At 48.3% G+C, this 144,179-nt stretch overlaps 2 protein-coding genes across 2 annotated transcripts; both read right to left on the bottom strand.

Annotated features, from left to right (window-relative positions):
• Positions 1–30,805: 30,805 nt before the first annotated feature.
• Positions 30,806–32,273, bottom strand: LOC147123303 (putative tRNA methyltransferase 9B). Its single transcript, XM_086004291.1, has one exon. It carries the CDS (start codon positions 32,227–32,229, stop codon positions 31,219–31,221), a length of 1,011 nt encoding a protein of 336 aa, XP_085860417.1. The 5' UTR covers positions 32,230–32,273; the 3' UTR covers positions 30,806–31,218.
• Positions 32,274–40,189: 7,916 nt separating this feature from the next.
• On the bottom strand, positions 40,190–104,138 carry LOC147123302 (uncharacterized). Its single transcript, XM_085965755.1, has 5 exons — positions 103,585–104,138; positions 101,933–103,330; positions 45,038–45,192; positions 41,697–41,870; positions 40,190–40,197 (listed from the first exon to the last, which is right to left on the bottom strand). Exons 2-5 carry the CDS (start codon positions 103,147–103,149, stop codon positions 40,190–40,192), a joined length of 1,554 nt encoding a protein of 517 aa, XP_085821881.1. The 5' UTR covers positions 103,150–103,330; positions 103,585–104,138.
• Between the last annotated feature and the right edge of the window lie 40,041 nt (positions 104,139–144,179).

Here is a 144,179-nt window from a genome sequence, read left to right as displayed (position 1 = left end):
AAGATTGGTGAAGTCAAGCGTAGGTCCCTTGCAGTCAGAATCAGGGAAATTTATAATGGGGAACAAAGAAATGGCAGACCAATTAAATACATACTTTGGTTCGGTTTTCACAAAGGAGGACACAAATAACCTCCCAGAGATGTCGGGGAACATAGGGTCTAATGAGAGGGAGGAACTGAATGAAATCAGTATTTGTAGGGAAATGGTGTTAGGGAAATTGACGGGATTGAAGGCCGATAAATCCCCAGGGCCAGATAATCTACATCCTAGGGTACTTAAGGAAGTGGCCCTAAAAATAGTAGATGCATTGCTGGTCATCTTCCAAAATTCTATAAACTCTGGAACAGTTCCCATGGATTGGAGGGTAGCTAATGTTACCCCACTGTTCAAAAAAGGTGGTAGAGCGAAAACGGGGAATTATAGACCGGTAAGCCTGACATTGGTAGTGGGGAAAATGCTAGAGTCCAATATAAAAGATGTAATAGCAGAGCACTTGGAAAACAGTGACAGGATCGGACAAAGTCAACATGGATTTACAAAAGGCAAATCGTGCTTGACTAATCTACTGGAATTTTTTGAGGATGTAACTGGTAGAATAGATAAGGGAGAACCAGTGGATGTGGTGTATTTGGACTTTCAGAAGGCTTTCGATAAGGTCCCGCATAAGAGATTAGCATGTAAATTTAAGGCACATGGGATTGGAGGCAAGGTACTGACTTGGATAGAGAACTGGTTGGCAGACAGGAAGCAAAGAGTTGGATTAAACAGGTCTTTTTCTGAGTGGCAGGCAGTGACTAGTGGGGTACCGCAGGGATCGGTCCTAGGACCCCAGCTATTCACAATATATATTAATGATCTAGACGAGGGAACTAGATGTAAAATCTCCAAGTTTGCAGGCGACACAAAGCTGGGTGGGCCTGTGTGCTGTGAGGAGGATGCCGAGAAACTCCAGTATGATTTGGACAGGTTGGGTGATTGGGCAGATGCATGACAGATGCAGTATAATGTGGATAAATGCGAGGTTATCCACTTTGGTGGCAAAAACAGGAAGGCAGATTATTATCTGAACGGCAATAGATTGGGAGAAGGGGAAGTGCAACGAGGCCTGGGTGTCCTTGTGCACCAGTCGCTGAAGGTAAGCATGCAGGTGTAGCAGGAGGTTAAGAAGGCAAATGGTATGTTGGCCTTCGTAGCGTGAGGGTTTGAGTACAGGAACAAGGATGTCTTGCTGCAGTTGTACAGGGCCTTGGTGAGAACACACCTTGAGTATTGTGTGCAGTTTTGGTCACCTTATCTGAGGAAGGATGTTCTTGCCATGGAGGGTGTTGTGTATGTAACCGTTTACCTTTAAGGGAACTATAGAATGTAACCGTTCGCCTTTAAGAGCACTACTTTAGGGTGGCACTATCTATTGGCTCATGTATACTGTAATACCGATAGTGACCACACCAGTATATAAGGGTTGTGATACGTTAACTAGGGCAGAATCGCCCGAGCCTCTGAATAGTAAAGACGTGTTTTATTTTGTTAACAGTGGAGTCTGTGATTATTTATAATACAACCCACAGACTTAACATTGGCGACGAGTCAGGATTCGAACCCTGCGGCAGTTGTTCCACGGCGGCTTCGTCCGAAGACAGGACGTTGAAGAGAGGTTTCAATCCTCACCAGTCTGGAACCGACAGGCTGGAAGCGACAGGCATTAGGACCCTGAAGCCTCCATAACCTCGTGGGTAAGCCGCAGCGTTGGCTGCAAAGACAGTGCCACCGATCGGGAGATAAGGGCGATCGCAATCCCTGATAAGAGCCGCGGTGAAACGCGCGAGCGGGTAAGCCAGAGCCCGGGAGGGAGCGAGCAAGATCCGCGCGAGCGGGTGAGCCAGAGGCCGGGGCCCGCTTTCAAGTGCGAGGCGCAGCCGGGCCATCGATCGCATCCGCTGATAAGAGCCGCACTCGGGCTGAAAGTCAGCGTCGGGGAACGGGTGATAACCGCCATTGAAGTGGGCGGAGAGCGCCGAGAAGCGCGGGAAAACCGCCATCGAAGTGGGCGGGGAGAGCGAGAAGCGCGGGAAAGCCGCCATTTTTCGCGGGGAAACCGCTGAAGAAGAAGGAAGAAGCGGGAAACCGCCATCTTGGAAATTATTAAGAATTTCAGGAAAGTAATAAGATTTTTCAGAAAGGCTGGTGTGTTCTCAAGAAGAGAGGGAAAATAAGTATAAGTACAGCAATACTTGTGGTGTTCTCAAGAAGAGAGAAGAAAATTAATAATAAGTAAAGTAATACTTGTACTGTACTCGAAAAGAGAAGAAGATGCCTAAGCGAGGAAATATTAATGACTTTAATGCTGAAATAGAAGACTGGGCCACGTATGTGGAACGCATAGAAATATATTGCGTAGCCAACGACATTGAGGATGACGACAAGGCAATAACTTTGTTAAATTCGATGGGAGCAAAAACATACGGGCTTTTGAAACATCTAATAGCACCAGTTAAACCAGTGGACCAGACCTTCGAAGAGATCGTAGCAGTGCTGAAGGATCACTTGAACCCCACACCGTTGATGCTGGCTGAACGATTTAAATTTTACGCCAGAACCCAGAGGCAAGATGAAAGCAATGCGGAATACTTAGTCGAACTGCGTAAGCTAGCGAAATACTGCCAGTTTGGAGGGAATTTGACAGAGGCGCTGCGGGACAAGTTCGTATGCGGCTTGGCCAAAGAAGGAACGCAGAAGCGACTCCTGGAGGAAAACGACCTCACACTGGACAGGGCTGTCCTCATAGCTTCATCGCACGAAGCCGCAGTGAAAGGAACGGCGGAAATGCAGCTAAAGGCGGCGGCACTCGGGGTGGACCAAATGACTGCAAGCATTTCCAAATGCTACCGTTGTGGAAAGACAACGCACGACCAGAATCAGTGCTGGTTTAAGAATCAAGAGTGCAGGAAATGTGGCAAACTGGGTCACATCGCGAAGGTATGCAGGTCCAGAAAGAAGACCAACAAACAAAGGAAGCCACCACCACAAGAAAAGTACAACAAGGTGCATCAGGTGGCTGAAAAGAGTTCAGACGAACAAAATTCAGACTCAGACCCAAACAGCCAGGAGTTGGATAGTCTGAGAGTCCACAATGTGGGTAAAGTAACTGATCTACAGACGATCTGGGTCACACTAAAAATAGCTGGAGTCCAAGTACGAATGGAGCTGGACACGGGATCAGCTGTATCAGTCATCAACCAAAAGGACTACCACCGACTATTCTCTCACATACCCTTAAGAAATACCAAGTTCGTATTACAGACATACACGGGGCATCGCGTATACCCCATGGGGAAAATAAGAGTCAAGGTGAGAGATAGGGGTAAAGTACACCCAAGAATGAATTTGTACGTACTACCTGAGGGAGGACCACCACTTCTAGGACGGGAGTGGATCAAGAAAATAGACATGGAATGGCACTACCGACAAGCAATGACGAGTGAGGACTCGGTGCAGACAAGCAGCTCAGACTCTGAGCCGGAAGACGATAAGTCCAGCTTATGTATGAAAAACAAGGTTAACATTAACTCACAGACTAAGGTTGGAAAATCGATGGCGTGCATAAAGACAGAGAATTCTGAGTCTGTTCAAGCTACAGACATATGCATTACGGAGGAACACCGGGCTCGAACTCAACGCTATTTCAAAGTACAACAACAATTAGAACAATTAAGTTACCGCCTCGTACAAGAGATGAAAACAATGAAAAAGTTCTATGACACCAAATGGGAGAGTCTGGAAAGACAACAGAACCTACTGGCTCAAGCAGAGAGCGACCATAGAGCCATCGTGACCAATTACCGATCACATCTCCCTGATGATGTTCAGGGGTTAGAATATTTGCATGATCTAGAGATACAGCAGAAGGGCAAATCACGCTGCACTGAGGATTTTGTTCTGCAATTAGAGACGGAGCTAGTGCAGGCAAAGTTAAGAGAAGTTGAATCACAGGGTGCTCTTAAGGAGATGCAGAAACAAATCTTGGACATGGAAAAGAGAAACGCTTCTTTACCTGATGAGAATAATGTGGCCATGTTGCAAGAGGAGCTTATAGGGGCGAAACTGAAAGAAGCTAAGCAAAGGATGTTGGAACTTGAAACGCAGAACCAAATCAGCGGTAATCAGCTATGTCAAGCAGAGAAGGAGTGCAAGGGTCTACATGAGAAGGTGCAATATCTCTCAGCCCAAAATAAGGGACTACTCACTCAGTTAAATGAAAGTAAACGGGAAATGGCTGAGATGGACTGCAAGAATAAAGAAGAGTTGATGGCAGTGAGACTTCGAGAGGCAGATAGCATAGCAGCCTTGGCTGAACTCCAACAGGAAATTGCAAAAGAAACAAATGAAGAGGAATCTTCAGGAAGCCAGGATTTTATTCCAGTTCTTCTCTACGACTCCTTACAAGCAGAGTGCGAGAAGTTGAAAAAACAGTATGAACAGGCCCAGACTACAATTCTGGAGGGGGTTAACTCAGCAACCTCCGAAAAGCTAGTTTCGTTGGAAGTATATGAGCAACTAAAGGTTGAACATGAGCAAGAAGTCCAAAGGCTGCAGGAAATTCTTGAGGAGCTCAGGGCCAAGACAGACTCATCGGTAGAAGTTCCATACATAGATGAGGATGTAGAGGTGAAAGACATGGCAGAACTCATAAAAATATGGAAGGAAGCCCAAGACAAATATGAGGCGGCAATTACCGAGGTTGACCGACTTGAAGAACAGTTTCAACTGGGAATGGGCCCTGAACATGAGCTAGAGAGCATCGAGGCGCAACTTCTCCAAGCACTGGAAGCCAAAGTACAAGAGGAAGAGAAGATGAAAGCATTGGAGAAAATGATGGATGAAATGGAGGAGTACGCTGAATTACGTCCAGGGGAACAGGAGAATGGGGAAACAGCTACTTCAGTAGAAGGATTAAATAGCCTGATAACGAAATCCCTGAAGGAAGGGAAAGGATTGAACGCACAAATGAGGCCAGGAGGGAAGGAAGGGCAGACATCCGAGGAAGAGCAGGATGAATATGATTGCTTGAAGAAGGGTTTTGACCTGTTGAGTGACACCGAATGTTATGAGGATGTGGTCTGCCCAAATTGTGATGGGAACTCCCAAAGTGCTGAAATCCTGAGGAAGCACTTAAGGTCTAAGGAACATAGAGAGTTGGTGGCGCTACAGATGGCAGCCGGGAAAAGAGCTCGGAGAGTTTCAAAAAGGCAGAAAAGAAAAAGAAGAAGCAGAAAATAATAACTGTTTAAAATATTATTACTTCTACTACCTCAGTCCGAACACTACGAAAGGTGCTAAATTTGTAAAAAAAAAATCCAGGGACATTATCAAGACAGCCAGTGGGTTGTATAAGTCCGCACTGCTGGTTCAACAGGACGAAAGTACAAGCTGTTAAAAAAAAAAGGCTATGGAGGATGCTGTCTGGAAAGAATTAATACCAGAGACTGAATTTATGGACTGTTCCCACAGAGACTGAACCTGTAAACTGATTCCACTGAGAGTATGTTTGTAAACTGTTATATGACGTTGACTCCATTGAGAGTATATCTGTAAATTGTTATATGACGTTGACTCCATCGAGAGTATATCTGCAAACTGTTTATATAAAGTTGAAGATTGTATGTTTAACGGGATTCTGTAAGTAATAAGCTAGGAAGGGAGGAGTGTTGTGTATGTAACCGTTTACCTTTAAGGGAACTATAGAATGTAACCGTTCGCCTTTAAGAGCACTACTTTAGGGTGGCACTATCTATTGGCTCATGTATACTGTAATACCGATAGTGACCACACCAGTATATAAGGGTTGTGATACGTTAACTAGGGCAGAATCGCCCGAGCCTCTGAATAGTAAAGACGTGTTTTATTTTGTTAACAGTGGAGTCTGTGATTATTTATAATACAACCCACAGACTTAACAGAGGGAGTGCAGCGAAGATTCACCAGACTGATACCTGGGATGGCAGGAATGACGTATGAGGAGAGATTGGGTCGATTGGGATTATACTCTCTGGAGTTTAGAAGAATGAGAGGGGGTCTCATTGAAACTTATAAAATTCTGTCAGGCCTGGACAGACTAGATGGAGGAAGGATGTTCCCGATGGCGGGGGAGTCCAGAATCAGATGTCAGAATCTAAAGATAAGGGGTAGCCATTTAGGACAGAGATGAGGAAGAATTTCTTCACCCAGAGAGTGGTGAACCTGTGGAATTCTCTACCACAGAAGGCAGTTGAGGCCAAGTCATTAAATATATTCAAGAAGGAGTTAAATATATTTCTTAAGGCTAAAGGGATCAAGGGATATGGGGCGAAGACAGGGACAGGGTACTGAGTTTGGATGATCAGCCATGATCTCATTGAATGGCGGAGCAGGCTCGAGGGGCCGAATGGCCTACTCCTGCTCCTATCTTCTATGTTTCTATGAAACACAAACTGGGGAGGGAGAGAGAGAGAGAAACACAAACTGGGGAGGGAGAGAGAGAGAAACACAAACTGGGGAGGGAGAGAGAGAGAGAAACACAAACTGGGGAGGGAGAGAGAGAGAGAAACACAAACTGGGGAGAGAGAGAGAGAGAGAAACACAAACTGGGGAGGGAGAGAGAGAGAGAAACACAAACTGGGGAGGGGGAGAGAGAGAGAAACACAAACTGGGGATGAGAGAGAGAGAGAAACGCAAACTGGGGAGGGAGAGAGAGAGGGAAATGCAAACTGGGGAGGGAGAGAGAGAGAGAAACACAAACTGGGGAGGGAGAGAGAGAGGGAAATGCAAACTGGGGAGGGAGAGAGAGAGAGGAGCACAAACTGGGGAGGGAGAGAGAGAGAGAAACACAAACTGAGGAGAGAGAGAGAGAGAGAAACACAAACTGGGGAGGGAGAGAGAGAGAGAAACACAAACTGGGGAGGGGAGAGAGAGAGAAACACAAACTGGGGAGAGAGAGAGAGAAACACAAACTGGGGAGGGAGAGAGAGAGAGAAACACAAACTGGGGAGAGAGAGAGAGAAACACAAACTGGGGAGGGAGAGAGAGAGAAACACAAACTGGGGAGGGAGAGAGAGAGAAACGCAAACTGGGGAGGGAGAGAGAGAGAGAAACACAAACTGGGGAGGGAGAGAGAGAGAGAAACACAAACTGGGGAGGGAGAGGGAGAGAGAAACACAAACTGGGGAGGGAGAGAGAGAGAGAAACACAAACTGGGGAGGGAGAGAGAGAGAAACGCAAACTGGGGAGGGAGAGAGAGACGGAAACACAAACTGGGGAGGGAGAGGGAGAGAAACACAAACTGGGGAGGGAGAGAGAGAGAGAAACACAAACTGGGGAGGGAGAGAGAGAGAGAAACGCAAACTGGGGAGGGAGAGAGAGAGAGAAACACAAACTGGGGAGGGAGAGAGAAACACAAACTGGGGAGGGAGAGAGAGAGAGAAACACAAACTGGGGAGAGAGAGAGAGAGAGAAACACAAACTGGGGAGGGAGAGAGAGAAACACAAACTGGGGAGGGAGAGAGAGAAACACAAACTGGGGAGGGAGAGAGAGGGAAACACAAACTGGGGAGAGAGAGAGAGAAACACAAATTGGGGAGGGAGAGAAAGAGAGAAAAACACAAATTGGGGAGGGAGGGAGAAACATCAAACTGGGGGAGAGAGAGAGACGCAAACTAGGGGGAGGGAGAAAATATAGGCTATTGAGTAGAGATGAGAGTTTAGAAATCTGCCCAAAGGGGGGTTCGGAGGGTTTGGAATTCTGATGGAGTTGGAATTTGGGGTGGGACCCAGATCTGCAGGCTTCCATTCCACATACACTGAGTTGAAAGTCCCAATCCAAGGGCACAGTGTGTCCTTGGCTATCCCCAAAATCCCACCAGATAGGCCCAGGGGGACCTAAATCTGCTGAGAGCAGGTATAGGTTCTGTTCTGGGCCTAGTGAAGGCCTCAAAGTTGAAAAGACAATGGCAGATTTAACGGCCCCAGTGGATTGAAAGGTAGCAAATGTAACCCCACTATTCAAGAAAGGAGAGAGAGAGAAAACAGGGAACTACAGGCCAGTTAGCCTGACAGCGGTCGTCGGGGAAAATGCTGGAATCCATTATTAAGGAAGTGGTAACAGGGCACTTAGAAAATTCTAATATGATTAGGCAGAGTCAAATGGTTTTATGAAAGGGAAATCATGTTTAACAATTTTAGTAGAGGTTTTTGAGGATGTAACTAGTAGGGTAGATAAAGGAGAACCAGTTGATGTAGTATATTTGGATTTCCATAAGGCATTCGATAAAGTGACACATAAAAGGTTGTTACGCAATATAAGGGCTCATGGGGTTGGGGGTAATATATTAGTACAGATAGAGGATTGGTTAACAGGCAGAAAAACAGAGTAGGGCTAAACAGATCATTTTCAGGTTGGCAGGCTGTAACTAGTGAGGTGCCGCAAGGATCAGTGCTTGGGCCTCAGCTATTTCCAATTTATATTAATGATTTAGATGAAGGGTCCGAGTGTAATGTATCCAAGTTTGCAGATGATACAAATCTAGGTGGAAAAGTATGCTGTGAGCAGGACACAAAGAGCCTGCAAAGGGATATAGACAGGTTAAGTGAGTGGGCAATAAGGTGGCAGATGGAGTATAATGTGGGGAAATGAGAGGTTATTCACTTTGGTCGGAAAAATAGAAAAACTGAATATTTTTTAAATGGTGTGAAACTACTAAATGTTGGTGTTCAGTGAGATTTGGTACAGGAAACACAGAAAGTTATCATGTAGATACAGCAAGCAATTAGGAAGGCAAATGGTATGTTGGCCTTTACTGCAAGGGAGTTGGAGTACAAGAGTAAGGAAGTCTTGCTACAATTGTACAGGGCTTTGGTGAGACCACACCTGGAGTACTGTGCAAAGTTCTGGTCTCCTTATCTAAGGAAGGATATACTTGCCTTAGAGACGGTGCAATGAAAATTCACTAGATTGATTCCTGGGATGAGAGGGTTGTCCTATGAGGAGAGATTGAGTAGATTGGGCCGATACTCTCTGAAGTTTAGAAGAATGAGAGGTGGTCTTATTGAAAAATATAAGATTCTGAGGGGGATTGACAGAGTAGATTCTGAGAGGCTGTTTCCCCTGACTGGAGAGTCTCTAACTCGGGGGCATAGTCTCAGGGTAAGGGGTCAGCCATTTAAGACCAAAATGAGGAAGAATCTTTGGAATTCTCTACCCTAAAGGACAGTGGATGCTGAGTCTTTGAGTATATTCTAGGTTGAGATAGATAGGTTTTTGAACTCGAGGGGAATCAAGGGATATGGAGATCGGACGGGAAAGTGGAGTTGAGGTCGAAGATCAGCCATGATCTTATTGAATGGTGGAGCAGGCTCAAGGGGCCATATAGTCTACTCCTGCTTCTAATTCTTATGTTCTTATGTTCAATCAATCCCACAAACAGCTGATTAAAGAATGCCACAGGCAGATACCCGAGGCCAGATCACATGCCTACCTTCTTGGGGAGAGGTAGTTCAGTGCATGGCGACTAAGAGAAGGGAAGGGAAGAAACCAATAAATATCATAATACAAACAAAACAGGAATTGGAACAGAAAACCAAAGAATGAAACAAAAACAAAATATTGTTAACTCTCTTGTGTTTAATGTTACTTAAATAAGCAATGAGTTAGATAATATATCAGCTGCAGATTTAAAAATCGAGAAAAAGATATTGTGAAACCAGGGGGTGAGCAATATATTACATCAAAAACACAGGGAAAGTTGTATTATTGCAGTGTCTAATCAAAGAATCTTGACCTTGATTTTTAGACAGGTCAGCAGAAAAAAGACATCAGAAATTATACACTTCAGAGCACCAGAATGAGATTTTGAAAATTGGTGAAGATTTGACTGCAGATAAAGAATCCTGAGAAAGAAGATGGTCTGTAGGTTAACAAATTTATTGCACAGTCCCCTCTTTGCAAGTTCAGGTTTTTGCAATAGGAGTGCTAGAATATTTAGATTGTGTTTTTATAGTAAGCACTGAGGCCATCAAAATATTAGGTCTAAGATTTGTGTCATTTATATATTTAAGAAACAAATGGAGAGCATAATAACATCATGATGTGATAAAGATTTAGGCCTAGAAATTCAGTATAGCCACTTTTGGGGCGCTAAAGTCGGGCGGCCGCTAAAGTTTGCGCCCGGCGCAAAGTCGCGCCCCCTTCGCCGATACTCAGTCGCATCACCCCAAGAGGTTGCTGCTGCGCTAAAACAGGCGATGCACGACTATCTTTAGGCGCTAAGCCGGCGGTGCTGAGCGATACCCCCGAGGCCGGGCGCAGCGCAGGTGCGGCGAGTTCTTGATTGATGGCAGACACTCTGGCGCCGGTCAGCTCTTAAAGGGGGAGGGTCAATTTGTTTGCCTGCCACGCCCTGCACACTGCAGCCCTCAACCTAGGCCTGACCACTTCAGCTTCACCTGCACAACGCCCAGGGCAATGGAGAAGGCCAGGGAGAGAGCGCAGCGCTTCAGCGACGGTGACCTGAGGCTGCTGGTTGGCGGAGTGGAGCGCAGGCGCCATGTTCTGTTCCCAGAAGGTGGCAAGAGGCCGCTGCCCAGCGCCTACCGGAAAGCCTGGAGGGAGGTCTCCAACAGGGTGTCTTCCAACAGCGTGGTTGCCAGGACTCCTGTGCAATGCCGGAAGAAGTTCAACGACCTCACTCGGGTTGTCAGGGTGAGTACCCTTTCCAGTGTCCTCCTCATCTCTGCATGTGCACCTCACTTTATGGGCAAAGGGACCTAAAAGCCCTAATGGCCAGCCCTCATCCAGCAGCTATGGGACTGGCATGCAAATTACTTGCACATTCAGCACTTTACACACTGTACAAGCTATTCGACCATGGGAGGCATTGCAGACAAGATCAGGGCTACCCACTGTCAGGGCCAGTCCACCATGGGAGGCATTGCAGACAAGATCAGGGCTTCACACTGTACAAGCTATTCGACCATGGGAGGCAGTGCAGACAAGATCAGGGCTTCACACTGTACTTAGAGGCCGTCCTTTCTCTTGCAGGCCAAGGTGGCGCACAATCGGCGCAACCGAACTGAGACCGGGGGAGGCCGTCCTGACCTCAAAGAGCTCTCCGACCTCAACCAGCGTGTGGAGCGCATTATGGCAGGCCGGCTGATTGGCCCCGTCGCCAGTGGAGATGCCGACCCTGTTCTGGGCACCAATGGTAAGGGCATCACCTTTTTGACCTCTCTCATTCCACTTGCACCTCAGATCAGCATCCTTTGCCACTGTCCGACCAATGCAGTGAATGGCAGCACTCATGCCTCCCTCGCTGCCGCCCTGTCCTCACTCTAAAGCTATTCTTGTGCCTTCCTGCCTTCAGATGGTGAATCGCCAGGTGAGGAGGCGGGCCCTCAAGCTGCCACTGTCAGCCCTTCGGAAGACGAGGAGGAGGAAGAGGAAGCCGGCCCATCAGTGCCAGCCTCAGCCGCGCCAGCCCATGGCGATGTAGGGGACACGTCTTCCCTGGAGGGAAGCCGGGGGGAAGGGTCGGAGGAAAGTGAAGCTCCGGGGCCCAGCGGCCTGCAGCAACGCTGGAGGGGTGGGGAAGCTCGGCGGACTTCTCCCCAGAGGGTGAGTGCGTCCTCCAGTCCTACGACGGTCAGCGCAGAGGAGGTGCGCCTCCTAGAGGAAATGGCCGTCCAGGCTGAGCGCAGGCACACTGAGCTCATGGCTGCAGTGGCAAGGATGCCTGACTCCATAGAGTCTCTGTCAAGGAGTGTGCAGCAATTCGGAGCAGCACAGGCCAGGAGTCTGCAACAATTCAGTGCAGCACAGGCCAGGAGTCTGGAACAATTCAGTGCAGCACAGGCCAGGAGTCTGCAGGACTTCGCGGCAGCACAGTCGGCTTCTAGCCAAGTGCTCAGTCGTGCCGTCCATTCACTGGCTGGTGTCATGCGGACACAGACCAGGGCCACACGGGCACTAACTGCTGCCACCCTCGCTGGATCAGCCAGGCATCGCCAGGGCACTCGCCGCACAGCAGCAGCCCAGCAGTCTGTTCTTCAGCTGTTTGCTGCGCATGCTGCAGTGCTGGCCCGTGCGAGTGCCAATGTCTCAGGCGACCAGCGAGCACCTGCGATCTGCAAGGTTGCCACCATTCCTGCAGCCAACACTGCCACTCCGCCATTGCAGCTGCCACGAGCTGCTGGACAGACTGCTGCCGCCCAGCCAGAGTTGGAGCAGTCAGCAGCCGGCCACTCCAAGGCCAGAGCTGGTGCAGGCCGACCCCCCAAGGGCATCTGCCGTCTCGCCATCTGCCCCTCAGCAGCCTTCCCCCAGCCTTGCTGCAGCCACTGGGCTCCCATTGAGGAGGAGCAGCAGGGCGGGCAGGGGCCAGGCAAGGATGCGCAAGGCATCGCCCTCGCAGGGCAAAAAGTAGAGGTATGCACAAATGCCTGGTGCTTGTTGTAAGGCCGAGACTGGTGCAGTTGTTTTTGTGTAAGGCCAAGACTGGTGTCTTTCTTTCTTTCTGTAAGGCCGAGGCTGGTGTCTTTCTTTCTTTTTGTAAGGCCGAGACTGGTAGTTTTGTGTTTTTGGAGGGGGCTTCTCCACATGAGCATGTAATGTGGGAAGGGCAGAGGTTTACAATAAATTATTGTTGTTAAATTGCAGTGTGCATGGTTTTTTGGTTAAGTCCTGGTTGTCCTGCTCGGCTGAGGGCTTGTGGAGCGGCTACATTCATCTGCTGACATTGGCACAAGCCATTCCCTGAGAGGGGGCCTAGAACCGACGTTCAATAAGCCGCCGACAGGCGGCCCTTGCACTTTGTGCCTCCCTCCTGTGCTGGTCCTCCTCCTCCTCCTCCTGCTCCTCCTCCTGAGGTGGTCCTCCAATCTCTGGTGGCAGTGCCTGAGTCCTGCGGATAGCCAGGTATTGCAGCATGCAGCAAACGACCACGAAATGGGAGACTCGCTCCGGCGAATACTGTAGGGCTCCACCGGAACGATCCAGACAGCGGAACCGTTGCTTCAGGACGCCGATTGTTTGTTCGATGATGTTCCTGGTCGCTTGATGGCTCTCGTTGTATCCCTCTTCAGCAGGGGTGCTGGGCGCACGGAGCGGGGTCATCAGCCAGGTACACAAAGGATAGCCTTTGTCCCCGATAAGCCATCCTCGTGGGTGAGGCTGTGCCTGGAACATGTCTGCCACAGAAGTCTGTCGCAGGATGAAGGCATCGTGGCTGCTGCCTGGAAAGCGGGCATTGACAGCTAGGATGAGCTGCCTGTGGTCACACACCAGCTGGACGTTGAGCGAATGGTAGCCCTTCCGGTTGCGGTAATCCTCGGCATTCTCCAGAGGTGCCCGCAAAGCCACATGCATGCAGTCAATGGCGCCCTGCACCATGGGGAAGCCCACGAATGCTGCAAAGCCCATTGCACGCTGTTGCTGCTTGGCAAGGGCCATGGAGAAGGAGATGAACTGACGTCTCCTTTTGAAAAGGGCATTGGTCACCTGACAGATGCAGCAATGCACGGCGAACTGGGAGATGTTGGCAATGTCCCCAGTAGCGGATTGGAAGGAGCCGGTGGCATAGAAGTTGAGAGCCACCGTCACCTTCACTTCCACCGACAGAGACGTCCTGCTCCTCAGCTGTGGCTGCAGATCACCGCCAAGCAGCTGGCAGATCTCTGTGACCACGTCCCTTCTGAATCGCAGCCTCCAAACACACTGCTCGTCAGACATGTTGAGATAGGAGAACTGCTGGCGGTATACCCTGGGTGGGTAAGGCCTCCTTTCCCAACGCCTGTTGCCCCCTCTCCGTCTAGCCAGGGCTGCCACTCTCTCACGGCTTCTGTGAGCCCTTTGGATGTAATTGAGAAAGCCAGCATTGACACCCATTGCAGCCCCCATCATATGCTGGCAAACAATGAGATGTCAATGAAGGCAAAGACTAGTGGAAAGTTGTGGCCTGAAGCCACAAGTACCTGTCCGAGTGTTGGGCCAAAGCAGAAAGCTCTCTACCTTGGTCTCTCTCCAAAGATCCGTTTCACAAGAAGGAGTGCTGTGAAATGGCAGCCTTTTATAGTGCAGGAGGAGTGCCCTTTAATTTGCGCCCCCCGCGCCCCGCATCGGCTGAGCACCGTTCCACTCTAACAGTCGCTAGGGGCGCCAGGCGCACAATGGGGCGGCGCGACTGAAGTTCCGGTTGGGGGCGCACAAAGGGCGTTGCACGAGGAAATGACGTCATGATCTGCGCGCGCAGCTGAGCGCGCGCAAAGACTTTGCGCCGCCGCTAAATCTCTAGTGAAGTTGGGGCGAGGCGCAGATCGCGCTGCGCCCGGGCGCTAGCCGCCTAGCGCCCGACGTCTACTCCTCCTAAGGCGCTAACGGCTGGCGCAACCAACTGAATTTCTAGGCCTTAGAATGAAGTGATAAAAGGCAGAGAAAATTGTCAAGAATAGTAATTACCTATGAGAGGTCATTTTGAAAAATTGCGCTCCCAGATGGGGGCTGACGCCTTGAAGACCTATGTTGCAGAACAGTTTCTAGAAGCAGTAGTACCATAAGCTCTTGCTAGGAAGAACTTCCAAGGGTTTTCCACTGATCTTCCTTTGAAGTTACGGCAGGAGATCAGGTAAATCTCTGCAGATGTTGCTTGCATTGGTGTTGTGAAATCTGTCCCAATTACTTTAAAGGGCAGATTCCGCAGTATTGGAAAAACCTGAAAACTGTTGCCACTTTGTGTTTGGCGGCCACAATTCCCAATGGCTGGGAATAATCCATATGGGCCAGTGAACACAAACCCACTGTTCTGGCCTGTACACTCAGGCTAGGCTGCTCAGCTTGCCAGTGACCAGAACAAATTTGGACCTTTACTTCTTGTGAAAGTGATTATATTCCCAATAGGAAGGGGCAAATGTGCTTGTGAGGGCACCAGCAAATGCCAGCTCTTTAAGTAAATCTCATCAGTCCATCGGCAGCAGTGCCACTCCATTCGCTTTGGAGCACTGGTGCCCAAGTCAGGACTGTGGATCACTGGAAGGTAAATGTGGCACTTCAATCACATCAAGGGTATCATCTTTCTCTCTTCTGAGGTTAAACAGTGTACTTAAACCAGCACACATTCTCACTTGCTCCTCAAGCCCTCAGAAGTGGTTGCCTAAATACTTTAAGTATTTAGGAATATAAGAACAGGGTTATGGCATTTAGTCCCTCAAGCCTGTTCCACCATTCAATTAGATCATGGTTGATCTGTACCTCAACTCCATTTACCCGCCTTACCCTATCAAAGTCCTTTATCATTTTGAACACCTCAATTAGATCACCTCTCAACCTTTTGAGCTCAAGGCAATACAAAGCAAGTTTATTCAACCTGTCCTCATAATTTAACCCTTGAAGCCCTGGTTTCATTCTGCTGAACCTGCGCTGTATCCTCTCCAAGACCAATATATATTTCCAGAGGTTTTATAATAACAAATATGCCATTAATTGTTTTGTAATAACTAATATAAGGAGCCTATCTTTAAACGTAAATTAAAATGATGTATTGTGTAAAAAGCTAAAGTTACATATTCTGGCCTAGAAATTCAGTGGGCCTTGCGCCCACTTAGCGCCTAAAGAGGTCTTTTGCGCCGGCGGGGTGGTAGCGCGGAAATTGAGTGCAGCGGTATTGGCGGCGGTAGCCGTTAGCGCTGCGCCGGGACCGATGACGTCATCGGTGTGCGCGGTGGCCCGTAATGCCCCAAAACCGCGCCGATCCCCATATTTATTTGCGGCCGCCTCCTCCGAAGCGGGCGCAAACAGCGACCAGAAAACAGGGCCGTCCTGCTGCCATAGTGGGGCGCTTTAAAGCGGAAGGTGCGGCCGGCCGCTTTTTCGGCGGCCGCCTGCCCGCACCTCCTTCCCCGGCCTCCTCCACCCCCCCCCGCGGCATTGCCGGTTGGTTTCCGTGGAGCCCGGCACTTCTCCGTTGTGCCGGGCTCTTTTGCCGGCACTCGCGATCGGGGCTCCGGCCGTTGCAGGCACCACCCCCTTAAGAGAAGGAGGAGGCCTGCAGTACCGCAGCCTGCCGCACCGCATCGGGTGGCGCTGCGGCAACTAGCGCGCCGATATTCAGTTGCAGCGCCCCAAACGGAGGCGGGCACACCCTGGTATAGCGCCCACTTCCGAATTGGGGCGCAGAAGATGAATATACGGCGTGCGCTAATGCCTCCCCGCCCAGCGCTAACTTTTGGGCGCGAGCGAGCTGCCCGCGCCCAAGTGAATTTCTAGGCCTCTATGTTTAAAAATGATGCCTGTACTGAACGGAAAAAATTATAAAATACTTCTTGCTGTATACTGTTACTTAAAATATTATCCCTGTGTGGGGCTAACTACAAACTCAATCAACACAACATCAATGATCACATACTTATCATTTATATACTAAAACAGCATAAAATATTGGAACAGTATCATGTGGTTCCTGGAAATATTAACCTTTCCTAAGTACATTACAGAGCAACAACATTGATCGATCTTTATTGATCATACTTCCAAAATCTAACAGAAGCTGTGTAAGACAGCTGACACTTTTACGAGGAATCACCATTTTTTTCAAGAATTTTTATATTGCTTAAATAAAGGGATTAGTAGGAATATTTCAAATCAGAATGCTTCCTGCTGTTGGTTCATTACAGTGCATCTTTATCTCTAATTTGAATCATTAAGTAAACCAGTATGTGGTCTGTTAAAAATTATTTTATATATATATTCAAAATTATATCTTGGAAATGAATGTGAAAGATGTTATTGTAGAAACATTTAGGGCTGGATTTTCCTCACCTCGGCGGGTCTGGTGCAGGCAATGTCTGGACAATGAATTTACCTTGATTGGCTTGTTAAGCCCGCCCAACGCATTTCCCGGCCAATTAGAAGCGAGTCTGGTGCCGTCATTCATGATGCGTCATCAGCCGGTTTCTTTAAAGGGACCCTGGCCAACTTTGTTTTGACATTTGTGCTGTCAGCATTCTACAGCATTGAGGTGCTGCAAACACTGACAAGCACAGAGGTGCAGGGCTGCAGCCAAGTTCTCCCATGACTCCCTCCCTATACTTTCTGTTCTTGGACAGATTTGTGTGCACCTTTGGAAGTGGCTTAGTAAGTTGCAGTGAACGGTGAGCCATAACGGTATCCCCCGCAATGATGGTGAGTGTGAAAGGAATGGCTTGGACATTGTAGAGATGCTTTATGGTGTTGGTGTGGGATGGTGCCAACTTGGCACAACATGTGGCAGCCGGGGTGTACAGCAGCAAGTGAAGTAAATCTGGCCATGGTGAGACCATCCCTGGCCTCCCAGGCAGCAGTGTGCTCGGGTGCTGATGCCCTGTGTCCAGTGCAGCATCAGGTGATTGTGGAGAAGGTTGGTGTTGTTGTTGGTGCTGCTGGTGTGCCTGGTGCTGCTGGTGTTGGGGCTGATCGTGGTTGGATTTTGAAGACCAAGGTGAGACAGTATAAATGGCACCCATGTTGATGGAATAGGTGGCAGGAGAAGTAGAGATGACAGAGCATTCTGTCAGTGGTCCCGACCCGCTGTCAAAAAAATCAAATTTCCCACCCATAGATTTTTCTTTAACCCACTAAATATATTTGTATAATAACATTGTTTTTAGTGATTTCTAGGATTATGTTTTGTAAATCTGTTATAGGATTAATTACATGGAATTTATAGAACAGAAATAGGCCAGTTGGTCTAACAGGTCTATGCCGGTGTTTATACTCCATATGAGCTTCCTCTCACCCCTCTTCATTTAACTCTATCAGCATATCCTTCTATTCTTTTCTCCCTCATGCATTGATCTAACTTTCCCTTAACTGCATCTATGCTATTCGCCTTTACTACTCCTTGTGGTAGTGAGTTCCACATTCTAAATATTCTCTGGGTAAAGATGCTCCTCCTGAAATCCCTGGCAGCTTGGGGCAAGTGAGAGAGCCCAAGGTGCCTCCCTAGTGGCGCAGGGCCTGCCCATGGTATGCTAATAAGGTGATCTCCCCCTAATCCTGCAATCTCCAGTGGGGTCAGCACCAGAGGTCACCAATGGGTACATGCTGGCACTTATGCAAATTTTCAGCCGCCAAAGCACCAAGCTACCACTCACTTTCTGGAAAGGATGTATAAAATACAATAGAGCAACACGGTAGAGCAGCACACTGGTACAGCAATGTGTGGGACCATCAAGTTATGGAGAGCCACCTAGCAGAGGCAGGGTGTGTCCACACAGCATAGGAGGGAATAATCGGGTGTTGAATTTGCTCCCTGTAATGATATCAGCAAATAGAGATGGTATTTGCCTGTTCGATTATGATGCCTTAATAGCATGATTGCATGTATTGATTGCTTGTGCCTGACCAGCAGAGGGCATGTGACCGAGAGAAGCAAGGCAGTTAGTTTAGTTTCGGTTTCGTTCTAGATGATTCACAGCATCGTGTCTCCTGTAAAAGCTGTATAAAAGAGTTGAACAGACTTTAGATTAAAACTCATTCTCTTTCATAAATGCCTCATCATTGAACCCACAAAGAAATCAATACATGGTGTCAGAAGTGGCTGAAAGAGATGAAGAGGAAAAATCTAAAGTGAAATCAGCTCTCCACATATTAGCAAGCCAAAAGTGAACATCGTTGCTTACCATTGGAGAATAGCTAACGAAGTGAAAAAATGGAAGGTTTACACCCACCGGCGACGCTTCAGTTGACAGGTAATGTGGCTGAAAATTGGAGGAGATTCAAACAACGTGTGGGGTTGTATTTAGCGGCAATCGGAGCTGACGAGAAAAGTAATAAAAAGAAATCGTCACTGTTCTTACATGTCGTGGGTGATGAAGCGCTGGAGGTATATAATAACTTCACATTCGCTGTTGATGGAGACAAAATGAAGCTAGATAAAATAATGGAACAGTTTGAGGCCTACTGCACACCTAAATGTAACGTGACGTTTGAGAGGCACAGATTTTTCACATGTGTACAGAAAACGGGTGAGACTATTGATCAGTATGTGACTGAACTGAGAAACAGAAGCAAATCATGTGAATTTGGGGGACTGACAGACTCGCTGATAAAAGACAGACTGGTGTGTGGTATTCCAGATAATGGTCTAAGGGAAAGACTGCTAAGAGAGCAAGATCTAGACCTGAGAAAAGCCATAGCACTGTGCAGGGCTACAGAGACTGTGAAGTTGCAGGCAAAGGAGCTGTTCAGTGACAATAGCTGCAACGTGGATGCAGTGAGAATGAACGGATACAAACCGTTTAACAAAAAGAGCGCCAATGTGAAAAAAGAGGCGTGGCCAGCGAACGAAAATGAAAGGGACAATCGAAAGACATGTAGTCGATGCGGTACACAGCATCCACCAAGAAAGTGTCCAGCATATGGTAAAAAATGCAATAGTTGCAACAAAAACAACCATTATGCCCTTTGCTGCAAGAACCAAATGCAACAAAGCAAGGTCCATGCAGTAGATGAAAGCGACATAGAGGAGTTCTATGTAGATGTTGTGTCTGAAAACAAAAAAGAAGAAAGAGACTGGATGTTGACACTAAAAGTGAATGACATACACATTCCATTTAAATTGGATACTGGAGCACAAGTTAATGTGATATCAGAGACTGATTTTAAGATAATTAGACCCAGACCAAAGATACATGGAATAAAAGTGAAAGTGACAGGATACTCAGGTACTGATATACCAGTGAAAGGAAGATGCATTGTCAAAGTAACACACAAGGACAGAGAGCACACGCTAGCCTTAATTGTGGTGCCAAAGGATGTGCAAGCCATACTAGGTTTAAAAGCCTGTGAGAGACTGAACCTGGTAAAGAGAGTCCTCGTTGTGGAAAGCGAAGGAGAGACAGTCTATGATGAACTCATGAAAGAGTACAATGACCTATTTAAGGGTCTAGGCTGCATTCCAGGAGAACACACGATCAGAGTAGATAAAAGTATGACACCGGTCATACATCCATGCAGAAAAGTTCCGTTTGCTCTTCAAAAGCAACTGAAGGCAGAGTTGGACAGGATGGAAAGCCTGAACGTGATTCAGAAGATAGATGAGCCAACTGAGTGGGTGAGTTCCCTCGTCGTAGTGGACAAAAAGAATGGAAAGCTCAGAATTTGCCTGGATCCAAGAGATCTAAACAGAGCAATAAAGAGAGAGCACTTCAAGCTTCCTACACGTGAGGAAATCATGGCACAGTTTGCAAATGCAAAATATTTCAGCAAGTTAGATGCATTATCAGGATTTTGGCAGATGAAGCTGGACGAAGCAAGTTCAAGACTGTGCATGTTCAACAGTCCATTTGGCAGATACAGATTCCTAAGGTTACCATTTGGCATTGCCTCAGCTCCTGAAGTGTATCACAAGACTATCCATATGATCTATGAGCACCTGGAGGGAGTTGATACATCAATGGATGACATCATAGTATGGGGAACCACGAGAACTGAGCATGACGAGAGACTGAAAAAAGTGCTGGAAGCAACAAGGAAAACAAACCTGAAGCTGAATAGAGAGAAATGCCAGCTCGGGGTGACAGAACTGACACTCGTGGGAGATATCCTTAGCAGTGAGGGCATCAGACCAGATCCCAGAAAGGTGTCCGCCATTGAGAATATGCCAAAGCCACAATGCAAAAAGGACGTGCAGAGGTTTAATGGAATGATCAACTACATGGGTAAATTCATATCCAACCTCTCAGAAAAGATGGCGCCACTGAGAAGACTAACTGAAAAGAACATAGAATGGGAATGGAATCATGAGCGTGAGAAGTCATGGAGCGATCTAAAGAAACTGCTCACAGAGGAACCAGTTCTGAGGTTTTATGACCCAGCGAGACTCATCAAGATATCATCAGATGCATCACAGAGTGGGCTCGGTGCCGTTCTTCTGCAACAATATGACTACTGGCAACCTATTGCATATGCATCGCGCTCAATGACAGACGCGGAGACGCGATATGCTCAAATAGAAAAGGAGCTGCTCAGCATCACATACGCCTGTGAAAGATTTCACCAGTTTGTGGCAGGACAAGCAATCAGTGTAGAGACTGACCATAAGCCCTTGATTGCATTGTTCCAAAAGCCACTAAATAGCTGTCCGCTTAGAATACAAAGAATGATGATCAGGCTGCAACGCTATACACTGAATGTTGCGTACACACCGGGTAAGCTGATGTATACAGCAGACACGTTGTCCAGAGCTGTAGACCCAAGTGAGCCCGCAAACACCACAATGGATGACAAAGTGAACGCCTACGTGGACATGATCACAAGTGCACTGCCCATAGCAGATGCAAAAATGGAGCTCATAAAGACTGAGACAAACAAAGATGAAACAATGAGACGACTGAGAAAAAGCATCTTGGATGGATGGCCCAACATGAAGCAAGACTGCTCACCTGATATAGCAGAGTACTGGAACTGCAGGGCGGAACTATCAGTGGTTGAAGACATCATCTACAAAGGAAGTAAAATAGTTATCCCAAAGAGTCTGAGAAGAGAGATGCTAAAAAAGATCCATGGGGGACATCTGGGAATCGAAAAGTGTAAGAAAAGAGCACGAGAGGTGATGTACTGGCCACGAATCAACCAAGATGTGACAAATGAGGTGTCAAACTGCACAATATGCCTGAAATATCGAGCAAGCAATCTGGTAGAACCACTAAAGCCACACCCAGCACCAGACAGACCTTACCAGAAGGTAGGCGCTGACCTATTCGTATGTCAAGGGAAGGACTATCTTGTAGTCACAGACTATTACTCCCTGTATCCAGAGGTTTGTAGACTGCACACCACCACTGCAGATGCTGTGATAACATGTATGAAAGCCATATTCTCCAGACATGGCGTGGCAAGCGAGGTCTTCACAGACAACGGACCTCAGTTTTACAATGCAAGTTTCCGACACTTTGCCAAAGAGTGGGACTTTGTCCACACAACGTCAAGTCCTCACTTTCCACAGTCCAATGGACTAGTGGAAAAATCGGTCCAGACAGTGAAAAGACTGATGTACAAGGCAAAAGACAGTGGAACTGACTTCTACCAGAGCATGCTTGTATACCGCACAATGCCGCTCGAGTGTGGTATGTCACCAGCCCAACTCCTGATGGGACGTCGGCTAAGGTCAAACCTACCCATCCCGGAGAACCTCCTGAAAACAAAAGAGAGGGAGAAAGTGAGGAAGTTCAAAGAGCAACAGAAAGAAAAGCAAAAGTACTACTATGACAGAGGAACACAAAACCTACCTGAACTCCACACTGGTGACCAAGTAAGGTTGAAAGACAAAACAAACACATGGACTCAGAAGGGAACTGTCCTGAGTGAAGTTCAACCAAGATCATACACCATTCAGACAGATGAGGGTGCTGTTCTGAGAAGAAATCGTCGAGATCTTCTCATGGGACCAGCCACAGCAGGTCAAGAGACTGATACTGTTGAACAACCTGGTCACACAGCTGAGAACCAATCATCTGAGGCAACAACTCAGATTCAAGGACAATCAATCAGAAAATCCTCAAGACACGTGAAGCCTCCTGAGAGACTCATTGAGCAAATTTAAGGACTATTGTTATAGAAGGAAGTAATGTTATCTTATTCTTTCTTCAAGTTCTAGTGTATCGACATATTTCATGTGAACACACAAAGCAAGGTTAAAAACCCTTGATCATGATAATGATAATGTAAGTTCATTAAGTGTTACAGTTAAAATGCAGATTAATACAAAGAAAACATGTTGTTAGTTAAAAGTAAAATACTTTTGTTTTAAGAAAAGGAGATGTAATGATATCAGCAAATAGTGATGGTATTTGCCTGTTCGATTATGATGCCTTAATAGCATGATTGCATGTAGTGATTGCTTGTGCCTGACCAGCAGAGGGCATGTGACCGAGAGAAGCAAGGCAGTTAGTTTAGTTTCGGTTTCATTCTAGATGCATCACAGCATCGTGTCTCCTGTAAAAGCTGTATAAAAGAGTTGAACAGACTTTAGATTAAAACTCATGGGGCTAGATTTTCAGTTTAGGCAGTTTTGGGGCGCTAGCTTTAGCGCCCGCCCGAAGTTAGCGCCCGCCCCAAAGTAGCGCCCCGTTGCCGGGAATTCAGTGGCTTCGCCCTAAGAGGTTGGTGGAGCGCTAAAAGAGGCGTTCCACTACTCTCTTTAGGCGCTAAGCCGGCGGTCCAGAGGGATAGCGCCCAGGCGGGGCGCAGCACGGGTGCGGTAATTTTTGCACTGACAGCAGACCCCGTGGTGCCGACCAGCTCTTAAAGGGGGAAGGGACGAATTAGTCTGCTGCCACGCCCTGCACACTGCAGCCTTGCAAAGAGGCCTCAACACTACTGCTCAGCCCCAGGGAGTCATGGCAACGCCAGAGAAGGCCCGTCAGCGTGCCCTGCGCTTCTCAGAGGGTGATCTGGACATCATGCTCACAGCTCTGGAGGTGAGGCGCAAGATCTTGTTTCCAGACAGTGGGAGGAATCCAACCCACCACGACTACACCAAAGCCTGGAAGCAGATCGCCCAGAGGGTGACATTCACCGGCGAGGCCCCCAGGACCCACACACAATGCCGTAAGAAGTACAACGATCTGACCAGGATTGTGAGGGTGAGTAGCCTTTCCAGTCTCCTCCTCATTCTTGCATGTACACCTGACATGATGGGCAAAGGGACCTGAAAGTCCTTTTGGCCAGCCCTCAGCCAGCAGCATTGGGACAGTCATGAGCATCAAATGGCCATTCGGCACTCTACACTTTGGCCAAGCTATTCCACCATGGGAGGCAGTGCACACTACATCAGGGCTTCACTCTGTCCAAGCTATTCCACCATGGGAGGCAGTGCACACTACATCAGGGCTTCACTCTGTCCAAGCTATTCCACCATGGGAGGCAGTGCACACTACATCAGGGCTTCACTCTGTCCAAGCTATTCCACCATGGGAGGCAGTGCACACTACATCAGGGCTTCACTCTGTCCAAGCTATTCCACCATGGGAGGCAGTGCACACTACATCAGGGCTTCACTCTGTCCAAGCTATTCCACCATGGGAGGCAGTGCACACTACATCAGGGCTTCACTCTGGCCAAGCTATTCCACCATGGGAGGCAGTGCACACTACATCAGGGCTTCACTCTGGCCAAGCTATTCCACCATGGGAGGCAGTGCACACTACATCAGGGCTTCACTGCGCCCTTACAGCCCGTCCTTTCTCTTGCAGGCTAAAGTAGCGTTTAATCGCCAGGCCCGTGCCAGGGGTGGCCGCGCCAAGCTGCAGGAGCTCACTCGGCTGGAGGAGCGCGTGTGTGTGCTCATGGGAGCACGTGTGATTGTCCCCACAGCGTGCGGTGTATCCGACCCTCCACTGCCCGGCAATGGTAAGGACCTCGCCTTTTGGCCCTCTCGCGTCGCACTGGCCCATCCGAGCTACCTCCTTTGCCACTGTCCCACCAATGCGCTGAATCCCACCAGTCCTAACTCCCTCGCTGACGCCGTCTCCTCACTCTGAAGCTACTCTTGTGCATTCCTGCTTTCAGCTGGTGACGACCAGGACCCTGAGGCTGCCAGTGACAGCACCTCCAACCAGGAGGAGGAGGAGGAGCAAGCCGGACCTTCGGGGGAACAGTCACGTCCCGCAGGAGAGGAGGAAATGCTCGACACCTCCTCACTGGACGAGTGCCTGGAGGAACTGTCGCAGGGCAATGCAGCTTCTGGGACCAGTGGCGTCCAGCCACCCAGCAGCCGTGCGCGTGGCCCGCGGCCTTCCCCCCAAAGGGGGGAAGGATCAGAGGGGAGTGCTGCTGCTCGGCAAACTCGCCGTCACCAACGCGGCAAGGGTCCCCTAGTTCGGCCCCCTCCTCCCCAGCGGGAGAGTCGCGACTCCAGTCCGGACACCTTCACTTCGGAGGAGGTGCGGAAGCTCGATCAGATGGCCGACGACTCGGACCGGCGCCACACGGAGCTCATGAGCGTGGTGGGGCGCATGCCTGAGGCCATCGAGTCGCTGGCGACCAGTGTGCGCGAGTTCGGGGCAGCAACTGCCGCGACTGGCCGCATGCTAACTGATGCCGTCAAGACCCTGGCGGATGTGATGCGCGCGCACACCAGGACCAGAGGGCCACTCACTGCTGCCACACGCGCTGTCTCAGGCAGGCATCGCCAGGGCAGGCGCCGCGCTGGACCATCCCAGCAAGCCGGCCGTCGGCTGATTGCTGCGGATCCTGCAGTGCGGGCCCGGCCGAGTGCCACCGCGCCACAGCACCAGCCAGCGCATCCCAGACGCCAGCTGGCCCACATTGCACCATCCGTCGCCGCCATTCCCCCTCTGGGGCGTCAAGGGCAAGCGGCTGCAGCTGATGGTGGCCAGGCTCAGGCGCGCCACTCAGGAGACGGCCCCTCGAGGCCCAAACGCCGTGTAGGCCGCCCCCCAGTGGCATCTGGCGGAAGGGCATCTGAGCCTCAGGCGCCTTCCCCCAGCCTCGCAGCAGCCACTGGGCAGAGCTTGCGAAGGAGCAGCAGGCAGGGCAGGGGAGGCAAAATGCTGGCCAAGGTCTCGCCCTCGCGGGCCACTCAGTAGAGGGTGTGGCCAGCTTTCCTTTAATATGGCGGTGGCCATCTTTATTTTGCCCATGGTTGTGCTTTTGGAGGGCTTTTTTTTTGCGTTAGGCCGACGTTGAGGCCCGGTTTCAATAAAGGTGGAGTGGCTCCTCCCCAGTTTGTGGGAGTGAGTCGTTTGTTGGGCTTTTTGTGGGGCCCGTTTATTGTTTTTGGGGATTCATGTGGGAAGGGCTTTTCATTTTTGTTTAATAAAAAATTATCTTTATTCATGCAGTCTCCATGGTTGTTCTTCTTAGTGTTTGTTGGCTTCGCCGGCTGAGGGCTTGCGGAGCGGCTGCATTCATCTTCCCTCATGGCCCCTGGCCATTCCCTGACAGGGGGCTTAGAAGTACCGTGTAATAAGGTGGCGTCGTGCGGCCCTTGGCCCTGGTCGCTCCCTCCTGGGAACGTACTCCTGCTCCTCCTCCTCCTCCTCCTCCTCCTCCTCATGCTCCTCCTGCTCCTCCTCCTGAGGTGCTGGTCCAACGTCAGGTGGCAGTGCCTGAGTCCTGCGGATAGCCAGGTTGTGTAGCATGCAGCAAACCACCACAAATTGGGAGACCCGGTCCGGCGAATACTGGAGAGCTCCTCCGGAGCGATCAAGGCAGCGGAACCGCTGCTTGAGGACCCCAATAGTTAGCTCGATGATGTTGCGGGTGGTTTGATGGCTCTCGTTGTAGGCCTCTTCAGCAGCGGTCCTGGGCGCGCGGAGCGGGGTCATGAGCCAGGTGCACAAAGGATAGCCTTTGTCCCCGAGTAGCCATCCTCTTGGGGGAGGCTGTGCCTGGAACATGTCATGCACAGTACTCTGCCGCAGGATAAAGGCATCGTGGCTGCTGCCTGGGAAGCTGGCATTGACTGCCATGATGCGCTGCTTGTGGTCACAGACCAGCTGCACATTCAGAGAATGGTAGCCCTTCCTGTTGCGATACTGCTCGCCATGCTCCAGAGGGGCCCGCAAAGCCACATGCGTACAGTCAATGGCGCCCTGCACCAAGGGGAATTCCCCGAGTCTGGAAAATCCCAATGCGCGCTGATGCTGGCTCTCCAGGGCCATGGGGAAGGAGATGAATTGGCTTCTCCTTCTGAACAGTGCTTCGGTCACCTGGCGGATGCAGCGATGCGCGCCGTACTGGGAGATGTTTGCTATGTCCCCAGCAGCGTATTGGAAGGAGCCGGTGGCATAGAAGTTCAATGCCACTGTCACCTTCACTTCCACCGACAGAGACGTCCTGCACCTGAGCTTTGGCCGCAGATCTCGGCGAAGCAGGTGGCAGATCTCTGCAATCACCCCCTTCCGGAATCGGAGCCTTTTAACACATCGCGCGGCACTCATGTTTAGGTAGGAGCGCTGCTGGCGGTATAGCCTGACTGGGTAAGGCCTACGTGGCCGACGCCTGTAGCCCCCTCTGCCTCTAGCCAGGGCTGCCCCTCTCACAATACGTCTGCGAGCCCTACGGACATGGAGCTGCAGCTCCGCGTTGGCACCCCATGCAACCCCCATCAAATCCTGGCAAACACTCTAATTTCCAAATGGCCACTTGCAGCGCTGTTGCCTGAGTCCAAAAATACCTGGCTCTTGCTGCTTGAAACCAGTTAGCTATCCTCCTTGTTGTGTCTCCAGAAATGCGTTGCACAAGACTGTTTTCTGAAATAATGGATGGCCTTTATACTGGAGAGGACGTTCCCTTTAATTAGCGCCCCCCGGGGCCCGCGCTGGTTGTGTTGCGTTCCTTTTTCCAAACGCTCCGGCCGCCCGCCGCACAATGGGGCGGTCCGACTGAAGTTTGCAATCGGGGCGGCCAAAGGGCGTTGCACGAGGATGTGACGTCATTTTCTGCGCGCGCATCCGGGCGGGCGCTAAACTTTGCGCCGGCGCTAACGGGCAACTTAATTTGGGGCGGGGCGCAAACTGCGCTGCGCCCGGGCGCTACACGCATAGCGCCCGGAAATCACTTCTCTTAAGGCGCTAACTGCTGGCGCAAGCAACTGAAAATCTAGCCCATTCTCTTTCATAAATGTCTCATCATTGAACCCACAAAGAAATCAATACACTCCCATGCACCTCTTGGGAGCAGGATTAGTGTGGCATTATTAGAGGTGTGAGAAGTCTCCTGGCCCTGGTGAGGTGGTAGTTTTCAGTGACCTAATGGCATTTTGAAGGTTGATCCCTAAAAACTGTCATATAACCAAGGAGGAGATGGTCACTTTAATGGCCACTATTCAGGCTGCGCCTCACAACCAACCTGACGACTCCCAGTGATTCGGAGACACAGCGTGTCCACAGCGCCTGGTCTACACTCAAGGCTTCCATAATCAGCACCTGTGAAGAGACGCTCGGTCACACGACCAGGAAACACCAAGACTGGTTCGACGAGAATGACCAGGAGATCCAGGAGCTAATAAGCTGCAAGCGCAAGGCATTCCTGATCTGGAAACAGCAACAGAACTCAAGAGCAAGAAAGCAGCTCTACAGACGCCTGAAGGCCGAGGTCCAACAAAAAACTCGCGACCTGATGGTGGGTGGAGAAAACGCAGGAGATCCAGCAACTAGCCAACAACCACATCCATGGATTCTTTAGCACAGTCAAGACCACCTATGGCCCAAGCACCCAAGATCCTACCCCATGGTGGGCCAAGAATGGAGAGGCACTCATCAAGGACAGAGAGGCAGTCAGTGCCCACTGGAAGGAGCACTTCGAAGATCTCCTTAACCTACACTCTGTCCTTAACTCCATCCCGCAGCATGCTACCCGCCACCATCACAGCACAACCCCAGCCCGGCATGAGGTTGAAAAGGCCATCCGACAACTGAAGAACAACAAGGCCTCAGGAGCAGATGGAATCCCCGCCGAGGCGCCAAGACATGGTGGAGAAACACTATTGGTGTGAACACATGAACTCATTTCTCTTATTTGGAAGGAGGAGAGCATGCCAAGGGATCTCAGAGATGCCGTAATCGTGACCATCTTCAAGAAAGGTGACAAGTCCGATTGCGATAATTACAGAGGAGTCTCCTTGCTGTCTGCCACAGGGAAAGTCATCACAAAAATCCTCCTCAATCGCCTTCTCCCAGTGGCTGAAGAGCTCCTCCCAGAGTCGCAATGCGGATTCTACCCACTAAGGGGCACAATGGACATGATCTTCACCGCGCGTCAACTACAAGAGAAATGCAGGGAATAGCACCAACCGCTGTACATGGCCTTCTTTGACCTCACAAAGGCCTTCGACACCATCAACCATGAGGGATTAAGGAGTGTCCTCCTCAAATTCGGCTGCCCTCAAAAGTTTGTCACCATCCTCCACCTGCTTCACGACGACATACAAGCCGTGATCCTGACCAATGGATCCACCACAGACCCAATTCAAGTACGGACTGGGGTCAAGCAAGGCTGTGTCATCGCACCAACACTCTTCTCGATCTTCCTGGCTGCAATGATCCATCTCACCCTCAGTAAGCTCCCCGCTGGAGTGGAGCTAATCTACAGAACAAATGGGAAACTTTTCAACCTCCATTGCCTCCAGTCCAGATCCAAGGTCACCCCATCCTCTGTCATCGAATTACAGTATGCAGATGATGCTTGCATCTGCGCACACTCTGAGGCCGAACTCCAAACCATCGTCAACACCTTCACCGAAGCGTACAAGAGCATGAGCCTTACACTAAACATCCGTAAGGCAAAGGTCCTCTACCAACCTACCCCCGCCACACAGTACTGCTCCCCGATTATCAAAATTCACGACGAGGCCTTGGACAACCTGGACCACTTTCCATACCTCAGAAGCCTACTGTCAAGAAGGGCAGACATCGATAACGAAGTCCAACATCGCCTTCAGTGTGCCAGTGCAGCCTTCGGTTGCCTGAGGAAGAGAGTATTTGAAGACCAGGACCTCAAACCCAGCACCAAGCTCATGGTCTACAGAGCAGTAGTGATACCCGCCCTCCTGTATGCTTCAGAGACATGGACCATATACAGCAGGCACCTCAAAGCACTGGAGAGGTACTACCAACACTGCCTCCGCAAGATCCTGCAAATCCATTGGCAGGATAGACGCACCAACGTCAGTGTTCTTGCTCAGACCAACATCCCCAGCATCGAAGCTTTGACCATGCTCGATCAGCTCCGATGGACGGGCCACATCGTCCGCATGCCCGATACGAGGCTCCCAAAACAAGCGCTCTACTCGGAGCTCCGACATGGCAAGAGAGCCCCAGGTGGGCAGAGGAAATGGTTCAAGGACACCCTCAAAGCCTCCTTGAAAAAGTGTAACATCCCCACCGACACCTGGGAATCCCTGGCCCAAGACAGCACAAAGTGGAGGAGAAGGATCCGGGAAGGCGCCGAACACCTCGATTCTCTTCGCCGGGAGCAAGTGGAAGCCAAGTGCAAACAGCGGAAGGAGCACACATCAACCCAAGCACCCCACCCACCCGCCCCTTCAATCACCGTCTGCCCCACCTATGACAGAGACTGTGGCCTAGAAATTGAGTGCCCTTAGCGCCGATTTTGCGGCGCTAGAGGGCCTAGCGCTGCATTTGGCGCCGGCGCCGAAATTGCCTGGGGCCCTTACGCCGCGGTAGACCGGTAGCGCTGCGCCGGCACCGATGACGTCATCGGTGTGCGCAGCGTCCCGGTTGCCATGACGACGGGCCCCAGCGCCGAAATTCAGTTGCGGCCGCCTCGCCCGTGGCAGCCGCAACTAAGACTCTGGCAACCGAGTCTTCCCCGAGTTTGCGCCGGCGCATTAAGGTCGCGCGGCGGCCGGCCGCTTTCCCGTCGGCTGCCTGGCCGCACCTCCCTCCCCGGACTCCTCCACCCCCCCCCCCGCGGAACAGATGCGTCTGGCCTGCAAGCCCGGCACTTGTCCGAGGTGCCGGGCTCATTTTTTCAATATTTGAACGGACAGCGGGCGGGTGCAGGCAGCTCCTCCTTAACTGAAGGAGGAGGCCTGCACTTCCCCAGCCTGCCGCACCGCATCGGGTGCCGCAGCGCCGGATTAGCGCCGCAATTCGGCACTCAGCGCCCATTGGGAGGCGCTCACGCCCGCCAGTAGCGCCGGCAGCCGTCTGGGCGCGGCGCTACTGAATTTTTGGCGCGCGCAAGGGAATTAGCGCCGGCGCTAAATTTCCGGCGCTAAAGCCCTGGCGCGGCGTCAACTCAATTTCTAGGCCAGTAGGTCCTGCATTGGACTCATCAGTCACCTGAGAACTCATTTTTAATGTGGAAGCAAGTCATCCTCGGTTCCCAGGGAACTGCCTAAGAAGAAGGAGAAGAAGGTCATTTTAACTCCCCTTAAGACGTGAGCCCTTTCCTCACTTATGCTTTGCTGCAATTCTAGTGGTACCAATGAGAAAATATGTTAGAAATGCTGTCCAATTATATCTGAAATATTCAACTGCACAAACCTCTGGGTCACTTTACAGAATACAATTAATTTTTAGCATTACGGTATTTAATATTGTGCTTACCACTGGCACAATTGCAGTTGCAAACAGTTCTGTTGCAATGTGTGACTAAAATTTAGTGGCTTCAACAGCTATTACCATTGCTTCGATATTAAAATGTGTACGTAAGTTAACAATCTCTGCATATCATTCTTTTTCTGCTATAACACACCAATTGCCATGATCATAACAGGAACTGAGGATGTGAAGTTCTTGTACATTCTCTTCAATTAGCTGAGCCAATTCTCCTTCCCTGAAGACATGATAATATCTCATATATTCTGTAGCATCTGCAATGTCCTCCTGCTTATCGTCCAAAGCCACAGCTCTGGTACTGTCAATCATAGGGTCTGTTGAGTCTATTGCGGAAGTCCTTTTAAAAACCCCACTTCCCTCAGACCTCTGTGCTTCTTCATTTTTCTGAAAAATCTGGCTGTCTTCCATGGACTTAGCCTGATAAGGATTTAGGCCCCCGTGTCTGTAGATTTCACTTTGATGTCTTCCTTGTTTTTCTTTCAAAGCGCTTCTAGTCTCTAACCATTGTGCTTCTTCATGCTTTGAATTTTCAGCAAATACTTCATCATCTTCAAAACTGTCTCCCTTCATCAACTGTGGACAACCTCCATCCAAACTGCAGTGCCGAGAAGATATCCTCAACTTTCCCACAGGCTGCATGGAAGTAGTGTTATTTCGCCATGTGTGCATTAGGTCTGGTGAATTCCTCAGTGACTTAAGGTGGTCGATGTGTGTCTGCATTGTAGCCTCGTCGAGTGATTTGGAGAAGAACCACGAACGAAGCGATTTGCCCAGATTCTTGTAAAATCGATACTCTTGATCTTCGGACATCCTGGGGCAGCAGTTCTCTAACAAGGTGTGATTGTCAGTTCTGTAAGGAAGCATTGTGCGTTGATCCTGCCTGAGAGACAACATTTCACTGGCCTCAATTGGAGCTGTTTTCATTAGGTCTTTATCTTGTGCTTTGACTGTGCTCCCAACTATGGGTTTGTTGTTGCTTTGACCAGACTCTGATGATGGTCTTGAACACAAGGATCGGTTCCAAGGAACAAAGATGTCCTGTTTTTCAAAGCGACGATATTTTTGTTCCATCGCCCATACATAAATCATCATTTGTCCGCCGCGGTGCAAAGTCCTCGTCATTTCTCTTATTGCTCGGATACGTCTGTCTTTCGTCGAAAAATGATGAATCACTACAGTAAGAAATGATAGGATTCATTTATAATGATTATCACTATAGGAGAATATTTTTAGGCCTATGGGGAAAGAGTAGTGTGTGTGGAACCAATTGGATAGCTCTTCAAAGAGCTGGCACAGGCACAGTGGCCTGTTCTGTGTTGATTGATTCTATGGCTGGAATTTCCCCCTAAAAAATGGGTGGTTTTGGAGCGTGAGGGCAGTTAAATTGTTAAAAATGGGATTCCCGACCTGATCCCACCTCCAACCCGCCCACGTCCAGTTTTAACGGAGGCAGGACAGGGTGGGGGGGGGGAGTGGGCGGGCAGCCAACCCGCTCCCAGGGGGCGGAACATCAATTTAAATACTATAATGAGGCTGGAAGCCCCTTTTTGAACCTCCATTTAGAATTCAACTGCATATTGATGGGTTTCACACAATTTGTGAAACCCAGAGGTTAAACCGAGGTGGGATCTGCTGGATCCAGGAGGTAAGTGGCTTTATACCTACCTCCTGGATCCAGGGTCCCTACCTAATCCACCCTCCCACGATCAGAGGCCCCCCATGAGGCCTCCAATCACCTCCCCAGAACTCCGATCCCCACCATGAAGCCTTCTCCCCACCCCGCCCCCCGCAGATGATGCTGAGGCTGGCCCCAATCTTCTCTCCCCCCCTACCGATCCCCGGCCGAACCCAACCCTGCTGATCCCCGACACCCCCATCCCCAATCCTCCCCTCCTGATCCCCGATCCTCCTCTGCCGATCCCTGACCATCCGGCCGCGATCCCCGACCGAGCCACAGCTGATCCCCGACCACCCACCACCCCCCCAACTGCGATCCCTACCCCGGACCGACCCCTCGTTCCCTATCCGCATCTGCAGGCCTACCTGCCCGCAGCCAGCCAGCCTCTCAATCTGGCTGGTTGCAGCCGGGAATCCGAGGCCTCACACGCAAATCTATCCCTGCAGTTAAATTCGCCCGCCTCGGAGGCCCCCCCGCCCCCAACCCACCTAGCTGCAGAAAATTCCAACCCATGATTCTGTGATCACTGAGTTGGAAAGCAAGATGAACAGAAACTGAAATAGGATATGAGCGACAGCAAAATACTGCAGATGTTGGAAATCCGAAATAACAACAGAAAATGCTGGAAAAACTCAGCAGGTCAGGCAACATCCGTGGAGAGAAATTTGAGTTGACGTTTCGGGTCGAACCCTTCTTCAAAACTGGAACGAAAAGAAACTGGATCGAAGGCAGGGCTGCGATCGGACAAAAGAATAAAAGAAACAAAAGAAGTAAAAGAGATTAGAAGCTAGACGAGATGGTAATAGGCTGAGATTAGGTGTAAAGTGTTCTCTCCCACACCTGGCAGCTATCTTTTGCCCTGCCAGTACACTTTACACCTAATCTCAGCCTATTACCATCTCGTCTAGCTTCTAATCTCTTTTACTTCTTTTGTTTCTTTTATTCTTTTGTCCGATCACAGCCCTGCCTTCGATCCAGTTTCTTTTCGTTCCAGTTTTGAAGAAGGGTTCGACCTGAAACGTCAACTCAAATTTCTCTCCACGGATGTTGCCTGACCTGCTGAGTTTTTCCAGCATTTTCTGTTGTTATATAGGATATGAGTGCTTTGATTAGGAATGTATGGCTTGCAAGCCACAAATTTATACAATAATACTCAGCAATTTCATCAACACTGTGGAGGATAGGTAGTACTATTTGCCAAGCAGAACTTATAAACTGCACACTTATTATACAATGGATCGAGAAACTATTTTTTCATCTAAGCATTTTATAGAATCATCCAGCACAGGAGACCATTCGTCCCATTGTGTCTGTGCCAGCTCTTTGAAAGAGGAAACCAATTAGTCCCACTCCCCTGCTCTTTCCTCATAGCCCTGTAACATAGAAACATAGAAGATAGGAGCAGGAGTAGGTCATTCGGCCCCTCGAGCCTGCTCCGCCATTCAATGAGATCATGGCTGATCATCCAAACTCAGCGCCCTGTCCCTGCCTTCTCCCCATATCCCTTGATCCCTTTAGCCTTAAGAAATATATCTAACTCCTTCTTGAATATATTTAATGAATTGGCCTCAACTGCCTTCTGTAGTAGAGAATTCCACAGGTTCACCACTCTCTGGGTGAAGAAATTCCTCCTCATCTCTGTTCTAAATGGCTTACCTCTTATCCTTAGACTGTGATCCCTGGTTCTGGACTCCCCGACCATCGGGAACATCCTTCCTGCATCTAGTCTGTCTAGCCCTGTTAGAATTTTATAAGTTTCAATGAGATCCCCTCTCATTCTTCTAAACTCCAGCGAGTATAAGCCCAATCGATCCAATCTCTCCTCATACGTCATTCCTGCCATCCCAGGTATCAGTCTGGTAATTTTTCCCTTTTCAAGTATATATCCAGTTCCCTTTAGAAAGTTACGATTGAATCTGCTTCCACCATCCTTTCAGGTAGTGCATTCCAGTGCATTACGTTTGAAATGTAAAAGTTGAATATTTGTAACTTGGTGGAAATATTGGAAAAGAAAGTGAGAAATAGCATGCTTTAGCCAGTAGTCATGTCAACTAAGGATTAAGGGGGAAAAATTCGGTTGCTTTGCGCCTCCCATTGGTGCACCAAGGAGGCACTAACGGGGTGAAAAGCACCTACTGCCCTGGCACGGCGTCGCTAACGCCTCCCGCGAAAATCAGCGGGAGGTGAGCGGTGGCGGTAGCCGGTAGTGCCCTGTGGTGCTGTGCCTCCGGTGATGACGTCATCACCGTGGGCAGCGCCGCGCTCACGTCTCGGCCGCAAACTTGACTCGCGCCCCCTGACCTACCGCCGGACGCTATATCCGACAGGGTCAGGGTGGCATTTTTGTGGCCGGGGCGGGTGTCCATTTTTTTTGGGCCGCCTGCCAGCACCTGCACCCTCTCGCCTCCCCCTGCGGGGTGCCGGATGCGATCAGTCAGCCCAGCACTCCTCTTGAGTGCCGGGCTCTTTTGCCGGCACCCCTCTCCCCAGTGGTCCGGCAGGACCCCGGTGCACGCTGTGCTAGGCCCCTCCCCTTTAATCAGGGGAGGGAGGCCTGCAATACCGCAGCGCTACGCGCCGACTCGCATTGCGCTGCTGCACATAGCGCCGCAATATTCAATGGGAGCGCCCCAAGAGGGAGGAGGAGCGCTTCCAGTAGTGTCCCACCTCCTGCATGGGGCGCTACCATTCAATTTTGGGTGCGGGGGCGCTAACATTTTCAGGGCACTAAAAGCAGCCCCCTGGCGAAGTTAGCGTCCCAAAGGGGGCATGAGCCAATTTTTCCCCCTAAGACTTTCTCAAGTGGCCAATAATGCTATGTAGGTACTTTAAAGACAAAGGGAACATTCATGGCCAAATTGGATGATGGGAAAGTCAATGGGCACTGGCAATAGCTGACACTGCATTACGCAGAAAGCATTGGAGCCTCTCACTACTCTGAAGTCTCCCCCCAACCGCCCGCCCTCAAGAATGTGAGCTAACATTTAGATGCCTTTTAATAGCACATTCATATTGCAGAACTGCTTTAGCAAATGGTTCTGCAATGCTAGATCAGGTCCTGGGTGCAAGCTACACTATTTATATTGCAACATGGTATCTACAGCAAGCAGAACAACATCAAAATGTTGTTCTGAAGTTGCAATTCCTGGTTATGTAGCTGGCCGCCAACGCCTCCCTGTGGCTGGGAAAGATCTGTGCAAGTGAGAACTGACTCCATTACTGGTCTGTAAAATCAAGCGCAGTCACTCAGCCTACTAGCAGCTAAAACTACCGACACATCCCAAAGTAAGCCCTAGATGCTCCTTACCATCGTCGGGAGTGCATTGTACTTCCACCCATCTGATGGCTACAGAGTTGACCCTAGCAGCTTTCCAGAGTCAGCCTATTTCTCAAAGGATTCACACTGGAAACTGTCAGGGATTAGCAGATTCTCCCGAGGTGCTGGAATGTGATGTGGTGCCTCAAGATTTAAAGCCCTGCAGCAGCTTAAAAAGGCAGTGTGTGCAAATTCAGCAAAGGAGAAAATATAAAAGTGATGGCTGCAAGGAAACCTGTTGGAACCTCCAACATGGCTAACGCTGAGATTAAGGTACTTTTGGAGGATATGAGGATGTAAGGATTACTTGGCATCCAGAGAAGAGACCAACTGATGCACATGAGGGCATAGTGGAAGGAGGCAGCTGAAGGTTTAACAGCCACCTTCACAACCCCCAGATCAACAATACAATGCAGAAACAAATTTAATGATTTGACTAGGGTGGGCAAGGTAAGTGCACCACAGTTGACTGCCAACACTGGGACTTTCCAGCTGCTACTGCAGAGCAGCAACCAGAAGGCCCCAAGACCAGAAAATCAGTGGGGAATGAGGGGAATTCCTAAAATCGGGACTGCTCTTGCGTTCAGGTATCTTTGGGCTGTCCCAGGGAGCCCAAATGATTTTCTGGTCTGTGGAAAGTCCCTGCACAAGGCCCACTGCCAGGTGCCTTCAGCTGCCTCTCCACCTGGGTGCCCAATGGGCAGATAGACAGCCTTGTGAGGCAGGAAGCCAGGAATATCCCTCCTGCCTTATTATAATGCTTATGTTGGGACTGCAGCTACTGCAGACACAGGCCCAGTTACATGTATTTGCAGAAATCCTGGGGCAGGATTGTGGAGACAGAGAACTGGTATGAAGGGTCGTTGCCCCAATTTCTTCTTCACCACAACTGAGCTTTCCCCAGGCACAAAGTGAAAAATCTCCCCTAGGGTCTCTACTTGAAATATTAACCGATTTGTTCTCTTTTAAGATGCTAATAGCCCACTGTGTAATTCCAGCAGTCACTGTTTTTATTGTAGTTATTATGTAAAAGAGGTTGAATTATAGATTAGTCCAAAACCATATGCCGCCAATTGACTAGATTACGAGGGATTGGATGGCTCCACATCCATTAAAGGCTAATCTTCCCACTGTAAAATGACCTTTGCTGGCCATAATAGAGAGGAAGATTGACAGCACTGTTCCGAAAATATGCACTCATGCACTGTTTTATCTAATGAGACAACTACTTTGTCATTCAAATTGTACCAGATTAAGATTTTATTCCAAATAAACCCGATGAGACATAATTTAGATCCCTTTTAAGATACACGGTAGCATAGTGGTTATGCTACTGGACTAGTAATCCAGAGGCCTGGACTAATAATCCAGGAATGTGAGTTCAAATCCCACCACGGCAGCTGGGGAATTTAAATTCAGTTAATTAAATAAATATGGAATAAAAAGCTAGTATCAGTAATGGTGACCATGAAACTATCGGATTGTCGTAAAAACCCATCGGGTTCACTAATGTCCTTTAGGGAAGGAAATCTGCCATCCTGGTCTGGCCTATATGTGACTCCAGACCCACAGCAATGTGGTTGACCCTTAACTGCCCTCTGAAATGGCCTAGCAAGCCACTCAGTTGTACCAAACCCTACAAAGAAGTATACTGCGGTGGTTCAAGAAGGCGGCTCACCACCACCATCTCAAGGGCAATTAGGGATGGGCAATAAATGCTGGCCTTGCCAGCAACGCCCACATCCCATGAACGAATAAAAAATTACAGCTCTCATCTACATTCAGTCATTAAACATTGGGCCAGGAATTCCAGGCCAGAAGCGTGAGTACGGTCGGGTTACTCACGCATCTGGCCGTTGGAAATGCCGACGTTCAGCAGGAACAGCGCATGCGGGGAACGCCGGCATTTCCAGACCCGAGGTCTATTCACAGCGCGTGCGACTGCACAGGCAGCGCTTGCGCAGTGAACTTTGTAGATTTCACTGATGGATTCAGTGAGGGTAAGTCCCTAGAACTTACACGTGAAAAAAGCAAGTGTAAAGTTGTTCATTGGCTGGGGAAGGAGATATATTTTATGGAGGAGCTTATGAAATGCAATATTTAGGTTTGGGAAAGGGAGGGAAGTTATTTTAAGAAATTTTAAGTAAGTTTTAAACTTTAATTTTTTTTTTTTTTAAACGGGTTTTCAGAACGGTAGGTAGAAGGAGCAATTGTGGCTGTGTGAATGGAATGTGAGAATGAGTTATGTATGTATGTCCACATATATTCCTTTACGTATATGTATGTATGTTTTATATTCCTTCACTAATGTGTATGAATGTATATTTTTAATTATGATTTTCCAATAAGTTACTTTCTCTGAAAGTCATAATTAAATAATACATTCATACACATAAGTAAAGGAATATATACATAACACGCAAAGGAATATATACAGACATACATACTTTCAGAAGCTCCACGATAAGAAATATCTTCCTCCGCAGCCTCTGGAGCAACTGTACCCATGCTTTTTTCATGTGTAAGTTGTAATGACTGGACCTCACTGAAAACATTAATGAAAGCGGCGAATTATACTGCGCACGCGCTGCCTGTGCAGGCGCACGCGTTCTGCCTCTGAACCCCTTCGTTCAGAGGACAGGAAATGCCAGTTTTCCCCACATGCACTGTGCATGCTGAAAACCGGCATTTCATCCGGCCAGATGTGTAAGTACCCCGACCGTACTAGCGCATTTGGAAGGGAATTACTGGGCCAACATTTTACATGTCAATACAATAAAAAATTTAACAATTGCACGACTTGCCCCCTCGCATCTGCGACTGAGGGTCCAAGGAGGTGCATTGCGCAAGAGGTCATCATCGTACGTATCCTCACACTGTTCCCTTTGGGGAACTGTATGAAGTGGTGGAAGGATTTATGGCCGTGATTAACGCTCATTCCGTGACCGTAACCATCTTTGAACCAGCCATTAGGGTGGTTAGTCCTATGGCGGGAGGGTTTTACGGGCTCCCACAACCCATCTGAGGGGGGGGGCCACCAACACCCACGGACGCAAGTATCCCGCTGGATGTCCACCCAGAATTTAAAGTTGGAGCTCCGACTCCACTTGCCGGGACTGTCTGGAGTGGGGTTCAAAACCCTACTCCTTCTGGCCCAGCGGCGGGGATGCTTACTGCTACGCAAAAGGCCCACTCCGCACAAAAGGTGACACCCATACGTTTCTTGCGCCTTTTCCCTCCCCGTGACTGGAGCCCTATGCTGCCATTTCACGTTGCTAATTGGATTGGGCCTTTGTCATAGCGGTAGGATCCCCGCCGCTGGGCCAGATCAGGGTAGGGTTTCGAACCCCGCTCCAGACAGTCCCGGCAAGTGGAGTCGGAGCTCCGGCTCTAAATTCTGGGTTGACATCCAGTGGGATATTTGCGTCTGTGGGTGTGGGTGGCCCCCCCTCCTTGTATAGCTTGTGGGAGCCCGTAAAACCCTCCCGCCATAGGACTAACCGCCCTAATGGCTGGTTCAAAGATGGTTACGGTCACGGAATGAGCGTTAATCATGGCCATAAATCCTTCCACCACTTCATACAGTTCCCCAAAGGGAACAGTGTGAAGACACGTATGACGACGACATTGCTAAATAAATAAATGGAATTAAAAAAATTCTTTTAGGGCTTTTAAAAGTCTTTAAATTGCTTTAATTCTCTTTAAAACTACTTCAGATTACTCAAAATAATGCAAACATTTTAAAAAGTTTATAAAAGTTACCAAAATCTTCAAAAAACTTCCAAAAACCTATTTAAACTGCTGCTTTGCATGTAAAAATCCTTAGCAGCTTGACAGAAACATTGGGGGCGTGTCCAGTGAAACTGAGACCTCAAGGGGCGTGTCTCACTTACACTGCACGCTCCTGGCTTCGCGCTGGCTGCACTCCTGGGCGGCGTGACGTCATACGCTGCCCGGGAATGTGCTTTCTATTTCTGCAAGTTCAGGCGTCCCAGAAGCTGATCGGCACGAGCGCGGGGTAAGTGCAAATACGGGGCTTGCACTCGCTGCAAGCCCCGTTCTGGAATTTCTGGGCCATTATGAATTTTCTATGCAACTACAATAACAATAAGACTACACTTTAAAATGCAAAACAAAATACCTTAGCTACAGTTTTAAAATACCAATACAAACAAGGAGAATTTGATCAAAGTCATGATAAAATATTGCATATATTGTATGAATTCAGTACACTTTAAGTTGTGTAAGCATGTACCTAAAATAAAACAGTTGTTAGGATTTTGTATGTCCACAATGTATTTGTCAGCTGTGGCTCATTGGGCAGCACCCTCGCCTCTGAGTCAGAAGGTTGTGGGTTCATAGTCCCGCTCCAGGGACTTGAGCACATAAATCTAGGCTGACACTCCAGTGCAGTGCTGAGGGAGTGCTGCACTGTCGGAGGTGCCGTCTTTCGGATGAGACATTAAACGTCTGCTCTCTCAGGTGGACGTAAAAGATCCCGTGGCACTATTTTGAAAAGAGCAGGGGAGTTCACCCTGGTGTCCTGGCCAATATTTATCCCTCAATCAACATAACAAAAAAACAGATTATCTGGTCACTATCACTTTACTGTTTGTGGGAGCTTGTTGTGTGCAAATTGGCTGCCACGTTTCCCACATTACAACAGTGACTATACTTCAAAAGTACTTCATTGGCTGTAAAGTGCTTTGATACATCCGGTGGTTGTGAAAGGTGCTATAGAAATGCAAGCCTTTCTTTCTTTTAGTTATGATTATCACACAGCTCCCTTGGAAGTCTAGTCTACATTTGTCTATTGTAAAAAATTCTACAACACTGCACATGTTGGAAGATGATTTCAACAGTGATACAACTCTATGCAGTGCCTGGGGAGCACTCAATTTTCAGACATGACAGAGAGGAAAAGGGGGCGGAGCCCTGCTATATCAGGTCTCTGCCCCGTTTACTCTTACCCAGAATTTCTGTGTCTTGCCTAAATAGGCAAAGCAGGACCTCCACCTGCAACAGGCGCAGGCCAAGCACAGCAATGGTAAAGGCCACTTCCAGTGGTGCCCCATGAATCTGGTGATGGGCCTTGACCAGAGGACCCCTCAGATCAGAAGGCCACAGGGGGCTCAGAAGCAAGGCGAAGAGGACACTAATGGTCAGTTTTGACTTTCTTTTCAGGCACCCAGTAGATCTGACCTGGGGGCCTTCTGGTTGTTGTGCTCCAACAGCAGTCACAAAAGTCCAGAGGCCAGCGGCCTGGTCTGCAGCTGCGCCCTTGATTCTGCCTCCGACTTGTGGTGCTAGACCCTGCAAGCGGGTGGATCTCACCAGAAGTGGGAGTGGGGCCATGCTAATAGTCCAGGACACCAGATGCAAGGGGACAGCAGCTGGACAGGTGGCACACTTATGATGCAATCTGCCTGTCCTGCACCAGAGCGGGGAGAGCAGGCACGAGAAATGGAATATCAGACCCTTCCGCCATGCACGAGCTATAACAAAATCAAAATGTCTTTATAAAGTGTACAGAATGCAGGCTTGTAATACTCTGTCCTATCTTCTGGCATGTGGTCATGTGATATCTTCTCTTACCTCCAATAGAGATGATAGCATTAAAACACTGATCCCTGTAGGGGAGAACGAGGTTGTCGCACACCATGACTTCATGTCCATGCCTTTTAGCAATCTCCACCAAGGGGCTGCAATAATCACTGCCCAGCTTATAGGCCTGGCTGTTTACACTCAGATATTTTCCAGTCCCACAGCCTGCAGTAGACAAAGGCCGCAGTTAATGCCAGCTCATTGCTTCTTACAATGACACTGAGAGGAATTAGGTCTAATTGTGATATAAAAGGGAGGATTCCACAATCCAGTGCTCATAGCAGGGAGTATCGGTTGCAGGGATTGCAATTTGGAAAATTTCAAGCAAGCAACCTATTATTTTCCATCCGTGCATTTGCACACAAATGAGCTGCCCTTGCACCAAAGGTCACCTCATTAGGATATTGAAATGTTGCTGCCAGCACATTGCTCATGACATGTTGAAAGAGCGAAGAGTTTGAGGGAGCAGCTCGCAAAGGGCTGACAGTGCTTTAACTGGAAGTGGACAGTGACAGCAACTGAGAGGAGGTTGATCCTGAGCAACAGTGTGGCACTGTGGAGCAAGGGACACTCCAGTGGAGGGTGACAGGCAGGTTGACTACAGGAATAGTGGTGGTGGTAGTGGAGGATTCTATAGTCAAGGATATAGACAGGCTTTTTTGCAGTCATGACCAGGAGTGCCAAATAGTATGCTGTCTTGCTAGTGTCAGGGTGAAGAATGTACAGAATCAGTGAGAATAGTGAGAAAGAGCAGCCAAATGTCATGGTCCATATTGGAACCAATTACATATAAAGAAGTACATTTCAGGTCTTGCAAGGAAGTTTAACAAGTTAGCAACCAGATTTAAAAAACAAGACCTCTAGGGTGGCAAATTCCAGATTGTTTCCATGTGTCCACGTTGGACAAGATAAGGACAGGAAGTTTAAGAAGGTCAATGCATAGCTGCAGGGCTGATGCAGGAGGAAAGGGTTCACACACTTGTGACAAATTTAAATAGTTATTGGGTGAAAACCATTTTCGGCAGGGTGTCTATTGACACCACTGTGTCAGCCAATGAGTTGGAGGCAGAGCGGGACTTAGGGCAGAACTCACAGCAAACACAGTAAACAAAGTCTATTTACTCAGCAAACAGAGTCTGTTTAAACAGCTCACTACACCAGTCTACAGAGTCTATTTAAAAGAATCTCTACAGCAAACAGAGCTCATGATTGAAACTGCAGTAACGTGTCCTGATAAAAGCAGGGTGAGTTCTCAAGCAAAATAAAGTGAGTGGAGGATAGTTACATGCAAATTATGAGCATAAAATTAATCCTTGTCAATTACAGCAGTGCAGTCTCCAGGCATGATTAATGGGAGTTTTACTCAATCATCTCCATTCTGGCCAGAAATAGTGGTGTCACTATATGCAGCCTATTTTAGGTGGCTCAAAAAATCAGTAAATTTGAAACCAAATGCTGGAAGACAGTGTATTTGCATAGTAATACTAATAAAAACATATTGTGGCCTATTAAAACAAAAATGGTTTCCAAAAGCGAAAATATTAAAATGAAAAGAAGCTTTGCTAAGTTCCTCCCAGGTCTATGACATTTTTTGTTTCTTAGTGATCTTCATTTTCTGGGCTCATTCTTGAGCTCTGCAAACATTTACTTCTGCCAATTGATGTAGAGTGGAAGAATTCCATAATATCAGCCAAAGGGGATCCCATTCAGTAAGCCCATTCCACAGTATGAGCAGGTCTTTTTAGTGTTTTTAAGAGACTGATCACATCTGATTTGTTCCTTTTGTTCAAGACTTGGCAGAACGGCTTACCCAGTGATTTATACAAGAAGCATTTGCAGTTCTATCATTGCTTAGTTGAAAAAGACAACATGTAACTGAGCAATACAGAATAGACAGTTTCATGTTTGATCCCCATTCTTAACTGATCTTAGCCAAGGTGGTAGTAGAGGTGCTATAAATGTCCGCCGTGTCCCTGGGCTCAGTGAGACAAAAATCAGCCATGTTCTTGATCACTATCCAGTGACCCCTAATAGAAAGTGTGTGAAAGACAGGTAAGAACAGGATTCTGTGATGACCTTTCTCCCTCCCTTGATAGTTGACTAGTCTTTCAGTATCATTGTCCTGACTACCTGTATGAGTCCAAACATTCAGGAGAGGTGCGGGAGAATGCCCAGTGCCCATGGAACCGTATCCCAGCAGGAGTTGTTGCCTTCAGGACAGGAGAAGTGTAGAACGGAGGGGAAATTGGCAAGAAACTAACAAAATCCCTGCTGAATAATGACAAATAAGAGAATCATAGATATATTGGCCCGGAATTTGTGGTCAGCAGTGAAGCGAAGGTGTTTGTTGCTGGCCCTGAAGTTCGCTCCACACAAGGATTTCGCAATCCCTGTGTTGAGAACTTCAGGTTTTCCGACTTTCAGTGCAAATCAACAGAAGTTAATGGGGGTTGTGCGAAGTGCTGTGAAGTCAACAGGCTATCTAAGCAGCCAATCAAAATGTAGAATTCTCACAGACAGCGAACAAGGAAGTGAGTAAGCTCTTAAAATTCTAACTTTTTAAAAATGTTAGAGAGAGCAAAACAAAATTTACAATTTTTTTAAAAAGGTTCTTAAAAATGTAAATTTTTATTAAAATGGACAAATTTCACACTGCACAAAATTAAAATTAGTTTTCCAGGCCCTTAACATTTGTTTAGTATTAATAACACTGTCAAAACCCCAGTTACACCTAATCCCTTTGGGTCTAACTTTTAGTGGGGAATTTAACAGCGTACTTACTGCAGAAGAGCCAAAGTTTTCGTCAGTTTCCCTGATTTGGCTGATTACACAGATTGCCGGCTCTGTGGGGGTGGGGGGTGGGCAGAGGGGTGAGGGTGCGCAGCGCAGCCAGTTTCGGAGCTGTCATTGGCAGACCGCAACTTCAGGATTTTCGCATGCGCCTGCGCATATGCCAAGTCCCAAAGTTATGGTTAGTTTCAAAGGCGGAATGACAGCGAACGCTGCCAGTTCGCCATCATCCCAACCACAAATTCCGGGCCAATGTTAAAAATGTCACTTTCAGATTATCCAGATGAAAACTTGAAATCCATCAAAATCATAGAAGCAGGGACTTATATTTATTAATTTTTGTTAACAGGTTCTGGCTCTTGAACAGAAGACATGATATAATCAACAAGAACAACTTGCATCTATGTAGTGCCTTTAACGTAGTAAAACATCCCAAGGTGCTTCACGGGAGCGAAATATATAAAGCAAGGCAATTAAACAATATTTAGCAAAATTCCCACATACTAATACATTGATAAACATGTTTATTGCAAATCTCTTACCGACATCAGCAATGAGGCTGCCCGGTTCTTGGTCCAGGAGGAACTGTCGGACACAAGGCCAGGCCTTGCTTCGGAGCTCGATGAAGTATGGTGCCGTTTGCTCATATACATTATGAACGTGTGCTTCTTCCAACTGAATGGCTTCTAATTCCATCCTGTGGCAAAAAGGTCAGACTGGAGTTCTGAATAATACTATATTGACTGGTGCTAATCCATGCATTTCCTGTAAACCTTTCAATCAGATTCGACTCTTTAACTATATGAGCGGTGCCTCCTGAACCTTGATTGTACATTCGTAATCCATTTATGTCAAAGGCATATTCCAGGCTTATTAGAATTAAGTGCCTGAAGCTTTACCTCAACAATTCGTCATAATTTGCAGCACTTTAAAACCCTTCTCATATTGCTGCATGTTTGGATTAAAACAAATATCCAAACTAGTAGAAATATTTTTTTATATTCTAATAGTTAATTGACAGTTAGTAGTTAATGGTCCCCAGTTTATCTATATAGACCAGGGATATTAACATGCAAATTTGGGCTGGCATTGCCATTAGTCGATTTTTCCCAGATTTTGTGGAGAAGATGGTGATAGACATAAAACCTGGATAATCCATTGTTGAATGGCCATTGCAACAGTATAAATAGGGCAGCCTCTAGCATAAACTGGGCAGCAGTCCCGTGCTGCCAGAACACTGTCCAGTTTGTCCCATGGAATTGTTTCTATCAATAACCATTCCAGTCTAAACTGTGCCAATATTGCAAAATCTATGCTAAAAGTATGTCATTTGCAGCAATGTGATAACAGGTCCTATCTCATGAGACAGACTGAATAATTCTCCAAGTTATAATGGGCTATGATCAGCATCAGTTTGGAAATGTTTATCATATCGCTGCTTCACATAGCCTATTCTAATTATAACAGCAGTAGTATGAGTATGTTTTCAGCTAAGTAAATATTAAACCAAAGATCAGGGGGAAAAAATTCGGTATTGCCCATTTTGGGGCGCTAATATTGGCCGGGCGTAAAGTTTAGCGCCTGGAGCTAATTATCGTCTCCGAATGCAAAATTCACCTCTATCGCCCTGGAGGTGATTTGAGCGCTAAATCAGGTGCTACACACCTCTCTTCAGGCACTAACATCAGGAAGCGAGGCGCTACCTCAGAACTCTACCGAAGCTCAGGCGATGCCAATTACCATAGAAACCGCACAGACTGGCACCATCCAGTTCTTAAAGGGGAGGGGCCATCTTGCTGGCCAGCCACACCCTACTCATTACAGCCTTGAATCTCGGCCTGGAGAAACCTCAAAAGTAATTGTGTGGAAGCACTAATGGATAGGCCCAAGGAAAGAGCTCGACACTTAGGAACCTCAAAAGTGGTGCTGAGGGCCAAAACTCCTTAGGACAGCATTAAAACCAAAAATTTTGCCAACAAGAAAAGGCAGGAAGCGCCTGCCTTTAAATAGAGCTCCCCAGGCCCTTCCCGACTTGAAAATGTTCCACTCTACCTGTCGTTCCTAGCGGCAGGTGCTAAGGCAGGGGGCGCGACTCAATATCCGGTCCGGGGCACTACCAGGGCGTTGCACGCTTGGCTGACGCCATGATCTGCGGGCGCAGGAGATCGTGGCGGTAGTGTTTAGCGCTGCCGCAAAACAGCTGGTGAATTTCGCGAGCGGCGCTAAAATCGCCGCGCTTGGGCACTAAGTTCGTAGTGCCCCATTAATGCCCCCCGGAGACACTAACAGTGTGAAGGAATAAGCCATATAACCTATTCAGAAAAAGACACCATTCTATGAAAGAATTCTGGCCTTATTAAAACATGACAAACTGGGTTTGGAAATCTAGAAACCGAACGATGAAAAAGCTGTGATAGCATTCTGGCTATTGAGATAGTTGCTGACACTGAATCAATAAACTTATTGAAACAGAAGGTTAAAGGCTCCTGACAATCTGAACCTTTGGGAATAAGACAATAGTACACCCTGTATAAGGTGTTCTAATTTACACCTCGTAAAGAAGCACATAAAAGTAACAAACATCTGCCTTCATAAAAATGATACCAAGTACAGGAAACTCTCATTTAAACGGCACCTAAATATCCAGAATTCTCTATTAACTGGCAAAATTCATACTCCAAAAACACCTCAATAACCGGAAATGTTGCCGAGTCCGAGCCCGAGTCGCCCGCGGTGGCCAAGTTAGTCAGTGGGAGTAGTTCTCCAAACTGCCACTACTCGGCTTCTTGGCGCTGTCGGGGGTCATTAAAGAGTTATGGATTACCCTCAACTGGCAGTACTGTACTTAATCAAACATCTTCCACCATTCATTTAACACAACATTCTGTAGGTGAGTACCCAATTACTGTATACTGCACATTTCTTGATTTTTTAAATTTTTGTTTGTTAAAAATAGCCTCTGTAGATAACCCTCTCCATTATTCGGAATTTTTAATCAACCGGCACCATCCCGGTCCCGTCGGTGCTGGATACCAAAGAGTTTCCTGTAAAGCGCACCTGCTGTTACACCGTTTTTTATGATAAACTTAGAACACCTAGAGGAGAGACATGGTTCTGTAGTGCTACCAGCTGATCTGACTGTAAGAATTGCAGGGGTCAGCAGAAAAATGACTAGAAATAATTAGCTTACATCAGCAGAAAGCCTTAAAGGAAATACCACTGGAAAAGGATATAAATATTGAACTCTCAAATGGGATAGTAGACTTGCTTAAAGGGGCAAAGCGATTCTCGGCTTCAGAGCCAGCTCTGTAAGTCTCCAAATCTTTGTACCTCGGGGATCAAAGGTACTTTATTTGATTTTGGTGGATATCCTGAATAAAACTAAGAACTGTAAAACTGTAGCAAAGTTAAGATTTGAGAGTAGGTTCTCTGATAATAGAATTGTAAGCTTTCTTTTTTTGGAACTGTTAATGTTGCGATTGACTCACCAACTGTAAATTATATGTTGGTTCTTTAATAAATCTATATATTTTTAGAATTGTCTCACATAATACTTCTGTGTCAAACTCGCAAACTCAATCTCTGTACACTCTTTGGTGAGGAGTTGCAGAATTCTGGGGGAGTTTTCTGGACCCTCATAATATCCAGAACGTTACAGTCTAGCTAAACTTATTAAAAGTGCTATCTGGAGGATAGTAATATTTTCAGGTTGTTCCTTTCCTTTAGGGAGAGATAGGCCGGACCTTTAGATCCAATTAAGCGTCTTTAGGATTCGGCTACCTCAAACTTTAGTTGAAAGTGAACGTCAGAGGAATACGCCTGATCCGGGGTAGCCCTAAAGGGGCTAGGACTAGTAATTATCCCTTCAACAGGAGGCACTAACCACCCAAATTTTTCCCCCCAGGTCTCAATTTCATGCTTCCTCTGTAGAATCGTACCCCTGAAAATGCAGCTCCCCCTCAGTGTTGCACTGGTGTCTCAGGTCAGACTACTGGTATTTGCCTCAAACTCACAGCCTTGTGATCCAGAGATGAAAGTATTACTAATAGAGCTAAGCTATGAAAGAGAAAAATTGTCCAGTTGTCCTGTTGCAGATTATATTCCAGAGCCCTTGCTGGTATCTGTGCATGGATCGGTGCAGGTTGAGAAAAGAAAAAAGAATCGGGCCCAGTTGTAATGGTTTCCATAGCTCAATAGGCTGCCAACATTCATGTCTGAATTTACACATGAGAAATAGCCACTTGGGTAAAGCACCAGAGGGTTCCAGTACTTGTGGGGTAGTAAGAATCAATGCCTTCAGGAAAGAAGGGAAGAAAAGATTGAAAAATAAACACTTCTGTGCTATCATCCTAGTGGAAATCTAATTTTTATTCCCATTGGTCTTTCTCCACAAATATGTTGGCCTCGGGATTGGGCTACTTACCACCACCTGTTTGCTCTGCTATCCTAGTGAAAAATGGCGCCCATCACTCTAGCGCCCTCCTCTGGTGCGGGACTCGGCGGCTGCCATTTTGGTGAGGGCCTTAACACTGCCAATAGCAGCACTGGCCCTGGAGATGTAAATGAAGAGAGGGTGACGTCAGTTGGCTTGCAACACCAACTTAACGTCACCTCTGCGAACTTCAACCTTAGTGCTGAGTTTAGCACTGGGTCCTAAGCTTGCTCTGAAAAGTAAGCGTTCAGCAGACTGACAGAGATGGTATCAGCACCTCTTAAAGGGGCACACATATCTTTCAGGTAAGTTTGCATTTAAGCTTTAGGACTGGATTTTTAAAATTTTATTGAAGTAGTGGCTTGGTACAATAATGCAAAAAAAAAAATTTGTGTGCAGGGAGTGCTGCTGGACACTTACAAGGCCTCGGATAGTAAAGGGAGGCCTTTGAGAAGACAGAACATTCTGCAAATACTCAGCAGGTCAGGCAGCATCCATGGAGTTCATGGCCGCGATTTCGCCGACCGAGGCGGGTCCGGGGCAGCCAGGGTCAGTGTCGCGGTTCCAGCCCGTTGCCTACTGCAGCCCGCACTCTCCAAGTGATTTTATGTTAATAGGGCTTGTTAAGCCTGCCCTGCGAGGTTCCTGGACAATTAATAGGAAGCGGGTCTGATGACATCATTTGATGATGCGTCATCAGCCGGTTCCCTTAAAGGGGCCATGTCCAAATTGATTTTGACAGTTCTGCTGCCAGTGATCTACAGCACTGAGGTGCTGCAAACACTGACAAGCACTGCACAGAAGTGCACGGCTGCACCCAGGCTTTCCATCACTCCCTCCATATGCTTATGGAGAGAGTCACAGCACACAGGGAGGTTCTCTTCCCTTCCCATGGGCGGAAGAGACTTCTCCAGGAGATCAACATAGCCTGGTTGCACATTGCATAGGAGGGCACAAGCAGGGATGTCGTCAGGAGGACCAGGCTACAGTGGCACAAGCCTTTCAATGATCTCAGTAGATCACGAAATGTTACTGCCCAGCCACACTCAACCTCATCCTGCTGTGCCACTTATCACATCCACATCATTCTGCCTTTCCTACCCTATTCCTGCATATCTTTACTCACACCAACTTACTTTGCAACTCCACCCATCCCTCGCTATCTACATTATCACTTCCCCATCTCACTAGCCACCCCTCACACTCACCCTCATCCTAGTTCAATCATACCAACTAACAACACACAAGGATAGGCACTTGGGTGTTTTATGCAATGTTCATGTAAAGTTTCTGTTAATGTGTTGTCAAACATTGAAATCTATATTTTCAACACTTTACCTTATTGGACAGATCTGTGCTCACCTTTGGAAGTGTCTTAGTGAGTTCCAGTGAAAGTTGAGACATAACTGCCCCCCCCTACACACTAATTGTGATGAGTGTGAAAGAAATGGCTTGGACATTATAGGGCTGCTTTAAGGTGCTGGTGTGGGGTGGTGCCAACATGGCGCATCATGTGGCAGCCAGGGTGTACAGCGTCAAGTGAAGTAAATCTGGCCATGATGATGCCATCGTTGGCCTCCCAGGCAGCAATGTTGTCGGGTGCTGATGCTTTGTGTCCTGTGCAGCATCAAGTGATTGCAGAGAAGGTTGTTATTGTTGTTGGTGATGTTGGTGTGCCTGGTGATGTTGGTGTTGGGGCTGATCGTGGAGGGATTCAAAGGACCAAGGTGAGATTTTTTTCAAGGGCACCAATATTGCTGGAATGGATGGCAGCTGAAGTTGAGATGACAGAAACGATCTGTCAATGGTGAGGGAACTTGCTCCAAGGAGGTGACAGTGGATAGTGAGTTTAATCCAAACACTTCCAAACTGTACACAGCTCAAAAGTCCTGAAGGCTCAAGCTTCTGACATTGGAAAGTGACCAGCTGTGAAATGGTAGCTTTCATACCACTTTTGCAGCTGTCATCTATTCACAGCAATGGGGAGACATAGAGAACCCGACCTACTTACCTGAAGTGATCTCCAAACGAGGTGAATGTTGTTAAAAAAATGGTAAAATAGAAATAGGCTGGCAAAATAGTAGTTAACAAGTGTTTAACAAGCGTTTATTTATCTTAAATGCCTTCCCCGCCACTTGGTGTCGGGTCTGTTATGAAATCGCAGACCTGACACTTTGGAAACTTACATGGAGGCGGGTTCGGAGCGTGCTCTCAAAATCATTTTGATTTTGACAGCGGACCCGCCTCCGAACCCGCCCTCTGAGTGCCGGCAAAATCGCAGCCTACGTCTCAGGTAGAGATGCTGCCTCACCTGTTGAGTATTTCCAGCATTTAATGCTTTTATTTCAGATTTACAGCATCTGCTTACAGAGGAAAGAGGAAAACACAGAAGAGGAAGATGCAGAAGAGGAAGAAGCAGAGGAGGAGGAAGCAGAAGGAGGGATGCAGCCCAGACAGATCCTTTCTGGCCAGGATATCCGGGATGGAATCATTCGCCTGCAGTACCAGTGACCACAACCCCAATTCCCCTTTCAACATTTCTCCCACACCTGATCTTCTCTCTGTTACTGACCATCACAGCGTCCTCTTGGCCACAATACTGAAATAAAAACCACCATAAAGCAAACTTTCTGTTGTGTATGTACCTTTAAGAGAATAACTGGTCTCAGACTGCAGTACCGGCAGTGACCACCCCTGTATAAAAGGCGCTAGTTAGCCTCTGTTGTGTTCAGTTTCACTATTGACTTCCATCAGTAAAGACTTGTTTTGTTCAACTCCTGCTGTCCGTGTCTCAATCATTCACGGACGTAATACTGGCGACGAGCAGATACGAACCTACCTACAGTCTGCACCACCTCCTGGGATCCATTCCTACAGCGAAGTGAGCAGAGGTCGAGGCCAGAAAGAAAAGAAAGTGAGAGGCAGTAGAAAGGGGCGTCGACCGTGGGCATCCGCCCCTGTGTTTGCGGAGTTGAAGATTGCTGGAGAAGCTGTCGGAAGCGGGGCCTGGTTCCTGTCGACGGTGCTTCAGCTAGTCGGGCTGATGGCAGGTAGTGCACTGATCCTTCCTGGGCTGTGGTGGTCGTGAACTCGAGCGGGTGGTTTGCAACGGGGCCGAGCAGCGTTGTCGGGAAGAAGAGAGAGAGAGGGTGGAGCACACAGGGCGCAGCCGGTGCTACGAAGCCGGGCTGCATATAGACCCGCGAAGAGGGAGGCAAGAGTCCCACCGGGTTGTTCCACGACGGGAAAATAATAAAAAAAAGAAATATTAAACGCGCAAGAAACCGCGAGGAGCTGCAGGTTGCAACGGGAACCGCGGAAAGCAGCGCTAACAACAGCGAGGAAGAAGGCAAACCACGGGAGGCGCCATCTTAATCAGCGGGGAAGAAGGCAAAGCGCAGGAGGCGCCATTTTGTTAAATCGGGGAAGAAGGCAAAGCGCGGGAGGCGCCATTTTAGATTTGCAAGATGCCGAAGATTGGCTGTATCACTGCTTTTGATAATACAATAGAGGACTGGACCACGTATGTGGAAAGAGTCGAGGTATATTTTGAGGCAAACGAAATAGCAGAGGAGAAAAAGGCATCGATATTGCTAACCTTAATGGGCGCTAGAACGTACGGCCTATTGCGGGACCTGATTACTCCAGCCAAACCGAAGGCGAAGAGTTTTAACGAAATTGTTGCTGTCCTACAGGAACACCTAAACCCTGCACCGCTGTTGATAGCAGAAAGATTTAAATTCCACAGGAGAACTCAGCATAAAGATGAGAGCAATGCTGAGTACCTTACGGAACTACGCAAGCTATCAAAGCACTGCCAGTTCGGAGCAGGACTGGCAGATGCCCTACGGCACAAATTTGTCTGTGGACTTCTGAGTGAAGGAACACAGAAAAAGTTACTCTCAGAGAAAGAGCTGACGCTAGATAAGGCTTTCAGCGTGGCAGTATCGTATGAAGCAGCAGCCAGGGGAGCTGCAGAAATTCAACAAAAACCACAGGAATACGGCACCCACGAAATGACATGGGGATTTGCAAAATGTTATCGCTGCGGCAGAACTAACCATGACCAGAAGAACTGTTGGTCCAAAGACAAAATATGCAGGCAATGCGGGAAGATGGGACACATTGCACGAGTTTGCAGGTCTGGGAAGAAGACCAGTGACAACAAAAAGGCTACTAAGGAACCGTACAAGAAAGTACAAAAGATGACGGACAGTAGTTCCGAAGACCAGATGAGCGATAGTGAATCCGGGAACAGGAGACTAAGCTGTCTCAAACTTCACAATGTAATCGCAAAAGAGGACCACCGAACCATTTGGGTCACCCTCACGATAGCAGGGTCCCAAGTTAAAATGGAATTGGATACAGGATCAGCGCTAACCGTCATGAATCGACGAGACTACGAGCAGCTATTTTCACACATACCCTTGAGAGAGACATCCATCGTCTTGGCGACATATACGGGGCAAAAAGTATACCCCAGAGGAAAAATAAGGATGCCTGTCGAATACAACGGCAAGAAAATACGGAAATTGTATCTGTACATACAGCAAGATGGTGGACCACCGTTATTGGGACGGGAATGGATCAGGAAGATAAACTTAGATTGGCACTCCATTCATGCAATGACGGTGGACGGTAAAAAAGATGAAGACGTCACTCCTGGACGATTGTCAACAATCTTAGCTAACGCCAAAGAGGTATTTCAACAAGAACTGGGCACGCTTAAAGGCGTAACCGCCTCGATAAAAATAGAAGAGAATGCAGTTCCCAAGTTTTTCAAAGCAAGACCGGTACCATATGCAATTCGCCCAGCCGTCGAGGCAGAGCTGGAGAATCTGGAGAAGGCAGGCGTGTTGTCTAAGGTCGACTGGAGCGAGTGGGTGACACCCATCGTTCCTGTCATGAAGAAAACGTTAAGCAATAAGTCCGGGGAGCCAAGGAAGATTCGCATCTGTGGGGATTTCAAGGTGATGGTGAACCCAGTCCTTCACACAGTACAATATCCTCTTCCAAGGATAGAAGACATCTTCGCCTCACTGTCTGGAGGGAAGCGTTTTACAAAATTTGACCTAGTACAAGCATATTTGCAGATGGAGGTTGAAGAGTCCTCTAGGAAGTATCTCACGATAAACACTCACAAAGGTCTTTACCAGTATCATCGATTGGTATTCGGAGTAGCATCGGCTCCGGCGATATGGCAAAGAGCGATGGAACAAGTCCTGCAAGGGATTCCGGGGACTCATGTTACTTGGACGACATCCTGGTGACAGGTGAAGATGACAGTGAACACCTTAACAACCTAGAACAGGTGCTCACTAGACTACGGGAACATGGGCTGCGAGCCAACCGCCCCAAGTGCGAATTTTTTAAGAAACAGATATCGTATTGTGGCCACGTGATTGATGAAGAGGGGTTACATAAGTCCCCTGACAAAATTGAAGCGGTTGTTAAGGCCCCAGCGCCTGAAAATGTGTCGCAACTGAGGTCGTTCCTCGGATTGGTGAATTACTACCATAAGTTTTTGCCGAATTTGTCGACAATTCTGCACCCACCGAACGCCCTGCTATGAACGGGGGTAGCATGCAAATGGAGCGATGATTGTAAGCGGGCCTTTCAGAAGAGTAAGGACTGAATCACTTCAAGGGAAGTATTGGCTCACTACAACCCAGCACTGCCGATCAGACTGGCGTGTGATGCGTCTCCCTACGGCATTGGGGCGGTACTGTCACATAAATTCCTTGATGGTTTAGAGAGGCCGATAGCTTTTGCGTCACGCTCGTTAACTTCTGCCGAGCGTAACTACGCCCAGATTGACAGAGAGGCCCTCAGCCTAGTGTGGGGGGTGAAGAAGTTCAATCACTACCTGCACGGTCAAAAATTTACTCTACTAACCGATCATCAACCTCTTGTCTCCATTTTCAACCCTCAGAAGGGCGTACCGATAATGACAGCACAACGGCTGCAGAGATGGTCCCTTTTCCTAGGGGCACACCAATATGACATCGAGTACAAAGGAACTAAACAGCATGGAAATGCTGATGGATTGTCACGTCTACCGTTGCCGACGGTGGAAGAAGAAGACCTTGCAGTGGATCCAATGGAGTTATTCCACTCGACCATAGTCGAATGTCTCCCTGTGACGAATGCAAACATAGAAAAGGAAACACGGAATGGCCCGACACTATCACGGGTCTATGATTTAATGGTGAAGGGATGGCCAGCACATGGCGAACCACTGCTGCCAGCATTCTCACCGAGAAGAGAACAGCTGTCAGTGTGCCGAGGAACCTTGATGTGTGGATCCAGAGTAGTAATTCCACCTAAGTTGACGGATAGAGTGCTCAATGAGCTTCATGAGAGTCATCTGGGTGGGGTAAAAATGAAGAACTTAGCCAGAGCGTTTGTGTGGTGGCCGGGAATCGATAGAGAAATCGAAGAGATGACCAAGAGCTGTGCAGGATGCCAGAAGGTCCAAAACGCCCCACCACAAGCTCCTCTGCATCCATGGGAGTGGCCCTCATCTCCATGGCAAAGGGTGCACATTGATTTTGCTGGTCCCTTCATGGACTCGATGTTTTTAATTGCGGTGGATGCACATTCAAAATGGCCAGAGGTAATAAAAATGTCCTCAACCACCACGGAAAAAACTATCACAGTCTTACGAACCATATTCGCCAGGAATGGGCTGCCTGAACAGATTTGCTCTGACAATGGACCACAGTTTGTGTCTGAAGAGCTCCGGAGGTTCTTAAAGAACAATGGTGTTAAGCATTACACATCTGCCCCATATCATCCAGCCACTAATGGATTGGCCGAGAGGTTTGTCCAAACATTCAAGAAGGCTATCAAGGCAATGTGTAATGAAGATATACCCCTACAACACAAGGTGGACAACTTCTTGTTTGCCTACCGGAATGCGACACATGCGGTTACCAACCAAACTCCAGCCACGATGTTCTTCAATCGAAGACTACGATGCCGCTTGGATTTGGTTAAGCCAAACGTCCGAAGAGATGTGGAGAACAGGCAGTTTCAGAATATGAATGAAAGGCCGACCAGGAGTTTTAAGATAGGTCAACCAGTTTTGGCCCGGGACTACCGCACTGAGAAATGGCAGCCAGGAACGATTTGTACACGACAAGGACCTCTCATGTATACCGTGGACGTTGGGGAGAGCATTGTAAGACGCCATGCTGACCAGATTCTAGAGTCACTGGAAAACGTCAACTCCACACCACGATCTGATACACCTGGTAATGAAATCGACGTTCCAATTGCAGCTACCGCAGAACCGGTAATATTGGAAGCAGATGAACCAAACAACGACATTGATCCCGACTCAACATTGCCAGAAGAACCTGATACCCCAAAGAAACGTTATCCAGACAGAATCAGGAAGCCTCCTCAAAGACTGAACTTATAATTGCTTAACCTTAACCAATGTATCTAGCAACCGTAATTGTGATTGTAATTAGTTATCATTTAGTTGTTAAATGAATGTTTTGTACTGTTTATCTAAAAGGGGAGGAATTGTTGTGTATGTACCTTTAAGAGAATAACTGGTCTCAGACTGCAGTACCGGCAGTGACCACCTCTGTATAAAAGGCGCTAGTTAGCCTCTGTTGTGTTCAGTTTCACTATTGACTTCCATCAGTAAAGACTTGTTTTGTCCAACTCCTGCTGTCCGCGTCTCAATCATTCATGGACGTAATACTTTCCAATCCAACTTTATACATCTAGCCATCCAATATGACATCAAGAAATCAACTCATCACGCATATGCATTCCCTTAGTGACAGTCTTCTGTGTTCCTTTGCCTATCTTACTGATATCATGCAGTGCTACCCCAGTGGCTGCAGCATGGCCGGTGGAAGGCTGCTGACTTTCAGCCGAGGACACTGCAAATGGCCTTGCAGGTCGACCTTGAGGAGTTGGTGGCTGGGAGTGTGAAATCGAGTGATGGTGTTTCTTCTTCTTCACACTCCTCTCCCTCTACTTGGTCAACCACTGGCTGGGCAGGCTGCATATCTTGGGTGTGTGAAATAAGGAAGGCACAAGGTGGAGTTGTGGTGAAAGGATGGCGGGAAAGCATGAGGTGTAGGTGAGAAGGAGGATAATATATGAGGATACCAACATCTTGTATCCTTTCAGCCCCGCCGTTGGCCAAGGGCTCAGCCATGCCCCTGCCAAGAATGCCCAGCACCATCTGCTCTAAGGGGTGAGGTGAAGCTAGGAATGGGAGGTGTGCCTCGTGTTTGATACAGATTGTTGGTTGGTGAGTGATTGGGGATGGGGATCATGCAATGAGCAGTATGTGAGGCTAGTGGTGTAGCTGGTAGGAGATGGCTCTTGAAGTTGCATTCTCTGACCTTGACCAGTGGTCTGAGGTCATGAAGCTTCTTTGGCACTGGAGCCAGGTGATGGCGGTGACACTACTGGCAGTAATGGCCTCGGTGATCTGTTCCCACATCATTCTTTCTGGAGGGCCTCCTGGCCCCTGTGGGTAGAGGACCCCTCTTGCAGTGTTGACCCCCTGCACCAAGCTGGAGTGCTGCGTGTGAGACCCTGGATGCCCCTTCCCTGGTGTGCTGAGCCATTTGTGTTAGTGCTGAAGCACTTTTCCTACTTTTTTAGGTGTGGAAGGGAATTCAGCTTTAAGAGCTGAAGACTGCCGTTTGGGAATTCTTTTTAATGTTAATTTTTTCCCCTGCTAATCTTTCTGAACCCACATTTAGATAGGAGCTATCCTCACAGATAATAATCCTTAGAACGTTCTACCCGCATTGCATTGCTGTTTACACATATCTATTTTACTGCTAAAATAAAATAATACAATATAACCCACACCATGGAAAATAAAAACAATTATGTGTTTACCGTAGAAGCAAATCCTGTTTAAATTCTGTGATCTTCCAAGGCTGCCAATTACTCCTTATTCACTCGGAACAGTGGTTGTGTCCATTGTAATTTTCCGTAATGTATTATGATTTCACATTTCCTCAGTGTTGGCATCATTAATCTCTTGGAAAAATGATTTGACCTAAATACATTACAATGCCATAATTCTAAAAGCTTAGTTAATTTTATTTACCGTCTGAAATGGAAAAAGACCTATAGCTGACAATACAACCAAGCAACTGTGCAAGAGAACATGTAATTGAAAATTTAAAAAACTGTCTGTAAGATGCGTTTTACCAACTGTTAACTCATTCAATTCTCAAATTAAAATGCCAAGTATACATTTCCAGCAGTGAAATGAAATATTCAGACCAACTCAATCCTAATTATAGATTGGAGATAAAAGACTCTTCCAATTACAGGGAGTTTTGGGCCTCACCATTGCCCTATTAAGCTAAATGCATGTCCTGACATCAGCTGGTTTGTTCAGTTGGATGTAAACAGACCTAAAATAGCAACTGATCTTACAGCTTGCTCTCAGTTCTACGTCAGTTCAACGTCAGATAGAGCTGGCCTTTAACATTTGTATTCCATACTCTGTGTCTGCTTTTCCACAACATATTTTACCCCTTTGAGAACCAAATGTCATTGACAGCTTTTTAAACATTTCCAATTTCTGTCACACATTCGATTTAAGGTAAGATTCATTGCTGGCTGTTATAAAGCATAATTAGAGAAATGCATAGCACCACAGAGGGTTGTTTAATTCACAGGACTACTGGATTAAATGGAAAATAATACATTACCAGTAATAGTGATGGACAAAAAAAGTTTAATGTTCCCCAGAAAGGAATGTTAGCCTGTCACATTGTATCTGGATGCAACCAGTAGCTGTACCATTGTCTTGAATGAACTGTATTGTTTACATTAACTATTTCAGGGGAATGCAGATCAGAGCCAGGAGGTAAGCAGCATACAATTAATAGGAGCATCACATGATTGTAAACTGCTCCCGACTGTATAAATCCACAGATGGTGGAATACCATACCACTGGGCCACACCATGGCTGGGATGAAAACAAAAAATGAACAATCGGGTAGGTTGATCAGAGCTGTGCCACATAATGTGGTATTTTGTGAGCATGCTTGGAAACTTGATACAGTTATTCTACATTTTTGGCATCGATGTCTTGTTCTCATGGGCACAAAATTGATACCAAGATGTATTTAAACATGGCAAATGTGCAGTTAATTGAAAAACATGGGCCTCGATTTTAACCCCCTATCACCCGGACGGGCAGGAGAGGGTTGGGGGGCGGGGGGGTTGAATATCAGGATCGGGCAACCCGACCCCGTTCCCGCTCCTTTAAATTTTAAAGTGGAGGAATTAACAGAAGAGAGTCCAGTAAAAGGCAGTCGGGGGCTTAATTAACATAGCAATGTCGCGGTCTGATAACATCATCGGCGCAGCAACTTAAATTTAACAGAAAGCATGTAAGATTCGCAAAATTTCTACATTTCCCCAAAGGTTATTAATAAGAAAAGGGACCCTGCATGGACATTTTAATGAAAAAGGACACCCAAAATGGCATCCGCGCCTCGTGGCAGAAAGCCTGTGAGATTTTTAAAACTTGGACTCTGCGGCACAGGCAGCTCGTGGAGAAATCGAAACCAAAGCTGCAGATTCTGTGAAGAGAGACTTTGCATTTTTGAAACCAAACAGGACTTTGAATTATGTATTAGATCAAATTGGAGACAAATCTAAACCCAGTTAGGCCTATAGTTAAGGCCATCAAGCAGTTTACATAAATAATCGGCAACAAATTAAGGAAGCCATCGAGGCTGGACAGGCCCATCAAGGTGCATTCATGACAAAACTAGTCAATTATTGGACCGGTAGATGCGATTACCGGCCATCTAAAAACAGTTAGAGTAGATTGCTACCGTTATTTAAAATAGCCCGCCAAAATTAAGACAAAGAACTAACCTGATTTGGCGCGCAGATAAGGGCCATCCAAAGGAGTATAATTGTAGGCCCACCAGCAACCTTCGCCCTCTGCTCTCAGCCTTGCTCCGGCTCCGGCCCCTCACCCTCGTGGCTGCTGCTCTTCCCCCGTCCCGCGCTTACCCCCTGGCCTTTGCCCGTGCCTTTACCCACTCCATCTGGAATCGCCCAGGCACTGCATCAGGCAGACACGGACAATTCAGGCCAGGCGAGGTGGGACGTGATGAGGCGAGGAGGCAAGATGAGCTGAGGAAGACAACGGAGGAGACGAACTGAGGAAGATGACTGAAGACAGGCTTCGAACCATCGGGCCTTCAGTCTCAGCTGACCTGCGACTATCTTCATGCAAACTCAAGCTGTCGGCCGAGGAAGAGGAACCACCATCCCTGCAAGGTAAAGTACCCAAGCAGAGACTTTAATTTTGGGGTACTCGAACCTGGACAACGCCCTTGCAGCACCCGGAGACCACATGATGACGGCAGGCTCCAGAGAGCACCAAGAGCGAACCCCGAACCCCACCGCTGTTTTGAGTTCAGCAGACCCCTTTTGATTGGTGAGCATGAAGTTCTGACCCCTCATAGCTTAATCTAGTTAGGTATAGGGGGTGGGATAAGGATAAGGGGATTGTTAAGATAGTTGTTTTCCCTCGATGTGCCATGTGTTCCCCATTCCCTGTATAACTATAGTTATTCTGTATTTTGCCTGTAAAAGTGTATACTAGTAGCTTTTTCATAAGATTGTGTTAATTTCCTCTTCAATAAAAATCTTGGTTTTTGCTTACATCCAACCACCTGTCTACTCGAGTCTTTTCTGTATCGCCGCCTTGTACCTAAGTCTGGTGTCTAGAACCCAGGGGCATGGGAGCGATTCGAACCGCTTATAAACAGTCAGAGGCATAACTGACTGGGCGCACGTGCCACCCCACACCACCCCCTACAGAAATGGCGACCGCAGCAGGACACCAGCAACAAGGTTGCAATGCAGTAGACAGGTGGTTCGGATGAGTGAACCATGATGGAGGAAAGGATTTCTGATTACGTGTTTAGTAAGGTGAATATCACTAAGAAGTGGATCACCACTCTGTTAAAGGTTGGGCGTCCGGTAGATGCAGCAGCCAAGTGGACAGAGGGAAGGGAACACAAGAAGTCCTTAGAGAAGGCAGTCTGGCTGTTGTGCTTTAAAAAGCAGGCCCAGCTTTTGGACAGGCTCATTGCAGCACAGGCAGTTGAGTTAAGGGAGTCAGCCCTGGAGATCCAGGATAAGGCTCTTGCAGGGGAAAAGTTATTAGTAGCTTTGCAGGCTTTGAATCAGGAGAGAGTACATTTAGTGGGAGTACACAAAGCCCAGTTGGAATACCTACGGTGCCAAGTCACCGAGGCCAAGGGAAATGAGTTAAGGTTGCGGCAGAAGAACGCCCGCTTGGGAAGGCAGATTAGGGAACAGGAAGAGAAAGTACAGGAGGTAAAGGCAGCATATAAGCTAGCAAGCGAACAGGGGTTTGAGGTGGCAGACCACGGCCCCTGTGAAGAGAGGATAGAAAATCTGAGCCGGGCCCTCCGGAAGGCAAAAGGCATGGTATGCCTCATAAGCCCAAAGGCAGGCCAGGCAGATTTTATGGGGAACGAGGGGAGGACAGTTCCAACGTCATCGGTAGTGTCTAGGGACGACCCGGTTGAGAGAGACTCCTCATGACCACCACTCGTAGTGCCGAGTTTCAGCAAGGTTTGGCAGCAAGGGTGAGTGGAACCCGGGGTGGAGCCCGGAGTGGAGCCAGAGGTGGAGGCAGAGGTAGAGCAACCCCCGCCCAAGAGGTCAGAGCCGGGACCGATGTGCCCAGCACGGCATCGGAGGTTCGGCCCACCCGCCAATGGCGACAATGAGGGACCCCTCCAAAACCAGTTCGTGTTACCCTTTAACACTCAACAGCTTAGGGCTATGGTCAGCCATCTCCCGAGGCTCTCTGAAAAGGAAGACCCCTCGATCCACTTCAGGGAAGTAGAGCAAACAGCCAGCGTCAACGAATGTGATGACGCGGAGAAGGCCAAAATGCTGCTATTCTCCCTGGAGAGTAGTTTCCTCCAATCCCTCTCTGACGAGTGCAAAAGGGGACAGTGCGGGTATGAGGAGCCTGGAGATGCGGTTCTGGAGGCCATGGGGATGGATGAGGGAAGTCCTTTCTCCCGTGTGGAGAGGACGATCCAGCTCTCAGGGGAAACCCCGCAGGCTTTTGTGGACCGGCTGTGGCCGGTGTACCGGAGGGCCTGTCCGGGGACGCCGGACCGGGCGTTCCTGAACGGGGATCTCCTGACGCATTGGCTCTGTTGCCTGCTGGCGAACAGCTTGCCACAGGTCCGGGCCAAGGCAGAAGCCTGGTTCGATCCCAAAAATCCCCAGACCACTGAGCTTACGGTAATTAGGCAGCTCACTCTGGCTTACAAAAACGGTAGGGGAGCCGATTCACACCCACCCAAGGGAAAGGTGCATGAGGTAAAACCCGGACCGGGTAGGAAAGAGTGGCACCAGGAAGGGAGTAACCCCCCCAACACCAAGACCAATTGTTACGGGTGTGGGAAGGATGGTCACTGGCGGAAGGAGTGCAAAAACCCTTGGAAAGATAACAAGGGAAAGCTTCCCACAGCCCCAGCCCAAAAGACGGGGGCAGGGACCCCTTCCGCAGAGGTCGAGTCACTTTTGGATGCCATGAGGTCCTTGCTGACTGGCATGGGGAGAGTAGCAGCCGCCACCGGTGCTCTCACCCCATCCGCCCCATCCAACCCACAGCCGTGACTAGAGCCAGCGCAGCCTGTTTATCTGTGTTCTCTCCGATATGATGAGTGGAAAAGACCCCTTTTGGAGGTGGAGGTGGAAAAGGTGACAAGGACCTATCTGTTAGACACGGGGGCATCATGCACCGTGGTCTACTCAGCTAACCCCACCACCTCACCTCTCTCCAGCGGGGTCCCATACAGTCTAGCGTGGTTCACGTGTAGGGAACAGGCTAGCTCGTTTTCCATCCCGCTCAGGATTCAGATAGGACTGCTCCGCTCCAAGTGGACGTGTGTCCTGATGAAATGGGACGTGGAGGGTGGAAGAGGGGTCCTGGGAGCCGATTTTATCGTAGGCCACGGGATCCTAGTGGATTTGAGGAATCATTGCCTTTGGGGGGCAGGTAAAGTAAAGAACGGAGAGATCGTAGTAATCCCGGGAAAGGAAGGGAAAGGGACCCTCTGCACCATGAAACCCAAAGAGGATTATAACCTCGGGCTTGTAACGTCCGTGTGTAATTGAGACACGGACTGCAGAAGTTGGTTATAACAGGTGTTTACTGAATGGAGACAAAACTGGAACTACTATACAAAGTTACTACACAGGCTTATATACAGGGGTGGTCACTACTGGTACTGCAGTATACAGGGGCTGCAGAATATAGTTCCTTCTTCAAGGTACATACACTACAATTCCTCCCCTTTTAGCTAAACAGTACATAACATTCGATTAATAATTAAATAACATATTTACAATTACAGTTGCTATATACATTAGCTGAAGTTAATCAATTATAAATTCAGTCTTTGAGGAGGCTTCCTGATTCTGTCCGGATAACGCCTCTTTGGGGTATCAGGTTCTTCTGGCAAAGTTGATTCGGGATCAACGTCGTTGTTTGGTTCGTCTGCTTCCAATATCACCGATTCTGAGGTAGATGCAATTGGTACTTCGGTTTCATCACCAGGTGTATAGGATCGTGGTGTAGATTTGACGTTTTCCAGTGATCTAGAATCTGGTCAGCATGGCGTCTTACAATGCTCTCTCCAACGTCCACGGTATACATTAGAGGTCCTTGCCGTGTGCAGATCGTTCCTGGCTGCCATTTCTCTGTGCGGTAGTCCCGGGCCAAAACTGGTTGACCTATCTTGAAACTCCTGGTTGGCCTTTCATTCATATTCTGAAACTGCCTGTTATCCACATCTCTTCTGATGTTTGGCTTAACCAAATCCAAGCGGCATCTTAGTCTTCGATTGAAGAACATCATGGCTGGAGTTTGGTTGGTAACCGCATGTGTCGCATTCCGGTAGGCAAACAAGAAGTTATCCACCTTGTGTTGTAGGGGTATGTCTTCATTACACATTGCCTTGATAGCCTTCTTGAATGTTTGAACGAACCTCTCAGCCAATCCATTGGTGGCTGGATGATATGGGGCGGATGTGTAATGCTTAACACCATTGTTCTTTAAGAACCTCCGGAACTCTTCAGACACAAACTGTGGTCCATTGTTGGAGCAAATCTGTTCAGGCAGCCCATTTCTGGCGAATATGGTTCGTAAGACTGTGATAGTTTTTTCTGTGGTGGTTGAGGACATTTTTATTACCTCTGGCCACTTTGAATGTGCATCCACCGCAATTAAAAACATCGAGTCCATAAATGGACCAGCAAAATCAATGTGTACCCTTTGCCATGGAGATGAGGGCCACTCCCATGGATGTAGAGGGGCTTGTGGTGGGGCGTTTTGGACCTTCTGGCATCCTGTACAGCTCTTGGTCATCTCTTCGATTTCTCTATCGATTCCCGGCCACCACACAAACGCTCTGGCTAAGTTCTTCATTTTTACCCCTCCCAGATGACCCTCATGAAGCTCATTGAGCACTCTATCCTTCAATTTGGGTGGAATTACTACTCTGGATCCACACATCAAGGTTCCTCGGCACACTGACAGCTGTTCTCTTCTCGGCGAGAATGCTGGCAACAGTGGTTCGCCATGTGCTGGCCATCTCTTCACCGTTAAATCATAGACCCTGGAGAGTGTCGGGTCATTTCGTGTTTCCTTTTCTATGTTTGCATTCGTCACAGGTAGACATTCGACTGTGGTCGAGTGGAATATCTCCACAGGATCCACTGCAGGTGCTTCTTCCACCGTCGGCAACGGTAGGCGCGACAATCCATCAGCATTCCCATGCTGTTTAGTTCCTTTGTACTCGATGTCATATTGGTGTGCACCTAGGAAAAGGGACCACCTCTGTAGCCGTTGTGCTGTCATTATCGGGACGCCCTTCTTAGGGTTGAAAATGGAGACAAGAGGTTGATGATCAGTTAAATTTCTGTCCGTGCAGGTAGTGATTGAACTTCTTCACCCCCCACACCAGACTGAGGGCCTCTCTGTCAATCTGGGCGTAGTTACGCTCGGCTGCAGTTAACGAGCGTGACGCAAAAGCTATCGGCCTCTCTGAACCATCAAGGGATTTATGTGACAGTACCGCTCCAATGCCGTAGGGAGATGCATCACACGCCAGTCTTATCGGTAGTGATGGGTTGTAGTGAGCCAATACTTCTCTTGAAGTGATCAGGCCTTTACACTTCTGAAAGGCCCGCTTACATTCATCGCTCCATTTCCATGCTACTCCAGTTTGTAGCAGGGCACTCAGTGGGTGCAGAATTGTGGACAAATTCGGCAAAAACTTATGGTAGTAATTCACCAATCCGAGGAATGACCTCAGTTGCTACACATTTTCAGGCGCTGGAGCCTTAACTACCGCTTCAATTTTGTCAGGGGACTTATGTAACCCCTCTTCATCAATCACGTGGCCACAATACGATATTTGTTTCTTAAAAAACTCGCACTTGGGGCGATTGGCTCGTAGCCCATGTTCTCTTAGTCTAGTGAGCACCTGCTCTAGGTTGGCAAGGTGTTCACTGTCATTTTCAACTGTCACTAGGATGCCGTCCAAGTAACACTGAGTCCCTGGAATCCCTTGCAGGACTTGTTCCATCGCTCTTTGCCATATAGCCGGAGCTGATGCAACTCCGAATACCAATCGATTATACTGGTAAAGACCTTTGTGAGTGTTTATCGTGAGATATTTCCTAGAGGATTCTTCAACCTCCATCTGCAAATATGCTTGCGCTAGGTCAATTTTTGTAAAACGTTTCCCTCCAGATAGTGAGGCGAAAATATCTTCTATCCTCGGAAGAGGATACTGTACTGTGTGAAGGATTGGGTTCACAGTCACCTTGAAGTTCCCACAGATGCGAACCTTCCTTGGCTCCTCAGACTTATTGTTTAATGTTTTCTTCATGACAGGAACGATGGGTGTCGCCCACTCGCTCCAGTCTACCTTAGTTAACACGCCTGCATTCTCCAGATTCTCCAGCTCTGCCTTGACGGCTGGGCGAATTGCATACGGTACCGGTCTTGCTTTGAAAACTTGGGAATTGCATTCTCTTCTATTTTTATCGAGGCGGTTACGCCTTTAAGAGTTCCCAGTCCTTGTTGAAATACCTCTTTAGCGTTAGCCAAGATTTTTGACAATCGTCCAGGTGTGACGTCGTCATCCTTTTTACCAGCCACAGTCAGTGCCTGAATGGAGTGCCAGTCTAAACTTATCTTTCTGATCCATTCACGTCCCAATAACGGTGGTCCACCATCTTGCTGTATGTACAGATACAATTTCTGTATTTCCTTGCCGTTGTATTCGACAGGCACCCTTATTTTCCCTCTGGGGTATACTTTCTGCCCCGTATATTTCTTCAAGACAATGGATGTGTCTTTCAAGAGTATGTGTGAGAATAGCCGCTCGTAGTCTCCTCGATTCATGACAGTCAGGGCTGATCCTGTATCCAATTCCATTTTGACTTGGGACCCTGCTATCGTGAGGGTGACCCAAATGGTTCGGTGATCCTCTTTTGTGAATACGTTGTGTAGTTTGAGACAGCTTAGTCTCTTGTTCCCGGATTCACTATCGCTCTTCTGGTCTTCGGAACTACTGTCTGTCATCTTTTGTACTTTCCTGTACTTTTCCTTAGTAGTCTTTTTGTTGTCATTAGTCTTCTTCCCGGACCTGCAAACTCGTGCAATGTGTCCCATCTTTCCGCATTGCCTGCATGTTTTGTCCTTGGACCAGCAGTCCTTCTGGTCATGGGTTGTTCTGCCGCAGCGATAACATTTTGCAAATCCCCGTGTCATTTCATGGGTGCCGTATTCCTGTGGCTTTTGCTGTATTTCCGCAGCTCCCCTTGCTGCTGCTTCGTACGATACTGCCACGCTGAAAGCCTTTTCTAGCGTCAGCTCTTTCTTTGAGAGTAACCTCTTCTGGGTTCCTTCACTCAGGAGTCCACAGACAAATGTGTCCCGTAGGGTATCTGCCAGTCCTGCTCCGAACTGGCAGTGCTTTGATAGCTTGCGTAGTTCTGTAAGGTAATCAGCATTGCTCTCATCTTTATGCTGATTTCTCTTGTGGAATTTAAATCATTCTGCTATCAGCAGCGGTGTAGGATTTAGGTGTTCCTGTAGGATATCAACAATTTCGGTAAAACTCTTCTCCGTCGGTTTGACTGGAGTGATCAGGTTCCGCAATAGGCCGTACGTTCTTGCGCCCATTAAGTTTAGTAGTACCGATGCCTTTTTCTCATCGGCTACTTCATTTGCCTTGCAATATACTTCGACTCTTTCCACATACGTGGTCCAGTCTTCTATTGCATGATCAAAGGCAGTGATATTGCCAGTCTTCGGCATCTTGGAGATCTAAGATGGTGCCTCCCGCGCTTTGCCTTCTTCCCCGATTGAACAAAATGGCGCCTCCCGCGCTTTGCCTTCTTCCCCGCTGGATTAAGATGGCGCCTCCCGCGCTTTCTGCCTTTTTCGCTGCTGCTAGCGCTGTTGCTGGCGTTTTTATGCCTTGATGGCGACGCCCTATGGTCTTCACGCACTTCCCCCCGCGCTGCTGCCAACGCCGCTCTCCGCGGTCCCCGTGGCAAACTGCAGCTCCTCGCGGCTTTCTGCGCTTCTAATTTCTTTTATTTTAATTACTGTTCCCGTCGTCAGAGCAGACCCTATGGGACACTTTCCTCCCTCTTCTCGGGTCTGTACGCTGCCCGGCTTCGTAGCACCGGCCGCGCCCTGCGTGCTCCACCCTCTTTCTCTCTCTCCTCTTCCCGACAACACGGCTCGGCCCCGTTGAAAAGCCACCTGATCGAGCTCTAGCCCGCCGCAGCCCAGGAAGGATCAGTGTACTACCTGCCACCAGCCCGATTAGCTGGAACACCATAGACTGGATAATCAAACCCAGCTCTCGACAGCCTCTCCTGCAAATCTTCGAATTCGATGAATCAGAGGGCGGTTGCCCACGGTCGACGCCCGTTTCTTCTGTTTGTTTTTTTTTCTTTTTGGATTTCTTCCTTCTGGCCTCGACCTCGAACAAGTTCGCTTCAGGGATGGATCCCCGTGAGGTGGTGCAGAACTGTTGGTAAGTTCGGATCTGTTCGTCGCCAATGTAACGTCCGTGTGTAATTGAGACACGGACTGCAGAAGTTGGTTATAACAGGAGTTTACTAAATGGAGACAAACTGGAACTACTATACAAAGTTACTTCACAGGGGTGGTCACTACTGGTACTGCAGTATACAGGGGCTGCAGAATATAGTTCCTTCTTCAAGGTACATACAATACAGGGCTCATGGTCAGCAACGCCCCACCAGAGTTCCAGGCATTTGTGCAGGCCCACCTGGCCACATTTGCCACTCACAAGCACGACTGCGGGAGGGTTACAGGGTTTGAGGTCAGCGTAGATGGGGACCCCATGGCCCGACCACAGAAACTGTATAACTTCCCCAGGGAAGCAGAACCGGACACGGAAGCAGCCATGTCCTCGTTAGTGCAGCAGGGAGTTCTGAGACCAATAGCTACCCACGTGAATTCTCCATTTTGGCCGGTCAGAAAGCCAGACGATTCCTGGAGGGCCATGGTGGACTATCGGGTGCTCAATAGTAACATCCCAGCCTGCGCACCCACAGTAGCAGCAGTTGCCGACCTCATCGGGAGTATTCCAGCATCCACGACCACTTTCACGGCGCTGGATATTTCAAATGGGTTTTGGTCCATCCCTGTAAGGAGGGAGGATCAGTACAAGTTTGCCTTTACGTTTAAAGGACAACAGTACACGTGGAACTGTTTGCCTCAGGGCTTCCACAACAGCCCCAGCATTTTCCATCAGTGCATGGCCAACAGTTTAAAGGATTTTAGCCAGCCCAGACAGTTGGTTCAATATGTGGATGACCTGCTCCTGTTCACTGATTCGAAAGAGAAGCATGGCCCGCTATTGGCCGAACTGCTGGAGCTGTTAGGACAGAAGGGTTTCAAAGTAAATCCCAAGAAAGCGCAGATCGGCCAGCAGGAGGTGAAATTCCTCGGTCTGACTGTGCGCTACCAGTCCCTAACACAGTAACGGGTGTGAGGTCATTTCTGGGGCTGACCGGGTACTGTAGAGATTTCATTGAGGACTATGCGGCCACCGCAGCCCCTCTGCTCCGACTCCTACACAAGGGAGTGGAGTGGCTTTGGGATGAGGGTTGCCAGGCAGCATTTGTCAAGCTCAAGAAAGACTTGCAGACCGCGCCAGCTCTAGGGGCCATAGATGGGGGAAAAAGTTTTTCCTGGAGGTAGCAGCCAGCGGGGACAGCCTGAGTGTTGTGCTGCTCCAAGAGCGGCACGGCCGGCTGCGGCCGGTGGTCTACTCCTCCAGGATACTCACAGATGTGGAAAGGAGCTATTCCAATGTGAGCAGCACCTTTTGGCCACACACTGGGCTGAGACACCTCTCCCATCACCCTCCTCACCCATCACACACCCACCTAGATGCTTCTGGACGGGAGGATCAAGGATGGAACAGTGAGCAGTGCCCGCATTGCCTGCTGGACCTTGCTCCTCTCACAGATGGATCTGAAGGTGAAGGGTCTCTGCGAGCCAAAGCTCGCAGCAACCTGGTATATCCTGGAACAGCCCACTGGTGTTCCATTGAAGGGGTTTGGGAAGTAAACATAGGTTTACGGGCCGGGATACATCCCACAGGCCGCGAGATCCATGTAGACGGTTCCAGCACGGTATCTGCTGGCGAGCGTCTCACGGGGTGTGGAGTTTACAACCCAGTGGCAAACATTGCCCTGGCGATTAAGCTCCCCAGCACCATGAGCGCCCAGCAGGCTGAACTGTCCGCGGTGGTGTACGTTGTTACACACCCCGAAATCGTCCCTACCCCCTACACGATTTGTTCGGACAACATGTACACATGCAATTCGTGTACGGAGTACCTGGTCATCTGGTCCCGCTGCGGATACACCTCCGCTGACGGGAGACCCCTCACCGCAAAGCCCCTGCTGGAAAAGATCCTGGCAGCAGTGGGAGAGGAAGGGAAGGTTTTCATTCACAAGGTGGAGGCCCATTCCTCCACGGAACCCCGTGGCCAAGGCAACCAGCAGGCTGACTTGCTCGCCAAGGAGGGTGCCCGCACAGGCACTTTCTGGGACCCATTTGGGTCCAGACCCATGGCGGTGGTCAGAGGTAGGGACGGGACCCAAGGGAGTGTAGGGGTAGCTTTAGCCCCGGACCTCAAGACGGTCCAAGCCCAAGACACCGTCCTAAAAGCAGTCCTCAGCGCAGTTGCTGAAGGAAAGGGAATAGAAGGTCCGTACGGCACAGCGACTCTCTCCGTTAAAGAGGGTATGCTGTTCCGGGGGGAACAGTGGGTTGTGCCGCAGCAGCACCAGAGGGAATTCCTTCAACTGGCCCATGAGGGTCCAGGAGCGGGACATCCCGAGCCTGAGACCACCTAGCAGCGAGTGGAACAGGCGGGATGGTGGCCGGGACTCAGGGACGATGTCCGCGAGTTCTGTGCAGGCTGTCTTGTGTGCGCTGCAAATAACCCTGACCCGTACAAAAGGAAGGTCCCTATGGGACACGTCAGGAAGGTAGAGGGACCATGGCAGTCGATACAGGTCGACTACATCGGGCCCCTGCCCACCGCCCAGGGAGGCTATAAGTACTGGTGGACATGTTTACCAAATGGATAGAGGCCTTTCCCTGCAGAGCAGCCACAGCTCTGGGTACTGCCAGGATCCTGGTCCGGGAAGTGTTCTCGCGGTGGGGACTACCACAGTATGTGGAGTCCGACCAAGGGAGTCACTTCACCAGACAGGTGATGCAGAACACCCTTATGCTGTTAGGCATTGAAGGGAAATGGCACGTGGCCCACAACCCGCAGTCATCGGGGATTGTGGAACGTATGAATCGGACCCTCAAGGAAAGGTTAAGAAAGGAGACGGTGGAATCACCCTGTAAATGGGCCGAGGTCTTACCGTTGGTTTTGATGGGGATCCGGGCCAGCCAGTCTAAAAGGCCGTACGAGCTAATGACTGGCAGGGTTATGCGGACCCCCACCCATGTACTAGCCCCAGTGCTCACGGAGGGTCAGCTCAGAGAGGTCAACCGGGATAGGTTCGCCCGAAACCTCTTTGAGCACCTGAAGCAGGTCCATGAGCAGGCGGCTGGGAACATGGGGAGGGAGCATCGGAATAACCGATTGCTGCTCGAACCCAGAAAGCACCACGAGTGGGAGGTAGGAGATCAGGTCATGGTAAGAAACTATGCCCGAGTGGGGAGTTTGGAGCCATTGTACATGGGGCCCTACAGTATTGTAGATAAAGCCAGCCCATGGTTTACGCCGTGAAGATGCTCCGGCGTACAAAATGGTTTCATATCAACCAGTGTAAGCTGTTTACACCTGAAAGGGGAAAACAGCCAGTTGGGAAAAGGTCTGAGGATAAAGATCCTCAGCCTGCAGCAGGAGCGAGTTCACAGACAGCACAGGCAGGCGCTGTGGCTTGCTTAAAGGGAGGGGCCATCCCGCCCATCGATTGGGACACTCCCCCACTCTTCTGGGATCCAGATGAGGGGGAGGGACCTGAGGGCGAAAACCCCGCCCCTAACCCAGGTGTAGAGAGGGAGGGACCTGAGGTCGAAAACCCCGCCCCGGACCCAGCCATGGGACCTGGGGCGGAGATTCTCAGCTTGCAGCAGCAGGCTATGAAAAGTTACCTGCCCCAACCCAGGTTCGGGAGGGGTCAAGCCTGAGGGAGCAGCGGTTCGGGTTAAAGGCCCAGCGGCCAAGAAAGCCCCACCCGTCAAGGCCCCCAGAAAGTCCCCACGGATGCCCCAGCCGAGAAAGCCATGGTCACCAGCCCTCCAGTTACCAAGGGCCACCCCTCGAGCCAGGGAGAGGTCCAAGGACAGAGGTCCTCAGCCAGCAGCCATGGGCTGCGAGGGACCAACAGTGAAGGACGGTGCGGTCACGCCGGGGGTAGTGGCGAGCCGCAGTCCGACCAGGGATTAGCCTGGCCACCCGGAGACGGGCGGCGGATGTATATAGTTTTAGTTTAAGTTTTAGTTTAAGTTAAGTTTAATTATTTAGCTTAAGTTTGGGGTGTTTTAGCTTAAGTTAAATAAGGTGATGGGTAGTTTTAAGTAAGCAGTCTGCTAAGAGTGTGTATATTTGGGTCGAGGTCGCGAGACCCGACCATGCTTCACCAAGCCAGAGAATCTCTTGGGGACCTGGCTGCATGTTTTTGTATCTTTTGCAGAAAGATTTTCAGGATGAAGGGGGATCGTGATCCTATTCACCCTGATTGGGATGAGCGTCGAGAGACGGGGCGACATCCAAGACTCCCACATCTACGGGTGCTCGAGAGAAAAGGCGCCCACAGCGATCGATGGGAGCGGTGAACGGGATGCAGAGGAGACCGCCGTCTACTTCCACGAGGGAAGGTGGCCAGGATGGCTGGGGTCCAATTTATCTCAGTACGCCAGCCAAACCAGATTCACGTACGGGGAGACCTCCCTCCTTTGCCCCAGGGCACGAGTCGTTAACAGGAGGGTCAGCGTCACCGTTGGAAAGCGAATATGTTTGACGTATAAAGGACACATTCCACTGGATAGATGGTGGTGGCTCAGGAAGCTGAGCAAGGACATGAGGAACCCCGAAGTCGAGTGGGAACGTTTGGGGAACAACACCCACCGGACGATCACAGGGACTCATGGAGGATTGAGTGTGTGGTGGGAACCGGATCAAGGGATTTATATCTGTATGTGGGGGTCAGAGGAGGTCTGCCCCGCAGGCATATCCATCTTTTTCCACCGACGGTGGCAAGACGCCGGGGAGGGGATTAAGTGGGATACCAGCCTGAAGGTGTGCGCAGTCCCATTCTCCCCGATCCCAGTCAATGCCACTGAGCTGGTAACCCGCCCCCGTAAGCCCCCACCCACAGCGCAGGCAGCGAGGTTACCGGGGGAAGGTTGCCCCACTACCACCAAGGGACTAGGGAATGGGTTGGTACTAGTCCCCACCGATCAGATGCTGTACCAGGGGGTACACTACGCGGTAGCCGCCGTGATTTTAAATCTCATCGAGGTACATTTGCCGGAGTGGTGCCCCAAAGAAACAGAGCGGCTATACCAGGCCCTATTAAAGGACATGTTCAAGAAGTTTTACGAGTTCGATTTTGCCCACATGGACAAAACCGAACTCTACACCACACACCGAGAGTTTTTGGGTAATGCAAGGAGGCAAAGAAGGGGAGTATGGAATGAGGTTTTTACTGCGCTTAATACTGGGTCCTCTATCATCAACAGCTTGGATGACATAGAGCTGCAGACCCAGATAAACGGTTTAAAAACACAGTTAAAGAAGATATTACTGGATGAGAACAAGGTAGTGGGCTCGGAGTTGCATGAGGACCAGGCCATGACGGTCCATTTAAAGGAGATCATAGCCGAGTTGGAAAAGCACGCAAAGACGGTAAATGCTCTCATAAGGGAGGACAGAAATGCTTCTGACCAGGCTGCGCAGAATGAGGTGTGCGTGTTATACGGGGCGTGGTTACTGGGCGAGGGCCGCAGTAATCTGGAGGATTTAAAACAGAGTTGGTCCCCTCCTGGATTAGCAACAAGCACCTCGCAGCCCTCCACACTTTTGAGAATGCATTGAGCCCGTGCCAACTCCGGCTAGCCTCTGAAGCCTATCCAGTCCCCGTGGATTGTGGGCGGTCCAACCACACAATCATGGGAGTAGTAGTTAGGATGCCGGTCATGGGTAGGACAGCCCGACCCGCACCGGTATACAGGGTTGCAAACATTGGAGTCATTCAAGGGGGCGCACGCATTCGTTTCACAGTGGTCCCGCCTTACGTCATTAAGTGGGAGCACGCTATGACAGGTACTGACCTCTCAGGGTGCCGGAGCTAGGGAGCACATATAATCCTGTGTCCCCAGCACTTGAATGCCTATTCGAAACCGCAGTGTGGGTTCAGAGCTGCTGGCGCGAAGCCTATAAATTGTACCATGGAGGCAATGGCACAAGACCATGTTCCCCCGCAGGTAGCATATATAGGAGGTGGGACATATTGTGTCACCACCGGCGCGTCCCACTACCAGCATGGACAGCATAGCTGGTGTCCGGTCAGTGAAAGCAGCTTCTGTTTTAAACCCGAGGCAGAAGTTCAAGTGGCCCAGGAGCGAATTGTCCCCATTCCTGAACCCTCCACTGTTCACCTCACTGTGAAGGAGAATTTTACGGATTTGCAAAAGTACATAGCCCACTTTGGCTACGAAACTCCTCCTCTCCCCGAACACCTTAGCAAAATACTCAAAGCCGTTATAGTTTCGCAGAAACATTTTTACACTCTCGAGCAGAAAAAAGTAGAGATAGGGACTAAGGCCTAGAAATTCGGTGGCGCCCCATTTGGGGTGCCAGTCTTGCCAGGGCGCCGGAGGTACCGCCCCGGAAGGAGTCATGAGCGCCCGCCGGAAATTCAGTTTGAGCGCCCCAAACGGAAGCGCGGCGCTACTCGAGGCGCTCCGCTTCCGTCTTGGGGCGCTGCAACTGAAGTTCACAGCGCAACGTGCCGCAGCATGTGCACGCTGCGGTACTGCAGGCCTTCCTCCCCTTCTTAAAGGGGAGGGGCCTGCTGCAGCGCGATCTAAGATCGCGAGTGCCAGCAAAAGAGCCCAGCACAGAGGAGAAGTGCCAGGCTCTGCTCCTCCTGCTCTATGTGGGAAGTCAGGGATGCTGCCAGTGTCCCTGATGACCATGTGTGCAGGAAATGCATCCAGCTGCAGCTACTTGTAGACCGCATTGCGGCGCTCGAGCTGCGGGTGGATGAATTTTGGAGCATGCGCGATGCTGAAAGGCTCGTGGATAACACGTTTAGCGAGTTGTGCACGCCTCAGGGTAGGGCAGCACAGGGGGTGGCCATCAGGCGGAGCAACAAAGGCAGGCAGGTAGTGCAGGGAACCCCTGCGGACATCCCCCTTTCAAACAAGTATACCGCTTTGGATACTGTTGAGGGGGATGACTCACCAGGGGAAGGCAGCAGCGGCCAACTTCCTGGCACTGGGGGTGCTCCTGCTGCCCAGGAAGGGGGGAAAAAGAGTGGGAGAGCAATAGTGGTAGGGGATTCTATAGTAAGGGGAACAGATAGGCGTTTCTGTGGCCGTAGACGTGAATCCAGGATGGTTTGTTGCCTCCCTGGTGCCAGGGTCAAGGATGTCACTGAGCGGCTGCAGGGCATTCTGGAGGGGGAGGAAGAACAGCCAGTGGTCGTGGTCCACATTGGTACCAACGACATAGGTAAAAAGAGGGATGAGGTCCTGCAGCAAGAATTTAGGGAGCTAGGTGAAGGATTAAGGAGCAGGACCTCAAAGGTTGTAATCTCTGGATTACTCCCGGTGCCACGTGCTAGTAAGTATAGGAATAGGAAGATAGAACAGATGAATGCGTGGCTAAAGGGATGGTGCAAGGGGGAGGGCTTTAGTTTCCTGGATCACTGGGTCTGCTTCTGGGAAAGGTGGGACTTGTACAAGTCGGACGGTTTATACCTGAACCAGGGGGGAACCAATATCCTTGCGGGGAGGTTTGCTAGCACTGCTGGGGAGGGTTTAAACTAACTTGGCAGGGGGTTGGGGTACAGAGTGGAGCTATAGTAGGGGCTGATTTACGGCCAAATACAGAGGGAAAAACAAGTCAGCTGGGAAGGCAGAGCAAATATGTGAAGGCAAAAGAGAATATGGCAGGGCTGGAAGGCATTTATTTTAATGCAAGGAGTCTTGCAAATAAGGTGGATGAACTGAAGTTGTTGTTGAACACATGGGAGTACGATATTGTTGCTATCACGGAGACATGGTTGAGGGAGGGTCAGGACTGGCAGCTCAATATTCCGGGATATAGAATCTTCAGGCGAGACAGAGGGGGGTGTAAAAGGGGAGGGGGTGTTGCAATATTAATTAAGGAGTCAATTACTGCTGTAAGGAGGGATGATATATTAGCGGGTTCCTCTAATGAGGCCATATGGGTAGAACTTAAAAACAAAAAGGGGGCAAGCACTTTGCTGGGAGTGTACTATAGGCCCCCAAACAGTCAGGGGGAGATAGAGGAACAGATATGTAGGCAAATCTCCGAGAAGTGCGAAAATAATAGGGTAATAATAGTGGGGGATTTCAACTTCCCCAATATAAATTGGGACAGTCAGAGTGTGAAAGGCTTAGAGGGTGCAGAATTCTTAAAGTGCATCCAGGAGAGCTTTTTGAGCCAACATGTAGAAAGTCCTACAAGAGAGGGGGCGGTACTGGACCTAATTCTGGGGAATGTAGCCGGGCAAGTGGTGGAAGTGTCAGTAGGAGAGCATTTTGGCGACAGTGACCATAATTCGGTGAGATTTAAGGTGGTCATGGAAAAAGACAAAGACGGCCCGGAAATAAGGGTTCTAAATTGGGGGAAGGCCGATTTTAATATGATAAGGCAGGATCTGGCCAAAGTGGACTGGGAGCAGCTGCTTATAGGAAAATCCACATCAAAACAGTGGGAGACTTTCAGAAGGGAAATAGAGAGAGTACAACGCCAACATGTTCCTGTAAAGGTCAAGGGTGGGACCAACAAGCAAAGGGAACCTTGGATGACAAGGGATATACAAAAATGCATTAGAAATAAGAGGGGGGCTTTTGGCAGTTACAAAAGACTAAAGACAGAAGAAGCCCTAGAGGAGTATAAAAAGTGCAGGGGCATACTTAAAAAAGAAATTAGGAGGGCGAGGAGGGGCCATGAAATAACACTGGCGAGCAAAATAAAGGAAAATCCTAAGATGTTTTATAAGTATATTAAGGGCAAGAGGATAACCAGGGAAAGGGTAGGGCCCATTAGGGACCAAAGTGGCAATCTGTGTGTAGAGCCAGAGGATGTAGGCGGGGTTTTAAATGAATTTTTTGCATCTGTGTTCACTATGGAGAAAGACGATGCAGACATAGAAATCGGGCAAGGGGACTGTGACATACTTGAACATATTAGCATCGAGAGGGAGGAGGTGCTAGCGGTTTTAGCGGGCCAAAAAGTGGATAAATCCCCAGGCCCGGACGAGATGTATCCCAGGCTGCTGTGGGAGGCAAGGGAGGAGATTGCAGGGGCTCTGACACTAATTTTCAGAACCTCTCTGGCCACAGGGGATGTACCAGAGGACTGGAGAACAGCTAACGTAGTACCATTATTCAAGAAGGGTAGCAGGGATAAACCAGGGAATTACAGGCCAGTGAGTCTAACATCTGTGGTGGGGAAATTATTGGAAAAAATTCTGAGGGACAAAATTAATCTCCACTTGGAGAGGCAAGGATTAATCGGGGATAGTCAGCATGGCTTTGTTAAGGGTAAATCATGTCTAACAAATCTGATCGAATTTTTCGAGGGGGTGACTAGTCGGGTGGATGAGGGAAATGCTGTGGATGTGGTGTGCATGGACTTCAGTAAAGCTTTTGACAAAGTCCCGCATAGGAGACTGGTCAAGAAGGTAAGAGCCCATGGGATCCAGGGTGCCTTGGCGCGTTGGATCCTAAACTGGCTGAGTGGCAGGAGGCAGAGGGTGATGGTCGAAGGTTGCTTTTGTGACTGGAAGCCTGTGTCCAGTGGGGTACCTCAGGGATCGGTGCTGGGTCCCTTATTGTTTGTGATCTACATAAATGATTTGGATGAAAATGTAAAAGGTATGATCAGTAAGTTCGCAGATGACACGAAAATTGGTGGGGTGGTAAATTGCGAGGAGGAAAGCCTCCGGCTACAGGACGATATAAACGGGTTGGTCAGATGGGCGGAAAAGTGGCAAATGGAATTTAACCCTGAAAAGTGCGAGGTGATGCATTTTGGACGGACAAATAAGGCAAGGGAATACACAATGAGTGGTAGGACCCTAGGAAGTACAGAGGGTCAGAGGGACCTTGGTGTACATGTACATAGATCCCTGAAGGCAGCGGAGCAGGTAGATAAGGTGGTTAAAAAGGCATATGGCAGTCACTTTGTCTGCCACTTGCAATGACAAAGGGAAAACTTAAAGCAGGATCGAAAAATGAGGGATGCACATGCAGTGGGATATGTGTGTACATCTGGGCTAAATCCAGCATGGCCTCATTAATTTATTTTGTGATCTTAACAATGACTCTGTGATCCAGGACTCCCAATGGGGAACATCACTCGCAGGAAATGCATCGTGGGAAATTGTGGGCATGCAACTGTGATTTCCTGTCCATTATTTAACGGGTGGAGAATCCCAGGCTGCAGGCCCATGGTTTCCTGCGATGGATTTCCTGCAAGTGCCGCTCCCCACTGGAATGTTCGATCATGGAATCACCATTTGTGATTTTTCTAGATGGATGAAGTCAGATAAGATCAATGGTTGTAAGTGCAGGGTTCTCAAAATTCCCGCACTCCCCAAATTATGGATCAAGGAACCTTGTTTTGGACAAGTTATTAAAACCAGGGTACCCAAAATGGCTTCTGTAACCTCATGACCAAAACCGACAGGATTTTTAAAACAGGGCTCTGCAAACAGGCAGGCCCGGAGACGAAACTTAAATTGCAAGAATCTGTGAAAAAGGACTCTCTGGAGCCAGCCAGACAAAATAAACACAGAATACGCATTCATTCGATTTGAAATAAATCAAGCCAGAATGGGCCTAGAATCGAGGCCATTAGGTTTCTGCATATTTAATCGGTAACAGCTCGCAGTAGCCATCAAGTCAGGATGGGGACAATTAAGTCTTATCCATGACAAACAACCAGGACATCGGGGCCATTAGACCCGGAGACAACCACTCCAAAAGTCGTTAAAATAAATGGTTGTAATCATTTAAACAAGCCCGCCAAAAGTTAAAACAATGGACTGACCTGATTTGGTGCACAGATAAGGAGTTGAAGAATGGGTATAATTGTAGGCCCATCAGTGGCAATCGCTCTCTTCATTCTGACCTCTTGCCTGTGGCCTTGGCCTGCTGCCTCTCGTACTCGCACCCTGGCCTCGTGGCGGGCTCTCTTCTCGCTCCCCGCACCGCTCAACAACCAAGGACGCCCATTACACCGGGACCAAATGCGGGAGGAGAACAAGACCCGAGTTCAAAACCACACAGGACACACAGACCACAAACGGGCAGACGAGATGAGACGAGACGAAGAAGAAGGTAAACCGATAAAAGCAGAGAAGGGCAGCGAAAGACACATTGGTAAAACCCAAACGCCTAGTTATAAGCTGGCGTTTGGTGAATAAATTGGCAGTGCATGCATGGACAGTGAGAATAAGCTGGCGTTTGTCACATGAACATTGCGAATAAGTTGGCGTTCGAAGAGTGGGTGGCAGCGCCCGCGACGAATAAACTGGCGTTCGAAGCTTGGTTAGTAAAATCATCTAAGCGGTAAAAACCGCCAACCGACCCCTGACCATGACATTACTGCCGACGACCGCCCGAGGGGGAAGAAGAAGAAAACCCATTGCGACGAGACGATGACGGTAGCTGAGGAAAAGGAGGGTGCTTCGCATCAACAACTTCAGCGCCGCGCCCTGAGACCACGTGGCAACGTGGTACCCCAAAGGACAGGGAGAACAGACCTCAAAACTCACAACCGTTAAAGCAACAGGTTTTGGATTGGTGAGCATGAATTCCTGGCCCCCCATAGCTTAATCTAGTTAGGTATAGGGGGTGGGATAAGGATAAGGGGATTGTTAATGTAGTTGTTTTTCCCTCGATGTGCCATGTGTTCCCCATTCCCATATAAGTGTAATTGTTTTATGCCTGTATTTTCATACCAGTAATTTTCATAAGATTGTTGTATTCTGCTTTTAATAAAATCTTGGTTTTCTTATACCAAACCACTTGTCTACTCGATTTTCTGTATCGCCGTCTGTACCTAAGTCCGGTGTCTAGAACCCAGGGGTGTGGGAGCGATTCGAACCGCTCAAAGGACAGTCAGAGGTGAAGCTGACTGGGCGCACACGCCACCCCCTACAGGTTTATATTTTATAAGTTCTTGTGATGGGGATTCTGTGCCACACAAAGTATTGGCCCGGTTTTTGCGGGGCCGATGATGGTGTGCGCACACGTACGCTGTCGCAAGCTTTCTAAAAGGCTCCGCAAGTTCTGGGTTTCCACATGTGCTGCGCATGTGTGAAAACCCAGACCTTGCAATCTGTCAAGGTTCGCCTCGACAGATCGACCGCACCGCCTCAAAAATCACTTTGCTGGCTCAGAGTCGGGCTATTTGCCCAACTACTGTCCAGCAAATGCCCACCAAACCCTTACGCCTGGTAAAAGCAGGCATAAGGACTGTTTTCACCAGCATAAGGGTTAATATAAATCTTAAATTAAAAATTTCAAAATGAAAAATCATGCACAAACACTTACAATTAGTTTATGCAAATTTTGGCCTGGATTAAAATGTTTAAAATTATTTTTCAACAAATTAAATATTTATTGTATATGCTTTATAGAAGGGACATTTAATTAAATTTGAAAATGGGAACATTTATTTTTATTCCAGTTGCATAAATTATTTAATTATTTAGGGATTCCTAATATGCTTATGGGGATTCCGTTCGTAAATAAGCATATTAGGAATCCTCCTTTCTAATTGGTGGACCTGGCCCACGTGATCCCAGGGATGCTTCTGAACCACCTGTGTCCCTGGGATCCGTGGGATTTACACAGGCGTATGCCTGCAAGCCCAGGACCCAAAGGGCTCGATTTTCCAAGCCCCGAGGAGGCGGACATGGAGGCGGGACAGCGTGTAAAATTGGAGAAATTGGGGGCGGGTTTCCCGCCTCCATGCCCTTTTACCAGGAGGCGGGAAGATGTACAGCTTTGGTCCCGTCTCCTGGAGGCGGAAAAGGCTTTTAACCCTTTTAACTGCCTGTTAACAGGTAGTTAACAGGTAGAAAAAGGGATTAGTGCCATTTTACCTTCACAGGTAAAGGTTTACCAACCTCGGAGAACCCCGCCGGGTTGGAGGAGACGTGAAGGAGGTCTGCGGCGGTTGGAGGCACCTGGAAGTAAGGTGTAGAAGTGAGTGATGGGTGCAAGTGTGGAGTGGTAAGTATGCAAGGTGAGTGATAAGTTTAAAAAAGTGTTCACTTACCTTTTTTTACTTCTGTAGCCCTTAGCCATGCTGGATCGGGAGAGCAGACATCCACCTTGTCAATTTCAGGTAACCGCTGATGGACCCTCCGGTCCATTAGACATCTGAAATTTACTTTTTTACAATGTTTTTTCAGTCCTCACCACAAAAACGAACCAAACTCAAGAGAAAGTCATTGTTTGACAGCTTCACAGAGCTGTCAAAAGCTGTCATTTCTTCTTTCAAGAAGTCTTGGCAGATAGCACGTCTGGCGTTGACGTGATCTGTCAGTGACTTCTTCCCTAATTGGCTTACTGAGCCCGCCGGGCGGGCTTAACAAGCTCAATCAGGGGAAAATCCCTCTGAATGATCAGGCGAGGATGGAAGCGGGACATTGACACGACAAGCAGCAGTCGCGCCTCCAAATCACCTCCATTAACAAAATCCAGCCCAATGTCTCCACAGCCTAGGAGCCCGAAGGTAAGCGCGGATATTATTAGCGGGTCGGAGGCGTACTCCAGAGGTACGCCTCCGACCACAAATTCCAGGCCAATGTTTTTAACTGACTAGGGAGTAAATGGCAAATTATTTACTGGATCTGTGAGCAATGGGCTTTCAAAATATTGATTACCTTTACATTGAAAACTGGATTGGTTCAAGAGAAATAAAGACCTGAAATAGTATCTGAGTTGCTTATTATTGTTTGTGAACTGAAATCAGCAACACTGGCAACAACTAAACCAAATACTCAGTGAAGATGAATTTCCTTCAATTCCTATACAGAAATTGAGAAATTCATATATCAGCTTAGACAGAAAGAACGCAAGTGAAACACCATTTCTAGGTCTTGCATTTCAGCTTATTTTGTTTCATTAGGATTTACACAATTAAGAATTGTAACTGCTCCTCTCCAGTTAAGAAAAGGTGTTAAAAATTGGAATTGAAAAGTCAGATTACTGGATTTCAGAGTGTCAGAAAAATATATATTCAAGGAATCAGTTTGATTTCAAATGTGGCAGTGGGAAAAGATTAGCTGGAGCTGCATTTGAGGTAGTGCTTCTGTATGAACAGACAAGTTGCATAATTAATAAATTATTTATTTCTATGATTCAATACTTTAATTTTTATTATGACTTTTTTGTCCCCATCAAGGTGAGGGATGTTAATTCTGGAGAATGGTATAATTTTCCACTCCAGGTATCCAATACTCCCACATCTGATGTAGTATGATTAGAGTAAAGCTCCTTTGATGCAGCACGAGCAATGTGCCTACCCTCAGAAGGGCGTTCCCTACTGTCCTAGTCTTGCATTTTCCCATTTCCCACACTAGCCTCTCTGAGTCAGATTTTTTTTGATTGATAAACCAGGTTGCAGGTTCAAGGCCCATAGTACAGGACACCATCAAGGTTGAGAAGAGTAAAAAGAGATGAAAAAAATCAGGAAGAAGTGATCAGATGATGCCATGCAGGGCTTTAATGGCCTGAGGATTGCAGGAACAGGGAAAAACTAAGGACAAGGAGTTTCAGGTTTGAGGAGAATTAGAGTGCGAGACAATTAACCTTGATTTCATCACAAAGAGGATGTAGGAAGGAAGAGGAACAGGGTGGCATTTTTGAAGATTAGTAGGAGCAAGAGAAGAAAGTTCAGAGGAGCACTGAATATAGTAGTTAAAATATAGAGTTACAACAAAGAACAACTAGAAGGTAGGAATGGAGACTGGAATTTTGCCAGTGCTCAGTGGATGGGACAGGTGGCGGGTCAGCTGCTAAATTTAAAATGATTGACAGCGGGTCGAGAATCCGCTGTCAAAACACGCACACTGGACTTTCCCGATGCCGGGTCTGCCAGCGCTGAGCAGACCCGACAGGCAGCGGCGGGGGAGGCAATTAAAATCATTAGTGGCTTGTTTACAGCCACTTAACAATGCTTTTCTCCCAGCTTTTTGAATTTCACAGGCCGCCCACTGGTTTCCCGCTGTGCCTAGAACTCGTCTGTGAAGCTGAGGCAGGAGGTCAGTGGCCATTGATTCAGCTGATGAGTTGACAACTTCAAATGTCAAGTCAAAGCTCCCAGCTGATGGAGAAATATTCCCTTAGCCATTAGCTTCTCTAAACTCCATTTCCACTACAGATTCAGAATGCTGCAAGTCTTTACACAAGTGTTTCCATCCAGTCTGACCTCATTACCTCTCCCACCATTGACAGATCGCTTTTGTCATCTCTACTTCACCTGCCATCTATTCCATCAGCATCAGTGCCCTTTATACTCTCTGATCCGACCCGACCTGCAGAGGCGGGCGACCCAATTAAACCAATTATTGGGTTGTTGACAGACCCTTACTAATGTTTTTAACCTTTCCTTTTAACTTTCACTGCTTGCCCACAGAGGTCCATGCTGCTCGGGGACCACATCTGTGAACATGAGGCGGGAGTTGAATGGCTGTTGCTGCAGCTGATTACTTAACAGCTTCAAATGTACAATAAAAGCACCTATCTGACAGATCATCACTTTCCTCAGCCACAAATTCTGCAGGTTTTCTACTTTCCACTCTCCATTCACTCTCACCTCATTGGAAGAACTCTCTCACCATTGACAGATCGCTTCTGTCATCTCTACTTCACCTGCCACCTATTCCATCAACATGGATGCCATTTATACCGTCTCACCTTGGTCCTCAAAATCCGACCATGATCAGCCCCAACAGCAGCAGCACCAGTCTCACCAGCAGCACCAACAACAACACTGACCTTCTCCGCAATCACCTGATGCTGCACAGGACAGAGGGCATCAGCACCTGACCACATTGCTGCCCAGGAGGTCAGGGATGGCCTCACCATGGCCAGATTTACTTTATTTGACACTGTAGACCTTGGCTGCCACATGATGCGCCAGGTTGGCACCACCCCACACCAACACCATAAAGCATCCCTACAAAGTCAACAAAAATAATTAGAAAAATTGTATTAATGTTAGTCATCGTTTATTTGAAACCGTTTGAATTCAGAAAGAGGTTCGGATAATGAGATTTCCTATTTAAGCACAGTCTCGCAATGGAATTTCCATTATCCATGCTCCAATTACCTGCCTTCCTGATTATCTGCCAGAATGTTTGTAGGACATAATCTTGCATGCAACGTCACCTCATTACACATCTACTGACAACCATTCTCTCCAGACAGTACACATACAGCGATTTGTTACAGATGTCGATAGCCCCGGTACATTGTCAAAGTGGCCATTCATTATCCGTGGCTGTGAGTATCAGCAGGCTATTGGCTGGGGGTGTGGGGGGATGGATCGGGAATCACAGCCACGTCTCACTCAGCATTCACTTTCAGGCTTGGATCACTGGATACGGAGATTTGTAATCCTGCTCTGGCTGTGATCAATTAACTCAGCACAGACAAGGCATGAAATCTTTGATGTTCGCAGTCTGCATTACATGTGGTGCATTTACCTCATTAAAATACTGGGGAGCTCCTGAGGCCAATTTTTAATGTACAGATATTAAACACACCGAATCCAAAATATGCCTCTGAAGGGCTTGAGGATATTTCTAATTGTTCATAATGTTCTTTGTTAAACTTTAAAATAAGCCAGATAAAATCATGCAAAATGGAGCATTTTGACAAAGATCATTTTGTACAGAACAATTTATTAAGCTGCCTTGTGTTGGTTTGTTCTATTAATTTAACAATGTCACTGCAGAGATGTATAACTTGCTTCTGAAAAGGAGCACAACCTAGTGATCTGTGTAATTACCTCATTAAATTGAAAGTGAACTAAAAATGTAGCAATAAAATGTTCAGCTGCTGTTTGAAGTTAATCTCTTCACAAGTACAAATCTAATCTTTGGTCTAAATGAAACGTTTCCTGCAGTGGGATTAATCTGGATGTCTGATTATATTGTTAGCTGTCTCCTTATGTTTGTGCAGTCCGTGCAATTTTACATCTGTCTGGCAGTCAGAAGTAATGCAGTGGAATCTTAAACACTTAATGAAAGAGCTATCTGTGAGACAACAAGCAAAAGCAAAACAGACAAAACAGACAACCAACCGACAACCTCACTGGGAGCTTGTGCTATATTGGTATTGACCAGCATAAGTGATAACTACAGTTTAAAGTTACTTCATTCACGAAACGCAACCAATTAAATTCTATTACTTGTTCATCAACACAAGGATTACAGTAGCTCACCTTCTCAGGACAACTAGGGATGGGCAATTAAAGAAAGACTTGCATTTCTATAGCACTTTTCACAACCACCAGACGTCTCAAAGCGCTTTACAGCCAATGAAGTACTTTTTTGGAGTGTAGTCACTGTTGTAATGTAGGAAACGCGGCAGCCAATTTGCGCACAGCAAGGTCCCACCAGCAGCAATGTGATAATGACCAGATAATCTGTTTTTGTTATGTTAATTGAGGGATAAATATTGGCTAGGACACCATGGATAACTCCCCTGCTTTTCTTCAAAATAGTGCCATGGAATCTTTCACGTCCACTTGAGAGAGCAGACGGAGCCGCGATTTAATATCTCATCCGAAAGACGACACCTCTGACAGTGCAGCACTCCCTCAGCACTGGAGTGTCAGCCTAGATTTTTATGCTCAAGTCCCTCTAGTGGGACTTGAACCCACAACCTTCTGACTCAGAGGCAGGTGTGCTACCAACTGAGCCACAGCTGACACTGAAATGTAGCTATGCCAGCATCACCCACATCCCGAGAATAATTTTTTTTTAAAGTTACTAAAACCAACAATGTCAAGCTCCTCCAGTAGCTCAAACAGTAAATGCAACAACCAGTAAGCTACAGAACTATACAGACAAGGAAGGTACCGGTTTTGATCCCTAGTCTGTGCTAATATATTGAGCCAAGTCTTGCTGGAAGAATAAAAGCGTGTTAATGACGTATGCCGCTATTAATATACAAATCAGCTAGCAAGTTCAGGGGATTAAGAGTTACGTCGTGAGTTGCAAATCTCCAGAACTTGCTGGTCGATTTACGTCGCTCCGCCATTTGCTTCGCACAAATGGCATCTCGCCCTTAGTCTCCCCATTATTTTTAAGAACTTGCTGGGTTTGCACATTAAATATCCATTAAACACGTCGCAGAAATTTCAGGCTGAGACTTAACAGCGTAAGTACCTTTTTAATTATGAGATTTATATCCCTGCAATGCCTATCAAATGCTTTGGCCTAGAAAGGGAACAATTTAAACTATTCAATCTCATTCCTGCATGTAGTAAATTGTTGTTACAGATTTTTTAAATGTTAAGTTTTTAATTTTAAATGTTTTTCTTACTTTTCCTTTCAGTCTCTTTTATCTCTCTTAATCCAATCCTTCTTTCCCTCTCTTGATTTCTCTATCAATACCTGATTTGACTCTAATTCACCCACTCTAATTCACAATTCTTCTCCATTGTTCCTCTGTTTCTTCCTTAATCCTTAAATCTCATTGGCTAAGCAGATACACTGTGGGTCCCGCTGTTCACTAAGGTCCCAGATGCCCCTTTGCCCTTGCTTTGCTGTTATTAGCTCGCACTTCCAGCAAGTTATGGCACAAAAATATTTTGAGTTGAAAGGTGCAGGAAAAAGTCTAACTTACGGCAGGCGCTGCGAGATACCCCACAGGACCTGGGCCATTGCAGGTGACAATAGGGGTGCTATGATTGGCCAAAGAGCTTCTGAGCTAGTTGCTGATCTCTATCCGGTGATGCCTGCTGGAAAGTGTACATGTGTAGATGTTGGTTAAGGACAGGAACAGTCTCTCCACTTTGAAATAGCCTATTGATATGCACTATCAAGCCTACACATGAAGGAGAGTAACTTTGCCAAGGTACTAGAGCAAAAGCAAAATCATGCAGATGCTGGAAATCTGAAATAAAAACAGAAAATGCTGGAAAAACTCAGCAGGTCAGGCAGCATCTGTGGAGAGAGAAACGGAGTTAATGTTTTAGGTCAATAACCTTTCGTCAGAACTCAGGTACTAGAGAATAGACAGTACCCATGGGGCCACACCCTTACATGAGTCAGCACCTTCAGGAGAGGCGAGGCGAAAGGCAACAACATCTAGGATTTGAGGTACCATATCGAAATACCCAAACAAAAAGGGAAGGATATTGAACATAGAATCATAGAATCATAGAATGGTTACAGCACAGAAGGAGGCCATTCAGCCCAGCGAACCTGTGCCAGCTCTCTGCAAGAACACCTCACCAATCCCACTCTCTCGCCCTTTCCCCGTAGCCCTGCAAATTTTTTTTTTCACATACTGATCCAATTCCCTTTTGAAAGCCATGATTGAGTCTGCCTCCACCACCCTCTCAGGCAGTGCATTCCAGATCATAACCACTCGCTGTGTAACTTTTTTTTTCCCTCAGTTGTCTTTGGTTCTTTTGCCAATCACCTTGTATCTGTGACCTCTGGTTCTCGACCCTTCCGCCAATGGAAACAGTTTCTCTCTATCTACTCTGTCTAGACTCCTCAAGATTCCGAATACCTCTATCAAATCTCCTCTCAACCGTCTCTGCTCTAAGGCGGACAACCCCAGCTTCTCTAGTCTATCCACGTAACTGAAGTCCCTCATTCCTGGAATCATTCTCGTAAATCTTTTCTGCACTCTCTCTAAGGCCTTCGCATCCTTCCTAAAGTGTGGTGCCCAGAAATGGACACAATACCTCAAAAGATTCATCATAACTTCCTTGCTTTTGTATTCTATGCCTCTATTATTGTAGCCCAGGATCCCGTATGCTTTTTTAACCGCTTTCTCAACCTGCCCTGCCACCTTCAACGATTTGTGCACGTATACTCCCAGGTCTCTCTGTGCATGCACCCCCTTTAAGATTGTACCCTTTATTGCCTCTCCTCGTTCTTCCTACCAAAATGCATCACTTCGCACTTTTCTGCGTTAAATTTCATCTGCCAAGTGTTCGCCCATTTCACCAGCCTGTCTATGTCTTCCTGAAGTCTATCACTCTCCTCATGGTTCACTATACTGTACTTCCAATTTTTGTGTCATCTGCAAATTTTAAAATAGTGCCCTGTACACCCAAGTCCAAGTCATTAATATATATCAAGAAAAGCAGTGGCCCTAGTACCGACCCCTGGGGAACACCACTGTATACTTTCCTCAAGTCTGAAAAATAGCCGTTCACCACTACTCTGTTTCCTGTCACTTAGCCAATTTCGCATCCATGCTGCCACTGTCCCTTTTCATCCATGGGCTTCATGAAACAGAAAATAAATTCACAGCTACAGCAATGTAGCACCTACAATGCTGTTTCAGCCAGTGCTATCAGATTTTGTTGTGCTGTTCAATAGGATTTCCTAACCCTCAAACCCTCTTGTACGTGCACACCACTGGGACAGATGTCAACTTTTCAGCTGCACAGAAAGGGGAAGGGAAACCTGTTATCTGATTTTCCTCTAACTCACTGGCATGAATGCCAGTCGCAGAGGACCATCATAGAGCTTAGTCATAATGTAGTACAAAAGTAAAAAAAGAACTTGCATTTATGTAGCACCTTTCACAACATCCAAATTGTTTCTCAGCTAATGAAGTACTTTTGAATTATAATCACTGTTGTGATGTAGGAAAACTCAGTAGCCCATTTGCACATAGCAAGGTCCCACAAACAGCAATGAAATAAATGACTAGACAATGGCCCTGAATTTGGCGTAGCTAAAGAGAACACCACCGACATCCGAATGAAAGATATGATTGCACTAAAGAGGGTACAGAGGAGATTTATGAGGATTTTGCCTGGGCTGGGGAATTTTAGCTATGAGGAAAGATTGGATAGGCTGGGGTTGTTTTCTTTGGAACAGAGGAAGCTGAGGGGAGATTTAATTGGGGTGTATAAAATTATGAGGGGCCTAGATAGAGTGGATAGGAAGGACTTATTTCCCTTAGCAGAGAGGTCAAGAACTAGGGTGCATAGATTTAAAGTAATTGGTAGAAGGACTAGAGGGGAGTTGAGGAAAAAAAAATTTACCCAGAGGGTGGTGGGGGTCTGGAATGCACTGCCTGAAAGGGTGGTAGAAGCAGAAACCCTCATCGCATTTAAAAAGTACTTGGATATGCACATGAAGTGCCGTAACCTGCAAGGCTACGGACCAAGAGCTGGAAAGTGGGATTAGGCTGGATAGCTCTTTTTCGGCCAGCACAGACACGATGGGCCGAATGGCCTCCTTCTGTACCGTAAATTTCTATGATTCTATGAATCTATGAAATCCGCACTTACCTCATGCGAAACCCCCTTCAAGAAGTTGCTGTCAAATGCTGCAGAGTTGTGCGCAACGTAACGGCCCACGGATTCCAGCAGCACACCGTTGTGCGTATGTGAACCTGGGATCACATGTGGCGGTGCTCCTTTCACTTCCTGACTCTTAGCCAATCAGGAAACAGAGGAAATTGCTGATTTGCCTACAACTCATTTTAAAAGGCTATAGAAATGAATAGTACTCAGTGCTCAATTCTTTATTTTTACTCTTCCAGTTTCTGTTGTTTTAAAGTCTTTGCTTCTTTTTAATGTTCACTGTAAGCTTTCTTCTTAATATTACTTTTTTGTTTCACAAAGTGCATGTTTCAAACACACAGGTATAGTATGTATGGAACATGTTTTACTTCCTCCCTCTTTTCAGCCAACCCCCTTATGTTGTTTCTATCATTCTCTCTGATTCTAAAGATCCCCTGTCCTTGTCTGTAATTTTCTTTCTGCCACAACTTCTGTTGCTAAATAGAAGTAAGTATTTACTCAGACTATTTCTGCCATTAATACACAGAGAGCTTTTGCCAGGAGCAACTGGTTTCCCCAAGCAGGCACTGTTCAACTGCTGATCGGGTAAGGCGGCCCAGTCCGATCCCATCGGGCTGCAAAAAGGGGGAAATATGACTCTCCCAGCTATGGCTCACCTCATAAAACAATTGTCCATTAATAAAACATAGCGGTGATATTAGTCCCATTCAATTTTCTCAAGCTATTTTCTACCCAATAATCAAGATTACCACTATTTCTGACCACTACAGCTGAGATAATGGATACAATTTCAGTATGAATTACCTAATCTGCTGGAAACAAATTTGCTTTTTGTGTGACAGCAGCAATGTTTGGAACAGGTTTGTAATACAATTTTCTCATCCCCCCTCCCCTTATGCTGTGCAATAGGCTTCCTGCGCCTGTTTGTAACAGATGTAAAAATTTTCAGGGTAATTAATTCGCAGTAGGTGGGCAATTAGATCAACTTTTTACCAGCACATTCATTTGAATGAGGAGGTGAAACATGCAGCGAAGTCTATATGCAGTCAGAATTTGACAGATTGCAAGTTTGGGGTTTAGCGCATGTGCAAGCGCATGCAGAAATCCCAAATTTGCGGTCAGTTTCAAAGGTGGTATGATGGCATACTCTGTGAGTACACCATCATACTGACCGCGAATTCAGGGTCAATCTGTTTTAGTGATGTTGTTTGAAGGTAAATGTTGGCCAGGGCACTGGGAGAACTCCCTGCTCTTCTTTGAATAGTGCCACAGGATCTTTTATGTCCACCTGAGAGGGGATATAAGGTCTCAGCTTAACTTCTCCTCTGAAAGATAGCACCTCTAACAATGCAGCACTTCCTCAATACTACACTGAAGTGTCAACTTAGATTATATGGGGGAAAAGTTCAGTATCGCCCTGTTTGGGGCGCGATTATCGGTCGTGCGCAAAGTTTAGCACCTGGCGCTAATTATCGCCTCCAACTGCAAACTTAGCTTTTATCATCCCTGGAGTTGATTGGAGCACTAAATCAGGTGCTACACACCTCTCTTAAGGCGCAAAGGCCGAGGAGCGAGGTGTTACCTCAGAGCGCTGGCAAAGCTCATGTGATGTCAGTCAGTAATGGAATACAGACACAATGCCGCCGGCCAGTTCTTTAAGGGGAGGGTTGATCTTGCTCTCCATCCGCATCCTGCTCATTGCAGCCTTGAATCTCGGCCTGGAGAGACCTGTACATCAAATCTGCTGGAAAGAACAATGGAGAGACCCAGGGAAAGAGCTCAGAGTGCAGCCCCCACAGTCTTTTCTAAATCGATACAAGGAAGGGCAAATCAAAATGAACCTGCAAAGTGCTGCTCAGTACCCAAAACTCCTTCATACAGCGTTGAATCTCTCCAGAGGTCTCTCTCTCTCTCTCAGAATGCGTGGTGCAAAAATGTCACCAACAAAAAAAGGCAGGAAGCGGTCGCCTTTAAATAGCGCTCCCCTAGTCCCTTTCTGACTGCAAAACGCTCCCCTCAACCTATCGTTGCTAGCGGCAGGTGGTAAGGCAGGGGGTGCCACTCAATATCCGGTCCGGGGTGCTACCGGGACGTTGCACACTTGACTGACGTCACGATCTGCCGGCGCAGGAGATTGTGGCGATAGTGTTTAGCGCCACCGCAAAATGTCTAGTTAATTTCGTGAGCGGTGCAAACACCGCCGCTAGTTGCTTTGCGCCTCATTAGTGCCCTCTTAAGGCGCTAACGGGAGGCGCAAACCAACTGAATTTTTCCCCCTATGTGTTTATGTCTTTGAAGTAGAGCTTGAACCCAGAACCTTCTGACTGAGAGGCTGACACCTAATACAATCATCTCAAATTATTCAAAGTTAACACCTCTCAGCAATATAATTATGCAGTTATCAAAAAGACACTCCAACAAGCTCCCTCTTTACTATCAACTTTGCAAATATATTAAAATGTTTAGGGGTTTTGCAATTGTCCCCCCTTCCCTTTTTCAATGACATGGTCACCAGATCGCAGCTTATTGCCTGCGTATCTATGGACACCAAATTTAAAGGGTTATCTTCATAAAAATTGTGAAGTGAACCTTTTATTGTTTCTGGAGGGAGAAGAGCAAAATGAGCTGTACATCATTCATGCCACAATAACAACATGCATAATTGATACAATCATGCAATTTTTATACATTGTATTGTTATTTTGCACATTGGCAAGCAAACAATAAAAGGTTTAGGAAACACATCTTCGTAAAAACAGTGCCCTTTTAAATATCATGTATAACATTGACTAGTGTGAAGAAAGAGCATATGTGGTCCCCAGCACAGGAACAGTGCAAATTAGACTATATTTGTACCAAGGATTTCACGAGCAGCTGTTAAAAGAAACAGGGTCACATAGTAGCAAAGAATATTTAACTTGCATGACCTCTGTCAATGTAAAATCAGTGAGGCTCGGAAGTTTATTATTAGTAAAAAAGAAATGGTGTCATCACATCAAATGAAGTGAAAATCTGTTACAAAAAAAACTGTTGAGCTGAAAGGTGCAGCGCAATTAAAACACTGTAAATTACAAGATGAATTCTGACAAAATAATTTGATTCGAATCAATCGCAAAGCCTCTTTACCTGTTAGTGAAGATGTCCCTGATGTCTCTTCAGTTCTTGGTAAAGTCATGACGCATGAGACCTGTATAGAAATGAACATAAATTGAATCAGCTAAGCTCTCCATTTTTTTCACAGCAGCTTCAGCAGTCAAAGGCTCCAGAGAGCCTGCATAACCTAGTTTGGTGGTGTTTATCTATTGCATTAGCTTGTATTGAGTAGGCCATGAAGTGCAGAGCAGCCATATCCCAAGCAGGTCTCAGTGCTGGAAACATACAGGAAGGAGTAGTCCCCACATATGAATTGAAGCTTTCTGATTCAGGTGGTGTAGTAAAACCTTATGCTGACAGGCTCCTCAGTGTCTTCTGGGAAAACATTTTCCATTCAGAGCAGCCTGGCTATTGCGTGTATGGCATTGCTACGAGGCTCACAGTCGATGGAAAGCAATTTCTCCACTGGCTTTCAAGGTAATCCAACTTGATCTCAGTGACCATGAAAGTAATTTCAGTTCAGGATGATTTCTTGATTTAAGAATTTTTATTTTTATATGAATAGCACTGTGGTTTCAAATCTCGGTACAGTTTTATTTGTCTAATGTATCCAGATAAACAGTGTCTTGAAGCTAAATCGGCCAAACAATGTGCTCTGTGTGTCTTAAAGTGGCAGTGAGGTTTCACGATTCCGGAACGACAATATAAAAAAAGACACTGACTACAGATTGCTAATAATCATTCAGACTGTTGCTATTTATACATGTTACATAACTTTCACTCTGTAACCTTTTATCTTTATCCATCTGTAATATGAATTATGAGAAATCACAGAACAATGTAATTTCTCCATAGAATATTTACCTTTGATGGTCACTTAAAAGGATAACAGTACCATACAGCATAAAACAGCAACAACACCTGCATTTATATAGCACCTTTAACATAGTAAAACGTCCCAAGGCGCTTCACAGGAGTGATTATCAAACAAAATTTGACACCAAGCTACATAAGGAGATATTAGGACAGATGACCAAAAGCTTGGTCAAAGAGGTAGGTTTTAAGCAGCATCTTAAATGAGGAGAGAGAGGTAGAGAGGCGGAGAGGATTATGGAGGGAATTCCAGAGCTTAGGGCCTAGGCAGCTGAAGGCACGGCCGCCAATGGTGGAGCAATTAAAATCAGGGATTAAAACCATTAAAATTCTTTAGCCTTGCTCTCAGCCATGGTGGCAAAGCAGGCACTACATTTAGCAACAACATCCATGGGGCAGGGGAGCGAAAGATTAACCAGATTTCTGCCCTGATCTCAAACCAGTGACTCCTGCCTAGAAATGGCATGTGTGGACGTCAGGTGAAGGCAGAACCGGGCTCACCCATGGTGCCTGCCATCGACACTCACTGTATAGGCCCACCCACAAATAAAGGATACTTTCCTGATTTAATGGAGAGTGGCCAGCACACTTGGCACCATACCCCAACATGAGACAGCACAATCAGGAGAGACAGGGAGAAAATGGACGAAAGTCTTCATTCTATGATGATCAACAGCAGCATTTTAACACACATATGCTGCTACTAAATCGAGTGGGTGCCACAATGCGTGATGCTAACGCTATTTAGCTGTATGCAAAGTAGTATAGTTATTATCTCCTAAAGACAGATTTTAAATATCATATGCAGTTTAGAACTCTACTCTGTTTCAATGAGTAAGGTAGATTTTTATCAGACTCTAATGCTTGAATTGCTCTTGGCTGCAAGTTAGTATTTACTAATTAGATAAATATAATCTTTTTTGATTCATTCATGGGATGTGGACATCGCTGGCAAGGCCAGCATTTATTGCCCATCCCTAATTGCCCTTGAGAAGTTGGTGGTGGTGTTAAGCTGTGAGGAGGACACAAAGAGCCTGCAAGGGGATATAGACAGGTTAAGTGAGTGGGCAATAAGGTGACAGATGGAGTATAATGTGGGGAAATGTAAGGTTAGGAATAATAGAAAAACAGAATATTTTTTAAATGATGAGAAACTATTAAATGTTGGTGTTCAGAGAGATTTAGGTGTCCTAGTACAGGAAACAGAGAGACCTAGAAATTCGTTATAGCCAAGAAATGGGCAGTGTTTAGACTAAAAATGATTAAGTAGCACCAGTTGAAAATCGTCCAGGCTGCACGCAAAATTCATCCTCACTCCTCATTAAAATGATTGCAGGTATGATTCTCGTCTAAAAACCCAAGCTCATTGGCGTTACACTGAAAAGATGGACCAATATCAGGTGTAGTCTAAACTCAAGTAATAATTGCCACCGGCTTTTTTCACTACTTAAAGGGGAGGTTCATTGATGCTGCAGCACTTCATTCTCAGCATTGTTGGGTGTGCAGCTGCCTCAACAACCATAAGAAGAAGGACAAGGAGAAGGAGAACTTATTTACAAATCCTGATGGCAGATCACTGCCCCAGGGAGAGAGCCCAGAGGTTTTTGGATGAAGCTTTGGAGGCATTGGTTTCAGCGGAGGAGAGAAGGCGGGTGGCCCTGTAGCCCCCAACTGGCAGGAGGCCCTTGACGTAAGAAAACTACTAGGCACTTGGTCTAAGCGTTAAACAAAGCTTTAATCAACTGTTTTACAACATGAGGTCTAGTTGTGTCCTTCACTAGTTCCTGTTAAGAATGTCCTGCGCAAGCTGGGCCCAGGCCCAAGTATTTATACTCTCCCTGGACAGCGCCACCCGCAGGCTGCTCAGTTGATTCATGTCAGTCCTCGCCACAAGTCTGCCAGACTATGTGGAGGGAGGTGGCACACCATGTCATGGGCAGCTCTGTGGTCCCCAGGACCCACACCCAGTGCAGGAAGAAGTTTAACGACCTCATACGGGTGGTCATGGTGAGTGAAGACTTCAACAAATGATACATACCATCATCTGTACCACAAGCTTCAAACACTGCTCAATACACCACACCCCCAGCATTCACCCACCAACAATCTCTACCTAGCAACACTTCACACCCACATCTCACACCTTGCACACAATGACAGCTATGGCAGGCACTAGGATCATTGGGGGAGAAATTCAGTATCGCCACGTTTGGGGCGTAATACTCAAGCGGGCGTGAAATTTAGCGCCCAGTGCAAATTATCGCCACCTACTGCTAAATTGACCTGCTTCGCCCCAGGAGGTGCTTGGAGCGCTAAAACAGGTGCTGCACGACTGTCTTAAGGTGCTAAGCCGGAGAAGCGAGGCGCTACCACCGAGGGCGGGCGCAGCGCAGGTGCGGCCAGTTAGCGATTGCACGCAGACACGCTGGCGCCGGTTAGCTCTTAAAGGGGAGGTTCGATCTTGGATTGCAGCCACACCCTGCACATCGGAGCCCTGATTCTCGGCCTGGACAGACCTGCTGCCACATTCTAACGACTGGGACCATGGAGAGGGCCAGGGAGCGAGAGCAGCGGTTCAGTGAGAGGGCCTTGCAGGTTCTGGTTGGCGCGGTGGAGCGCAGGCAATCTATCCTGTTTCCGGACAGTGGCAGGAGGCCGCTGCCCAACGACTATCGCAAAGCTTGGAGGGAGGTGGCTCACAGAGTGACCTCCAGCAGCATGGTGCCTAGGACCCCTGTGCAATGCATGAAGAAGTTCAACGACCTCACTCAGGTCGTCAGGGTGAGTAACCTTTTCAGTATCCTCTTCATCCCTGCATGTCCACCTCACTTTATGGCCAAAGGGTCCTGAAAGCCCCAATGCCCAGCCCTCATACAACACCTAGGGGCCTTTCATGAAACTCACATGCACATTCAGCACTTTACACACTGTAAGGGCTAATCGACCATGGGAGGCAGTGCAGCCAAGATCAGGGCTTCACACTGTAAGGGCTATTCAACCATGGGAGGCAGTGCAGCCAAGATCAGGGCTTCACACTGTACTCAGAGCCCGTCCTTTCTCTTGCAGGGCAAGCTGTTCCATAACAGGAGGCAGCAGCAATGGACCGGGGGAGGCCGGCTTCACCTTCAAGCCCTCACCAATCTGGAGCAGCGAGTCCAGCGGATTATGGCAGGCCGGATGATTGGCCCCGTCACCACTGCAGATGCCGACCCCGTTCTGGACAGCAATGGTAAGGTGATCACCTTTTTGACCTCTCTCCTTCCACTTGTGCCTCACACTAGCATCCTTTGCCACTATCGAACCAATACAGTGCATTGCAGCACTCATGCCTCCCTCGCTGCCGCCCTGTCCTCACGCTAAAGCCACTTTTGTACCTCCCTGCTTTCAGAAGCTGATTCGCCAGGTGAGGAGGCGGGCCCTCAAGCTGCCACTGTGAGTGACTTTGAAGGCGAGGAGGAAGAGGGAGACGGACCATCAGTGCCACCCTCAGCCGAGGCAGCCCATGGCCATAATGGGGAAATGTCTTCCCTGGAGGGGAGCAGGGGGGAATGGTCTGAGGAGGGTGAAGCTCCGGTGCGGATCCAGCGGGCGGCAGCAACCCAGGGGGGTGGGGGTTAGGGAAGCTCGGCGGCCTTCTCCCTGGAGGGAGAGTCTGGCCTCGAGTCCTGCTACAGCGAGCGCAGAAGAGGTGCGGCTCCTCGCTGAAATGAGCGCCCAGGCGGAGCACAGGCACACTGAGCTCATGGCTGCAGTGGCAAGGAGTCTGCAGGACTTCGGCGCAGCACAGGCAAGGAGTCTCCAGGACTTCGGCGCAGCACAGGCAGCACAGGCGGCTTCCACGCAAGTGCTTAGTGGTGCAATGCAGTCAGTGGCTGGTCTGATGCAGACGCAGATTGAGGCCACATGAGCACTGACTGCTACCACCCTCGCTGGATCGGGCACAAATCACCGGGGCCCTCACCGTGCCGCAGCAGGCCAGCAGTCTGTGCTTCAGCAGATTGCTCCGCATGCTGCAGTGCTGCCCCGTGGGAGTGCCAGTGTGTCGTCCGACCAGGGAGTTGCTGTCCTCTGTCAGGATGGCAGCATTCCTGCTGCCAACACTGTCACTTCTCCACTGCAACTGCAACCACCTGTAGGACAGACTGCTGCCGACCATGCAGAGTTGGAGCAGTCAGCAGCCAGGCCCTCCAGGCCCAGAGCTGGTCCAGGCCCTCCAGGCCCAGAGCTGGTCCAGGCCGTCCCTCAAGGGCACCTGCCGACTCAGTTTCTGACACTCAGCAGCCTTCCCCCAGCCTTGCTGCAGCCACTGGGGTCCCATTGCGGAGGAGCTGCAGGGTGGGAAGGGACGAATCTCGCAAGCGAAGCAGATCACCCTCGAAGGGCAAAAAGTAGGAGGTGTGGCAAAATGCTGTTAAATTTTTTATTGAAGGCCGAGGATCGTGGTCATTTTTTGCTTACTCTTTTGTTCATTGTCTCCAGGTTGTGAGAGCCAGTTATGTGTCTGACTGCTTTTTGGGGGGTTTCTCTCTATTACTTTGTCATGCGGGAGGGGCACACAGTTTGTTAAATAAAGAAGTGTCTTTATTCAGAATGTGCATGTTTGCTCTTTGAACTATTTGTTGCCTTGACCGGCTTAGAGGTTGGGGAACGGTTCCATTCATGTTCTTTCAATGGCAGAAGCCATTCCCTCAGAGGGGGCCTAGAACTGACTTACAATAAGCCACTGACGGACGGCCCTTGCACTTTGTGCCTCCCTCCCGTCTTGGTGCTCATCCTCCTCCTCCTCCTGCTCCTCCTCCTCTGCTGGTGCTCCAATATCTGGTGGCAGTGGCTGGGTCCTGAGGATTGCCAGGTTATGCAGCATGCAGCACACTACAACGAAATGGGAGACTCGCTCAGGTGAGTACTGAACGGCTCCCCCTGAATGGTCCAGGCAGCGGAACCGTCGCTTGGGCACGCCGATTGTGCGCTCAATGATGTTCCTGGTCACTTGATGGCTCTCATTGTATCAGTCTTCAGCAGGGGTGCTGGGCACACAGAGTGGGGTCATCAGCCAGGTGCACAGAGGATAGCCCTTGTCCCCAAGAAGCCAGCCTCCTGGGTGAGCCAGGGCTTCGAAAAGGTCTGCCACAGAAGACTGGCGCAGGATGAAGGCGTTGTGGCTGCTGCCTGGAAAGCGGGCATTGACAGTGAGTATCAGCTGTCTGTGGTCACACACCAACTGGACGTTCAACAAATGGAACCCCTTCTGGTTGCGGTAATCCTCGGCATTCTCTTGCGGCGTCTGCAAAGCCACACGCGTGCAGTCAATGGCGCCCTGGACCATGGGGAAGCCCGCTATTCTTGCAAATCCCATTGCGCGCTCTTGCTGCTTGTCCAGGGTCATGGGGAAGGAAATGTACTGACGTCTCCTTTTAAAGAGGGCATTCGTGACTTGACGGATGCAGCAATGCATGGCCAACTGGGAGATATTGGCAATTGTCCCCAGTAGCGGATTGGAAGGAGCCAGTGGCATAGAAGTTGAGAGCCACTGTCACCTTCACTGCCACCGACAGAGACGTCCTGCTCCTCAGTTGAGGCTGCAGATCTGGCTGAAGCAGGTGGCAGAGCTCAGTGACCACCTCCCTGCTGAATCGCAGCCTCCGAAAACACTGCTCCTCAGACATGTTGAGGTATGAAAACTGTTGGCGAAAAACCCTGGGACGGTAAGGTCTCGTGTGCCGACGCCTATTGGCCCTCCTCCGTCTGGCCATGATTGGCACTCCCTCTCGGCATCTCTGAGCCGTCTCAATGTAATGGAGAAACCCAACATTTCCACCCATTGCAGCCCCCATAGTATGTGGCCACTCAAGGTTATGCCAGTCACAAAGCAAACCAACTACAAAGTTCTGGGCCGAAGCCAGAAGTACCTCTGCGAGCGCTGAGTCAATGCAGAAAGCTCTCTCCCTTTGTCTCTCTGCAAATCTCTCTCTCTCTCACAGAAGGAGTGGTCCAAAAATGGCTACCACAAAGAAGCCAGGAAGAGCCCCCTTAAAATAGCGCCCCCCCAGCCCCACAGCGACTGGGAAGCGTTCCAGTCAACCAGTCGCTGGGAGCGCCAGGCGGAAAGGAGGGGGGCGCCACTGAATTTCCAGTTCGGGGCGCCCCAAGGGCGTTGCACCATGAAATGACGTCAGGAGCTGCGCGTGCAGCTGAGCGGGCATTGCGGTTTTGCGCCACCGCTAAATGTCCGCTCAATTTCGCGAGAGGTGCAGGTCTCACCGCGCCCGGGCGCTAGCCACCTCGCGCCCCACTTATCGCCCTCTTAAGGCGCTAACGGGTGGTGCAAACAACTGAATTTCTCCCCCATTATTTCTTAGAATTCATGTGATATGTGTGATAAGTTTATAGATAAATTTATTAAGTATGTTTGGAATATTTCGTGGTCCCTCCCATTTCACCTTTTTGCCCAGGAGGACGCTGTGATAAGCCATGAGACAGGGATTATATAATGAGGATGTGGTGAGTTACGAGGATCTGGGGATTCAGTCATGTCAATCGGAGTCTGATGAGACGGTCACAGACAGTGTTCTGCCCTCGCAACGCGCTTCTCTGCAGAGCTAGACAGATAGCGAACAACTCGATATCTTCCAATAAAATCACAAGGCTTGACTTTTCTTGTAACACTTTACTGAACGATTCTAATTGTAAAACTGAAATACAACACAGAAATGGAAGCACACATTAGTATACAGGCGCATAACTGATATGTATACACAGATTTAGGTACGCCTGAGCAACACAGTACATTTAGTAAACTGGGAGGCATTCTCTTTAAATTAGCCCTGTACATAGTGTATGAAAATACAGCTACTAGTTAATCAGCTAGGCAGAGAAAAGTTACAACTAAACATTTTCTACAACATACAGTGCACATTAATCATCCATAGCATTCTAAAATACTTACAGACAAACAATTTCCAAAACTCAAGCATGGGGATAATACAACTGCCCAGAGCCTGTGCTGCTGTAGGAGCACCGTGGTGTAGGTCTGTGTCCCAGCGAGGGCTCCACGAGGACTACGTAGCAGTCCTGTGGGGAGCGTGATGACCTCATCACGCTCGGTAGCGTTGTCCGCGCTTGGGGCGTCACGTGATGCGCGTGGTCGCGTTTCTGGCCGTGGAGGCCGAAGTCGGGAGCGGGAGCTGGAGGCCAGGCTGAGCCGATGCTTGCCGCGGGAGCGGAAGATCGCGTCGCTCCCGGCGGCTGGTAGATGCGGCCAAAGACGCTAGGCCGGGCTGTGCCGGCAGCCTTTCTGGAAGGCCGAGTCGGGCCGGCAGCCGCCTCACGCACGTCACGTCGTACGTGCCGTGACGTCAGCACGCTACGTTGTACGTGACGTGACGTCAGCACGCTAAGGCGCGTCTTAAAGGGGCAATGGCCCTAAAAGGTAAGTTAAAGGGGCAACGGCCCCAACAGGTAGGTTATACATATATAAGTAAGTTAAATACATACAGTGAGGTTAAGTTAGAGGGAGAGGCAGCACACTCCCCGCTTGGTACAATTCCATTGTACCACTACAGATACAAAATAAACCTGAAGAAAACGTCCTTTGGCTGCAACATACTCAGAGTTCGTTCTCTAGGTTACTTCAGAAAGGAGGATCTCTGAGACTGGCCTCAGAAACACTTTGATAGGCCCCTCCTTGACAATCTTCACCTCCACCTTGCGGACCCTCTTGTCCCTGGTCGGCAGAGTTTTGACAACCAGGCCCACTGGCCATTCATTTCTGCGTGCTTGGCTGTCTTTCAGCAAGACAACGTCTCTCACTTTGACGTTTGGCTTGTCTTCTGTCCATTTCCTACGGCTCTGTAGGGTGGACAAATACTCTCCTCTTTGCTTGGGGAATGTCTGTCCCTCTTCAAGACATTTGAATTCCTCCTTGAAGACATCATGCTGGACAGAGCGAATGATCACACCTTTGGCTTGTGATGGCTCACTTGTGCTGGATACTTCTTTAGAACATTTCCATCCTTTGCGTTCTATGTTGTCCGAATTCCCCTTGAAGGATGCTGCTACATGAATGAGTCGGGCTGTGGTTCGGCAGAGTGTTCTCCAGCTTGAGAATCGCTCGAAGCTTTGTGAGCCCAACTGAGATTCTGAGGCTTTGGTGACCAGGGTCGTAACTTCAGGCCGAATCTCGGTATCAGCTTCAGGCTCCACAAGGGTGAAGGGATTGGACTCAGGAGTCTCCTCTGTGTTGACATTAGACAGGAAAGAGGGGCCCGAGAACCAACTGCTTTGCTGTAGGTGTGCTGCTGGTATAGACCTGGTAGCATGGTCTGCAGGGTTCAGGTCCGTGGGGACATAGCACCACTGGTCAGGGTGAGTGGATCGTCTGATACGAGTCACCCAGTTGGAAACATACACGTAAAACCTTCTTGTGGAGTTGTGGATGTAACCAAGTACAATCTTGCTGTCCGTGAAGAACTTGACGGCGCCCACATCGATGTCAATCTTGTCTCTGATCAACTGTAGGTTCCATTTTGCTTCTTTTTCAGGGAGGAGTGGAGCATCCCACTCACTCTGATCCGATGAGAGTTCCCGTACAAATGCTTTTCCTTGCATTGTTATGGGAGCTACGAACCCCAAAGGGTCGTACAAACTGTTGACTGTGGACAGGATGTCTCTCCGTGTGAATGGCCTTTCTTCACGGGACACCAGGAATGTGACGCTGTCTGTTTCCAGGTTCCAGGAGAGCCCCAGGCTCCGTTGAAGGGGGGGAGGATCCACTCCAAGGTGCAAATCCTTCAGATCCTTGGCACGGTCCTCTGCAGGGAAGGCTTCCATCACCTGTCCACTGTTCGATGCTACCTTGTGTAGTCTCAGGTTGGGCTCTTTCCATGACCAACAACTTTCAGGACGGCCATCTAACTCCAGAAGGCCCGAACTCAACAACTCTCGGCGGATAAGGCACCCAGCGAGGTCCTGTGTACCCTGTGGCTCGGGTGAGGACTGCTTGGCTGGATTGGCCGAGTGCTGTGGAGGTCTCTGTAGGTAAGTCTTGCTTGTTTCTTCTCCTTTAAGCTCAGTGTCTCCAAAAACAGGCTGTTTGCTACTGTGTTGAGTAGCTGGTTCTGCGTTGAGATAGTTGGATGTTTCCTTGGAGAACAATTTGGAGTGTTGTTGGACACACTCACTTGTACGTTGCACTGGACTGAGGGGCTGTCCCAGAACATATGTTTCCTGGCTGGGCTCCCCGCCTTTGTTCTCCTCACCTTCTTCATAAGCTGCGGCTTTAGCTTTAGCGGCAGCTCTCTGGCTTTGGAGAATGTGGAGACTGGCAGCGAGGTCAGCTCTCTGCTTCATAACCCTAGCTTCTTTTTCAGCAAGGGCCAATTGAGCCTGGGCAGCTTTTGCCTTGGCACGTGCTTTGGCGGCTGCAGAAGCTGTCGATGACGACGGTCTGCTGGACTGCCGAGATGATCTAGTGGATACTTTAGAGGACTGTGCTGTCTGCTTCATCACACTAGCGTCGAGGTCAGCTCTCTGCTTCATCACACTAGCGTCGAGGTCGGCTCTCTGCTTCATAAGGTCAGCTTTCTGCTTCATCATACTAGCTTCGAGGTCGGCTCTCTGCTTCATAAGGTCAGCTTCTTTTTCAGCGAAGGACAATTGAGCCTGGGCAGCTTTTGCCTTGGCACGTGCTTTGGCGGCTGCAGAAGCTGTCGATGACGACGGTCTGCTGGACCGCCGAGATGACCTAGGGGATACTTTAGAGGGCTGTGACTTGGCATCGTTTGCTAGGAGAGGCTCATGCTTCTCGCTTGACTGGTCGACGTCCTCTAGGGTATATTGTTTTCCTGAGCGTAGACTCATGGTAGCTGAGTGGTATCTTCCTGCGCTTGAGCCCGCTGTGCTGTTGTCTTTTTACTGTTCTGCCCTCGCAACGCGCTTCTCTGCAGAGCTAGACAGATAGCGAACAACTCGATATCTTCCAATAAAATCACAAGGCTTGACTTTTCTTGTAACACTTTACTGAACGATTCTAATTGTAAAACTGAAATACAACACAGAAATGGAAGCACACATTAGTATACAGGCGCATAACTGATATGTATACACAGATTTAGGTACGCCTGAGCAACACAGTACATTTAGTAAACTGGGAGGCATTCTCTTTAAATTAGCCCTGTACATAGTGTATGAAAATACAGCTACTAGTTAATCAGCTAGGCAGAGAAAAGTTACAACTAAACATTTTCTACAACATACAGTGCACATTAATCATCCATAGCATTCTAAAATACTTACAGACAAACAATTTCCAAGACTCAAGCATGGGGATAATACAACTGCCCAGAGCCTGTGCTGCTGTAGGAGCACCGTGGTGTAGGTCTGTGTCCCAGCGAGGGCTCCACGAGGACTACGTAGCAGTCCTGTGGGGAGCGTGATGACCTCATCACGCTCGGTAGCGTTGTCCGCGCTTGGGGCGTCACGTGATGCGCGTGGTCGCGTTTCTGGCCGTGGAGGCCGAAGTCGGGAGCGGGAGCTGGAGGCCAGGCTGAGCCGATGCTTGCCGCGGGAGCGGAAGATCGCGTCGCTCCCGGCGGCTGGTAGATGCGGCCAAAGACGCTAGGCCGGGCTGTGCCGGCAGCCTTTCTGGAAGGCCGAGTCGGGCCGGCAGCCGCCTCACGCACGTCACGTCGTACGTGCCGTGACGTCAGCACGCTACGTTGTACGTGACGTGACGTCAGCACGCTAAGGCGCGTCTTAAAGGGGCAATGGCCCTAAAAGGTAAGTTAAAGGGGCAACGGCCCCAACAGGTAGGTTATACATATATAAGTAAGTTAAATACATACAGTGAGGTTAAGTTAGAGGGAGAGGCAGCACAGACAGCCCATCCAGAAGGACGACTGTCTTGCTACCTCCGCCCTCCCTCCTGTTCCTCCTCCTCCTCGTCCTCTTCCTCCTCGTCCTCCTCCTAGAAACATAGAAGATAGGAGCAGGAGTAGGCCATTCGGCCCCTTGAGCCCATTCCAACATTTAATGAGATAATGGCTGATCATCCAAATTCAGTACCCTGTTCCTGCCTTCTCCCCATATCCCTTGATCCCTTTAGCCTTAAGAAATATATCTAACTCCTTCTTGAATATATTTAATGAATTGGCCTCTACTGCCTTCTGTGGTAGAGAATTCCACAGTTTCACCACTCTCTGGGTGAAGAAATTCCTCCTCATCTCTGTCCTAAATGGCTTACCCCTTATCCATAGACTGTGACCCCTGGTTCTGGACTCCCCCACCATCGGGAACATCTTTCCTGCATCTAGTCTGTCTAGTCCTGTTAGAATTTTATAAGTTTCAATGAGATCCCCTCTCATTCTTCTAAACTCTAGCAAATATAAGCCTAATCGACCCAATCTCTCCTCATACGTCATTCCTGCCATCCCAGGTATCAGTCTGGTGAATCTTTGCTGCACTCTCTCCATGGCAAGAACATCCTTCCTCAGATAAGGTGACCAAAACTGCACACAATATTCAAGGTGTGGTCTCATCAAGGCCCTGTACAACTGCATCAAGACATCCTTGCTCCTGTACTCGAATCCTCTCGCTACGAAGGCCAACATACCATTTGCCTTGTTAACCGCCTGCTGCAACTGCATGCTTACCTTCAGCGACTGGTGCACAAGGACACCCAGGTCTCGTTGCACTTCCCCTTTTCCCAATCTATTGCCGTTCAGATAATAATCTGTCTTCCTGTTTTTGCCACCAAAGTGGATAACCTCACATTTATCCACATTATACTGCATTTGCCATGCATTTGCCCAATCACCCAACCTGTCCAAATCATACTGGAGTTTCCCTGCATCCTCCTCACAGTACACATGCCCACCCAGCTTTGTGTCATCTGCAAACTTGGAGATATTACATCTAGTTCCCTCGTCTAGATCATTAATATATATTGAGAATAGCTGGGGTCCTAGCACCGATCCCTGTGGTACCCCACTAGTCACTACCTGCCACTTGGAAAAAGACCCATTTATTCCAACTATTTGCTTCCTGTCTGCCAACCAGTTCTCTATCCAAGACAGTACCTTACCCCCAATCCCGTGTGTAGTGTCCGAGTATCAATAATACACGGACTGCAGGAGAACAATAATAACAGGTATTTACTGAACAGAGGGTAAACTTAAGACTGAAGTACAGGAGCCTGCTATGGCTTTATATACAGGTGTGGTCACTGCCGGTACTGCAGTATAAAATCAGTTCTCTCTTAAAGGTACATACACAACACTGTGTGCTTTAACTTTGCATGCTAATTACTTATGCGGGACCTTATCGAAAGCCTGCTGAAAGTTCAAATACACCACATCTACTGGTTCTCCCTTATCTATTCTACCAGTTACATCCTCAAAAAATTCCCTACCACCATTTCCCTACAAATACTGATTTAATTCAATTCCTCCTTCTCATTAGACCCTATGTTCCCCGACATCTCAGAGAGGTTATTTGTGTCCTCCTGTGTGAAGACAGAACCAAAGTACATATTTAATTGGTCTGCCATTTCTTTGTTCCCCATTATAAATTCCCCTGATTCTGACTGCAAGGGACCTACCAATTTTTTCTCTTCACATATCTATAGAAGCTTTTGCAGTCCATTTTTATGTTCCCTGAAAGCTTACTCTCATAATCTATTTTCCCCCTCTTAATTAATCCCTTTGTCCTCCTTTGCTGAATCCTAAACTGCTCCCAATCCTAAGGTTTGCTGCTTTTTCTGGTCAAATTATATGTCCTCTCCTTGGATCTTATGCTATCCATAATTTCCATTGTTAGCCACGGCTGAGTCACCTTTTTTGTTTTATTTTTATGCCAAACAGGGATGAACAAATTCTGTAGCTCATCCATGCGATCTTTAAATGGGTACCATTGCCTATCCACCGTCAACCATTTAAGTAACATTCCCCAATCCATCCTAGCCAACTCGTGTCTAATACCATTGTAGTTTCCTTTATTTAAATTCAGGACCCTAGTCTCTGAGTCAACTGCTTCACTCTCCGTTTTAACGAAGAATTCTATCATATTATGCTCACTCCTCCCCAAGGGGCCTCGCAAAGCAAGATTGCTAATTACTCCTTTCTCATTACATAATATCCAGTCTAAGATGGCCTGATCTCTAGTTGGTTCCTCGACATATTGGTCCAGGAAACCATCCCATATACACTCTAGGAATTCCTCCTCCACAGTATTGTTACTAATTTGGTTAGCCCAATCTATATGTAGATTAAAGTCACCCATGATAACTGCTGTGCCCTTATTGCACGCATCTCTAATTTCCCATTTAATGCCATCCCCAACCTCAGCATTACTATTTGGGGGTCTGTATACAACTCCCACTAACATTTTCTGCCCCTTTGTATTTCTCAGCTCTGCCCATAGAGATTCCACATCATCAGAGCTAATATCCTTCCTTCAGTGTTAATCTCCTCTTTAACAAGCAAAGCTACCCCACCAGCTTTTCCTTTTTTCCTGTCCTTCCTGAATATTGAATACCCCTGGATGTTGAATTCCCAGTCTTGGTCACCCTGGAGCCATGTCTCCGTAATCCCAATTATATCATATCCGTTTGCATCTATTTGCACAGCTAATTCATCCACCTTATTACGAATGCTCCTCGCGTTAAGACACAAAGGCCTAGAAATTCAGTTGGTTGCGCCAGCCGTTAGCGCCTTAAGAGAAGTGAATTTCGGGCGCTATGCGTGTAGCGTCCGGGCGCAGCGCGATCTGCGCCTCGCCCCAAATTAAGTACACATTTAGCGCCGGCGCAAAGTTTAGCGCGCGCTCACCTGCGCGCGCAGAAAATGACGTCATATCCTCGTGCAACGCCCTTTGCGCGCCCCGATCCAGAACTTCAGTGGGACCGCCCCATTGTGCGGCCGGCGGCCCGCACGCTTGTTTAGTGGAACGCAACAGAGCCGACGCGGGACCCGGGGAGCATAAATTAAAGGGCACTTACCCTGCACTATAAAGGGCAGCCATTTTGCAGCAAACACTCTTGTGCAACGGATTTCTGGAGAGAGACCAAGGAAGACAGCTTTCTGGATTGGGCCCACACTAGCTCAGGTATTTTTGGCTTCAGGCCAGAGCGTTGCAAGTGGCCTCTTGTATATTTGACTGTTTGGCAGCATACTATGGGGGCTGCATGGGGTGCCAACGCTGAGTTTCAGCGTCATGTCCGTAGGGCTCGCAGACGCGGTGTGAGAGGGGCAGCCCTGGCTAGACGCAGAGGGGGCAACAAGCGTCGGCAACATAGGCCTTACCCAGTCAGGGCATACCGCCAGCAGCGCACCTACCTCAACATGAGTGGCGCGAGATGTGTAAAAAGGCTGAGATTCCGAAAGGAGGTGGTTGCAGAGATCTGCCATCTGCTTCGCAGAGATCTGCGTCCAAAGCTCAGGAGCAGGACGTCTCTGTTGGTGGAGGCGAAGGTGACGGTGGCCTTGAACTTCTATGCCACCGGCTCCTTCCAATCCGCTGCTGGGGACATAGCTAACATATCCCAGTTCGCCGTGCATTGCTGCATCCGCCAGGTGACCGATGCCCTTTTCAGAAGGAGACGCCAATTCATCTCCTTCCCCATGGCCCTGGAGAGGCAGCATCAGCGTGCACTGGGATTTGCAAGATTCGCGGCCTTCCCCTTGGTGCAGGGCGCCATTGACTGTACGCATGTGGCTTTGCGGGCACCTGTGGAGCATGCCGAGGATTACCGCAACCGTAAGGGCTACCATTCCCTCAATGTGCAGCTGGTGTGTGACCACAAGCAGCGCATCCTAGCTGTCAATGCCCGCTTTCCAGGCAGCAGCCACGATGCCTTTATCCTGCGGCAGACAACTGTGCGTGACATGTTCGAGGCACAGCCTCCCCCAAGAGGATGGCTTCTCGGGGACAAAGGCTATCCTTTGTGTACCTGGCTCATGACCCCGCTCCGCGCGCCCAGGACCCCTGCTGAAGAGGCATACAACGAGAGTCATCAAGCGAGCAGGAACATAATCGAGCAAACAATTGGCGTCCTCAAGCAGCGGTTCCGCTGCCTGGATCGTTCCGGCGGATCTCTGCAGTATTCCCTGGACCGAGTGTCCCAATTCGTCGTTGTTTGCTGCATGCTGCACAACCTGGCTCTCCGCAGGACTCAGGCACTGCCACCTCACGTTGGACCACCACCTCAGGAGGAGGAGCAGGAGGAGCATGAGGAGGAGGAGCAGGAGGAGGAGGAGTACCATCCCAGGAGGGAGCGAGAAGGTCCAAGGGCCGTCCGTCGGCGGCTTATTGAACGGCACTTCTAAGCCCCCTGTCAGGGAATGCCTTGTGGCCATGAAGGAACATGAACGCAGCCGCTCCGCAAGCCCTCAGCCGGCGAAGGCAACAAACACTTACAGCAACAAACATGGACACTCTCTGAATAAAGAGAAATCTTTATTTTAGACCAATGAAACCCCTTCACACATGAAACCCAGAAACATTAAACGGCCCCAAAAAACAGTACATCAAATGACTCACTCCCACAACCTGGGGAGGAATAACTGAACATTTGTTCAAAAATGGCCTTCATCCTCGGCCTTAACCCAAAAAACATCCCCAGAAACAAAGCAACCATGGCCAAAAGAAACATAGGCATCGCCATATAAAATAACACTTGGCCACACCGTCTACTTCTTGGGCTGCGAGGGCGAGACCTTGTCGAGCCTTTTGGGGCCCCTGCCCGGCCTGCTGCTCCTCTGCAAGCTCTGCCCAGTGGCTGCTGCGAGGCTGGGGAAATGCTCCTGAGGGTTAGATGTCCTTCCGGCAGATGCCCTTGGGGGGCGGCCTAGACGGGGTTTGCCCCTCGAGGAGCCGGCTGGTGATTGGCGCAGCTGTGCCTGGCCAACATCATTCGCAGCCGCTTGCCGTTGAGGCACCACTGGGGGAGTGGCGGTGACGGCTGGAGGAATGTGTGCAATCTGGCGGATGGTCGGCCCTGGCTGGTGATGTGCCACTCTGGCACTCGCATGGGCCCGCACTGCAGCATGTGCACCAATCTGCCGAAGGGCAGCCCGCTGTGCTGCTGCAGCGCGGCGGGTGTCCAGGCGATGCCTGGCTGACGCAGCGCGTGTGGCAGCAGTCAGTGCCCCTGTTGCCCTGGTCTGCGACCGCAACAGAGCAGCCACTGTCTGGACGGCATCACTGATCAGCCGGCCACTCGCGGCATGTGAGGCCCCGAACTCGCGCACACTACTAGCCAGGGACTCGATGGCCTCAGACATCCGTGCCACTACCCCCATCAGCTCGGTGTGCCGGCGATCCGAATCCTGGGCCATTTGATTGAGGTGGCGCACCTCCTCTGAGTTGAAGGTGGCCGGACTGGAGTCCGGACTCTCCCGCTGGGGAGCAGGGGGCAGAGCTGGCCGACCCTTGCCACGTTGCCGGCGGCGACTGGGCCCAGCAACTGCACTCCCCTCCGATCCTTCCCCCCTCTGGGGGGAAGGCCGCGGACCAACCGCAGCCCTCCTGGGTTGCTGGACGCCACTGGTCCCAGCAGCTCCACTCCCCTCCAAAACTTCCTCCAGGCTCTCCTCCAGGGAAGACGTGTCCACTACTTCGGCATCTGCAGCCGCACCTGACTGCTGCCCTGATGGTCCGCCTTCCTGTTCCTCCTCCTCCTCCTCCTCGGAGGGGCTGTCACTGGCAGCTTCAGGGAGCTCCTCGTCACCAGCTGAAAGCAGGAAGGCACAAGAGTAGCTTTAGAGTGAGGAGAGGGCATCAGCGAGGGAGGCATGACTGGTGGCATTCAGCGCATCGGTCGGACAATGGCAAAGGAGGTAGATCGGATGCGCAAGTGCGACGAGAGAGGTCCAAAAGGTGATGTCCATACCATTGTGGCCCAGAAGAGGGTCGGCATCTCCACAGGCGACGGGCCCAATCACCCGGGGTCCCATGAGGCGACTCACGCGCTCCTCCAGGGGAGTGAGCTCCTGGATCTGGGGGCGGCCTCCCCCGGTCTGCTCCTGGTGCCTTCGGTTGTTGGCAAGTTTAGCCTGCAAGAGAAAGGACGGCCTGTAAGTATGGTGTGTAGCCCTGATGTGGTGTGCACTGTCTCCCATGGTGGAATAGCTTGGCCAGTGTGTAGCCCTGATGTGGTGTGTGCTGCCTCCCATGGTGGAATAGCTTGGCCAGTGTGTAGCCCTGATGTGGTGTGCGCTGCCTCCCATGGTGGAATAGCTTGGCCAGTGTATAGCCCTGATGTGGTGTGCGCTGCCTCCCATGGTGGAATAGCTTGGCCAGTGTGTAGCCCTGATGTGGTGTGCACTGCCTCCCATGGTGTAAAGTGCAGAATGTGCAATTGATGTTCATGACTGCCCCATAGCTGCTGGCTGAGGGCTGGCCATTAGGGCTTTCAGGTCCCTTTGCCCATCATGTCAGGTGTACATGCAAGGATGAGGAGGAGACTGGAAAGGGTACTCACCCTGACAATCCTGGTCAGGTCATTAAACTTCTTCCGGCATTGGACATTGTCCCTGGGGGCATCGCCGGTGGCCGACACCCAGCGGGCGACCTCCCTCCAGGCTTTCCTATAGACGCTGGTTGGAGGCTTCCTGCCAGTGTCCGGGAACAAGATGTGCTGTCTCTTCTCCAAGGCCCTCACCATCACCTTCAAGTCATGGGCTGAGAAGCGCAGGGCACGCTCACGGGCCTTCTGTACCGTTGCCATGTCTCCTTCTGATCACCAGCAGTGTTCAGGCCTAGTTGGAAGGCTGCAGTGTGCAGGCCGTTGCAGCAGAGCAAGTTGACCCTTCCCCCTTTAAGAGCTGGCCGGCGCCACGGTGTCTGCTGTCAATCAAGAAATGACCGCACCTGCGCTGCGCCCGGCCTCAGCGCTATCCCTCTGCACCGCCGGCTTAGCGCCTAAAGATAGGCGTGCAACGCCAGTTTTAGCGCTCAAGCAACCTCTTAGGGCGAAGCTACTGAATATCGGTGAAGTGCCATCGACTTTGCGCCGGCGCAAACTTTAGCGCCCGCCCGACTTTACCGCCCCAAAAGTGGCTATACTGAATTTCTAGGCCAAAGCCTTTAGGCTTGATTTTTTAACATGCTTACTCCTTTTAGAATTATTATTTACTGTGGCCATGTTAGATTTACACCCTTGATTTCTCTGCCTTCCACTTTTGCTTTTCTCCTTCCTGTCTTTTGCTTCTATCCTTGCTTCCCTTTCCTCTGTCTCCCTGCACAGGTTCCCAACCCCCTGCCATTTTAGTTTAAACTCTCACCAACAGCACTAGCAAACACTCCCCCTAGGACATCGGTTCCGGTCCCGTCCAGGTGCAAACCATACAGTTTGTACTGGTCCTACCTTCAGAAGCAGTTCCAATGTCCCAGGAATTTGAATCCCTCCCCCTTGCACCATTCCTCTAGCCACGTATTCATCTGAAATATCCTTCTATTTCTACTCTGACTAGCACGTGGCACTGGTAGCAATCCTGAGATTACTACCTTTGAGGTCCTATTTTTTAATTTACCTCCTAACTCCCTATATTCAGCTTTTAGGACTTCATCCCATTTTTTACCTATATTGTTGGTACCTATATGCACCACGACAACTGGTTGTTCACCCTCCCCCTCCAGAATGCCCTGCAGCCGCCCCAAGACATCCTTGACCCTTGCACCAGGGAGTCTCGTTTGCGGCTGCAGAAATGCCTATCTATTCCCCTTACAATAGAATCCCCTATCACTATAGCTCTCCCACTCTGTTTCCTCCTGTCCTGTGCAGCAGGACCACCCATGGTGCCAGGAAGTTGGCTGCTGCTGCCTTCTCCTGATAAGCCATCTCCCTCAACAATATCCAAAGTGGTATATCTGTTTGAAAGGGGGATGGCCACAGGGGACCCCTGCACTACCTGCCTGCGCCTACTACTCTGCCTGCTGGTCACCCATTCCCTTCCTGCCTGTGCAGCCTTTACCTGCGGTGTGACCAACTCCCTAAACGTGCTATCCACAATGTCCTCAGCATCGTGAATGCTCCAGTATGTATCCAATTGCAACTCCAGCGGTGCAATGCGGTCTGTCAGTAGCTGCAGCTGGATACACTTCCCGCACACATGGTCATCAGGGACACAGGAAGTGTCCCTGATTTCCCACATAGTGCAGGAGGAGCATGCCACGGGGCCGAGCTGTGCTGCCATGACTTACCGTTTAATTAATTCAAATTATATTAAATCAAATCAATACCACTAATTACACTACAATTAAATGACATACTCAAGGGCCCTAGTTTACTAGCACTCCCCGCTATACAAGAGAGACCCTAGAAACTATAAACCACAAAAATTAAGTTTGCAAAAAAGCGAGAGAGAAATACTCACCAACCAATCACTTACCTGCTTTCTGATGATGTCACACTTCGATTACTTTTTACTTCTCGCTGCTGCCGCTGGTGAGTCTGGGCCGCTCTCTCTCTCCCCGCTCCTTAACTCCTCGGTCTCCACGCTCAGTCTCCACCCAGGGCCGCTCTCGCTGCTGCCGCCAGTGAGTCTGGGCCGCTCTCTCTCTCCCCGCTCCTTAACTCCTCGGTCTCCGCGCTCAGTCTCCACCCAGGGCCACTCTCGCTGCTGCCGCCAGTGAGTCTGGGCCGCTCTCTCTCTCCCCGCTCCTTAACTCATCGGTCTCCGCGCTCAGTCTCCACCCAGGGCCACTCTCGCTGCTGCCGCCGGTGAGTCACATTCTCTTCCTCCTCGTCCTCATCCTCCTTGTCCTCCTCCTCCTTGTCTTCCTCTTCCTCATTCTCTTCCTCCTCGTCCTCATCCTCCTTGTCCTCCTCCTTGTCTTCCTCTTCCTCATTCTCTTCCTCCTCATCCTCCTCTGCTTCATCGTCCTCCTGAGATAATCCCGCAATCCCACAGCCCCCACGACTGTGAGGAAGTGTTGTGAGCAGAAGCCTTTAACAAATAATGAGTGACTTCTACACTTGAATCAACACTCCCTGTCACCAAAAAAACTTGAAATAACTAAAGAAAGCTGTTTCAGTTGCAGGAGGTAGCAAACCTCCACTGAAACTGCAGAACCATGTTAGTTGGAGCTGATTGGGGGTGGTACCTTTTAGCCTGCTTCCTGCTGGTAGACGCCAGCTCTCCCTGTTGTTGTTCTGTGCTGCCGTTAAGGTAAATGGCTATAACGAACTTGGGAGATCAGATTTCCAATGAGCAGTGATCTCCATGATGGCAAGGTCCCGGGTGATCGGGTTTACCGGCAGCACTACCGGCAATACTGATATGGCGTGCGGCGCTGGAACCGGCATCAGCTGTCATTACAGCTGTCAACAGCATTTTAGCGTCATCTTGTGGCACCAACGGGTGGCGCAAACCACATGATTTTCTAGCCCAGAGAGTTAGCATGCAGGTAGAGCAAGCAATTAGGAAGCCAAATGGCATGTTGGCCTTTATTGCAAGGGGGTTGGAGTACAAGAGTAAGGAAGTCTTGCTGTAATTATACAAGACTTTGGTGACACCACACCTGGAGTACTGTGAACAGTTTTGGTTTCCTTATCTAAGGAAGGATATACTTGCCTTGGAGGCGGTGCAACAAAGGTTCACTAGATTGATTCTTGGGATGAAAGGGTTGTCCTATAAGGAGAGATTGATTAGAGTGGGCATATACTCTCTGGAGTTTAGAGGAATCAGAGGTGATCTCATTGAAATATATAAGATTCTGAGGGGGATTGACAGGATAGACGCTGAGAGATTGTTTCCCCTGGCTGGAGAGTCTAGAACTAGGGGGCATAGTCTCAGGATATGGGGTCAGCCATTTCAGACTGATATGAGGAGGAATTTCTTGACTCAAAGGATTGTGAATCTTTGCAATTCTCTACCCCAAAGGGCTGTGGATGCTCAGTCACTGAGTATATTCAAGGCTGAGTTAGATAGATTTTTGAACTCTCGGGAGATCAAGGGATATGGGGTTCAGGCAGGAAAGTGGAGTTGAGATCGTAGATCAGCCATGACCTTATTGAATGGCGGAGCAGGCTCAAGGGGCCATATGGCCTATTCCTTCTCCTAATTCTTATATTCTTGTGTTCTTATGTTCTTGAACCACTGCAGTCTATGTGGTGAAGGTACTCCCACAGTGTTGTTAGGAAGGGAGTTCCAGGATTTTGACCCAGCAGCGATGAAGGAATGGTGATATATTTCCAAGTAAGGATGATGTGTGACTTGGAGGTGGTGGTGTTCCCATGCACCTGCTGCCCTTGTCCTTCTCGGTGGTAGAGGTCGCGGGTTTGGGAGGTGCTGTCGAAGAAGCCTTGCCGAGTTGCTGCAGTGCATGTTGTAGATGGTATACACTGCAGCTACGGTGCACCAGTGGTGGAGGGAGTGGATGTTTAAGGGGATTGATGGGGTGCCAATCAAGCGGGCTGCTTTGTCCTGGATGGTGTCGAGCTTACTGAGTGTTTTTGGAGCTGCACTCATCCAGACAAGTGACTTGTGGCTTGTAGATGGTGGAAAGGCTTTGGGGAGTCACGAGGTGAGTCACTTGGTGCAGAATATCCAGCTACAACCTGCTCTTGTAGCCACAGTATTTACATGGCTGGTCCAGTTAAGCTTCTGGTCAATGGGGAAGTGATTAGACTCTCTCTTGTTGGAGGTAGTCATTGACTGGCATTTGTGTGGCGCGAATGTTACTTGCCATTTATCAGCCCAAGCACTGAATGTTGTCCAGGTCTTGTTGTATGTGGGCACGGACTGCTTCATCATCTGAGGAGCAGCAAATGGAACTGAACACTGTGCAATCTTCAGCAAACATCCCCACTTCTGACCTTATGGTGGAGAGAGGTTATTGATGAAGCAGCTGAACGTGTTTGGATCGAGGACACTGCTCTGAGGAACTCCTGCAACGATGTCCTGGGGCTGTGATGATTGACCTCCAACAACCACAAGTATCTTCCTTTGTGCTAGGTATGACTCCAGCCAGCGGAGAGGTTTTCCCCGATTCCCATTGACTTCAATTTTCCTAGGACTCTTTGATGCCACACTCAGTCAAATGCTGCCTTGATGTTAAGGGCAGTCACTCTCACTTCATCTCTAGAATTCAGCTCTTTTGACCATGTTTTAGGTCTGGAGCCGAGTGGTCCTGGTGGATCCCAAACTAAGCATTGGTGAGTAGGTTATTGGTGAGTAAGTGCCACTTAATAGCATTGTCGACGACACCTTCCATCACTTTGCTGATGATTGAGAGTAGGCTGATTGGGTGGTAATTTGCTGGTTTGGATTTGTCCTGCTTTTTGTGGACAGGACATACCTGGGCAATTTTCCAATTGTTGGGTAGATGCCAGTGGTGTAGCTGCACTGGAACAGCTTGGCTAGAGGCGCGGCTAGTTCTGCAGCACAAGTCTTCAACACAACAGCCAGGATGTTGCCGGGCCCATAGCCTTTGCTGTATCCAGTAATCTCAGCCATTTCTTGATATCACGCAGAGTGAATCGAATTGGCTGAAGACTGGCTTCTGTGATGGTGGGGACCTCAGGAGGAGGCGGAGATGGATCCTCCAATCGGCACTTCTGGCTGAAGATGGTTGCAAACGCTTCAGCCCTGTCTTTTGCACTCACGTGTAGGGTTCCGCCATCATTGAGGATGGGGATGTTCATGGAGCCTCCTCCTCCTGTTAGTTGTTTAATGGTCCACCACCATTCATGACTGGATGTGGCAGGACTGCAGAGCTTTGATCTGATCCGTTGGTTGTGGGATTGCGTAGCTCTGTCTATAGCATGCTGCTTCCACTTTTTAGCATGCATGTAGTCCTGTGTTACAGCTTCCCCAGGTTAGCACCTCATTTTTAGGTACACCTGATGCTGCTCCTGGCATGCTCTTCTACACTCCTCGTTGAACTAGGATTTGTCCCCTGGTTTGATGGTAATGGTAGAGTTAAAAATATGCCAGGTGATGAGTTTACAGATTGTGGTGGTATACAATTCTGCTGTGCTTTTGGTCCACAGCAGCTCATGGCACCCCAGTTTTGAGCTGTTAAGTCTGTTCTGAATCTATCCCATTTAACACTGTGGTAGTGCCAAACAACATGATGGAGAGTGTTCTTAGTGTGAAGGTGGGATTTCGTCTCCACAATGACTGTGCGGTGGTCACTCCTACCAATACTGTCATGGACAGATGCATCTGCGACAGGTAGATTGGTGAGGACGAGATCAAGTAGATTTTTCCCTCATGTTGGTTCTCTCACCACCTGCTGCAGTCCTAGTCTGGCAGCTATGTCCTTCAGGACGTGGCCAGCTCAGTCAGTAGTGGTGCAACCGAGCCACTCTTGGTGATGGACATTGAAGTCCCCTGCCCAGAGTACATTCTGTGCCCTTGCCACTCTCAGTGCTTCTTCCAAGTGGTGTTCAACATGGAGGAGTACTGATTCATCAACTGAGAGAGGGCGGTAGGTGGTAATCAGCAGGAGGTTTCCTTGCCCATGTTTGACCTGATGCCATGAGACTTCATGGGGTCTGGAGTCAACATTGAGGACTCCCAGGGCCACTCCTTCCTGACTGTATACCACAGTGCCGCCACCTCTGGTGGGTCTGTCCTGCCGGTGGGACAGGACATACCCAGGGATGGTGATGGAGGAGTCTGGGTCATTGGCTGAAAGATATGATTCTGTGAGTATGACTATATCAGGCTGTTGCTTGACTAGTCTGTGGGACAGCTCTCCCAATTTTAGCACAAATCCCCAGATGTTAGTGAGGAGGACTTTGCAGGGTTGACTGGCTGGGAGTGCCATTTTCGCGGCCGAACCCGCGAAGGTCGATGTTGGGTGGTGCATCTGGTTTTATTCTTGCTTCACGGACCAAAGAATTTGGCAGTTCTACAACTCTAAACGTTCTAAATTTAAATCCTTACGCAGAATATCTGCCTTTGTGTGCACTCTCAGGCCAATATAGTGCAAAATTCAATTTCAGTTGCTTTTAGGCAATCTCAAAAGGAAGTGTGCCAGTAAGTGAATGATGCAGAAAAATAAAGAAGTCTGATCACGTGAACAGAAATCTAATATCTCTGTGATGTGAAACCTTTGCAGACTCCGTAGGGTCCAGGGTCCAAAGTTTGAATCCTATGCTACATACAAATGAAATGATTCACAGTGAGGCACTATAATTTAATGATACAGGGGTCAAGTATCCGCTAGTTATATCAGCACAATCCAGGCGGAATCAGCCGAACCAGTGCAGAAAAATCCAGGCATTTTAAACATGAGTTACGCCCAAAACCACTTACGCTCGTGTTTACTGCCATCTTTTACACTGGTTCAAGATTCAATTTGCCCAAATAAGGCCCCGCCCACAAAAGTGGCCACACCACAGGTCAAAAATGCGAGATTCCAACGATTGCACTAGTTCAAGAAGACTCTTCAAATTATGCCCATTTTCTTCAGCGCACATGCACCAGTAGGCACATTTTCAAAGGTTTTTCATATCATAAAATGTTGAATTTACTAAGAAACAGACTAGTGTACACCAATTAAACTATTAAATGGTTCAGTATAGGTTTTTAAAGTCATTTTCAGTGATTTTAAATCAGGTTACTCACAGGTGGAGGGCAGGACATCTTTATTAAGAATGCTTATTTTTGCTGATAAACCCTTTTCCTGCTGAATGAATATAACTGTTAAATACATCAAGGAATACTTAAATGGAAATACAAAAAAGAAACAATTACGTTCTATTATGCTGCCCAATTGCGCTGGTTCATGGAAGATTTTATGTTTGTGATTATGCAAATGAATTTTAGCAGAATCTTGAAGCTTAACCTAACCTACACAATTTCTAGGGCATTTTGGGTGCAATTTTCTGATTGCACACAAAGCGGAAACTCTACCCACAATTAGTAGTGTTCCACACACTGGTTAAGCTTTCCAAAAATGTGGTGGGATTCCAGCAGAAACAGCTGGAAAATGGGGTGGGCCTACCACCACTTCTCCAGTCCAACCTTGATTTCCCTTCACCTGTACCCATTGGGGCAGCCACTGGCTGTTCCTTCCCTTACCCAGCCCACGTAAATGCTGGCAGGGGCAAGGCTCAGACTCCCATCCTATTATACTCCTATCCACTCCTGTTACCACCAGTCTTGGGGATAACCTGGCGGAAGGTGGCAGTAGGTCTAAGGTACTGGAGGTTGTGGCCCCGATGTACAGAAATGGAGGATGGGGGCCTAGGAAAGGTATTCTCTTGATCCAAACTTGCCCTCATGCACTGACCTTCATTGGGCTCGGTCTTCGCTGCAGCTCCTGCTTCTTTGGGGCTCTTCTGCGCCCTTGAAGAACCCTCGCCACTTCTTGTGGTGCTGCAGTGATATTCCCACTGCAGCATGCCTCAGTTTCCTCTTTCCTGATAGGCTCCATCTTAGCGACAAGAATCCCACCGGGAGCACACCCCGCATTGCCAATAAGCCCTGACCCAGGAAAATGGGACAGAGTTACAGCAGGGTCAAAGGAAAATCCAGCCCAATGTATCTCTTCCATCAGCAGGGTCATACATTGGTACCATTCATTGTTGTAAAGATCTCGGCCTAGAAATTGAGTTGGCGCCACGCCAGGGCTTTAGCGCCGGAAATTTAGCGCCGGCGCTAATTCCCTTGCGCGCGCCAAAAATTCAGTAGCGCCGCGCCCAGACGGCTGCCGGCGCTACTGGCGGGCGTGAGCGCCTCCCAATGGGCGCTGAGTGCCGAATTGCGGCGCTAATCCGGCGCTGCGGCACCCGATGCGGTGCGGCAGGCTGGGGAAGTGCAGGCCTCCTCCTTCAGTTAAGGAGGAGCTGCCTGCACCCGCCCGCTGTCCGTTGAAATATTGAAAAAATGAGCCCGGCACCTCGGACAAGTGCCGGGCTTGCAGGCCAGACGCATCTGTTCCGCGGGGGGGGGGTGGAGGAGTCCGGGGAGGGAGGTGCGGGCAGGCAGCCGACGGGAAAGCGGCCGGCCGCCGCGCGACCTTAATGCGCCGGCGCTAACTCGGGGAAGACTCGGTTGCCAGAGTCTTAGTTGCGGCTGCCACGGGCGAAGCGGCCGCAACTGAATTTCGGCGCTGGGGCCCGTCGGCATGGCAACCGGGACGCTGCGCACACCGATGACGTCATCGGTGCCGGCGCAGCGCTACCGGCTTAACGCCGACGGAAGGGCCCCACTCAATTTCCCAACTGGCCATAACTCCGGCGCTAGGCCCTCTAGCGCCGCAAATGCGGCGCTAAGGCTACTCAATTTCTAGGCCTACAATTTTGTTTAAGATAGGATTCCAAATTATACTGAAATGATTAGCATCTTATCTATTGGTAACACTCTGGTGCGTCTATATTTTCATTGTTTCTCTGTGTAGGTGCTCTCTGTGCTTATATTCAGAGCCAATCAGCCTTGATTCATGCCATTTTGGCTCAGGCCTATTCTGTACCAAATGCTCAGCCAAAACTGACTTATTTCTTTCAACTCTGCATTTGTTTCCTTCATGGTCTTTAGTTGATCCCAAAGTGTTGAGACATCGTCCCCAAATACTTTAATCAAGCAGTATGAGATAGGCTAAAAGAACATGAGGGCCTTTGGGGGAGAAAGGTAGGGGAGTACATTTATATAGCAAACATAAAATAATTAATAAAGCAAAGCACTATCTTTTTTGAATACTCTATGTCCCAATCTTCTATTTCATCTTCAACATGCAGCATTAACTTTGAATAATCCATTGCAGAGAATATATAATAGTTCACCAGAATTGAACATTAATAAAGTACATTGTTTGGTCATTTACGAAACAGTTTTTACCCTGAACAGAGCTTTAAAAGTACAAAAAGTCTCCTGGCACATGGAAGTCGGTTAATTCGGTTTCTGAAAGGTGTTCATGTTTAGTTCATTCAATATAGAGCAAAAAAAGGTGGTTGGCATCATTGGAGAGAGAAAGAGAGAGAGAGAGAGAGAGACAGATTTCACTTAGCAACAGCCAGTGTTCAAGATTGAAGTAAGGCCTTGGGATGTTTATAATATTGCCATACTATAAAGATCCCGCCACATACCATTGCAACTTACGCAAGGGGGCATTGATGTACGAAAAATATAACTTGTGTGCGTACGAAGCGGCTGAAGGACAGTGCATTGACCGGAAACTACCAAATAAAGCAAGGCCACTTCCAGTTTGATAAAGAAATCAGTGCACAAAAAAGAAGCTTTTGTGTTAAGTGGAGAAAAAAAGAGAGAAACCTTTTTGAGTGCTTGCCTGCACTCAGAACTGCTGACAAAACTCCACTTGTAAACTGCGTTATATTTTGAAGAAATTATACTCCACATTTAGATTGTGTTTTATGATAAAGTAGGAAAAATAAAGTGATTATAACCATAAGACTGAATTCTTTACTACTCAACTGAACAACAGAAACTTGTTTAAAAACAACAGCTGTAAGTGGTTAGCTTTTACTATTTTTGATTAATGATGCCGGATACTAAAGGCTAATTTTTCCAGTGGTGTTGGCTTTATCTTCCATATATTTCATTCAAGCAATCATTTTTGAATTCCCACAAAATATAGATTTTTACGCTGAAGAGTTAGCAAAACCCTTGCTGCTAAATGCCATTTTCTAATGCTCTGAATCCCTAGGACCCTGATAATGATTTCTCATTAATGGCTGAATGAACCAAAGTTCGCTCAGAGGAGTTTGGCTCCATGCTGCGTTACCTAGCTAATGTAGACATTATTGATGCAAAATTTTTAAAACTGTTTGAGACAGGGTTGGTGATTGGCAATGTTCAGTGAAAAGAATTGTTGATTCGCAGTGGAGTCACCCTTCTGATGCTGGCGAATAGGGTTTTTTTGTGCCTTGCACATCCTCATTGTTCCAGAGCAGAAATGTGGTTTCTAACCAAAAGAAAAGAAAATTTATTGAAGAGTCTCACTGATATCAGTGGGTCCTAAGGTGATTCTTCAAGTTGTTTCAGCACATACAAAAGAAAGAACTTGCATTTATATAGCACCTTTCATGACCTCAGGACGTTCCAAAGCGCTTTACAGCCAATTAAATACTTTTGAAGTATAGTCACTGTTGAAATGTAAAAAACATGGCAACCAATTTGAGCACAGCAAGGTCCCATAAACAGCAATAAAATAATTAACTAGATCATCTGCTTTAGGTCTTGGCTGAGGGACAAATAGTGGCTGGGATACTGGGAGAACTTCCCTGTTCTTCTTCAAACAGTGCGATAATTTATGTCCACCTGAAAGGGCGGACAGGGCCTCAGTTTATCACACTCAAACGATGGCACCTAGAATCATTTTAATTACATAATTACAGCACAGTAGGAGACCATTCAGCCCATCGAGCCCTTGCCGACTCTTTGCAAGAGCACTTCAGCTAGTCCCAATCCCCCGCCCCTTCCCTGTAGCCCTGCAATTTTTTTTCCCTTCAGGTACTTATCTAATTCCCTTTTGGAAGTCACGATTGAGTCTGCCTCCAGCACCCTTTCAGTTACTGCATTCCAGATCATAACCCCTCACTGCGTAAAAAAGTATTCCCTCATGTTGTCTTTGGATCTTCTGCCAATCACCTTAAATCTGTGTCCTCTGGTTCTCAACCCTTCTGCCAATGGGAACAGTTTCTCTCTATCTACTCTGTCTAGACCCCTCATGATTTTGAACACCTCTATCAAATCTCCTGTCAATCTTCTCTGCTCTATGGAGAACAGCTCCAGCTTCTCCAGTCTATCCACGTAACTGAAGTCCCTCATCCCTGGAACAATTCTTGTAAATCTTTTCTGCACCCTCTCTAAGGCCTTCACATCCTTCCTAAAGTGCGGTGTCCAGAATTGGACACAATACTCCAGTTGAGGCCGAACCAGGGTTTTATAAAAGTTCATAGTAACTTCCTTGCTTTTGTACTCTATGGGGTTGATTTTCATTGACCTGTGGAGTTGGGATTGGAGGCGTACGGGGGGTTAAAGTCCCGAATTCGGAGGTCCCGACACCATCCCGCCCCCAACCCGCCTCCATGTAAGTTTCAAAGGAGGCAGGTACCCGCCCCGCACTGGGACCTGCCTACCCGAGGCGGGAAGGGATTAGTGACAATTAACTGCCTGTTAACAGGTAGTTAACAGGCAGTTTTTAGCCTAATCCCTATTTTAAAGCTTGAAGTATGGGATTCCCGATGGCTCCAAACCACGCCAAGTTAGAGGAGTCGGGCCGTCGAGTTGAAGGACTTGGAGGGGTCGAGATGTCGGTGTTCAGGTGAGTGATGGGTGCATGAGTGCAAAGGTAAGTGTGTTTGGTGTGTCTGAAGTGTGTAAAGAAGTTTAAATTACCTGTACTTACCTTTTCAGCCTTCCTTCCTCTAGGTTTCGGGAGCCCATCATCTAAACAGCACAGAAAGCAGAATGGCTGCGAACTGTCAAAAGTGACAGCCTGCAGCTTTCTGTGCCGGTGAGATTTCTAACTGAGTCTGTGTAGAAGGACTCAGGTTAGAAGTAAGACTGTCGGTGTTTGACAGCTTCAAACAACTGTGAAACACTGATATTTCATCTGTCAAAACATCTTGACAGATGGAATTTCAATCTGTGACGTCACCTGTTGCCGGGTGGCCCTTAATTGGCCCGCTGAACCCGCTGGGTAGGTTCAACAAGGTCAATCAAGTTAAAATCGCATGGATTGGCCGCATCTCGATGGAGGCGGGACTACAACCCCGAAAGTTGTGGTCCTGCCTCCTTCCCGACTTCTGAATGAAAATCACCCCCTATGTCTCTATTTATAAAGCCCAGGATCCCATATGCTTTTTTAACCGCTTTCTCAACCTGCCCTGCCACCTTTAACGATTTGTGTGCATATACCCCCAGGTCTCTATGTGCCTGCAACCCCTTTAGAATTGTACCCTTTAGTTTATATGTTTATATTGGCTCTTCTTGTTCTTCCTACCAAAATGTATCACTTCGCACTTTTCTGCGTTAAACTTCATCTGCCATGTGTCCGCCCATTCCACAAGCCTATGTCTTCTTGACGTCTATCACTATCCTCCTCACTGTTCACTATACTTCCAAGTTTTGTGTCATCTGCAATTTTGAAATAGTACCCTTTAAACTTAAGTGGAAATCATGAATATATATCAAGAAAAGCAGAGGTCCTCGTACCGACCTCTGGTGAACACCACCTTATGCCTTCCCCCAGTCCGAAAAACAACCATTCACCACTACTCTCTGTTTCCTGTCACTTAGCCAATTTTGTATCCATGCTGCCACTGTCCCTTTTATTCCATGGGCTTCAACTTTGCTGGCAAGCCTATTATGTGGCACTTTATCAATCGTCTTTTGGAAGTTCATGTACATCACGTCAACTGCATTGCCCTCATCAACCCACTCTGTTACCTCATCAAAAAATTCAATCAATTAGTTAAACATGATTTGCCTTTAACAGATCTGTGCTGGCTTCCCTTAATTGTCCAAGTGACTGTTAATTTTGTCCCGGATTATCGTTTCTAAAAGTTTCCCCACCACAAGGTTAAGCTGACTGGCCTGTAGTTGCTGGGTTTATCTTTACACCCTTTTTTGAACAAGGGTGTGACATTTGCAATTCTCCAGTCCTCTGGCACCAGTCCTGTATCCAAGGAGGATTGGAAGATTATAGCCAGTACTGCTGCAATTTCCACATTTACTTCCCTCAGCATCCTAGAATGCATTACATCCGGTCCTGGTGACTTATCTACTTTAAGTACAGCCAGCCTTTCTAGTACCTCCTCTTTATCAGTTTTTATCCCATCCAATATCTCAACTACCTTCTCTTCCACTATGAATTTGACGGCATCTTCTTCTTTGGTAAAGACAGATACAAAGTACTCGTTTAGTACCTCAGCTATGCCCTCTGTCTCCATGCGTAGGTCTCCTTTTTGGTCCCTAATTGGCCTCACCCCTCCTCTTACTACCCATTTACTATTTATATGCTTATAGAAGACTTTTGGATTCCCTTTTATGTTAGCTGCCAATCTATTCTCATAATCTCTCTTTGCCCCTCTTATTTCCTTTTTCACTTCCCATCTGAACTTTCTGTATTCAGTCTGGTTCTCACTTATATTCTCAACCTGGCATCTGTCATACGCCCATTTTTTCTGCTTTATCTTACTCTCTATCTCTTTCGTCATCCAGGGAGCACTGGCTTTGGTTGCCCTACCTCTCCCCCTCGTGGCAATGTACCTCAACTTTACCCGAACCATTTCCTCTTTAAAGGCAGCCCATTATTCAATTATAGTTTTGCCTGCCAATCTTTGATGCCAATTTATCCAGGCCAGGTCCATTCTCAACCCACTGAAATTGGCCCTCCTCCAATTAAGTACTTTGTCCTTTAGATTGTTTTTTGTCCTTTTCCATAGCTAATCTAAACCTTTTGATACTATGATCACTGTTCCCTAAATGTTCACCTCATTCTCCAGAACCAGATCCAGCAATGCCTCCTTCCTCATTGGGCTGGAAATGTACTGAACAAGAAAGATTTCCTGAACACACTTCAGAAATTCTTCCCCCTCTCTGCCCTTTACACTATTACTATCCTAGTCTATATTAGGGTAGTTGAAGTCCCCCATTATCACTTCTCTATAGTTCTTGCTCCTCTCTGTAATTTCCCTGCAAATTTGCTCCTCTATATCCTTCCCACTAGTAGGTGGCCTATAGAATACATCTAGTAGTGTAATGGCACCTCTATTAACTGTAACCAAATAGATTCTGTCCTTGACCCCTCCAGGACATCCTCTCTCTCCAGCACTGTAATATTCTCCTTAATCAATATTGCCACCCCACCTCCTTTTTTTCCTTCCGTACCTTTCCTGAACACCATATATCCAGGTGTGGCGGAGCCACCAAAGGACTCAGAGCGGTTGTACGTAATTCCTTTAACAGCAATGTAGTTACTGTCTGTGTCTGTACCTTTAATTACACTGTTTGACTGTACAATGTCTAATTACCTTTACAACGCGGTTTCAACGTGATGACGTCATGCCGTTAGTCATGTGATTCCCCAATGGCAGGAAGAACGTGATGATGTCATGACGTCAGCTTTCAGACCAGAGGATCAGTCCTCATGGAGCCTTCAAAGAGAGCAGACCTGTATTCGATGTATTCCAGCAGTTTCTAGTTAAAACCTGTTCTGTTCCATTAAAGTTCATTGTTTTGATTGCCTGAGTCGAACTCAGTTTTTTCGATAGGAACCTCCGTTCCTACACAGGAATATTTAGTACCCAATCCTGTCCTTTTTTGATCCAGGTCTCTGTTGTTGCCACGACATCATATTCCCATGTGGATATTTGTGCCTGCAGCTCAACAACCTTATTTACCATGCTTAATGCATTTACACACATGCACTGTAAACCTCTCTTCGACCTTCTTGTATTTTCTCTTAGTCTGACCCCACCTGATACCATGCTATCTCTTGCTCTAGTGCTATCTGTATCTCCCACTCTTTTGTGCACCATATTTCTCCTTTCTAATGCTACATCCTGGTGCCCATCCCCCTGCCAAATTAGTTTAAACCCTCCCCAACAGCACTAGCAACCACAGCCCCCATCCCAGACATTACTATCTTTGAGGTCCTGCTTTTTAATCTCTTTCATAGCTCCCTAAAATCTGCCTGCAGGACCTCATCCCTCTTTCTACCTATGTCATTGATACTGATATGGACAACAACCTCTGGCTGTTCACCCTCACCCCCCGAGTGTTCTGCAGCCGCTCAATGACATCCTTGACCCTGGCACCAGGGAGGCAACATAACATACTGCCTCCGACAGTGCAGCACTCCCTCAGCACTGCACTGGAGTTTCAGCCTCAAGTCTCTGGTGTGGGGCTTGAACCCACAACCTTCTGACTCAGAGCCATGAGTACGACCACAGAGCCAAGGCTGGCACCTATTGGATGTGCTTAAAGCCAACAGTGTAATCAAATGGAAGCATATTGGAATTCAAACTTGTGATGACTATGCAGGTTTTGAATTTATATAAGATCATAGAATGTTATAAGACTCTGGAGAAACCCATTTACATTACCTCATTGATTTTCTTAAAGCTTTGACCTAGTGCCTCTTGTGATCCTTATGAAGCAGCTGTAGCGGCACATGGCCACATCCTGAATTTAATTCAGGATGTGTACTGCAGGTTTAAGATTTATATAAGTGTAGATGGAAAACTCAATGAGCCTCCTCTTTCTTGAAAGAGGAGTAAAGCAAGATTGTCCACTGTCACCCATACAATTCAGTCCCTCCATCAAGGAAATGTTGGATAGCAATCTCAGAGTGTCTATTCCAGGTATTCCTGAAATAATTTAGGCATTTTTCTTTGCAGATTACATTTTTTGGGTGCTGCATGGACACCTAGGGGTCGATTTTCTTGGAGCCGTCAGGCGGGGTTTCAGGCGTGTGGGGGGGGGGAATCCCGAATTCGGGGGTCCCGACACCCAAAACTCCGCTCCACGCAAGTTTCAGAGGCGGCGGGTACCTGCCCCACACTGGGACCCGCCAATCCCAGGTGGGAAGGGATTAGTGCCAATTAACTGCCTGTTAACAGGCAGTTTTTAGCCTAATCCCTATTTTGAGGGGTGTCGTGTGGGATTCCTGACGGCTCCAAACCACGCCAGGTTAGAGCAGGCGGGCCGTCGGGTTGAAGGAGTGGGAGGGGTCGCGATGTCAGTGTTCAGGTGAGTGATGGGTGCATGAGTGCAAAGGTAAGTGTGTTTGGTGTGTCTAAAGTGTGTAAAGAACTTTTACTTACCTGTACTTACCTTAACAGCCTTTCTTCCTGTAGGCGTCGGGAGTCCATCACTCAGCTGGCACTTAAAGCTGAATGGCTGCGATCTGTGAAAAGTGACAGCCTTCAGCTTTGAGTGCTGCTGAGAGTGCTAACTGAGTCTGTGCAGAAGGACTCATGTTAGAATTCAGACTGTCAGTGTTTGGCAGCTTCAAACAGCTGTGAAACACTGATATTTCATCTGTCATGAACTCTTGACAGATGAATTTGCAGTCTGTGACGTCACTTGTTGCCGGGACAAGGTCAATCAAGGGAAAATCGCGCAGATTGGCCGGACGTCGATGTAGGTGGGTCTAAAACCCGAAAGTTGTAGTCCCGCCTTCTTCCCGACAGCTTCGGGAAAATCGACCCCCTAATATTGCAGTGACAGGATGGGACAAGGCCATAGATGGATTTATGGACAAGGACAAAAATGTTGAAATCAGTGCATGGGGGATGGGAAGATAGTGGAAGTCATCAAGGCAGGGATGATAGGTGATCATATCTTAGTGTGGGATAGGATACAGGTAGCAGAGTTTTGGTTGAGTTGGAGTTTGTACAAGATGAAGATTGGGAGGCTGGATAGGAGACTGTTAGAAAATTCAAGTCTGGAAGTGACAAAGGCATGGATGAGGATATCAACAGTGCTGGGTGCAAGGTAGGTATTGCAGTGGTGAAAGAAGGCAATCTTAGTGATGGACCAGACATGAAGTTTGAAGCTCAGCACAGAGGCAAACAGGATGCTGAGGTTCAATCTGAGGGAGCAGGCGGGAAGTTGAGTGCTAAAATGTGTATGTAGCACCAGCCATTGAGAAGGGGGCGTGGAGAGCAGTGAATGTATTGATAGTGTTGCTATTGTAAATTAAAAGATTGTTTGAAACACACCCTATTTTACACACATCCATTCAATGAAGCAGAGAGGTTAAAGAAACAAGAGTTCACAACTGATTGTTGCTTTATGTGACTGTCCCTGCCATAGTTTTGCTTCCTGTGCAACTTTTGGTATAGCATTTTAATATTTAATGGGCAAGTCAGCCATTAATGTTCCTGAATTATTTTGTCTTATTGTTGTAATGAAAACATCAATGCACATTCTGGCATGAAATATGGAAGCAGCTACACTAAAAATAGCAGAACAAGTAAAATTAAGGACCAGGATTTGCTTGGGGGCTCCCCAATCTCCCACTGTAACCTTTTGGAAGATCGGTGAAAGCCCCAAAGAAACAGTAAATGGTTGTTAATGGAAGTTGTCTAGGATTTCCACCGAAGTTATTGATGAAGAACACCGTATGTTCTGTCTTGCATTTAAAAAGCACCTTTCATGACCTAAGGACATCTCAAAGCGCTTCACAGCCAAATATGTACTTTTGAAGTGTAGTCATTGTTTTAATCGGAGTCTGCCCTCTCAGGTAGATGTGAATGATCCCACGGCACTATGTGAAGAAGAGTAGGGTGTTCTCCTGGTGTCCTGGATGATATTTATCGCCCAACCAACATCACTAAAACAGTAGTACGATAGCAAAATACTGCAGATGCTGGAAATCCGAAATAACAACAGGAAATGCTGGAAAAACTCAGCAGGCCAGGCAACATCTGTGGAGAGAAAATAGAGTCAATGTTTCGGGTCAAAACCCTTTGTCAAGACTGAAGGAGCACAGGAAATGAAATAGATTAAAAGGCCAGTATGGGGGCTGGGAGAGAACAAAAGAGAAGAAGAGACATTAAGAGGTATTCGAAACGAGACGAGATGGTGATAGGACTAGTGGAGACAAAAGACAGCTCTAGATTAGGTGGCAGAATGGGAGACAGCTGCCAGCTGGGAGAGAGAAAAAAAGGGGGGGGGGGAAAGGGCCAAAACAAAGGTGTGGATAAAAATATAAGTAAAAATGTAATAGGGGCCGAAAGGCTGTAAAGTGCCTAATCGGAAGATGAGATGCTGTTCCTCGAGCTAAAACAGATTAGCTGTTCATTAATCTCACTGCTGTTTATGGGGACTTGCTGTGAGCAAATTGGTTGCCACACTTCTCTACATTACAATAGTGACTACACTTCAAAAGTATATAATTCACTGGGAAGCACTTTGAGAGGGCAGAACTGTGGAAGATGGAGTTCAGTGTGAGGTTATCCACTTTGGATCCGAGAAAGACAAATCGGATTATTTATTTCAAGGGGGATTCAAATTCAAAATTAAGGAAGTGATGCATCCGTTGTACAGAGCATTATCAGACCAAATCTGGAGTACTTTGTTCAGTTTTGGGCACCAAACCTCAGGAAAGATATAATGGCCTTGGAGGAGATACAGCATAAAGTCACAAAAATGATGCCAAAGTTTAAGGGGCTAAATTATGAGGTCAGGTTTTTTTTCATTTGTTCATGGGATATAGGCGTCGCTGGCAAGGCCAGCATTTATTGCCTATCCCTAATTGCCCTTGAGAAGGTGGTGGTGAGCTGCCTTCTTGAACCGCTGCAGTCCGTGTGGTGAAGGTACTCCCACAGTGCTGTTAGGGAGGAAGTTCCAGGATTTTGACCCAGCGACGATGAAGGAATGGCAATATATTTCCAAGTCAGGATGGTGTGTGACTTGGAGGGGAATTGGAGGTGGTGGTGTTCCCATGCACCTGCTGCCCTTGTCCTTCTAGGTGGAGGAGGTCACAGGTTTGAGAAATGCTGCCAAAGAAGCCTTGGCGAGTTGCTACAGTACATCTTGTAGATGGTACACACTGCAGCCACAGTACACTGGTGATGGAGGGAGAGAATGTTTAAGGTGGTAGATGGGGTGCCAATCAAGCGAGCTGCTTTGTCCTGGGTTGTGTCGAGCTTCTTGAGTGTTGTTGGAGCTGCACTCATCCAGGCAAGTGGAGAGTATTCCATGGCACTCCTTACTTGTGCCTTGTAGATGGTGGAAAGGCTTTGGGGAGTCAGGAGGTGAGACACTCGCCACAAAATACCTAGCCTCTGACTTGCTCTTGTTGCCACAGCATTTATGTGGCTGGTCCAGTTAAGTTTCTGGCCAATGGTGACCCCCAGGATGTCAATGGTGGGGGATTCGGCGATGGTAATGCCATTAAATGTCAAGGGTGGTTAGACTCTCGTTTGTTGGAGATAGTCATTGCCTGGCACTTGTATGGCGTGAATGTTACCTGCCACTTATCAGCCGACGCCTGAATGTCATCCAGGTCTTGTTGCATGTGGGCATGGACTGCTTCGTTATCTGAGGAGTTGCGAATGGCGCTAAACACTGTGCATTCATCAGCGAACAACCCCACTTCTGACCTTATGTTGGAGGGAAGGTCATTGATGAAGCAGCTGAAGATGGTTGGGCCTAGGACACTGCCCTGAGGAATTCCTGCAGCGATGCCCTGGGGCTGCGATGATTGACCTCCAACCACCACAACCGTCTTCCTTTGTGCTAGATATGACTCCAGCCAGTGGAGAGTCCCCCCCCGCCCCCCGCCCCGATTCCCATTGACTTCAGTTTTACTAGGCTCCTTGATGCCACACTCGGTCTAATGCTACCTTGATGTCAAGGGCAGTCACTCTCACCTCACCTCTGGAATTCAGCTCCTTTGTCCATGTTTGGGCATCAGTGAGCAGGTTATTGGTGAGTAAGTGCCGCTTGACAGCACTGTCAATGACACCTTCCATCACTTTGCTGATGATTGAGAGTAGACTGATGGGGTGATAATTGGCTGGATTGGATTTGTCCAGCTTTTTGTGGACAGGACATACCTGTTTTATAATGTTTTCCACATTGTCGGATAGATGCCAGTGTTGTAGCTGTACTGGAACAGCTTGGCTCGAGGCACGGCTAGTTCTGGAACACAAGTCTTCAGCACAACAGCCGGGATATTGTCGGGCCTTTGCTGTATCCAGTGTGCTGAGTCGTTTCTTGATATCATGTGGAGTGAATCGAATTGGCTTCTGTGATGGTGGGGACCTCAGCAGGAGGCCAATATGTATCATTCACTCGGCACTTCTGACTGAAGAGGTTGCAAATGCTTCAGCCTTGTCTTTTGCGCTCACGTTTTGGGCTCCACCATCATTGAGGATGAGGATATTTATGGAGCCCCCTCCTCGCATTAGTTGTTTAATGGTCCACCTCCATTCACCACTGGATGTGGCAGGACTGCAGAGTTTTGATCTGATCCATTGATTATAGGATCGCTTAGCTCTGTCTATAGCATGCTGCTTCCACTTTTTAGCATGCATGTAGTCCTGTGTTGCAGCTTCCTCAGGTTGGCACTTCATTTTTAGGTACGCCTGGTGCTGCTCCTGGCATGCTCTTCTACACTCCTTATTGAACCAGGGCCGATGGTAATGGTAGGGTGAGGCATATGCCGGGCCATTAGGTTACAGATTATGGTGGAATACAATTCTGCTGCTACTGATGGCCCACAGCACCTCATTGTTGCTCAGTTTTGAGCTGCTAGATCTTGATGCTTGACCTGAAGCCCTGAGACATGCGGTCCAGAGTCAATGTTGAGGACTCCTAGGGCCATTCCTTCCTGACTGATAACCACTGTGTCTCCACCCCTAGTGGGTCTGTCCTGCCGGTGGGACAGGACAGGACAGGACAGGATGGTGATATTGATATTGGGACATTGGCTGAAAGGCATGATTCTGTGAGTATGACTATGTCCTCTCTCTCCTGTGTCCCTCTCTCCTGGGCACATCTATCCTGTGCCCCTCTCTCCTGTGCACATTCCTCCTGTGCCTCTCTCCTGTGCCCCTCTCTCCTGTGCCCCACTCTCCTGTGCAGGTGGGGTAGCATTGCTGGTTAAAGAGGAGATTAATACAATTGTAAGGAAGGATATTAGCTCTGATGATGTGGATTCTGTACGGGCAGAGCTGAGAAATACCAAGGGGCAGAAAACGTTAGTGGGAGTTGTATACAGGCCCCCAAACAGTAATGCGGAGGTTGGGGATGGCATTAAACGGGAGATTAGCGTATAAAGTTAAGGCACATGGGATTGGGGGCAAGGTACTGACTTGGATAGAGAACTGGTTGGCAGACAGGAAGCAAAGAGTTGGAATAAACGGCTCTTTTTCCGAGTGGCAGGCAGTGACTAGTGGGGTACCGCAGTGATCGGTCCTAGGACCCCAGCTAGTCACAATATATATTAATGATCTAGATGAGGGAACTAGATGTAATATCTCCAAGTTTGCAGATGACACAAAGCTGGGTGGGCGTGTGTGCTGTGAGGAGGATGCAGAGAAACTCCAGTATGATTTGGACAGGTTGGGTGATTGGGCAGATGCATGGCAGATGCAGTATAATCTGGATAAATGCGAGGTTATCCACTTTGGTGGCAAAAACAGGAAGGCAGATTATTATCTGAACGGCAATAGATTGGGAGAAGGGGAAGTGCAACGAGACCTGGGTGTCCTTGTGCACCAGTCGCTGAAGGTAAGCATGCAGGTGCAGCAGGTGGTTAAGAAGGCAAATGGTATGTTGGCCTTCGTAGCGAAAGGGTTCAAGTACAGGAACAAGGATGTCTTGCTGCAGTTGTACAGGGCCTTGGCGAGACCACACCTTGAGTATTGTGTGCAGTTTTGGTCGCCTTATCTGAGGAAGGATGTTCTTGCCATGGAGGGAGTGCAGCGAAGATTCACCAGACCGATACCTGGGATGGCAGGAATGACGTATGAGGAGAGATTGGGTCGATTGGGCTTATACTCGCTGGAGTTTAGAAGAAAGAGAGGGGATCTCATTGAAACTTATAAAATTCTAACAGGACTGGACAGACTGGATGCAGGAAGGATGTTCCCGATGGCGGGGAGTCCAGAACCAGGGGTCACAGTCTAAGGATAAGGGGTAAGCTATTTAGGACAGAGATGAGGAGGAATTTCTTCACCCAGAGAGTGGTGAACCTGTGGAATTCTCTACCACAGAAGGCAGTTGAGGCCAATTCATTAAATATATTCAAGAAGGAGTTAGATATATTTCTTAATGCTAAAGGGATCAAGGGATATGGGGAGAAGGCAGGGACAGGGTACTGAGTTTGGATGATCAGCCATGATTTCATTGAATGGCGGAGCACGCTCGAGAGGCCGAATGGCCTACTCCTGCTCCTATCTTCTATGTTTCTATGTCAGGCTGTTGCTTGACTAGTCTCCCAATTTTGGCACGAGGAGGACTTTGCTGGGTGTGCCATTTTCGTGTATGTAGCTGGTGCCAAGTGGTCCGTCCAGTTTTATTCTTATTGTTATTGTTTTTCGTAGCAGTTTGTTACAACTGATGTGGCTTGCTGGGCCATTTCAGAGGGTAGTATAAGAGTCAACCACATTGCTGTGGGTCTGTAGTCACATATAGGCTAGGCCAGACCAGACCAGGTAAGGACGGCAGGTTTCTTTCCCTAAAGGACATTAGTGAACCAGATGGGTTTTTACGACAATCACCATTGTTAGATCCGTGATTCTGAGAGTATGATGTTTTTCAATAACCACACGGATGCTGTAACTTAACAATAAACAGGTATTTACTGGAGGAGGGTAGTCGCAAGACTGGGGGTACAGAGGCATGCACAAGGCTTATATACAGGTGTGGTCACTGCCGATACTACAGTATACAGGAGCTGTAAAAGTAGTTCTGTCTTAAAGGTACATACACTACAATTCCTCCCCTTTTAGATGGGTAGTACCCCTAATATTCAAATAACAATTAACACTTTAACATGTACATTGAACAACAATAGTCCATTTATAGATTCAGTCTTTGGGGCGGCTTCCTGACCCTTTCGGGATAGCGCCTTTCCTGAGGTTCTTGTTCTTGGTGCAGAGGCGATTCTGGCCCCTTTTCATCGGGTAGTTCATCGGGTCCCACTGCTACTGGTTCTGAGGTAGATGCTACCGGTATGTCGGGTTCATCCCCAGGTACTCGAGACATGGGGTTGACTCGTTCCTGTGACGCTAAGATCTGATCGACGTGGCGTCTCACAATTTTCTCCCCGACATCCACTGTGTACATTAATGGACCCTGCCTTGTGCATATCGTTCCGGGTTGCCATTTCTCTTTTCGATAGTCACGGGCCAAGACTGGTTGTCCTACATTGAAGCTCCTTGTCGGCTTCTCATTGATGTGCTGGAATTGTTTGTCCTCAACATTTCATCGCACATTTGGTCTGAGCAAGTCCAGACGAGATCTCAACCTTCGGTTAAAGAACATCATGGCCGGGGTCTGGTTGGTAACTGCATGTGTCGCGTTTCGGTAGGCTAATAAGAAATTGTCCACCTTATGCTGTAGTGGAATTTCATCGTTGCACATGGCCTTTATCGCCTTCTTAAAGGTTTGTACGAACCTCTCAGCCAATCCATTTGTGGCTAGATCATACATAGAAACATAGAAGATAGGAGCAGGAGTAGGCCATTCGGCCCCTCAAGCCTGCTCCGCCATTCAACGAGATCATGGCTGATCATCCAAACCCTAGCACCCAGTCCCTACACCAACTGCCATCCCACCCAAGCCCTATCCCCGTAACCCCACGTATTTAATCCCCCCTAACACTAAGGACCAATTTTTTATCATGGCCAATCAAGCTAACCCGCACATCTTTGGACTGTGGGAGGAAACCGGAGCACCCGGAGAAAACCCACGCAAACACGGGGAGACTGTGCAAACTCCACACAGACAGGAGAGAGGTAAAAAGTAATCCAAGTGTGACATCACCAGGGAGCAGGTAAGTGATTGGTTGGTGGGTATTTCTCTCTTTTCAATACAAGCTTGAATTCTGTGGTGTTAAATTTCTGTGGTGTAGTGGGGACAGTTGGTAAATAAAGCGCCCTAGAGTATACCTGTAACTGGGGTATTGAATAAATTTTAAAATTAATTAAAGGAGTAAGTCATGGCAGGAGAGCTCAGACCCGTGTTCTGCTCCTCTTGCTCCATGTGGGAAGTCAGGGATGCTGCCAGTGTCCCTGACGACCATGTGTGCGGGAAATGCATCCAGCTGCAGCTACTTGTAGACCGCATTGTGGCACTCGAGCTGCGGGTGGATGAATTTGGAGCATGCGCGATGCTGAGAGGCTCGTGGATAGCACGTTTAGCGAGTTGTTCACGCCTCAGGGTAGGGCAGCACAGGGGGTGACCATCAGGCGGAGCAACAAAGGCAGGCAGGTAGTGCAGGGAACCCCTGCGGACATCCCCCTTTCAAACAAGTATACCGCTTTGGATACTGTTGAGGGGGATGACTCACCAGGGGAAGGCAGCAGCAGCCAACTTCCTGGCACTGGGGGTGCTCCTGCTGCCCGGGAACGGGGGAAAAAGAGTGGGAGAGCAATAGTGGTAGGGGATTCTATAGTAAGGGGAACAGATAGGCGTTTCTGTGGCCGTAGACGTGAATCCAGGATGGTTTGTTGCCTCCCTGGTGCCAGGGTCAAGGATGTCACTGAGCGGCTGCAGGGCATTCTGGAGGGGGAGGGTGAACAGCCAGTGGTCGTGGTCCACATTGGTACCAACGACATAGGTAAAAAGAGGGATGAGGTCCTGCAGCAAGAATTTAGGGAGCTAGGTGAAGGATTAAGGAACAGGACCTCAAGGGTTGTAATCTCTGGATTACTCCCGGTGCCACGTGCTAGTGAGTATAGGAATAGGAAGATAGAACAGATGAATGCGTGGCTAAAGGGATGGTGCAGGGGGGAGGGCTTTAGTTTCCTGGATCACTGGGTCTGCTTCTGGAAAAGGTGGGACTTGTACAAGTCGGACGGTTTACACCTGAACCAGAGGGGAACCAATATCCATGCGGGGAGGTTTGCTAGCACTGCTGGGGGGGGGTTTAAACTAACTTGGCAGGGGGATGGGGTACAGAGTGGAGCTATAGTAGGGGGTGATTTACAGCCAAATACAGAGGGAAAAACAAGTCAGCTGGGAAGGCAGAGCAAATATGTGAAGGCAAAAGAGAATATGGCAGGGCTGGAAGGCATTTATTTTAATGCAAGGAGTCTTGCAAATAAGGTGGATGAACTGAAGTTGTTGTTGAACACATGGGAGTACGATATTGTTGCTATCACGGAGACATGGTTGAGGGAGGGTCAGGACTGGCAGCTCAATATTCCGGGGTATAGAATCTTCAGGCGAGACAGAGGGGGGTGTAAAAGGGGAGGGGGTGTTGCAATATTAATTAAGGAGTCAATTACTGCTGTAAGGAGGGATGATATATTAGCGGGTTCCTCTAATGAGGCCATATGGGTAGAACTTAAAAACAAAAAGGGGGCAAGCACTTTGCTGGGAGTGTACTATAGGCCCCCAAACAGTCAGGGGAAGATAGAGGAACAGATATGTAGGCAAATCTCAGAAAAGTGCGAAAATAATAGGGTAATAATAGTGGGGGATTTCAACTTCCCCAATATAAATTGGGATAGTCAGAGTGTGAAAGGCTTAGAGGGTGCAGAATTCTTAAAGTGCATCCAGGAGAGCTTTTTGAGCCAACATGTAGAAAGTCCTACAAGAGAGGGGGCGGTACTGGACCTAATTCTAGGGAATGTAGCTGGGCAAGTGGTGGAAGTGTCAGTAGGAGAGCATTTTGGCGACAGTGACCATAATTCGGTGAGATTTAAGGTGGTCATGGAAAAGGACAAAGACGGCCCGGAAATAAGGGTTCTAAATTGGGGGAAGGCCGATTTTAATATGATAAGGCAGGATCTGGCCAAAGTGGACTGGGAGCAGCTACTTATAGGAAAATCCACATCAAAACAGTGGGAGACTTTCAGAAGGGAAATAGAGAGAGTACAACGCCAACATGTTCCTGTAAAGGTCAAGGGTGGGACCAACAAGCAAAGGGAACCTTGGATGACAAGGGATATACAAAAATGCATTAGGAATAAAAGGGGGGCTTTTGGCAGTTACAAAAGACTAAAGACGGAAGAAGCCCTAGAGGAGTATAAAAAGTGCAGGGGCGTACTTAAAAAAGAAATTAGGAGGGCGAGGAGGGGCCATGAAATAACACTGGCGAGCAAAATAAAGGAAAATCCTAAGATGTTTTATAAGTATAGTAAGGGCAAGAGGATAACCAGGGAAAGGATAGGGCCCATTAGGGACCAAAGTGGCAATCTGTGTGTAGAGCCAGATGAGGTAGGCGGGGTTTTAAATGAATTTTTTGCATCTGTGTTCACTATGGAGAAAGACGATGCAGACATAGAAATCGGGCAAGGGGACTGTGACATACTTGAACATATTAGCATCGAGAGGGAGGAGGTGCTAGCGGTTTTAGCAGGCCAAAAAGTGGATAAATCCCCAGGCCCGGACGAGATGTATCCCAGGCTGCTGTGGGAGGCAAAGGAGGAGATTGCAGGGGCTCTGACACAAATTTTCAGAACCTCTCTGGCCACAGGGGATGTACCAGAGGACTGGAGAACAGCTAACGTAGTACCATTATTCAAGAAGGGTAGCAGGGATAAACCAGGGAATTACAGGCCAGTGAGCCTAACATCTGTGGTAGGGAAATTATTGGAAAAAATTCTGAGGGACAAAATTAGTCTCCACTTGGAGAGGCAAGGATTAATCGGGGATAGTCAGCATGGCTTTGTCAAGGGTAAATCATGTCTGACAAATCTGATTGAATTTTTCGAGGGGGTGACTCGGGGGGTGGATGAGGGAAATGCTGTGGATGTGGTTTACATGGACTTCAGTAAAGCTTTTGACAAAGTCCTGCATAGGAGACTGGTCAAGAAGGTAAGAGCCCATGGGATCCAGGGTGCCTTGGCGCGTTGGATCCTAAACTGGCTGAGTGGCAGGAGGCAGAGGGTGATGGTCGAAGGTTGCTTTTGTGACTGGAAGCCTGTGTCCAGTGGGGTACCTCAGGGATCGGTGCTGGGTCCCTTGTTGTTTGTGATCTACATAAATGATTTGGATGAGAATGTAAAAGGTATGATCAGTAAGTTCACAGATGACACGTGATATACCTATCAATTCATCCAATGAAAAGCGACGAGTTAAGAAAGTAACTATAGGTTTTTATTGGCTAAATAACAGAGCCCACCCTCGTGGGTGATCGGATCCAACAAGGAGGAATACCAGCCAGTCGACCACCTTTATACCTGGGCAGGTAGGTGGAGCCATGGGCGGAGTCAGCAGTGGTCAGCCCAGGTATAACAGCGTGACAAGAGGCGACCTCGTATAGTGATACAACAGTGTGAACAGTGATAACCATAGAGTAACGATATAACAGTGATAACTATAGTGTAACGATAGTGAATGACAAAAGTGGTTTACCACAACACGAAAATTGGTGGGGTGGTAAATTGCGAGGAGGAAAGCCTTAGGCTACAGGACGATATAAACGGGTTGGTCAGATGGGCGGAAAAGTGGCAAATGGAATTTAACCCTGAAAAGTGCGAGGTGATGCATTTTGGACGGACAAATAAGGCAAGGGAATACACAATGAGTGGTAGGACCCTAGGAAGTACAGAGGGTCAGAGGGACCTTGGTGTACATGTACATAGATCCCTGAAGGCAGCGGAACAGGTAGATAAGGTGGTTAAAAAGGCATATGGGATACTTGCCTTCATTAGCCGAGGCATAGAATATAAGAGCAGGGGGGTTATGATGGAGCTGTACAAAACGCTGGTGAGGCCACAGCTGGAGTACTGTGTGCAGTTCTGGTCGCCTCACTATAGGAAGGATGTGATTGCTTTGGAGAGGGTGCAGAGAAGATTCACCAGGATGTTACCTGGGATGGAGTGCCTCAGCTATGAAGAGAGGCTGGACAGGCTGGGGTTGTTTTCCTTGGAGCAAAGAAGGCTGAGGGGGGACCTGATTGAGGTGTACAAAATGATGAGGGGCATAGATAGGGTAGATAAAGAGGAACTTTTCCCCTTAGTAGGGGGGTCAATAACAAGGGGGCATAGATTCAGGGTAAGGGGAAGGAGATTTAGAGGGGATTTGAGGAGGAACTTCTTCACCCAGAGGGTGGTTGGAATGTGGAACTCAATGCCTGAAAGGGTGGTAGAGGCAGGAACCCTCACAACATTCAAGAAGCATTTGGATGAGCACTTGAAATGCCATTGCATACAAGGCTATGGACCAAATGCTGGAAAATGGGATTAGACTGGACAGGGATGGATGGGCGGCGCAGACATGATGGGCTGAAGGGCCTCTTTCTGTGCTGTAAAACTCTATGACTCTATGACAGTCACCTGAGGCTGGATTTGAACCTGGGTCCCTGGTGCTGTGAGGCAACAGTGCTAACCACTATGCCACCGGGGCGGATGTGTAATGTCTTACCCCATTCCTTCTCATAAATTTTCAAAACTCTTCGGACACAAACTGTGGTCCATTATCAGAGCAAATCTGCTCTGGCAAACCGTTTCTGGCAAATATGGTCCGTAGGACTGCGATCGTTTTCTCTGTAGTGGTTGAGGACATTTTTATCACCTCAGGCCACTTCGAATGAACATCCACTGCTATTAAGAACATTGAGTCCATGAATGGACCAGCAAAATCAATATGCACCCATTGCCATGGAGAGGAGGGCCACTCCCATGGGTGTAGAGGGGCATGTGGTGGTGCATTTTGGACCTCTGGCATCCTGAGCAGCTTTTTGTTAGGTCTTCGATTTGTTGATCGATTCCCGGCCACCACACATAAGCCCTAGCAAGGCTTTTCATTTTCACTCCCCCCAGATGACCTTCATGTAGCTCATTTAGCACTCTCTCCCTTAACTTGGGTGGAATCACCACTCTGGATCCACACATCACTGTCCCCTGGCATACTGACAGCTGTTCTCTTCTGGATGAGAATGCTGGCAACAGTGAGTCGCCATGTGTTGGCCATCCCCTCACCGTCAAATCATATACCCGAGACAGCGTCGGATCATTGCGGGTCTCCTTCTCTATATCCGCATTCGTTACTGGCAATCGTTCAAATATTGACGATTAAAATATCTCGATAGGGTCCACTGCTGGTGCTTCCTCCACAGTAGGCAGTGGCAGGCGCGATAGCCCATCAGCGTTCCCATGCTGTTTCGTGCCTTTATATTCTATTTCATATTGATTCGCCCCTAGAAACAGGGACCATCTTTGTAACCGTTGTGCAGTCATCACTGGAACGCCCTTCTTAGGATTAAAGATGGAGACAAGTGGTTGGTGGTCAGTCAGCAAAGTGAACTTCTGCCCATGCAGATAGTGGTTGAATTTTTTTACTCCTCATACTAGGCTGAGGGCCTCCCTGTCAATCTGGGCATAGTTGCGCTCGGCTGAGGTTAGTGACCGAGACGCAAAGGCTACTGGCCTCTCCAACCCGTCTGGGAATTTGTGCGACAGCACCGCTCCAATACCATAGGGTGATGCATCACATGCCAAACGAATTGGTAGTGCTGGGTTGAAATGGGCCAACACCTCTTTTGATGTGATCAATTCTTTACACTTCTGGAAAGCTCGTCTACGTTCGTCATTCCACTTCCATGGTACCCCTGTTTGCAGTAGGGTGTTCAGTGGGTGTAATACCGTGGACAAATTTGGTAAGAACTTGTGGTAGTAGTTTACCAGCCCGAGGAACGACCTCAGTTGTGACACATTTTCCGGTGCTGGAGCCTTGACTACAGCCTCAATCTTTTCAGGGGACTTATGCAACCCCTCTTCATCGATGACGTGGTCACAATACGTGATCTGTTTCTGGAAAAACTCGCACTTGTGGCGATTAGCTCATAGCCTATACTCCTTTAATCTGGTGAGCACCTTCTCCAAGTTGGCGAGGTGATCACTGTCATTTTCGCCCATGACCAGGATGTCGTCCAAATAGCACTGGGTCCCTGGAATCCCTTGCAGGACTTGATCCATTGCCCTTTGCCAGATAGCCGGAGCCGAGGCTACCCCGAACACCAGCCGGTTGTATTGATAGAGACCTTTATGAGTGTTAATCGGAAGGTATTGTTTCGAAGCTTCTTCTACCTCCATTTGCAAGTATGCCTGGGCTAGATCAATTTTGGTGAAGCGTTTACCTCCAGATAGCGAGGCGAACATATCCTCAATTCGTGGAAGCAGATATTGTACCGTGTGAAGAACTGGGTTCACTGTCACCTTAAAATCCCCACAGATGCGGACCTTCTTTGGTTCCCCAGGCGTATTACTCAACGACCTCTTCATTACAGGAACGATGGGTGTAGCCGACTCGCTCCAGTCCACTTTGGACAGTACTCCTGAACGTTCCAACCCTTCCAGCTCTGCTTCGACAGCTGGTCTGATCGCATAAGGCACTGGTCTGGCCTTAAGAAACTTTGGGCTTGCATTTTCCTCTATTTTAATCATTGCTGTTATGCCTTTTAGTGTTCCGAGTCCCTCCTGGAACACTTCTTTTGCGTCAGTTAGCATTTTTGACAATCGGCCAGGTGTGACGTCGTCATCCTTTTTGGCCTCAACCTTCAGTGCCTGTATGGAATGCCAATCTAATTGTATCTTCCGGATCCATTCACGTCCTAGCAGTGGTGGTCCTCCATCTGGCAATACATATATATCCATTTTAGGTATTTCCTGGCCTTTATATATCACTTTCACCCTTATTTTTCCTTTGGGGTAGACTTTTTGCCCCGTGTACGTCTTCAAGACAATCTCTGTAGCTTTCAAGGGTATATGTGAAAATAGCCGCTTGTAGTCCCTTTGGTTTATGACTGTTAGGGCTGATCCTGTGTTCAATTCCATTTTCACTTGGACTCCGTCTATCTTGAGTGTAACCCAAATAGTCTGGTGATCCTCCATTTTGGTTACCTTATGTAGTTTCAGACAACCCAGCTCCTTGCTTCCGGAGTCTGTGTCACTTTTCTGTTCGTCTGAACCACTGTCCATCATCTGGTGTACCTTTTTGTACTTCTCCTGTGGAGATTTCTTACTGTTGGTTTTCTTCCCAGACCTGCAGACTCTTGCTATGTGTTCTGCTTTTCCACACTGTCTGCACACTTGGTCCTTGAACCAACAATCCTTCTGGTCATGTGTTGTTCTGCCGCAACGATAGCACTTCCCTGTTCCATAGGACATTTCATTGGTGCCATATTCTTGCGGTCTCCATTGTATCTCTGCAGCGCCCCTTGCGGCTGCTTCGTGTGATACTGCCATACTGAAAGCCTTGTCCAGCGTAAGATCCTTTTCTGACAGAAGCCGTTTCTGGGTTCCTTCACTTTGTAGCCCACACACAAACTTGTCCCTTAACGTATCTGCTAGTCCCGCTCCAAACTGGCAGTGTTTCGATAGCTTGCGCAGTTCCGTTAGGTACTCAGCATTGCTTTCGTCTTTGTGTTGATTCCTTTTATGGAACTTAAATCGTTCTGCTATCAGCAGCAGTGTGGGGTTTAAGTGGTCCTGTAGGATTTCTACTATGCTTTCGAAATTCTTGTTCACCGGCTTCTCTGGGGTTATTAGATTTCGCAGTAACCCATAAGTTTTTGCACCCATGGAATTTAACAAAACCAGTGCTTTCCTAGCATCTGGCACTTCATTTACCCTGCAGTACACCTCAATACGTTCCACATATGTCGCCCAATCTTCGGCTTCATTGTCGAACGTAGAGATACTGCCACTCTTCGGCATCCCTGGGTGTGATTTACTGTCAAAAATGGCGTCTCCTGTGCTTCCCCTTCTTCTCCGCTGGCACAAAATGGCGTCTCCCGCGCTTTCCTTCCTTCCCGCGCTCACCCTTCTTCTCTGCTGCGGCTTCTAAAAATGGCGTCTCCCGCACTCTTCCTTCTTCTCCGCGGCTCAATGGCGTCTCCCGTGCTCTCCCTTCTTCTCCCCGCGGACACTGTTCAGCCCTTGAGCCCTGGCGTTCTTTTTTTTTTTCTTTCTCGACGCCACTTGGTCCTGAACCCAGCTGTTGCTTTACCCTCTCTCTCTCCGTTTTTTTTTTTTTTCTCTCGACGCTGCTCGGTTTTCAACCCCCAGCTGCACCCTGTGTGCTTCACCATCTGTCTTACCCCGTCGACGCTGCTCGGCTTTCTCTCTGCCATCGGTCGGCTCCAGCTGCCGCTGTCCGGGAAGGGTCTGCGCTGGACCTGTCGTCAGTCTCTTGCTGATCGCCGTGGCTGGGGAACCAACCCGGCTCTCCACAGCCTCCCCTGCGATGTTCACTCTCTGCCAGACAACTGGGCGGTTGCTCGTGGTCGACGCCCGTGTTCCTGGCCTCGACTTTCTTACACCGCCCTCCCGGAGCGAATCCTCGAAGGGAAATGCAGAGTTGCAGGTAGATTCGAATCGACACTCGTCGCCACTGTTAGATCCGTGATTCTGAGAGTATGATGTTTTTCAATAACCACACGGATGCTGTAACTTAACAATAAACAGGTATTTACTGGAGGAGGGTAGTCTCAAGACTGGGGGTACAGAGGCATGCGCAAGGCTTATATACAGGTGTGGTCACTGCCGATACTACAGTATACAGGAGCTGTAAAAGTAGTTCTGTCTTAAAGGTACATACACTACAACCATTACTGATACTAGCTTTTTATTCCAGATTTAAATTCCCCAGCTGCTGTGGTGGGATTTGAACTCACACCTCTGAGATCATTAGTCCAGGCCTCTGGATTACTAGTTGAGTAACATACCCACTCTGCTACCATTCCCTTACATAAACTCAGTTTGTATTCCCTTTATTTTAGAACATTGAGAGGTGATCTAATTGAGGGATTCGATAGAGTAGATAAAGAGAATCTATTTCCTCTGGTAGGGGAACCAGAATAAGGGGACACAATCTTAAAATTAGAGAGCTAGGCCATTTCGGAGTGAAATCAGGAAGCACTTTTTCACACAAGGGTAGTGGAAATCTGAAACTCTCTCCCCCAAATGACTATGGATGCTGGGTCAATTAGAATTTTCAAGACTGAGATCAATAGATTTTTGTTAGGTAAGGGTATCAATAGCCTGATATAGTCATACTCACAAAATCATACCTTTCAGCCAACGTCCCAGGCTCCTCCATCACTATCCCTGGGTATGTGCTGTCCCACCAGAGTTGGCGGCACAGAGTAATACAGTCGGGAAGGAGTGGCCCTGGGAGTCGTCAACATTGACTCCGGACCCCATGAAGTCTCATAGCATCAGGTCAAACAGCTGATAAGTGGCAAGTAACATTCACGCCACACAAGTGCCAGGCAATGACTATCGCCAACAAGAGAAAATCTAACCGTCTCCCCTTGATATATCATCCTCAAATCCC

This window comes from Somniosus microcephalus, chromosome 2, assembly GCF_052327205.1.
Source record: "Somniosus microcephalus isolate GS21.2 chromosome 2, FLI_Smic_1.0, whole genome shotgun sequence".
Taxonomy (NCBI): Eukaryota; Metazoa; Chordata; class Chondrichthyes; order Squaliformes; family Somniosidae; genus Somniosus; species Somniosus microcephalus.
Note: the sequence above shows the minus strand (reverse complement) of the source record. Positions and strands in the feature narration are given on the sequence as shown.

Bases quoted from the DNA above. Each gene is read 5' to 3' on its own strand.
- LOC147123303 (XM_086004291.1), bottom strand. From the start codon at position 32,229: ATGACGAGGACTTTGCACCGCGGCGGACAAATGATGATTTATGTATGG.
- LOC147123302 (XM_085965755.1), bottom strand. From the start codon at position 103,149: ATGAGTCTACGCTCAGGAAAACAATATACCCTAGAGGACGTCGACCAG. The intron at 45,193-101,932 runs GTACGACCCTTT...TTTTTGCCACAG, and splicing joins CTGTCCACAGTCAACAGTTT to GATGGAATTAGAAGCCATTC. The intron at 41,871-45,037 runs GTAAGAGATTTG...TGTCTACTGCAG, and splicing joins CAGCCTCATTGCTGATGTCG to GCTGTGGGACTGGAAAATAT.